The 130,562-nt window shown below is 43.5% G+C and overlaps 3 protein-coding genes across 3 annotated transcripts; 2 read left to right on the forward strand and 1 right to left on the reverse strand.

Moving 5' to 3' along the window:
- Positions 1-23,668: 23,668 nt before the first annotated feature.
- On the forward strand, positions 23,669-86,141 carry SH3BGRL (SH3 domain binding glutamate rich protein like). The gene is made up of 4 exons (XM_024212991.2): positions 23,669-23,803; positions 64,861-65,046; positions 74,496-74,576; positions 83,208-86,141. The coding sequence occupies exons 1-4, from the start codon at positions 23,759-23,761 to the stop codon at positions 83,238-83,240; spliced, it is 345 nt and encodes a 114-aa protein (XP_024068759.1). The 5' UTR covers positions 23,669-23,758; the 3' UTR covers positions 83,241-86,141.
- Positions 86,142-90,901: 4,760 nt separating this feature from the next.
- On the reverse strand, positions 90,902-93,771 carry LOC112115802 (SH3 domain-binding glutamic acid-rich-like protein 3). The gene is made up of 3 exons (XM_024212994.2): positions 93,697-93,771; positions 92,536-92,703; positions 90,902-91,379 (listed from the first exon to the last, which is right to left on the reverse strand). The coding sequence occupies exons 1-3, from the start codon at positions 93,742-93,744 to the stop codon at positions 91,278-91,280; spliced, it is 318 nt and encodes a 105-aa protein (XP_024068762.1). The 5' UTR covers positions 93,745-93,771; the 3' UTR covers positions 90,902-91,277.
- Positions 93,772-103,705: 9,934 nt separating this feature from the next.
- LOC112115801 (uncharacterized protein CXorf21 homolog) lies at positions 103,706-104,650 on the forward strand. Its single transcript, XM_024212993.1, has one exon. It carries the CDS (start codon positions 103,706-103,708, stop codon positions 104,627-104,629), a length of 924 nt encoding a protein of 307 aa, XP_024068761.1. The 3' UTR covers positions 104,630-104,650.
- The last annotated feature ends 25,912 nt before the right edge of the window (positions 104,651-130,562 follow it).

Raw genomic sequence — 130,562 nt, forward strand, 5'->3', positions numbered from 1 at the left:
TTTTTTTTTTTTTTTTTTTGGCTGCTTGGGGCGGCCAAAACCCTGGAGCCGGCCCTGCTAAACAGTTACTATTATCATTCACATTCTTCTGTTTAAAATTCTTTCTCCCAGCTCATTTGGCTCATAATTCTTTTCACCTTTGAGAAACTGGCTGTTTTAAAGTGCCAAGTATATATATTACTGTTTGTTTGCACACAACAAATGTAATCACATCATGATTATTGTATCTCTTGTGAACTAGGAACATTAACCACATTTTCTGTTGACTAATACATGCTGGTTAGCATAATATCATATTACTAATATGTATTATCCACACACACACACACACTAATATATATATATATATATATTAGTATGATTAAACACCAATAACATTAAGCACAAATATTGTAACAGTAATATAGCCTAAACTGGCCTATACCATTACACAGACCTTTGACATAAATCATGTTCACTTATGCTATGTATCCCAACACCTTGCATTTTTTGAAGTAAACATTTGGCATAGACAGGAAACTTGTCAAAATCAAGATATGTTCATTCTATGACTTAACACAAATGAGGTAAGTATCTTCATGGACCAGTACCTGTAATGTTAGTATCCCAAACAAAGAAAAGGAAGATTAGGGAACTGGGACAAGCTGATGGGCTGGATGTTAATGATGTGTAAAGAGATGTGTAATTTGTTAAATCTCATAAATGATACCAGCTGAAGTGTGTAACTTTGGGAGCGCACATTCTGTGTAAGGTGAGTGTAACATCGCTGTGTGAGACGGCTTCCCAGAGACTGATATCACATTGAACCTTTTTCCTGCACTATATTATTAAACCTGACTGACATTGATTATTTGGCCTCTTGAATATATTTCATAACAAACCAAAGTGTGGTCAGGCAACTGACTATACAATTTATAATCAAACCATTGTTTGAATAAACAATGGACAGGTCACGGATTATGTGCTTTTGTCCCACGTTTCAATGCACTTTCTCTTGAGCGGCATGCTCTTTATCCAGCTCTAATTGACATCCTGGTCGTGACCCCTCATGGACATACACTTTGCAATGTCCACAAAAAGACCTTGATTCTGGTGGCTGGATACAGGAGTTTCATGAACCGATGCTTCTCCCCAGATGGTGATGAGATCCAGGGTCTCATCACTGCTCCAGGCGGCTGCATGAGGCATGTTGTGGGGCTTCCGGGATGCAATTGTGGTTGTATTGCAAAGAACGATGCACTGGGATCCAGAAGCAAATGGGAAAATCTGGCTCTGTGTCAGATTTTAAAGGGGCGAGGGTGTCATTCCGTAGTGATGCTTCGAACCCAATCCATCAAACACATTTTTGTCAGCTTTCCATCTGAGCAGTTCTGAAGCTAAGAGGATGCAGAACGTAAACTTTTGTAGCAAGGCAATCGCCCACGATCCTAACCTCTGCTACCTAGGAGTCACCCTCAGTTGCATAAACAACATCTGAAGCAGGTGAGCCATAAAATAAAGAGTTGCATCAATATCATCCAAAAGCTAGCAGGCTCTAGCTGGGCTCAAATGCTACGAATGGCAACGCTGGCTTTAGTTTATTCCATGGCTGAGCACTGCACACCTATCTGGGGAAGAAGTTTGTACACTGTCCATTGATATTCAATTAATTGCAGTTTTTTGACTTTTGACTGGTACCCTGAAGTCCACTCCACTGCCTTGGCTTCCAGTCCTCGCAAACATCCTTCCTCCAACATCCTTGCTAACCAAAACCTCCCACGCCAAGAGAAACTTGTTAATCTGCCTTATACTCACCTTACGTTCCACTGACCGTTCTGGGCAGCTGGACAAGGTGTTCTGTCATCCAACTTCAACCCAGAAAACACTTACTGGATGCCTTATAGATTATCCCACCGTCAAACTACCTGGTTTCTTGCTCTGCCGAAGACAGCAGATGACCATAACTGTATTAGGACATTACATGGAAGATGCATGCATTTAATGCACAAATGGAGAATCAAGGATTCACCACAGTGTGAATATGGAGACCTCCAAACTTTCAAACATCTTATGAACAAGTACCCCATCTTTTCATTTTCATGAGCATAGCAAAGCTGACTGCTGCATCCCCCTGAAGCCCACAAATGGATTTCAAACCTTTCCATGAACTTGTAAATGTTGCTACTTCCATAGGAAAGAAGAAGGATATTGTATCTAATGAGAATATGGAATTAGTTGTTGTAGTCAGAATACTATCTGTACTATATACATTGGAGTTTAACTATTTGACAATTGCTTAATGTACCAGGCAAATGGGGCAAAAACATAGCTCCAATTCTGTCCAAGACACCTCAGCAAATCTCAAGGAAACAAGGATTAGTTCCATCTCTGGTAGGGCCCCATACCAGTTATGAACAGCCAGGACAATGTCCATAGAAAAACTGACAAGCTGGTTTCTCACTTGAGCTGCTGTTTTCACTATCATGAGGCATAGTACCTGTTTATTTACAAAGAATGTACAAACTCCTGTTTCCGTGAATACAGGAGGAAACAAACACAGGAGATAGTTTCTTAGCTTGCAGCTTCAAGTCCCCTTCAGCCAACACATGGCCCAATAAGCTCTGTCTCTAGGCTTTCCTCAGGGCAATGTTACCTGTGCTTGTTCAGGCTGTGTCTGGTCCTTCTATCCTATTCTCAGTTCTTATACCGCACTCATCACCATAGTATCTGACCACCTTCCTTGCTGCATTGCCTCTCAGCATCTCTGGTCTTTCTACTGTCTCTCACAGACACATGAACCTTCACAAAACAATAGCTAGCAAAACCCCTCCTGAAATGGGGCTTTGTTTTTGGCAGTGACATGCCTGTGGTTGGGCTGGAGGCTGCTATTGTCTCACCACCTGGTTCCTCAAAGAAGCTTAATGGCATCTTACAACTCTCTTAAATGAAAAGTGGTGGTTACACACTGTGAAGTGGTCAGATAGGCCATAGCATTCTCTATTCTTTCCTGGTGCCCCCAATTGACAGTCATTCCGGCCCTGCAGTAGTCTGCCCTTTCCATGATTCAGCCCTACAACCAGGTCACACATTGATGTCCACCCCTTTCACGTTATATAAGGAGGCCAATAATGGGGTAGCCCTCTGGATTAGGTGAGGGGCTCTGGGCCTCCCTATGTCAGAGGTCTCAGGATCTTGACCCTTCTGTTTTCAGGGCTTTCTCTCATCTACATTCCCCATATCATGGGTTGACTTATGCCTTTGGCAACCCTAGGGGCACATAGGGGGACCAGGGCCCACCCTCTCCACTGGGTTCCAATCTAGGGCCCAGTGGTAAGCAGCCAAGTTTTGCACCCCAAAGTGCTATACTTCTGCCTCCCTGGATCATTTCCTACCAGTACCTTCTTTTCACAATGGATAAAGTTAAGCCCTTAAATAACTGAAATCAAAGATAAACAGCCAGTCCTTCCGAGAGTCACCAGTCTCTTCTCTGTGGGTTTGGCGAAGTCACTATAGCCAGGTCTCAAGCAGCAGGAGCTCCTGTAGTGCTCCTTCCCAGGGCTCAGAGTGTAGGTCAGTACGCGTACACTGTCTGTCAGCTACTCAGCTGTTCCGCTTTCCTTTTAAGCTCGTTCTCCATCCCAAACATGCTTTGCAGGTGTGGCAGGATGAGACTGCCTGGGTCCAAAGTAACTATTTAACCCCTTCCTTTCTAGTTTGGGGTTTGTACACCCCATTTCTCTCTCTCTCTCTCTCTTTCTTTCTCTGTCTCTCTCACACATACCGGTTTCAAAGCAGTTTAATCCAACTCATACCTGTACCAGCACTGAATGGTGCTCAGTTGGCACCTCCCCCACAAGAAGAGAATCCCTCCACCTGTTGTGTTTAAAAGAATTCTGTTATTTTGAACTATGAAGAAGGGAATGCACCAGGCCAGCATGGCACAACTGCCCTCAAGTTGTGTTTTTTTTTTTCAAATTTAAATGACCAAGCTCCAGATTAATAGCAACATAAGCCTCATGCCTCACAACACATTCAAGGTATTCACCAATAATCTATTATTGCACACCAGAAAGTGCCCAGTTAAGGTCTCCCCATATATCCCCGAAAGGAATTTTAGTGTTACAAAAACAGGAAATGCATGGTTAAGGTGATGCTTCACACACAACACAGCAACATCCAGGTCTTGGCTAATGTGCTCAAGTGTGCCAATCAGTTTAGTGGGTAATCAAGCAAATTAATTGAACAATGATGTTATAAATATGCAGATTAAAATCTGTAAATCACCTTTGTGCAAAAAGAAAGTTATAATCTTGCAATTCTTCTAAAATGATAAAACTTTCTGACATTTTTAATGTACTTTGACAGTCGGTCCTGAATCTAGGCTAACACATAAATTCTTAAGAAAAACAGCCATGATGACTATCAAAAGGTGATGAGCACAGAGCGTAATAATGAATTAAAATACCAAAATGAAATTAAGTTCTGTCGGTATTTTCATTTTTTAAAAATTCAGTGACAATAACAAATTCATGGCTAGAAGACGCAAAGGTATACCTCAAAGCACTGAAAGGTGAAATGTTGCACCAGTGGTAAGCACGTCTATCGAAAGTCACAAAATGGTGGGTTGTCCAAGCAAGATGGCCTACTCAGAAGATTGTAGTGGTGAAGGGTAAAGAGGATAATTGGAGCAGAGACTCTGTTATTGCTTTATGAAGTACTAACACTTTCTCAAGGAGAGTAGTTTGAAAAGGACTCTGTGATGAGTCAAGGAAATGAGATGGTGAAGTGACAAGGCTGCCCCAGCCTCTTTACAAGTCAATTAACATTGATAACCTCTTTCCACTCATTCAGTAACCTGAACTAGTCTTAAAATATTGTAAATTATAAAAAATAACTAGCTAAGTATATCCTACAGGTATTGTATTAATAATTATCGTTTCATACATTCAGCATAATTGCATATATATAATATATATAAAAATAAAATTAACCTGTCATATGTAGAGCTGAACAAATAAGTATTGTGAATTATTTATTTACATAATTGTACCTCTTTTCCTTATCTTGGATATTCCATAATCTTATAGTTTTCTAAAATTTATTTCGCATTTGATGTTTGCTCAATAATTCCTACAAATAATTCTTGTGGTCCACAGATTGTGTGTGAGCAGTTCATTATGAGTACAGTATTCAAAATTTGAGCTGTTTTGATTAGCTATTAGTTGGACATAGTCACATGGTTTGTTCCTGTTCCCAGATTGGATTAATTTAACTCTGAGAATCAGGAAGGATCCTTGCGTTTATGAATTCAGGATTCACTTTTGGTGAATATTTTCTGATATTGGCTTAAAATTAATTGTTTCCATGATCATCCCTGTAGTGTGAGGATATAAACACAAAGAAGAGCCATGCTTTAAGCCCCAAGTAGAGAACTCCCTAACCAGAAAGTTCCTATGTTTATTAAGCTAGCTTCCTGCTGCAACACATCCTGTTCTCTCCTTACTGATAATTGTAGAGGATCAGGAACTCTATAACCACTCCACATTTCCCTTTCTTTACAATAAAAGATTTAAACTTAAATTATAAACCAATGTATATAAGCACAACAGTTCAAAATACATTTCAAATTCCTTAGAACTGTTTACAGTTTTTACACTATGGCCTGGTCTACACTACGAGTTTAGGTCAACTTTAGCAGCATTAAATCGAATTAAGCCTAGACACGTTCACACGACGAAGCCCTTTCTTTCGACTTAAAGGGCCCTTTAAACCGGTTTCTTTACTCCAACTCCGACGAGGGGATTAGCGATAAAATCGGCCTTAGCGGGTCGGAATTGGGGTAGTGTGGACAGAATTCGATGTTATTGGCCTCCGGGAGCTATCCCACAGTGCTTCATTGTGACCGCTCTGGACAGCACTCTCAACTCAGATGCACTGACCAGGTAGACAGGAAAAGCCCTGCGAACGTTTGAATTTCATTTCCTGTTTGCTCAGCGTGGAGAGCACAGGTGACCACGCAGAGCTCATCAGCACAGGTAACCGTAATGGAGTCCCAGGATCGCAAAAGAGCTCCAGCATGGACCGAACGGGAGGTACGAGATCTGCTCGCCATATGGGGAGATGAATCAGTGCTAGCTGAACTCCGAAGCAGTAAACGAAATGGCAAAATATTAGAAAAGGTCTCCAAGGCCATGAAGGACAGAGGCCATAACAGGGACGCACAGCAGTGCCGCGTGAAAATTAAGGAGCTAAGGCAAGCCTACCACAAAGCCAGAGAAGCAAACGGAAGGTCCGGGGCAGAGCCGCAAACATGCCGCTTCTACGCGGAGCTGCATGCCATTCTAGGGGGTGCAGCCACCACTACCCCAACCGTGTGCTAAGACTCCCTCACTGGAGAAACACACAGGGAAGCGGGTTCGGGGTACGAGGAAGATGAGGATGGAGATAATGTAGATAGCTCACAGCAGCAAGGAAGCGGAGAAACCGGTTTCCCCAACAGCCAGGATATGTTTATCACCCTGGACCTGGAACCAGTAACCCCCGAACTCACCCAAGGCGTGCTCCCAGACCCTGAGGGCACACAGGGGACCTCTGGTGAGTGTACCTTTGTAAATATTACACATGGTTTAAAAGCAAGCGTGTTTAATGATTAATGATTAATTTGCCCTGGCAATCGCGGCCAGTACAGCTACTGGAAAAGTCTGTTAACGTGTATGGGGATGGAGCGGAAATCATCCAGGGACATCTCCAGAAAGCTCTCCTTCATGTACTCCCAAAGCCTTTGCAAAAGGTTTCTGGGGAGGGCTGCCTTATCCCGTCCGCCATGGTAGGACACTTTACCACGCCAGGCCAGTAGCACGTAGTCTGGAATCATTGCATAACAAAGCATGGCAGCGTATGGTCCCAGTGTTTGCTGGCATGCAGACAACATCCATTCCTTATCGCTCTTTGTTATCCTCAGGAGAGTGATATCATTCACGGTCACCTGGTTGAAATGGGGTGATTTTATTAAGGGGACATTCAGAGGTGCCCGTTCCTGCTCTGCTGAACAGAAATGTTCCCCGCTGTTAGCCACGCGGTGGGGGGAGGGGTGAAGTGATCATCCCAGAGAATTGGGTGGGGGGGGAGGGGGGTTAGTTGGGTTTGTGCTGCATGTTAACCCAGAAACCGCAGCCCCTCCTTTTACATTGCAAACCCATTTTAAATGGCCAACCCAATGGGTGCTTGATCTGGGAAATGAGGGCGCTCCTGTTTGAAACCATTCCCACATGTTATGAGGGTTAAAAAAGCCAAAAGACTGTGGCTTACCATGGCTGCCTGCAAGCCGAAATCTGTTGCCTGGCACTGCGTGAGTGATCTCTCACACCAAACCGGCAGGCCCTCAATATAAGAGGAGAAATGCGACCTTGTAACGAAAGCACATGTGCTGTGTAATGTGAACAGCAAAATGTAACGTGAAAGAGTGTACCCATTGTTCTCTAAAATATGTCTTTTTTAACCACCTCTTCCTTCTCCTCCACCAGCTGCAAATGTTTCTCCTTCACAGAGGCTAGTGAAGATTAGAAAGAGAAAACATAGGACGCGGGACGATATGTTCACGGAACTCCAGATGTCCTCCCACGCTGACAGAGCACAGCAGAATGCGTGGAGGCAGTCAATGTCAGACTACAGAAAAGCACAATATGAACGAGAGGAGAGGTGGCGGGCTGAATCGCGGGATGAACAGAGCAAGTTGCGGGCTGAAGATGATAGGTGGCGTCAGCTTGCAGACAGAAGGCAAGAGTCGATGCTCCGGCTGCTGGAGCATCAAACTGATATGCTCCAGCGTATGGTTGAGCTGCAGGAAAGGCAGCAGGAGCAGAGACCGCCGCTACAGCCCCTGTGTAACCAACAGCCCTCCTCCCCAAGTTCCATAGCCTCCTCACCCAGACGCCCAAGAACACGGTGGGGGGGCCTCCGGCCACCCAGTCACTCCACCCCAGATGATTGCCCGAGCATCAGAAGGCTGGCCTTCAATAAGAGTTAAAGTTTTAAACTGCAGTGTGTCCTTTTCCTTCCCTCCTCCCCCACCCATCCCGGGCTACCTTGGCAATTATCCCCCTAGTTGTGTGATGAATTAATAAAGAATGCATGAATGTGAAGTAACAATGACTTTATTGCCTCTGCAAGTGGTGCTCGAAGGGGGGAGGGGATGGTGGGGTGTTTGGTGTACAGGGAAGTAGAGTGAACCGGGTGGGGGGGGGGCGGAGGGTTCATCAAGGAGAAACAAACAGAAGTTTCACACCGTAGCCTGGCCAGTCAAAAAACTGGTTTTCAAAGCTTCTCTGATGTGCACCGCGCCCTGCTGTGCTCCTCTAACCGCCCTGGTGTCTGGCTGCGTGTAATCAGCGGCCAGGCGATTTGCCTCAACCTCCCACCCCGCCATAAATGTCTCCCCCTTACTCTCACAGATATTGTGGCGCGCACAGCAAGCAGCAATAACAATGGGGATATTCTTTTCGCTGAGGTCTGAGCGAGTCAGTAAGCTGCGCCAGCGCGCTTTTAAACGTCCAAATGCACATTCCACCACCATTCGGCACTTGCTCAGCCTGTAGTTGAACAGGTCCTGACTCCTGTCCAGGCTGCCTGTGTACGACTTCATGAGCCATGGCATTAAGGGGTAGGCTGGGTCCCCAAGGATCACGATAGGCATTTCAACATCCCCAACGGTTATTTTCTGGTCCGGGAAGAAAGTCCCTTCCTCCAGCTTTCGAAACAGAGCAGAGTGCCTGAAGACGCGAGCATCATGTACCTTTCCCGGCCATCCCACGTTGATGTTGGTGAAACGTCCCTTGTGATCCACCAGGGCTTGCAGCAGCATTGAAAAGTACCCCTTGCGGTTTATGTACTCGGTGGCTTGGTGCTCCGGTGCCAAGATAGGGATATGGGTTCCGTCTATGGCCCCACCACAGTTTGGGAATCCCATTGCAGCAAAGCCATCCACTATGGCCTGCACGTTTTCCAGAGTCACTACCCTTGATATCACCAGGTCTTTCATTGCCCTGGCAACTTGGATCACAGCAGCCCCCACATTAGATTTGCCCACTCCAAATTGATTCCCGACTGACCGGTAGCTGTCTGGCATTGCAAGCTTCCACAGGGCTATCGCCACTCGCTTCTCAACTGTGAGGGCTGCTCTCATCCTGGTATTCTGGCGCTTCAGGGCAGGGGAAAGCAAGTCACAAAGTTCCATGAAAGTGCCCTTACGCATGCGAAAGTTTCGCAGCCACTGGGAATCATCCCACACCTGCAGCACGATGCGGTCCCACCAGTCTGTGCTTGTTTCCCGGGCCCAGAATCGGCGTTCCACGGCATGAACCTGCCCCAGTAACACCATGATTTCCACATTGCTGGGGCCTGTGCCTTGTGAGAGGTCTATGTCCATGTCAATTTCCTCATCACTCTCATCGCCGCGCTGCAATCGCCTCCTCGGCTGGTCCTGGTTTTGCTTTGGCATGTTCTGGCTCTGCATATACTCCAGGACAATGCGCGTGGTGTTCATAGTGCTCATAATTGCCGCGGTGATCTGAGCGGGCTCCATGATCCCAGTGCTAGCTATGGCGTCTGGTCTGAAAAAAGGCGCGAAACTAGTATCTGACGGACCAGGGGAAGGAGGGAGGGAGGGAGGGAGGGGCGAGTGACGACATGGTGTACAGGTACAGGGAATTAAAATCAACAAAGGTGGCTGTGCATCAGGGAGAAACACAAACAACTGTCACACAGAATGGCCCCCCCCCAAAGATTGAACTCAAAAGCCTGGGTTTAGCAGGCCGTTGATTTGACGGAGGGAGGGGGAAGCAAATGAATACAGAACAAATCTATTTTTTACATCTTAAGACGACGGTGCAGCATGATTGATAGCCCTCGGCATCTTCTGGGTGCTTGGCAGCAAATACTGGGCGCTTGGCAGTTAGTGTACTAAGACTGATAGCCACTGCAGTATGACGACGATGGATACCAGTCATAATATACTATCTACTGCCAAAAGGCAAGGGGCTGCTGCTGTGTAGCAATGCAGCCCACGTCTGCCAGCCCCATGTCTGCCAGCACCGAGATCGCCCTCGGCCTCTTCTGGGTGCTTAGCAGAAAATACTGGGCGCTTGGCAGTTAGTGTACTAAGACTGATAGCCACATTTTTCCTGTATGATGACGATGGCCTTCAGGCCTATTGCACGATCTGCTGCTCAGGGAAGACTCTGCTAATGTGCGATGATCCAACTTGTAATAGGAAAAGACTACGGTTACCAGTCGTAATACACCATCTACTGCCAAAAGGAAAAAGGCAAGGGGCTGGTGCAATGCAGCCCTACGGCTGCCAGCACCCAGATCGCCGATGAAGGCTACCAGTCATGCTGCACCATCTACCGCCAAAAGGCAGTTAGCTGCTGCTGCTGTGTAGCAATGCAGTCCCACGTCTGCCGGCACCCAGATGACATATGGTGACGGTGAGCTGAGCTGAGCGGGCTCCATGCTTGCCGTGGTATGTTGTCTGCACAGGTAACCCAGGTAAAAAGGCGCGAATCTATTGTCTGCCGTTGCTCTGATGGAGGGGGAGGGGCCTGACGACATGTACCCAGAACCCCCCGCGACACTGTTTTGCATCATTTGGGCATTGGGATCTCAACCCAGAATTCCAATGGGCGGCGGAGACTGCGGGAACTGTGGGATAGCTACCCATAGTGCAATGCTCCGGAAGTCGACGCTAGCCTCGGTACTGTGGACGCGGTCCGCCGACTAGAGCACTTAGAGCATTTTATGTGGGGACACACACAATTGGCTGTATACAATTGATTTCTATAAAACCGGCTTCTATTAATTCGACCTAATTTCGTAGTGTAGACATACCCTATGTCTCCTTATCAAGTCTGTAGCCTTCCAAACCATGTTCTCATTTTTGCACTTCTGATACCATGTAGTGTGAAGACATAGACACAAAGAGCCATGCTTTAAGCAGCAACTTGAGAGCTCCCTAACCAGGAAGTTCCTTCGTTGATTAAGCTCCCCACTGCAACACCCTTTGGTAACTGTAGTTGACCAGGAACTCCATAACCACTCCACAATTCCTGTTAGTAAACTAATCTTCTAGTATATTTGTGGACATCAAACCCAAAATGGGAATGAACACACTTGGAGTAAATTTGTGTAAATATTAGAACAAGTATTTTCAGAATTTATTTGCAGTATTCACCTTGCTCTAGTATATTACACATTTTAAATAAAATTAGAGTTAAAAGAAGTCTTTCAACGTACAATTATTGATAATATCACAACTACAAAAAACAGTACAGGGAATACTGCAGAGGAGGTTCAGATGCCATAATTGTTTGAAGGATACAGACAAAATTTTGAACTCATATCTTGTCAGGCAAGAAACACAGAAATTGATTTTTTCTTTTTAAAAAATGTAATCATATAGTCATAATTCAGCACTTATAGGGCCAAAATTCAGCCCTGGTGCAATTACACTGGGAAGTAATTTGGCCTGTATGGATTATGGGCCAATCCTATCCTTCTCTTGAGTTAGTCTACCTGGAGTGAAAGTGGCCGCACTGCAAAATAACATTATCAGCATGTCTGAAAATCATGAGCTCCCATTAATAATCACTGAAAAGTATGAAATTTCACCACATTGTTCAGCTATGCAGTCATTTGACTCCCATTAACATTGGAACAGCAAGGGCTAAAAACTGCTTTGCATCTCTGGTCATCCAAGGGTAAGTCATGCCCACCTGTCGGCACGGAAGGGATAGGATTGGCCCATAACCGAATACAGGCCAAATTACCTCCGAGTGTGATTGCACCAAGGATGAACTCAAGTCTTGGCAGATAAGTGAAGGAGGAAGTGCTTTTTAAATATATTTTAAATGTCCTTGTGATTTTTACCTTGGCATGCCCATTCTATTAGCTGTGTGGGTTTTTTTCTCTTTTTCTTTTTCTTTGTAAAACCTTTGCAGTTCACCTTCAGTGTCAGCTGTCTGGCTGAAACTCTGTGCAGCAAGTCAAAAATATTCCCATCATAATTTGTAGGAACTCAAGATAGGCTGAAGTAGACCCTGGCTAGCAAAATGATGGCTTGATACTAGTTGCAATGAAGACTCATCAGTTTTTAAGAGTATACTGCCTAGCTTTTCTATTTTGAATTAAAGTGCAATTAAACTGTTTTCCTTGCCTAGAAGTTTTTGAAGGTCTCTATCTGCTCCAGTAGGTGTCTCTGTTTAGTTGTAAAGTTTTTCCTCTACTGTAATGATCAAATCCACAAATTTCTGACTTCAACTATTCACAATTTTATTTCACTCCAAACTAGATATTGCGGCCTGATTCACTCCTTGGGCTGTGACAGACCATCAACCTTTCCCTCTAGTCCCTTTAAAAGATTTAGAATAGAGGCAGAACTTCATTCTGCTTTCCTCAACTATCAACCTGCCAGCCAAGAGTGACAGTTCAGTGATCCTTTCTGCTTCTTTATTACAGTAAGGGGAAAGAAACGTAAATTAGTATTGGGTCATCAACTTCAAAGGAACTACTCTAGTGTACATCAGGATTTCTGGTCAGCTTTCTATATTAGCTGCTTGCACCAGTGACTCCGGTTAAACCACTGTTTAATAAAATTTGAACATACTTTACAACAGCTTTAAAATTCTCCTTTATGCCAATGTGTTTTGAATTCCCTGAGTTCTGCTCTACATCATGAGATTGGGCCTCTTGCTCAGAAGGCACAGAAGTGACAACTTCTGCTGAGAAACCATGCATATTAGTAGAGGTCTGAAACAATGTCAGGGATATCTCAAAACTGATTTGAATATTAATTTGAACATATATTTATTTTTATGTAATAAATGCTTAATTATCTAATGTATTCATACTGGGTCACTGCAGTTTTCATGAGTATTTGGAATTAACTTATTTTGGGAGGAAAAAGGAATTGTCACAAAAGCCACAAAAAGCTATTTCTCCAAGATTTTTTCTCATATGGTCCGCTTCATTTCCAAAGAGAGCACTTCCTTCTCTTTAGAGGTGTGACCAAGTTTTGCAAAGGTGTCTGATATTGGTCTCCCCCTTAAAACTCTTAGGGCAAATATCATGCCCTTCAGTGGAGTGGCATTAGAGATGAATTTGGCACAGTAAACTTGTTATATAAATTCATACTAGCTCAGGTTGTAACACAATATTATTTATGGTACTTTTGTTGGTTTTATGTCATATCTAAATCCAGCTTTATATTCCAAAGAGTCAAATTCAGACCCACTGTAAGCAGGGCTAACTCCTTTTGTCCTATGATTGTAAAACAAATAATCAGAGGCAAGGAAACACAAAATGAAGATAGCACTCTGTTTTGCATGGTTCCCAACCTCATATAGGGACAGGCTGTGAGCTGTCTTACCCAGCCACACAAGGGAATAAAGGGATATAAAGAACTTCCTTATTTCTTTACTCCAGCTACATGAAATGCAGACAGCAGTGCAGGGGGGAGAGCCTAACCTTTTGTACAAGATGAAGTCCACTGGTGTTCAAACAAATATTTAGTCCCCAGATCTTAATACATCTGTTTTTTAGATAGAGACGCAGTTTAACTGGTCTGTGCTCAGAGACCATCACCACTCTCTAGCTTCAGAAAAGGGAAGATTTTTTCTTCTCTCTCTCACTAGATGCAAAATTCTTCTCTGAGGCCTGCCTAGATTCACAAACCTACTTCAGCACCTAACTTCCTTTGAAATCAGTGAGAGTTAAGCACCTAAGTTGCTGTGTGAATCTGGCCTTTAGATTCACAGGCAACCAGCAAACCATATAGGAAGAGCAAAAGATTTATGTCAAGATCCAGGGCACACTTAAAACCACTCCTGCTCCCACAGAAGGCAGTGGAGTGTTGCCATTGACCTTAATGAGAGTAAGATCAAGTCCTTGGTTTATGATTATAGACCTACATATATATATATAACATAAACTAAACCTGAATGCAACTATTTTAATTTTCCTTTATTTTGTGTCTGCAGTTTGTTGTGAAATGCACAGTAAATGAAGAAGGGAGGGAAATAGCCTAACATGAAGAACCCATATGTATATATATGACATTAGCAGCACAGAGATAACTCTTAGCTCTGAGCGCTCTATACAAATAAAATAGGTGTTGCTTTGGTGGCAGCATAAAACATTTACCTTCCCCCCTAGAATGAAAATACTGATTCTCTTGTTTTGGCTGCGGTTTTGGTCTTCTGTGAGAAGGATAATTAAGCACTTCAACAACTGATTAGTAATGAAAACAAAAAATAGCATGGATTTTAGATGAATGACATGGGAATAGATAATAGGTAATATTCTGCCAACAGTTGTAGAAAATTTAGTATTATGAGTCAAGAAAACTTAGTTATTATAATAATACCCAGCACATTTATTGCTGTTAACTTAATACATTTTCCTTCAAGAAGCTAAACTGCTTGTTAAAGTGCACTTTGGAGATTGATGATTAGAATAGGTTTTTTAGTAGGCAAGGAAGAGAGGGTACAGCTTGAGTCACTAGAGTGTCAACACAGAAAAACCACGGTTTTTATGAGGGAGAGAAGAGCTGATGAATAGATATTCAACTAACTCTCTCCTTATGTTCCATTCAGAACTGCCAACTTCCATCTTGTCTCTGCTTCACTTTCTTCTGCCACTCTTTAGTCTCCTAGCCCATTGAGAATGGTTTATTTCAGTGTTTTGCTGTGAGTACAAGTGCTAGCTGTTAGAATTGGAGCAAAAGGCCCAAAGGAAACCTACAGGCTATAATGTGTCACAATTTAACTGCATAGTACTTAATACTTACCTTGTTATTTTGATTATTTACATTGCAGTAGTACCCAGAGGCCTCTTCTCCTGCTAGACAAATATATAATCAAAGACAATCCCTGCCCCAAAGAGCTTACAACGTACGACCCCCATGCAAGGTAGTCCATGTGGCTGTAGTGTTCTGTCCATGTAGATGGAGCTCCTTGCATGATTGGTGCCTAATTTAACAACTCAGAGCAAACTGTGTTGTAGCTAAAAAGTTTCCATAATGCAGACACTTTTAATGGTGACTGGCTTACACAATAAATCTCCATGTTCCCAGTGAGCTAGAATCTTGAAATTTGGAACATTTACTCATTATGGAACTGAAATTTGAATTTTCTATAATAAATCAGCAAAAAGTTATCAGACTAACCATTTAATAAATTATATTAATTTCTTCTATGAGGTGGGCATATTGAGTGTGTGTCCTCAGATGACGGAAATTAAGGTAATCTGAGGTCATCAGGGCTGGATTAACTTTTTGTGGGCCCCGTTTTTTCATTCTTTTTTTCTTCATCCACCTCCTATAAGTAATAGCAAGTAAATGAAAATAAAGTAAGGTACCTTGATTGTTCTTGTAGTCTAACTTATGTTTCCACAGACCACTTGAAAATTGCGGAGGGTCTCGACGGACCACTTAATGATCTTTCCAAATATTGTAAAAAAAGTTGGGGTGTGGGGTCTGGCCAGGAGCTAGGGTCAGGGAGGGGGCTCACGGTTGGGGCAGGAGGTTGGGGTATGGAGCGCTTACCTGGGGCAGCTCCTGTTTGGTGCAAGGGGTGCAGGTGGGAATGTGGGGGGTGCAGGAGCTCATGTTTGGTGCTCAGGATGGGGGTGGGGATGTGGGGGGGTTCAGGAATCAGGGCATGTGATGTGGGGGGGCCTGGGGATGTGTGGGGGGTGCAGGAGTCAGGGCAGGGGGCTGCATGTGTGGGGGGAGATGCAGGGGGCTGGGTGTGTGGGGGTGCAGGGGTCAGGGCAGGGGGCTGGATGTGTGTGTGAGGGGGTGCAGGATTCAGGACGGGGCTGGGTGTGTGTATGAGGGGGGTGCAGGGGTCAGGGTGGGCAGAGGGCTGTGGGTGTGGGCTGGGGTCGTGGGGGTGCTCACGGCAGGGGGCTGGAGGGGGTATGCCCTGATTCCAGCCCCTTCCCCAAGGCCCCACCCCGCCTCTGCTCCTCCTCCCAGGAGCAGCGAGCCTGCTGAGGCTCCCCTCCTCCTCCTCCCTCCTGCCGGCAAACAGCTGATCCGCAGCGTGGCGGGGGGGGGGGGGGGGGGGGGGGCCCCCCGGGGGGGGGGGGGGGGGGGGAGCTTGGCTGCCGGCAGAGCCTGCCCTGCTGCAGCAGGAGCCGGCAGCACTAAGCTTCTGCCCCCATGGGGGGGTGGAGAAGAGCAGGCCGGGCCGGGGTCCCTTTGGACCGTGGGCCCGGCGCCATGGTAAATCCAGTACTGGAGGTCATCAGTTCTGTTTATCAGATTTTAGCTATGAACGTTGTTGATGCTGATAGACACATTCTCCCAATAGGTGGACTGCTCCCAAATAGTATTTTCATATTGATGCATTACTTGTTGGGATTTGTACTCATTCTGTACATTCCACTCACCTCTTTGAAAATGACAATTAAAGTTATTATTGTGACGGGTTGGATCACAGAAACCCCCTTGGAAGCTGCCACCTGATGTGCCAAGACTACCCCTGCTTCTGTTTTCCCTGCCAGCTCAGGACTCCAGCACCCCGTCTTGCTGAATTAGACACTCCAGTCCACTTCAACACAGACCCAGGGTCTGAATCACTTGTCCCAATGCTGCAAGTTTACCCAAAAACAGCTCACAGGAGTGTGCTTGTCTTTAGCACTCAGATGCCCAACTCCCAATGGGGTCTAAACCCAGATAAATCCGTTTTACCCTGCATAAAGCTTATGCAGGGCAAACTCATAAGTTGTTCGCCCTCTATAACACAGATAGAGAGATATGCACAGTTGTTTGCTCCCCCAGGTATTAATACATACTCTGAGTAAATTACTAAATAAAAAGTGATTTTATTAAATACAGACAGTAGGATTTAAGTGGTTCAAAGTAGTAACAGACAGAACAAAGTAAGTTATAAGCAAAATAAAATAAAATGCGCAAATCTATGCCTAATCAAACTAAATACAGATAATCTCACCCTCAGAGATGCTTCAGTAAGTTTTTCTCAGACTGGACACCTTCCAGGCCTGGGCACAATTCTTTCCCCTGATACAGCTCTTGTTCCAGCTTAGGTGTTAGCTAGGGGTTTCTCCATGATGGCTCCTCCCCCTTCTCTGTTCTCTTCCACCCCTTTATATATCTTTTGCATAAGGCGGGAATCCTTTGTCCCTCTGGGTTTCCACCCCCCCTCACTGGAAAAGCACCAGGTTAAAGATGGATTCCAGTTCAAGTGACATGATCACATGTCACTGCAAGACTTCATTACTCACTTGCCAGCACACACATATACAGGAAGACTCAAAGGTAAATATAGCCATCTTCAGACAATGGGAGTCATCAGGATTCCAAACCATCCTTAATGGCCCACACTCTACATAATTACAATAGGCCCTCAGAGTTATGTTTTATATTTCTAGTTTTAGATACAAGAGTGGTACATTTATACAAATCAGATTATCATACTCAGTAGATTATAAGCTTTGTAATGATACCTTACAAGAGACCTTTTGCATGAAGCATATCCCAGTTACATTATATCACTTATTACCGTATTTTCTCTAAATCTATCCCAGTTACATTATATTGACTTATTATTATATTTTTATAAAACCATGTAGACTGCACAACGTCACAATTATTTCATACCATCTGGAATACATTTTGTTATTAGATATTGTAGCAACTCCATGGTTAATGTAAGACAGTTACCATTACAAACATTATGAGCCTCAATTTTCCTCCTCCCTCAAGTTAAAGAACATCTTTTTGGGCTGATTGGGAAATAAATTTTTCAGGGAGTGTTTCTTCAGATGTGTTTGTACAGATCCCTTCACAATGGGACCCTGACTTGGATTGGGGCTTTGAGTATTCCTGCAATAATAATAATTAATCATAATTAATAACAACAATAATAAATTAATAATTACAGTTTCTGCAGAGTCCTGGTAAAGCACCATGGTATTGGATGGCATTATATAAACTACTGATTATTAATAACAACAATAATAATAATTAATAATTAATAAGCATACAGCCCTTAGAAAGAATGTGAAAGAACAGGTAGAGAACCTGTGATATGTGTTTCCCTGAACACTGGGATTAAGTGATTGCCATTAACTCTGTACAGAGCAGCTGTTGGGTGGGAGGCCCTAGGAACAGCTATGAAGAAAGAGAATGAATTCCTTTGTAGTACAATTGTTTAGATTGATATTCTATCATTTTAAAACTGTTTATACAGAACTTCTTTAATTGGCTTGATGTATTTTTCCAGAGGGTGATTGTTTTAGTGGCATTGATGTGTATTCTATTGATATTTAATTGTGTATAAACTACATTCAAATAACTGAGAGTAGCCTAAGGATGGGGGCCTTTTAACTCTTTATGAAATATGCAAGTAGCAAGTATATTTTTGACCAGGAGCAACATCTGTTAATTTAAAAAGAAACTGTCACACTGGAATACATTTTAAAAGAAAGCACTTACAAGGTGTAAATCCTGTTGCTTGTTCCTTTGCAACATCTGTAAAATCCCCACTTTCTTTTCCATCCCTCCTGCTGAAATCCTCATCCTTTCTTTGGTTCTCTCTCCTCTCAACTCCTGTAACTTCTTCCTGTCTGGACTCCCCAGTTCTTTCCCCTCCATTCTAATCTCAATACTACTGCCAAGAGCAGCTTTCAGTCTTTCTGCCCTACCGATCTTCCTTCATTTCTCATTCCCCATTGCCATTCCTCAAATCGCTGCTCTGGGATACTTTCAGTCAGCATCAGATTTAAGCCGACTTTATGTACCCAGCTTGTAGGATCTGCACCACTAGATCTCTGTTCCGGTCTGTTACTGGACACCCCAGCCCACTCCATATGCTCTCTTTGAGTTTTTTGGGGTCTGATCCTGCTCCATAGAAATCAATGGGAGTTTTTGCCATTAACTGAAATGGAAATAGGAGTAGAAGGCCCTTTATCTCCCTCACCCATTCCTGAAATTGTGCCTTCTTTTATGCCATGTCTTATGGTTGAAAGGGCCACCTCATTCACCTTTCCCAGTCTCCTTTCTTAAAAAGTTCTGGAGACCCATCTGTTCATGGAAACATTCCTAATACAGAGATGAGCCCTGCTGTGCGTCTGTTCTGTATTTTATTTTCCTCTGTTTACACCTGTGCTTTATTGTAAGTTGTTTGGAGCCGGGAGCCCCCTTTGAATAGCACCGTGTTAGCAATTATCTTCAACAACAGCAAAGGGGAAACAGAAAATTACTGACTGCAAAACTGATGTAATGCAATGCAACAACTGTATACAAAAGCAGTGTAACGCAATGACTGTATACAAAAGAAATACACACTCTCTCCCTTCTTGTTGTTGAAGATATATGTGCCTGAGTAAGAGCCCATTCCTGCAAGGTGCTGCGCATCAAAGGGGCGAGGATGGGGGGGGGAGGCGAGCCTCCTAACTCCTATTGGCTTCAATTTGGAGCTGAGGGCACTCAGCCCTTCCCAAGAAGAACTAGTATCTTGCAGAATCGGGTCCTAGGATTCTTCCTCTCACAGCTCTTCTTTCAGCTGAACACTGTAATTAATTTATAATTCAATGTTGATTGTGCTGTATTACTGGGCGTTGTGAAACGATTACACTGTAACAAGTCCTGACTTTACTTAAGGATGATGAAGTAGGAGTGGCTGTAAAGGAGAAAGACCTATTTAAACCAGCATATATACTTAAAAATGAATCCACTTGGGGTTCAGTTTTCATTTCTGTTACTCACACGTGCATCATGGTGCATTTTACAAAATCTGCTCCTGTGCATCCAAAGCTAGGAATGGTAGTGGTTAGGTTTCAAGATTCATGCCATATTTTTAAAAAGGATGTGGTCTCAATTTAGAAAATATGTCTGTGGGTTTTGTTCTTTTTTTGATTTTTGTTTACAAGTAGGGCTGGGGCACTGGGGATTTGTCCTATTTTGTGGCTGCTGCATTGTTAATTAGTGGGGTAATTTGTGTCTGCAACAAAGGCTTTAGATTTTTTTTTAAACATGGTCTCTGCGTGCAAAATGTGCCCGGTTATTACTGCTAGTTGGCAGGGCTGATTGTCTGGCATTAATGCTGTTGCCTGATGCCATGTTTGCCTTAGTGCATGTCAGTTCCTTTCCACAGTTTCTGGAACGTGCTCTCAGGTCTAAGTATCCAGGAGGTGTTAGCAAACCCTGGACTGATTTTTATACCAGTTTCTGTTTACAGAATGGAGAGGGCTTCAGGTATCCTCCTAGGTACATTACTGATCCTACTAGCAACTAGACATCACCCTTCCAGGAGACAAGCTGCAGGAAAACATTCCGCCATGGCTTTTCTTTTCCTTATTTGTTACTTAGGTGTGGCATTTTAATAGGTAACCCTTAATGGGCTTGGAGGATTGTTTCCTGTACGATCCTGTGCTGAAAGGTGCAGAGGGCAGGGAAGAGGCACACCTCAGCCACCCATCTCTCCACATATCTCGCACTGCTAGTCGAGAATTCCCTGCACCTTTTCACCATTTACACACTATGAAAATCTCCTTGCCTCTTCCAGGCTCTGGAGCGCTGAGTGCCACACTGCCTGGCCAGTGAGAGCCAGCGAGCTGACTGGTATAGTGTTAAAAGCCCACTACCGACACATTTTGCTATAAAACCTGCATTACGATGCAATCCCACCAGTTGGAGGTTGTTTCTCGGGCCCAGAACTGGTACTCCACCATCTGCAGCTGCTCCATGAATGCCACCAACAGTTTTGAATTGGTTGTTGCTATGTCTCACAGCAATCTGTTCTGCATGGAATCATCATGCCCCAGGGGTGAAAGTAACTTAAAGGACTTACCGGTATGCCGGAGTCCGGAGCAGGGGACGTGGTCTCAACCGGAAGGGGCGTGGCCTCAACCAGAAGGGGTAGGGCCTTTAGAGGCCTGGGCCCTTTAAATCGAGATTTAAAGGGCCCCAGGCTCTGGCTGCAGTAGTGGCAGCTGGGAGCCCCGGGCCCTTTAAATCACTGCCAGAGCTACCCGCAGCAGAGGCGGCTGGGAGCCCGGGGACTCGGGGGCCATTTAAAGGGACCAGGGCTCTGGCCGGCGCTACCGCAGTGGAACCCCGGGCCCTTTAAATTGCCGAAGGAGCCCCGGGGGTCCCAGCTGCCGCCACTACCCCGGGGCTCCAGCAGCGGGGCTCGGGCGGTGATTTAAAGGGCCCGGGGCGCCCAGCCGCCGCTACCGCAGCGGGGCCCTGGGCCCTTTAAATAGCCGCCGGAGCCCCGTGAGTCTTGGCCACCTCCAGCCGCTGCTGAGAGCCCCAGGCTCTTTAAATTGCCGCCTGGGGAAGCTGGTCCGGTACGCCGTACCAGCTTACTTTCACCTCTGTCATGTCCCCACTTCTGTTCTGCAGCTCTGCAAATACAGCAGGATTGTGTACCCTGGGCTTGCAATGCTAGTCATGACAATAGTGCAGAGCCATGCAGACTCCATGCTTCTGTCAGAGATGGCAGACAGTGAGAAGGACCACACGGGTTTGTGAGATTTAGGAAAAAAGTGCAAAAATTATGTATAATTTTACATTTGGGATACATATAAAATTAGGGGAGGGTGAACACTGCACTATGTGAAGTTGATTCCTGTGCGTCCCATTTTAACCTCAGCAAAAATACAGTATGGTGGACGGTGGCAAGTTGCACAGTGGGATACCTCTCCATGGTGCACCACACTCTGGATCGATACAAGCATTCCTGGTGAGTATGCTCAGCACCGACACAAGGAGTCTAGTAGACATGTGCACATGACATACTAACTGTGGTGATTTCTATGATGACATAACTTGAATTAACATAAGTTTGAAGTGTAGATATGGCCTTAGGTATATGAAATGTGTCAGAGTGGTAACAGGAAAAGTATGAGAATAGGCCAAGATTCATACAGGTGTTTAGGCTCCTGTTTTTGTGGAACCAGGCCACTACACTCTAAAGGCTCAGGAACAAATTAGCACATAAGAAGAACCCAATATCATTTATTTATTTTTTAAAAATTTCATGACTTGAGGGTGTATAACTCATGATTTTGGAATTCTTGTGGTTGTCAATCTTGGGATTGTAGATGTGTGTTCATTATGTTGTGAAGGCCAAAACAATAATTTAGTTCAAAAAAGAATTAGATAAGTTCATGGAGGATAGGTCCATCAATGGCTATTAGCCAAGATGATCAGGGATGCAATCCTTGGTCTGGATGTTCCTAAACTTCTGACTGCCAGATGCTGGGAGTGGACAGCAGGGGATGGATCACTGGAAGATTGCCTGTTCTGTTCATTCCCTCTGAAGCACCTGGCACTGGCCAGTGTCGGAAGATGGGATACTGGGCTAGATGGACCATTGGTCTGACCCACTATGGCTATTCTTATGTTCAGCAAAAATTACAGAAGATTTTTGCCCTTGAGAAGGATGTAATATGAGATAGTACACTGCCCTTATTGAATATTTGAGAATCAAGTTCTACGCACAATCAATGACATGTGAAAAATCACTAAGGGCTGGATTGAGAGGCAAAATAACAGTTGCAAAAGGCAATCCCCATTGGTGGATCAAATGCAAATGAAGTTTTGACACCAGGCTAGGAAATCAGTCAGACTGGAAGTCACATGAGCCAACAGAATAAACGTGTACTATAAAAATAAGAAGAAAAAGTTAGAATTAAAAATTCCAAATTAAAAATCACAGTAAAAAACATAGCAAGTGCTCTACTAGAAACACGTCATTGCTAAAACTACTAGCAACTATTTACTTATAAATATTTGATGAGTGTTTGTTATTAAAATAGAAATTAAATGGCACAATAATATGCATCTGCACAATGATAACAAAGGCAAATGATGAAGTGGAAAGAGTAATAAAAGTAACATTTTAAAAGGAGCAAGACGGTGTTTAAATGGATTACATTTAAGGAAGGGAGTGCAACTCAGGGACTCACAGCAGCTGATAAGGCAAATTTGTGAACTGTTATGAGACTTTGTGTAGACGTATAATCTCATAAGGGATTCTTTTAAATACCCAAAATGTGTGACACATAGTTCTTGAGGGGGAATATGTAAAATATTTTGCTGGCTCAAGTCTCCTGTAGCCCCTCAGCACGTTATAACAGATAGAGAGGAGCTGCCATGCCTAGGCAGTGGCATGCCTTTAAGAACCCAGTCCTGGGAAGCCCATGCTGAGAGGTACTGTCCTGTGAGAGGGGAAATAAAAAAGCCCCTCTGCACCCCCCCCCCCTTTTTTTGCAAACACGGCAGGTGGCTCATCTCAGCAACAGGATAACTGTTACCCCCCCTGTGCCCCTGGGCTTAACCCCAGCTCCTACCCCCCATCCCTGATTTTGCCCCTCAGCTGCCTCTGCTTTCAGCTGCTTGATTCCCCCCAGTAAATTTCCGCCCCCTGCTCAGACCCTGCCCACCCCCCCTCCGCTTTGCCACCTTTGAACCCCTCTAAAGCAGCAGAATCTGATTCCAAGGAAGGGCAGAGTGAGGGCAGCGGCTTCAGCAGATGTTACTGAGCATGCCCAGTGGTGTGAGCATGCCCAGTACACCCTGAGCGGCACATTGGGACAGGGATCAGTTTCTGACGCTACCCGGGTAGGCGGGGCTGAGCGGCCCCTCCCCCTCGCGCTGCCCGGGGGCCGGGCTGCCTGTGCTCACTGCTCCGGCTGCTCCGCCAGCGCACACCCAGCACGAGGCGCCCGCGTCCCAGCAGCTCCGCTCAGGATGGTCATCCGCGTCTACATCGCCTCCTCCTCCGGCTCCACGGCGGTAAGGAGCAGCCCGCGGGGAGCCGTGCCCGGTGCCCCTCGCTGTCCCCGGCCGCGGGGGGCGGCGGAGGAGCCGGGCGAAGTTGCAAATGTTCCTTCAAAGCAAAATCCCTCTTCGCTCCCCTCCGCAAGGGCGGCGAGTTGGGGCACTGCGGGCAGTTTGGGGACGTTTTCTGCTGGTGGTGTTACTGCCTGTGGGTTGAGCCCGGATTGTACATCTGTCTGCAGGCGGGGGGGCGAGGAGAGGGTTATACATCTGGCTGGCGGTGGGGGGTTATTACACATCTGTACAGGGGTGTTGGAAAAAATTGTATGGGGGGGTGTGTTGAGAGCCATTGGACCAAACTGTAAAGCCTGTATATGATGGAAACAACTTCAAGTCGGGGGGGCGGGCGGCAGCAGCAGCACCCCCAGCACCTATGCAGGCTGGGGGGAAGAGGAGAGGGTTACACATCTGGCTGGGGGAAGTGGAGAGGAGAGGATTACACATGTGTCTGCGGAGGGAGGAGAGGGTTACACATCTGGCTGGGGGGAGGAGGAGAGGGTTCTATTTTGAGACTGGGGGCCAAATCATGAGAAACCCACAGCAAAACTCCAGTTGGCTTCAGTGGGACCAGTGTTTGGTCTATGTGTGCCCAACTTCTGCTGCGGAGGTGGCCCTGAGTCTTTGTGATGCCTGAGTTCCTTTCTCTCTGGTTGCTTGCTCTGGGTGTTTTCCTCTTCTAGAGAGATCCGAAGACTTGCAATCCAAATGCGTCAGTGAAAGAGGAAACACAGTTGCACAAGTGGCTTCCGTGTTTGTTTGTGTATGTGTGAGAGGGAGGGAGGAAGAGAGAGAGAGATGAAGCTGTTGCTGAAAGTGCGCTCGATATTTTAATACATACTAACAGCTTAGGGTGACCAGACAGCAAGTGTGAAAAATGGGGACGGGGTGGGGGGTAATAGGAGCCTATATAAGAAAAATACCCCAAAAGTGGGACTGTCCCTATAAAATTGGGACATCTGGTCACCCTATAACAGCTACTTCAAGCTGCTCATCTGGAAACATGATAAAGAGGGTGAAACCTGAATGGTGGCTATGATAAATGTGCAAATGTATGTTACCTTCCCTGAGAGGCAGAGTTGGGAAAGCTCTGTTTTATACCTGAAAAAAGATCATGGGTGAGGTTGATACCTTTGTTTTTTGAAAGTGCTGTTACTTCCTAAAACTAAATCCTTTCCATCTTAAAAGAGGTGTATTTTTTTTTCCGTTTATGGAGAGAGAATCTAAAGGGTTAGTGGATTTTATCAAAGAGATAAAATTATACACATTTAGCAATATTTCCCCCTTTTCTTCTCTCAACCTCCCTAGGAAATCCAAATATCTGCTGCTTAGTCCAGCAGCAGTTTTGCATTGTTGAAATTCCTGTAATGTAATCGTAGTGGAGCTTCTAAGTCCTTTTAAGCATTATAATAAACTCTGTATGAGACTCAAGGAGAGAGAGGGGGATCAGACAGTGGATTGTGTTTTTATTCTGGCCATGAAATGGAATACTCCTTTCCCCTTTTCTGCCACATTCCAGGCTTATCCCTCAGGACAAGTCCAGTTATTTATAAGTGGGTAAACTATGCCTGCAGGCAGGTCCCCTTCTAAGCAGGAGTCACCTCACTCACCACTCTGGAGTATGGAATGCTTGATTAATAATTAAACATTTTCAGACCACCACCACCCCAGGTATTGTTCTAAATGGGAGGAGCACCCTGTGCTTGAAGGTGTCCTGTGTTTACTGTTGCTGATCACTGACAATAAAGCATTATTTCCTTTGCGATTTAGGAGTTTGCTACATGATTTTTAATCTGACTTTCCACCACTCACTCCCAAATACTCTTCTTAAAGAATTTCAGTGGAATAGCACATTTTCACAGGCAGCCTCCTGCTGCTGGAATGTTTAGGCAAACCACAATGTTTATTCCTAAAGCTAGAGACAGTTGATCATGTCAGCGTTCTGTTTCAATTACTTTATTTCTGCTATGCCAAGTGATTAATGCTGATGCTGGAAATATGTCTGGCTGCTGCTGTAGTGGTTTGAGTTTATTACTGTACTACTATGGAAACATTGCATTTTGAATCCTACACACTGAAACTTGTTCTATGATCAGTCGCAAACAAACAAAGTTTAAAAACAAATACACAAAACTTTTTGTGCTTTGGGATGGATAGTTATTGGTTCAAATGTTCCTGAAGCTGGTAGTGACTAAAAGATTGTCTCTGTTAAAGATAGTCTGTCTCAGTCCAGATCATAATGGACTTCACAAAAATGATCAACATACTTAGGCCTGATCTACACTTGAAAGGTTTTGCCGGTATAGCTATACCAGTATACTGTACTGGCAAAGTGCTCCTAGTGTGGATGCAGTTTATACAAGCAAACCTGTGCTTTTGCTGGTATGGCTTATTCCAGCTCCCCCCCCCCCCCCCCTCCTCCCCCCCCCCCCCCCAGCGCAGCTAAAGCACAGTTGTGCTGGTATAACTGCATCTACACAAGAGGCCTTGGTGACTTTTGCAGTCTGATGATTGAAGCCAAAAGGCAAGGAGACTAAACTAAACTAATCTTTCCTAGTCATTGTTGGGCAGTGTAGTTTGGTTTGCAGTGCTGTCAAGCTAGATGGAAATCATTTTCAGAGGAGGACTATGCAAAATATACAGTATATGGGGAAATAATATCCCTGTTCCACGGAATTTTGCCTCTCCAGGTCCATGGAATATATACAAATACTAGAAATCTAAATACTAAGATGGGTGAACTAGAGCAGTGCTTCTCAACCAGGGGTGCATGTACTCCTGGGGGAACACTAAGGTCTTCCAGGAGGCACATCAACTCATCTAGACATTTGCCTAGTTTTACAACAGGCTACATAAAAAGCATTAGCGAAGTCAGTACAAACTAAAATGTCATACAATCACTTGTTTATACTGCTCTATATAGTATACACTGAAATATATGTACAGTATTTATATTCCAATTGATTTATTTTATAATTATATGGGACAAATGAGAAAGTAAGCAATTTTTTAGTAATTGTGTGTAGTGACACTTGTGTATTTTTATGTCTGATTTTGAAAGCAAGTAGTTTTTAAGTGAGGTGAAACTTGGGGGTACTCAAGACAAATCAGACTCCTGAAAGGGGTACAGTAGCCTGGAAAAGTTGAGAGCCATTGAACGAGAGAGCCTGGCATTAAATGAGGATATTGATATAACAGGCATCATGGAAACTGGGAATGAGGATATTCGATGGGACATAGTAACACCAGGGTACAAAATACACCGCTACCTCAATATAACGCGACCCGATATAACAGGAATTTGGATATAACGCGGTAAAGCAGTGCTCCGGGGGGGGCTCTGCACTCCGGTGGATCAAAGCAAGTTCAATATAACGTGGTTTCACCTATAACGCGGCAAGATTTTTTGGCTCCCGAGGACAGCATTATATTGAGATAGAGGTGTATATAGCAGAGGTGGCCAAGCTTACAGCTCTGAGCCGCATATGACAATCTTCAGAAGTTCAAAAGTTGAGGGCCACTTGCCAGGGCTTGGGGCTTCTGCCCCATGGGTGGCACTTGCTGGGGCTCGGGGCTTCTGTCCCATGGGAGGCACTTGCTGGGGCTCGGGGCTTCAGCCCAGCTCCTGCTGAAGCCCTGAACCCCAGCAGGTGCACCCTGCGGGGCTGAATCCCTGAGACACTCCCCCCCCCCCCCCCCCCCCCCGGGGCGGGAGCCCCCCCCCCCCCCCCCCCCCTGCAAGGCAGAGGTCCTGAGCCCTCCTCCCCCCCCCCCCCAGTGTGGTAGGTGGAGAATGGGAAGGGTTGTGGGGGGCTCCGCGAGCTGCACTTTAACTGTAAAAGAGTCACCTGTGGCTTGCGAGTCAGTTTGGCCACCCTTGATATATAGGAATGACACAGTAGGGTGTGCTGTTGGGGGTTTGGCACTGTATGTTAAAAAAAGTATAGACTCAAATAAAGTGAAAGTTTTAAATGAACAAAACTGTACTGTAGAATCTCTATGGATAGAAATTCCATGCTTGAATAAAGGGGGTAGAGCACTACGAGTATGCTACTGAACACCTGACCAGGATGGTGACTGTAATGCTAAGGGATGTTAGAGAAATGCAATAATAATGGGTGATTTTAACTATCCTCATACTGACTGGGTAAATGTCAAGGCATGATACAGAGATAACATTTCTAGATGCCATAAATGCCTGATTCTTGGAGCCAGTTTTGGAACCCATAAGGGGAGAGGCAATTTGTGATTTAGTCCTAAATGAAGCACAGGATCTGGTCCAAGAGGAACTTATAGCTGAACCACTCGGTAATAATGACCATAATGTAATTAAATGTAGCATCCTTGCAAGGGGGAAGATACTAAAAAATCCCACCACAGTAACATTTAACTTGAGGACACTAGTTAAACTGAAAGTAAAAAGAGCAGGCCCAAGGCTGAAGGGCCTGCAAGCAGCATGGAGACTACTTAAAAACAGCAGAATAGAGGCTTAGACTTTAATGTATAACCCAAATAAAAAAAGACAGTCAAAGGACCAAATGAATGCCACCATGTCTAAACAGTAGAGTAAATAGGTCATTAGAGGCACAAAGGCATCTTTTTAAAATTTGGAAGTAGATGCTAATGTGGAATATAGAAAGATGCACAAACTCTGTCATGTAAAATGTAAAATATAATAAGGCAAGCCAGGAAAGAATTTGAGAAGCAACCTAAAGATGCAAAAACTAACAGTAAAATATTTTTAAGTACATCAGAAGCAAGAAACTTGACAGGCAGGGGAGACTCTAGATGACAAAGGTATTAAAGGAGCACTCAAAGCAGATAAGACCATTGCGGAGAAGATAAATGAATTCTTTTTGTTGGTCTTTACTGCAGAGGATGGCTGGAAGATACCCACATCAGATCTATTCTTTTTGGGTGACAAACCTGAAGTACTGTCCCAAATGGATGCCTCAGTAGAAGAGGTTTTAGAACAAATTGATAACTTAAACAGTAGTAAGTTACCAGGACTTGATAGTATTCACCCAAGAGTTCTGAAGGAATTCAAATATGAAATTGCAGAACTACAAACTGTACTGTGTAACCTACCACTGAAATCAGCCTCTGTACCAGATGACTTGAAGGCAGCTAATGTAATGACAATTTTTAAAAAGAGCGCCAGAGGAGATCCTAGCAATTACAGGCCAATAAGCCTAACTTCAGAACTGGGCAATTTGGTAGAAAGTACACCTCTACCCTGATATAATGCTGTCCTCGGGAGCCAAAAAATCTTACCGCGTTATAGGTGAAACCGCGTTATATCGAACTCGCTTTGATCCGCCGGAGTGCGTAGCCCTGCCCCCCCGGAGCGCTGCTTTACCGCGTTATATCCGAATTCGTGTTATATCGGGTCATGTTATATCGGGGTAGAGGTGTATAGTAAAGAACAGAATGATCGGTCACATAGATAAACAGGAGTCTTTAGGGGAAGAGTCAGCTCAGCTTTTGTAAAGGGAAATCATGCCTCACCAATCTATTAGAATTTTTTGAGGGAGTCAGCAAGCATGTGGATAAGGGTGATCTAGTGGATATAGTGTACTTCAGTGGTTCTCAAACTTTTGTACTGGTGATCCCTTTCACATAGCAAGCCTCTGAGTGTGACCTCCCCCCCTTATAAATTAAAAACACTTTTAAATATATTTAACACCATTATAAATGCTGGAGGCAAAGCAGAGTTTGGAGTGGAGGCTGACAGCTCGTGACTCCCCATGTAATAACCTCGTGACTCCCTGAAGGGTCCTGACCCCCAGTTTGAGAACCCCTGGTGTACTTGAATTTTCAGAAAGCCTTTGACTAGGTACCTCACAAAAGGGTCTTAAGGAAACTAAGTAGCTATGGTATAAGAGGGAGGGTCCTCTCATGGATTGGTTCTAAATTGGCTATTACCATGGGAAGTGTTATGGACTTCAAATGACTGTACTGAACAATGTGCCATGCAAGAATGGACTTTTGGAACAAACAGTGTCAAGCGATTTGCTTGGGGGCTCTCTAGAGGAAAGTGAATGTAAATTTCTCCCCGCCCCCTGGTTATGCAAAAATCCAGCCTTTTGAAGCTATGTCCTGAGGAGAAGGGGACCATTGTCTTCTGATTACCTGTTCCAGGAGTCTGAAGATCAAAGGCCCAAGCAGTATAAAAGAAAGACTAGACTGTGCATGGGTTTGCTTGTTTTGGGCTAAGGCTGTTAGGAACTTGTAACCCCAGAAAAACCTCTTTGTGGAGTTTGAAGGACTGACTGCTGGAATTAGTGGGTATCTCTGGTAAACTTACTAGTGTGTGTAGGTTCTTTTATTTTTTTTAACATGTTTTCTCTGTAATGCTTTTTTCACCTTAAGAATACATGTATATAATTACCTTATGATTGCTGGCAGTTGGATTGTTCATAGCCTTCAAAGAGAATGCAAAGTGCAGACACTGGCTTGTCTAAGCAGTCTGGCTTGCTGAAAGTATCGCAGTATAGGCAGGGAACTTTGCAGCCTGGAAAAACCTCAGTCAGGAGCGAGAGAAACGTAGTCTCCACCCAAGAGAGGTGATGGTTGAGGAACCGTGACTCGAGTGGTTCTCGGTGGATAACGGAGGGGTTATACAGGTGCAATTTCTGGGACAACGTTGATCTCTTGTGAAAGGAAATTCTATAGGTGTGAGCCAGCCACACAGGAAACCAGTGTCCCTACTTCTGAGAGTCCAGACTGTTTCTGACAATTGAACGGTTCCTGATAACAAAAGCCTTGTCTTCACTAGTGAATTGCACTGTTGCAACTTGCACCTGAGTATCTGAATCAATGCAAGTTGAAAGGGTGCAGTGTGTTGGTGTTTCTTATCTTATTTTAGGTGCAGATGGTGCACTAAGTCCTCCCAGAACACTGCCTGCCAGCATTGGAGGGCATTTGGATTCATTGCCTCTATCCTACAATGCCCAGCAGAGTTCTCTCAAGCCAGGTGTTATGTAGCACCAGAGGCGGATTAAGATTTATTGGGGCCCTGGGCACCAAGTAGGGTTGCCAACTTTCTAATTGCAGAAAACCGAACACCCTTGCCCTGCCCCCAGGCCTGGTCCTTCCCTGAGACCCTGCCCCTTCTACCCTGTTTCCCCGAAAATAAGACAGTGTCTTATATTAATTTTTGCTCCCAAAGATGCGCTAGGTCTTATTTTCAGGGGAGGTCTTATTTTTCCTGGAGCTTCGGGGCCTTATATTCCGGGGTGGCCTTATTATCGGGGAGGTCTTATTTTCGGGGGGATGCCTTATATTACAGCGAGAGGCAAAACTGGAAGTAGGTCTTATTTTCGGGGGATGTCTTATTTTCGAGGAAACAGGGTACAAGGCCATAGCCCCATTCACTCCATCTGCTCTCCCTCCATCACTCATTCTCCCCCACCCTCCCTCACTTGCTCATTTTCACCGGGCTGGGGCAGGGAGTTGGGGTGCAGGCTCCAGGATGGGACCAGAAATGAGAGGTTCAGGGTGCAGGAGAAGGCTGGGGGTTGGGGCCGAGCGGTTTGGAGTATGGGAGGGGCTCTGGGATGGGACGGGGATTGGGGTTTGGGAGGGAGGGAGTACGGGCTCTGAGCTGGGGGTGTCGGCTCCGGAGTGAGGCCAGAAATGTGGGGTACGGGGTGGAGGCTCTGGGAGGGAGTTTGGGTGTGGGAGGGGGTTTAGGGCTGGGGCAGGGGTGTGGGGGGAGAGGGATGCAGTCTCCGGGCAGTGCTTACCTCAGGCAGCTCCTGGGAAGCGGCTGGCATGTCCCTCTGGCTCCTAGGAGCTCAGTAGGGACCCTGCCAGCCCTGCTGCGCCACCAACCGGACGTTTAACGGCCCCATCAGCAGTGCTGACCAGAGCCGCCAGGGTCCCTTTTTGACCAGGTGTTCCGGTCAAAAACCGGACACCTGGCAACCTTAGCATCAAGAACATTTGGGTCCCCAACATACCCCTCGCCACAGGGCTCCACTCCCTGCTCCTCCCCTTCCCCCCAAAGCCCCACCCCCCTGGCCAGGTCTAGAAGCTGGAGCTGGGTCATGGTAAGGGCTGCCCAGGAACCCTGGGCTGCTATGGGGCGGGGACATGTGGTGGCCCGTGCATTGATCTGCCACTGTGTAGCACACATTTCCACCTCTTCACATTTTTTTGTTTGTTCCGACGGATTCTTGGAATGGTTCTTTTGCAGGATGATGTGCACATGTGCCATGAGGTGCAAGGGATGTGCCCTGTTATGCCCTCATGCTACCAGTGCCGATGCCATGGCAGAGAATGACAAGCCTTCGCCTGAGCCAGTGCCAGATACACTGTGTGCTGGCATATCTGGCTATTAGGAAGAGCCCGTCACCATTTTAGGGGTGGATCTCAAGGAGGTGAGGACCTAGATTTCATTATTTTCACTTATATATTCAGTGTGTTATTAAAAACAGAGTTTTTTGTTTTTTGCTGCTCTTTTTGGTTTGGAGCGGAACTAATTCTTTCCTCCTTTCCCCTTTAGGAGCCAGACATAGGATTTAGTCCTGGTCTGGAGAGAGGACATCTCTAGTGAGTAACCCCATCTGTCTTCCCCCACATAATGTAGTGGAGTTCACAGGGGAATATATTGCGTCTTGGTGATGGCTGGAGGAAGGAGACAGCAGCAAGTGGCTTCTGGAGCAACACGGGATGGTAAGTGGATTTACTTTGGTAAAGGGGCATGAGAGCTAAGGGGTGGGTAGACTTGCTCTGATTCCTGTAACTCATGGTCCTTTTCTGTATTCTCTTTTCCGCATATTAGGGCTGTGGGAGAGGCTGATGAGGCATCAGCCAGACTTGTGATAGCAATCCCAATAAAGTAAGTAGATTAGTGGAGTTTGTGTGTCTATCAAGTAACCATGATTCTTGCGTTTTGTATTTTTGCAAGTGAATTCCTGTAGGACATTCCTTCGCCTGACCCCATCCCCCCCGAATTCGAAAGTGTTAGCTTAAAAGAAAAAAACGAATAAACTTTTTTTCCCCATTCTATTTATGTGTCCTGCTGTGTTCCTTTTAGGTTTTGGTGGAGGTTTGGGTGGTTCTGTCTGCACAAGCAATGCAGAGTGACACAGCATAAGGTGACATGGTGCTTAGCCTTGCTGAGCAAATGTAGTGACACTTTGGTCTGTGGATGTACAGTGTTTTACAGGCATCCTTCGAGATGCAATGGTGGAAGCAAAGCCAGAATGCACTGGTGTGGACAAAGCTGAATAGTATTCACTGACGCTTGTAATTCCAAAAGCCTTAAATAGATGAAGCATCCCTATCTGAACTGTGTATATCTTCTTTTCTAATTGTGTTTAGTTCAAATCAGTCCTGCAAAATATATATGAAGAAGGAAATACTGGTAGACATCTCATTTTATTTTTAGTCATACTGTGACTAATCTGGTGCAGGCTTCCATTGAACTGCATAATTTGGGGGAAATCAGATGGATGTGTAATTTAAGAACAAACATTCATTTTTGAAAATATATTTATATTTTATTGAACATATACAACCTAATATGATTGAGCGGTGACTTTTTAATGGCCACAATACTGAGTTTAGTTGCACATCTTCTGTAAACAAGATCTGCATGAAGTGTTCCTTTATATTTTTAGTAGCTCTCACGCTGTCTCTCTTGATAGAATAATATTAATTATACTAAATAAGGGCTTTCAGATCGTGGAAAATGAAATGTTACATGAATATGTCTGAATGGTTAACCTGAGATGCATACTCCTTTTTTTTTTTATTGCTCTTCTGATTTCTTAAAACAAAACAAAACAAAAAACCACAAACCACTATTCCAAACCCTGGAAGGGAAGATGGAATGTTTTAAATCATTCCTTCAGATTTTCAATGGAAATCCAAAGATTAAACTGATTGCAGTTGTTGCAAAAGCTAATCACAACAAATTCAAATAAAAACCACAGTGGCAGGCATTCTACTGTTTTTAAATAGAAAGGATTTACTAAATAAATGAGTAATATATACACAGATATGGGGAATTATACTGCAGAAAGAAGGTTGAAAAGGACTTTCTGTTAAGAGTATTTATATACTGCATGTATAATTATAGGAAATACCTGCTTTACAGGGTGTATGTTTTCATAGTGCTTTGATGAAGTAGGGCCCAATCCTGCAAGGAAATGAGTGGATGCCACTCACTTTGACTTCAATTAACAGTAGATGCTCACCACTTTGCACGCTCTGACCCATACATTGGCATGTAAGTGCTAAGTATTTATTGTATTAATAAATATTTACAGAGTTAAAGCAAATAAATTTATTTTCCCTGAGGCATTGACTGAAGTATTAAGATTACACTCGCCAAACTCCCATAGAAATTAGTGGAGCTGCACATATGAATGAGGGTGGAGGGTGCCAAAAACAGGGTTGCATGCAAGGTTGGTGTAGCAATTTATTATGTTGCTTGTCCCAGTTTCTCCTTTTTTCTTTTTTTCTTTTTCTTTCTTTCTTTTTTTGTTTTTTGTTTTGTTTAGGGTAGTGTGTGTGGGGGAAGAGAATCATGATTGAGACCAGCACTGTAAGGAAAACACAGAGCTAGCAGAAATGTCTCCCTGTATTTTAAGTGGGAAATTCAAGACTTTGACTCTGATTATAGCAAGGATATTTATTATCCTTACCATAGCCTTATGAGGTTACTGCTCTTTTTCCAGGTGCATTATCTAGATTAGTGATGGTTTTCCATAGATTCTGAGGCCAGAAGAGACCATTGTGATCATTTAGCTTGACTTCCTGTGTAATACAGGACAGAGAACTTGCCCCAAATAATTCCTAGAGCAGATTTAACACAATTTTAAAATCAAGATTGGATTTTTTTTTTAAGTGATGGAGAATCCACCACAACTCTTGGCAAATTGTTCCAATGATAATTGCTCTCACTGTTAAAACATTTATGCCTTATTTCCAGTCTGAATTTGTCTAGCTTCAACTCACAGCCAGTGTTACTTTCCTAGATGACTGTATTAGTCAGTGAGCTGGAAAATTAAATTATCTCTAGAACCTATAGAACTGTTACATTATTAAAAAATGTTTATACTTAAACACGAAGATGTTTCAAGAATGTTATTTGCAGCACTGGATATAGTCCTGTTTGCGGTTTGTGCACCAATATTTTGGGCAAAGGCTAAAAGGGAAGGCTTAAAAAAGGCTGTAGGACCTAGCTGAACGTATCAGAAGAATACCAACAATGAAGAGTAAAACACAAAGGAGTTATATCAAGAAGTCTTGGATACACCGAATACACCTCGGCCCTGATTCAGGAAAGGTCTTAACTCCATCCCTGTTCAAGTCTGCCACTTCAGAGCATGCTTGGTCTCATGGACTTAAGTGGGACTTCAGTGCATGCTTACGTGTTGTCCTGAATAGGGGTGTGTTTTTGAATTGTCTCTGGTGCTGGAACATTTAAAGGTCTGTCAGCATTACCATTAGAAACACCGTTTTTCATCATGGCTTTGTAATTGTAAAAATTAACTAAGACTGAAACTTGGCAGATACTTCTTGGTTTAGGAATATTTAAAAAGCTGCCAAGCAATTTAAATTTATACAGTTCACTTGACAACCTGGAGAACTTAAACAGCTTCTATTTTCATATGTAATAAATAAATTACAGGTAGAAGGAATCATGGTTTAAACCACCAGAAAACTTAATGGGGGAAAAGTCAAGTGTTTTACTCCCACAATTGCAATAAGAGTATTTTTAGGCAATACTTAAACATGAAACTTAAACACAGCAGTTTTCTACCAGGGATACTCTGAATGTGGCTCATTGCTGTGCTTAGAATCACAGTAGAAATGTTCACAGCAGCTAAGTTTTCCGGAAAGTTGTTTGAGCATGCTCTCCCATAGTGAGAAAAATTAAGAATGCAGAAAATAGAGCTGGAATTGATTACTCTTGATATCATAATTCAGAGGTCATTCTACAAGAAACACTCTAATCTATAAGAAATGGGTGTGATGGTGCTTTTAAAAGGCCATCAGAAGTATTTGGTTTTAATGGACTTCTTTTACTTAAAGTGAAGTAGCTAGTCGCACTAATAAAATTGTGATGTTGATCCAAGTTAAAATGGTTCATAACTAACATACTGGCCTGAAAAGAAACCAGGAAAGACATTAGTTCCCCAAGATATTTATAACTTGTATAACAGATTAAACATTTTCTTGACATCTGATAAACTTGCCTGAAATTTTAATCAGCTGTGTGGCGCTGACTTTTCTGGGAGAATTCTAGCTGGAAGTTAGATTTTATAGAACATATAGAGTCAAAAATACTTTTTTGCTTTTTATCCTATTTTCAGCAGATGACTAAATTTTCTGGTAATCAATCAAACGTAGAGTCTCTTGGCTTTTTGTCCCCCAGATTCACTAGCGCTGCAGTAATGTTGCAGATCTTACTTTCTTCTTTTCTTTTGCAAACCCCACCCATTGCTTTGAGAAGCAGCAGAGGAGGAAAATGGGGTGGAGGTGGGGAGTGGGAGGAGCCATTGACTGTACTTACTGTATTTTAGGAATCAGCAATAGAAAATATGAGTTAATAATAATCTCTCCTCCTGGTTTCCATCCCAACGGCAGCAGCTCAGTTCTGAAGCTGAGAGCAAAACTAAGGGGTGATGGTTCAATTTTTTCACTAATACGTGGAAGTTACTTATATAATAGGAACTGATAGACCCCCCAACTAGACCCTCAGAACTTTTGGTGGCAGATAAGATCTTAAATCTCAGAAGAAATTGATTTGATCTACCTAATCCAAAAGCAGATTGATCTTTAGAGCTTTTGTTCTACAGTTATAGTGTAGTACTAACCCTTAGGGGCCAGGATCCTGGCTTCAGTTATGGCCCTGAGGGGAAAGACAGCAGGTCTAGCTATCCAGCTGAGGGTTTCTGCAATATGGTGGGATCCCTAGGTGGCATAGAATTAGCAGGCCATATGCCAGGGGTGGGCAAACTAAGGCCTGCAGGCTGGATTCGGCCCATGCTTTGGATCTGGCCCGCGGGACTGCTACCCCCGTGGCACGGCGGGCCCCTGGCCACTCCCAGAAGCGGCCGGCACCATGTCCCTGCGGCCCCTGGGGGAGGGGGAGCAGAGGGCTTCGCGTGCTGCCCTCGCCTGCAGGCACCACCCCCCGCAGCTCCCATTGGCCGGGAACAGGGAACCGTGGCCAACGGGTGCTTCGGGGGAGGTACCCGCGGACTAGGGCACCGCGTGGAGCCCTCTGTCCTCGCCCCCACCCCCCTGCAGAGAGACGGTGCAGGCCGCTTCCGGGAGTGGCACAAGGCCAGGGCAGGCAGGGAGCCCGCCTTAGCGCCGTTGCCGCCACGGAACTGCTCTAGGGAAGTGGCGCCGGGCCGGAGCCCGCACCCCAAACCCCTCCTGCACCCCGCACCCATCCTGCCCTGAGCCTCCTCCCGCACTTCGCACACCTCCCTGCACCCCTGCCCTAAGCCCCCTCCTGCACACCGCACCCCAAGCCCCTGCCCAGCCCTACATTCATGGCTCTGCATCCAATTTCCCCACCCAGATGTGGCCCCAAAAAGTTTGCCCCCCTCCGCCCTATGTTATCCTTCTCACAACATCCAGCATAGACAGTTTTGCTGGGGGAAAAGGGAAAATACTGGAGCACTACTGCAATTTGCCATTCCCTGATGTAATGGCCTCTTGGAGGCTGTTACCAGCTGGTAAGACTCGTAGAAACCTCAGGCGTCTCCACGTTGAACCAGGTTACAAAGTGGTTCCAAGCTGACTCCAGGATTGGGACTGTGCAAAGGAGGCATACTTTTGCCTTTGCTCCAGCACTTGGGTCCTGCACAGAGTACAGCTGATCTAGACCCAAGGACTGCATCCTCCATGTCTAACATTGGTGATAGTGCTGCTAGATTACTGGGATCTAGCTGTTTACCTACAAAACTGAAATTTCAAACTTGTGTCTGCTTTGATCTTGGATGGCAATGAGGTGGAGGGATAAGTGTGTAATCACATTCAGACATCAGACCTAGACACTACAGTAGGTTTATTGAAAACATCCATTGCCTTAAACTTAAGTCAAAATAAATTGGCAGAAGCCTCATAGAAACACAAAAAAAGCAGCCTCAAGGGAAAAATAACAATAGTTTTCACCTAATAGCACATTTTTATGCATTTAATGGTTTCCAGGCTGCATTAAATTCCTGGGATGAGCTCCCAGCCCCACTGAAGTCAATGGGAATTTTGCCATTGACTCAGTGAGGCCGAAATTTCATAGTGGTATGCAGGACTTCGTCATGCCATTGATCTATACTTTATCATTGCTACATACATATTGTAGGCCAGAGCATCTGACAATGTGACCACAGCTGCAAATGTATTTAGAGGAACAGAGTAAATGTAAGGGGAAAATCCAGACTTTCTCAGCTGGCTTGAATGGCAGCAAAGCTCATGTTAACTTGTTCCTTCAGAAAGAATGACCACAGATTTTTCCAGATAGGAAATAGAGGCAACAAAGTGACTAGAAATAAATATGGTGAACAAGCTACTCTGAGAGTGTTGGTGAATCACTTCTTGTTAATGTGTATTGAAAGTCCTGATTATATTCTGGAATCACCTTTCTGCCCTATATGGCAGATATGCAAGTAGTCTGGGGGCATAAATTCATATACAACCTTTGTACTTGATTCGTTTTTTCTTATATCTCTGCTTCCTTTCATCTTGGTAGCTTGCTCAGGAGTTAGCAGGCAGATGCCCATGTATTACACACAGAGGACTGAGGTTTGTGTGTGTGCATGCTGTGTGAAGATCAAACAAACTCCATAAAGCCATTGTGGTGTATGTTTCTTCTAGCAAGTAAATGGAGAAGGGATTGTATTGAACACAGGATGCCTAAATATGCGTCAAAGAAAATGATGTTTTGGGGCCATAATTAGCAGCAAGGAAACTAGAACAGCCAATACTTGATGCTACTAATAGAGTCAAACCAGCAGGGTGAGACTTGTGAGCATGGGGGACTGGACTTTCTTGGCTGCTGGCTCACTTCTACAATGAATAAGAGTGGCTATGGGCCATAGTTCTTTAAGAGCAAAATGCAGAACTCACTTACGTGGCTTAGCTAATGCACATGAAGTACATAATCATTTTTAAACTGTGGGGGAGTGGGAGAAAAACATAAGTAATAGAATAAAATCAAGTATTGAAATGGTGAAGAGCATGGTCTAAAAATATGGAAGAGATGGGAGCGGAGCTTCAGAAGTGACGCTCAGATTGCAGCATTGTCCTTGATCTTGTCGGCAGTTTGAGTCATCATGGGACACCAATAATGGCGTGTTATTCGGGACAGGGTAGAAATTAGCTGTTATGCTAAAGGCATGAATAGATGCAGAAAGAAAATGATGGAAATGGATGAGAGACCACTGCTCTTGCATTATTGGTGAGGACGACTCTGCTGTACAGGCCAAATGCTTCTTGCCTTATTCATGCAAATAGTGACTTCAGGGGAACTGTTTGTGGGCCAAGTACTTCAAATGGAATAAGAACCTCAGAGGTTTTGTCCCTGTGTGACTAGGGTAAGCAGGATTTGGCCATATGACTGTGGCTATAGAAAATAGTTATTCTAAAACTTGCAGTGTTGCCTGCTCTCACAAGTCTTAATGCTAGTTGGTGTTTTTCTTAAAGCCCCAGCGCCTCAATTCATGCTATGTCATAAGAATCTTTTTCATTTTTAAAAAATAAGTTTTTCTAGCCCTCATGATTATAAAGAAAAGAGCTGAAGATATCCTATAGATTAAAAATCCAGAACACAATTAAAAGACAATTTAAAAAAACAACAACAAGGATTTTTGAAAGCCTGGGGTTCGCTATACTGGACTTGAAGTTTCAACAATATTGATTTTGTCTAGAATGACTTCTTTGTATTACTTTCTTGGTTATCTCTTCAAACCATTTACTCTTTAAATTGAGCTAGTCCTGTATCTCCATTTAAAAAAATAAAAAGTAACTTTCTTTTCTGGATATTTATAGAGAAAAATGGCTAATACAGGCTCACATTGGTGACTTTTCAATACTGAAGACATTATTTTAAGTCCTATAAAATATGAATGCGTTAAAGATGGAAAGTAACAGATCAGCAACAGTTTGATTTACATTAGGTTCCTATAGGTTATATTACACTTTTCCTTAAAAGAGATTTAATTTTAAAGATGAGTTAAATACAAATATGTTCAGTAAAGCAAAAATTAGTATTGTAAACTGCAGATCTTTCAGTCTTACTGGAACATTCATTCTCTGTGTTTACTTGCTCTAAAAATATCCTTTTTCTTACTTAGCACTTGTGGTTTGTAAGAAACTTGGCTACATTTTTTTTAACTCCATTGTTAACCATAGCAAAGTTATTCTTTCATCACGTCCCCCAAAAACAAACATCCCAATCCCTTTCTTTCTGCTCTGTCCCCCTGAACACAAAGCTCATCATCACCACTGCAAAGTCACAAATACCACATTCTTTGCAGCTGTTTCCAATAAATAAATCTAAACTTTAGCCTTCTACTGTCAATCTGTTTATGGAGACTCCTGATTTAAGGTTGACTGCTGCAGCTGCTTTTCAAGGAAGCAATAGCCATCGCTGTGCAGTCTGGGGTAACTGAAATTTCAGAGTGGAGTGAATTTGACCTACTCCTATGTTTTTACTACGGCTCCAACATTATGGCAGTTAACCCTCTCCCAGATTTCAGCTGCTACCAATTTTTCATAGGCTCAGATTCAATCTAAGAGCCTTCTTGGAGACCCTTGCCGAATGTAAATGTATGGAAAGAAAGATAATCTTGGCTTTCAGAATTAGACTCACTGAAATCATGATTTTGAAAAGTGCTCGACAGCCACAATCTAGTCCAGATTTTCAGAAACTCAATTCCCACTTAGGCATGTAAATAAAGTGGCTGTGTTTTCACTAATGCACAGCACCTAAATCACTCCCATTGCTCTCAGTAGGAGCTGCTGGGTGCTGAGCACTTTTGAATATCTAAACCTTAATTTTTGTCATGTCCCAAAAGAATCTTGGCTCTGGGAGGTGGCTAAAATCCCACAGCACCTAAGTGTCTGCCCCTGAGCATAAGCATTGCTGCCTTGGTCTAGGTGCATGGGCACCTATCTCTCAACTGATAATCCCCAGAGTGATTCTCACACCAGGTGAAACTAGGCATGGGCCCACCTGTCTCATCTGCAGGGCCCAATCCAGTTAGGTCTTCTCAGAGCACGCCTAACTCTACACAAACTCCTTCTCCCTCGACCTTTTAGTTAGGCATGGACCGCTGTCATTCTTGCAAGAAACAACTTAGGCATCTGGCTACAGGAGAGGGTTGCCAGCTGTGAGTCGGCAGCAGAGATATTCACCTCCCTCTAGCATGGATTTAGATGCCTAAGTCCCGGAGGGAGGGGGAGAGCCTTAGGACGTCTTCACTACCCACCGGATTGGCGGGTAGTAATCGATCTATCGGGGATCGATTTATCGCGTCTCATCTAGACGCGATAAATCGATCCCCGAACGCGCTCCCCGTCGACTCCGGAACTCCACCAGAGTGAGAGGCAGAAGCGGAGTCAACGGGGGAGCTGCGGCCGTCGATCCCGCGCCGTGAGGACGCGAGGTAAATCGATCTAAGAGACGTCGACTTCAGCTATGCTATTCTCGTAGCTGAAGTTGTGTATCTTAGATCGATTCTCCCCCCCGTGTAGACCAGCCCTTAGAGTTGAAAAGTGTAGTGCAATTCACTGATCCAGGTTTTAAGCTTAGAGCAACAGACAACAAAATCTAAGAACCAAATGATGAAGAGTGAAAATTCAGAGGAGGTTGTTGCACCAGTTTTCCTATACGTCTGGCTAAAGGGCTCCCGTGAATTCAATTAAGGGGCTACTCCTGGAACCCCTGCCTTTCTTGCTTGCCTTACATCCTGTACTGGCAGTTAAGATTGGCTAGGGTGTTTGCAGTCAGTACCTGGAATTGAGCTCTCCTGGCTTGTGGCAGAGCTATTTCAGCTGTGGGCCCCTGACTTGCCAGCTTGTTCTCCTTGGCAGTCTGCCACGGTCTGGCAGCCTTGGGAGCATGGCAGTCTTCAAAGCATAATGTAGTGTGTATATATTTGGTTAAATGTATGTGTTGTTCCTGGCATTCTGATGGCTTCTTATATTCTGACTCACAGCAATTAAGGTAGTTTTGTGCTACTTGCGGGAAGCTGGCATAATTTGTTCTTAATTTAATGTGATATAGTACTTAGATGCTATGACAAGAAGTGCTTTAAAAATAAGTAAAATAAAATGTACCTAGCCAAAATGGAAGTAGGTCTATGTGTGTGTGTGTGACACAAGAACAGCTGTAAGTGTGGACGTGATTGGGTTCATATTCTTCTACTGGCTGCGTTTGTTAATGGATAACTAAGATAAGAGTTGATAGTCCCACAATGGGGAGGTTTCCTCTGTGTTAGTTTTGGACCAGACAAAGGCAGTTTTGAGGCTTGTAAAAGTCAAATGTCACTCGGCTGATTTGTGAAAGGGGACAGGCTCTTTCATACTGTAAGGAAGTAATTTGTGTTTGACCATGATAAGTTTGGGTGTTGCTCTGTTCTGTCAAAAGGCAGAACACAGACGCCGGAAGGCATGGTTTGGCAATCTGACAGTATTTGTTTGGGTTCTAGTCTTAACCGACATTGTCAGAGTTTTAGGCCCGGAAGTTTGGTTAGTAAAATGTATGTATATTTTTATAAAAACTAATAGGAATAGAAACCTTACAAAGGGCTCTTTTGTTTTGTATTTCAGTATTCCCTTCCCCCCCACAGAGCTCACCCACAGGCTGTGTGAGGAAAAGAACACAAATGGGAGAGGTGACTGCATGTAGCAGAGGAAGGGTGACACTGACTCTGTACAAAGTGCTGTCAAATGCACAAAATAAACAGTGGAAGGAGAAAGTAACTTTAGTCCGTCAGTTTTAGCAATTTTAGGGGTTACTTGTAATAGAAGGTAAATACATTCAGACTGGAGTGTGCATTGTTTTTAAGGTGAACACTATCCCTTGAACACAAGCAAAACAAAAACCCAGTTACAGAGAACACCCTCAAAGCCTGTGGACCATTCCACAGGTAGTCTTTCTCCTCTCTGTCTGTCAAACATTTGGCCCTGGTCTACACTATGAGTTTAGGTCGAATTTAGCAGCGTTCGATCGATTTAACCCTGCACCCGTCCACATGACGAAGCCATTTTTGTCGACTTAAAGGGCTCTTAAAATCGATTTCTGTACTCCTCCCCGACGAGGGGATTAGCGCTGAAATCGACATCGCCGGGTCGAATTTGGGGTAGTGTGGATGCAATTCGACGATATTGGCCTCCAGGAGCTATCCCAGAGTGCTCCATTGTGACCGCTCTGGACAGCACTTTGAACTCAGATTCACTAGCCAGGTACATAGGAAAAGCCCTGGGAACTTCTGAATTTCATGTCCTGTTTGGCCAGCATGGCACACTCAGCAGCACAGGTGACATTGCATTAGGTAGCTTCTGTAGCTAGAGAAAATATTCCTGTGCATTCGGCAAAGTCTGTGGCAAAAAAAGAGAAGCCCTGTAGTGTAGTGGTTATCACGTTCACCTAACATGCAAAATGTCCCCGGTTCGAAACTGGATGGAAACAGGTCACTGTTCCTTTTTCTGACTCCCCTCCTGCATTTTTAGTCTTAGAACAGACCACGCTGTGAAATTTTACTTTGAATTATATCAATTATGAGTTAAATAATATGGAAGCTCTCTCTCTGTTATAGTCCCGGGTTCCTTACCCTTTCAGCTGCTCTGATAAATTAACATTTTTGTTATGAGGCTGGGGGAAATTTTCATGAAGCCTTTTATAGGGACTAAATGCTATCTAGGACTCTGAAATAATCTTAACATGGCCCATAGAGTGCAATCATTCGTTCTGGATTTGTCGTTCCACAAGTTGAACTGCTCCTTACTACTGTCCAGGCTTCATGAGCCGTGGGAGCAAGGGGCAGGCTGGGGTAGGTGCGACCACGCGGTGCTGCCGGCTGGGAGAGCAGCCTGAGGCAGAAGCCTCCAGCTCGCATGATATTCCAGGCAGGACTGAATCTCCTTGAGATGAAACTTAAAGAAGAGAATGACCTGGAGTCACTCCCATTCAGTGCTCTAAGAGGAGGATAACCCTGATTGTCCTCACCGAGGTCTGCCGGCTGAGCGGGAGCCAGCGGACGGAGCCCCAGACCGGCAGCGGGCTAAGCCGCTCAGCCCGCTGCAGGTCTGGGGCTCCGTCCGCCAGCCCCGCCCCGCCCACTGCCTGCCTGGGGTTCCGATCATCCAGGCAGGCAGTGGGCTGAGCGGGTCCAGCGGACGGGACCCCGGAAAAAAGGTGCGAAACGATTGTCTGCCGTTGCTTTCACGGAAGGAGGGAGGGAGGGGGGCCTGACGACATGTACCCAAAACCACCCGCGACAAAGTTTTTGCCCCATCAGGCATTGGGAACTTAACCCAGAATTCCAATGGAGACTGCAGGAACTGTGGGATAGCTACCCACAGTGCACCACTCTGTAAGTCGATGCTAGCCGCGGTAGTGAGGACGCACTCCGCCGACTTAATGCGCTTTGGACATACGCAATAGACTATAGGTCGATTTTATAGAAGTCGATTTTAATTTCGTTGTGTAGACATATCCTTAGTTTATAATCTTTCTTTTGGTCACCTGTGCAAGGGGAGAAGAAACTAAAGCTGGGGTTAGCCCTCTTGCACTCTTATCACAGGAGTACTTAGATTTCATTACTTCATGTTGATATTTGCAGTTTGGAAACACCCCGGCTTCTCAAATAATCATCTTTGATTGGTACTAAGAGGCAATAGGCTCTATTAAAGTATAAAGTTCAGACTAATAGAACAGTGGTCCCCCTGAGGTTGTTTGCAGGAGTCACAAAATGGGAGGTGTGGAAAGAAGGGCTAATGCTGCCAATCTCATTTCACAAGATGATACTTGAAGCTCATGAAGTTATAACCCACGTAATTAGCGCAAGTGACACATTTGTTTTCTCTACATGAATTAGTTCTTAAATCATTCTCTCTGGCTAGGAAAAGAAGTTGCATGTTTAGAAAGAGTTGGCTATGTAACTCCAAGGGGAAGATACAGATAGTCTGGAAGCTATTTTTTGTACTTTACTCCAATTTTTGCTTGTTAATGTCTATAAAACTTTGGTGAATTGTTTTACATTGCCCTGACACCTTTCTGACTGACCTTCAGCCTCCCGTCCCACAAAATAAGTGTAAAGTCACCTCAATCCTTGGTAACGTGATAAGAGCTGAAGAAGATATCATTAGACTTTTAAGGAGAATACTGGGGACTGAAATTTATAACAGTCTTAGTAACATCCATGACCACGTGGTATCCCTCCCTCCTATCCCACTGCCAATTCAACCTTTAAAAGGTCGCATATGTTTAAATTATGCTGCTAGTGCAGGGGGAAGCAAACTTTTTGGCCCGAGGGCCACATCTGGGTATGGAAATGGTATAGCGGGCCATGAAGGCTCACGAAATTGGGGGTTGGGGTGTGGGAGGGGGTAAGGGCTCCGCCTGGGGATACGGGCTCTGGGGTGGGGCCAGAAATGAGGAGTTCAGGGTGTGGGATGGGGCTCTGGGCTAGGGCAGGGGGTTGGGGTGTGTGTGGGGGGGTGAGGGGGCTGGGGATGAGGGGTTGGGGGTGCAGGAGGGTCTCTGGGCTGGGACAGAGGGGTTTGGAGGGTGGGAGGGGGATCAGGGTTGGGTCAGGGGGTTGGGGTGCAGGAGGGGGTCAGGGATGAAGGCTCTGGGCGGTGCCTACCTCAAGCAGTTCCCAGAAGCAGCGGCATGTCCCCCCTCTGGCTCCTACGCAGAGGCGCGGCCAGGCGGCTCTGCGCGCTGCCCTGTCCGCGGGAGCTGCGGGGGCGGCGCTTGGGGCGGGGGCAGCGTGCGGAACACGTAGGAGCCAGAGGAGGGACATGCCACTGCTTCTGGGAGCCTCGCGGAGCGGGGCAAGCCCCCAACCCCGCTCCCCGGTGGGAGCTCGAGGGCCGGATTAAAATGTCTGGAGGGCCAGATGCAGCCCCCGGGCCGTACTTTGCCCACCCCTGTGCTAGTGTGAAAGGTGTATAATAAAATATCTGACATGCACAGATCCTTACTTGAAAGGGGAAATGTGGGTCCAGCAGTTTTCAACAGTCATCAGGACGGAAGGCCCAATATGTATGTGATTTTAAATGTTTGGTTGCATTTCTTGTTTTTGCCCTCAAACATGTTTAGACCGCTACGTTTGCTATAAAAAGTGTGTGTGTGTAATGATATTTACTGTTATCTGTAGCAGTAATTCTAATGTTAACATACCTTACTTTTGTGAATTTAAGTCTTTATTATGGCTTCTGGTAGGGTTTTAACTTCTCACTATTGCATGGGTATGAGATCACTGAGGGACCTGATGTATTGTGTGTCGTAAAATACATAGCACAACTGGGTGAGCTACCATCCTGAGACCAAATTTCTGTATCATTAACCCAAAATATATATATATATATATATATATATATATATATATTTAAAGTTCTGCATTTAGATCCCTGAAAATAATTTTTTGACGTCTGGACCCTAAACTATAACAGTCCCATCAGGCACTGCTGTCTTTATCTGCATGACAAAAAGTTTCTTTCTTGATACATGGAAGGAATATATGTTAGAGCTGTGACTTATGGGCCCCATGTGCACTGTACATCAACCACTGCAATAAAGTGTACTGGAATATTGATGTATCAGGAACATCAGTGTTTAAAAATCCAGATTATTTACTGTCAATGCATTCACTGTCTAAACCACACCTCTGGGAATATTTGTTCTTATTCAAACATATGGCAGTTCTGGGATTATTTGTTACATTTTAGTGATTAATATCTGATGTTTGCCAACCTAGAGCCTGTAGATTGAATTCCATTTAAAAATCAGTTTAGCAATGGGGCCTAATGCAGGCTTTCTGTCAATAAGGATTTGACCCTGCAAGGTTTTGAGCAGTCTTGTGAAATGCGGAGCATCCTCAAGTCCCATTGTCTGCAAGGGCGCTCAGCTCCTTGCAGGATTGAGCCCTTAATTAACAATCCTGAAAGTGTACCTCAGAAGCCCCACAGGGATCTTCATTGCTGATGCCATTCCTCTCCAGTTCAATTTCATTTCATTTTTTGAGGCAGGACTCCCTTGTCCCCGCCACATACACCTATCATATAAATCTTTCTGCAATGTCTGTTTCAGCTTCTAAAGCTGTTTGACTCCCAGCTAACCTCGGGGGTTTGATTCTGTGTGTTGAATGTGCACGAAGCTTGAAACTTGTCAGCTGGGAGTCTCAGCTAACATCTTTGCCTCCCTTAAGAAAACCAACTACCTCTTATTTTACCTTTCATTCGGTCATCAGAAAAGATGTGGTATTTTGGTCTGTGATTGATGGACTAAAGGGGGCGGCTACTTTTTCCGCCCCCTTGGCTCTAGAAATAAATCATATCTGAATGTTAAACAATTTGTCCATTATAATTAACAATCTTATTGTGAAGGGCTCATTGTTTTTAGTTTATTAATGTTGGACACGGTGTTTAAAAGCATGGAGCCAAGAATAGTTGAATATAATGAATAGAGAGTTGAGCCTCTTGAGTGTTTATCCAGACTACCACCCAAATTAATCTCTTTGTTGGGCCTCAGGCTGTTTAGCAATTCAACTCGTTCCTACAGAGTAGTCTGATCATATCACTTATGGACCCCCAGCCTGAATGCAGGGAAGCCATTATTTTTTGTACCCTGGGCTCTTGGAGAAATGTGTGTGTAATGATAGTGAGCCTTTGCCTGTTTTGGTAATAAAACACTGAAATAAAATAAAAATTTTATGTTTGTGATCTTTTAATTAATGTTATGGCACTTTGAGCTGCTACAGAGAGGAGCGTTTAGTAATTAGAAAATGCAATGAATAAATATTACTACTGTTTTGCTGTGTAAAGCATAGGAGGAGAACCAAATCCATCCAGAATGTTACATTATAAGCGCATGCTGTAGAATTCTGGTTCTACACCCTTGGCTTCTGTTTCCTTCTCAGTTTTTGGCAGGCACTTGTTAATTCTTTAGTCTGCATATTTTTTCAGCAAAGAAACAGGAGCGTACATGAAGAAATTCTCACTGAAGAGAAGGCACCAGAGTAGTCATGCACAACTTACAGCATGCAGACTGCATCTAGTCTGGATGGCCATATGTGTTCCTTTCATGGGTTTTGTGCACCTGACTGGCACACTGCTCAGTGAATCTGAGTGTTGCGCAAAGCAGACAGAACGCTGTTCTTGTGAATTGGCAGCTTAGGGAATATTGTGCGAGTGGAGTTGCCTCAGTGCTCACATAAGAGGGGCAGGCAAAGGGATGGGAAAAGGAGTAAAGAGGAACTTCAGCAGGTGAGAAAGGAGCATCCCCTCTTTTTCTCTGCAGCCGGGAGCAGGGCTGCAAGAGAGGGAGTAAACAAAATACAAACAAACAAAAGTCTTCCCAAACTGGCTTGAGTTGAGAAAGAACTTGCTGTTGTGTTGTGATGATGCATTATTGTCATGTCGTGTATCAGAGCAACACCAGGAATTTAGTAAACAGCTCTGTTGAACTGTCTGAAGCTCTGTTTATTGAAAAAATGCCTCTCTCTATGTTAAAAGCCCCGTACCTCTGCAATAGGCTTTTGAAAGACTAGTATCAAAGGCCAAATTCTTCTCTCAGTTGGACTGCTGCATCTCCCATTGACTTAGGGTGGGTTTTGTGCATGTGTTTAAGACCAGAATTTGGCCCAAGCTTTAGTTGTGTACTGAACCTGAAGGAAGATGCCTTCATATTCAGTAGATTTAAAATATATTAAAAATGAACTCAACCTTAATTATGCAGGTGCTGCCACAATTAAAGTTCTGCTTTTGTACTTTAGAAGCACTGTAAATATAAATACTGATCAACCTTACATATGTTTAAAATTTGAGTTTGAAACTGTAACAGCGGCAGTAACTTTTTAAAATATGTGGTATGTACATTATCTGTGAATGTCTCCAAGAGAGCCTGTTTCCTTAGCTTTAAAGAGGTAATGGGCACAAATTGCAGCTAAAAGAGGCTAGGCAGTGAGATTTTGATTCTGCGTATTAATTAATGGACTGTCAAAGGAAGCAACAGTAAATGCAGCTGAACATAATCAGAAATGAATTGGGCTGGAAAATGCTACGGGCAGGGGGACAGAGGGAGACATGAAAGCTTGCAGGGATAAGTAGACTAAACTAGATACAGATGGATCTTGACCCATTGGAAGCCTTTTAGATTATGTCCACGTTATTGAATTGGTGCTAGGAGAGCCAATGGTGTGATGTGTTTTCAGTGTTGCATCCCAGTACGGAGCTGGTTTGCTGCACAGTGCATAGGCTGGAGCATCTTTTTTGCTTCTACCTTAAATCCCAGACAAAGCATATGGCAGTAATGCAGCATGGAGGTGACGATTGCTCGGATCACGGTGGCACGATCAACATTGAAAATACATGATCCAGGGGGGGAAAAAAAAAAGGCATTTGAAAGCAGCTTCTTTGCTAGCAGAGGACAACTTCAACAAGATTTCATTACTGTAACAGGTATGCAGGATACTTGTCAATGTGCCTTAGACTTCCAGAAGAGCCATGGAGGGAAAAAATGGGTGCATATGGTATCCATCTGAACACTGACTATCATGCAGAAATAAGAACAAATGTATGCAGCTTCTGCAGCTCTGCTGAGATGAGCTTTTCAAATCCTCAGCACTTGGTTTATTTCACGTGCTTTCTTTCGTGGTTGCCCAGAAGGTTGTACCTTATGGCAGTGAAACCAAGCATTAGAGGAGATAAGAGTAGCACTGGTATGTGTAATAGTTGTCTTAAAATAGCCATTCCAAAGAAGTAGTTAAAGTTCTGTAATGATAATTGTCCAGTTCTAAAAATAGCTGTGTGTTCTATCAGACAGTGAAATAGAATACTGAGATTTATAGAATAATGGGCTAGACCCGCTGGGGCCAGTCCTGCAAAGTTCTGAGCTCCTCCTTGGGGGCTAACGAGGGCCTGCTGCACCGCTTTCATTCATGGAAGTTGTGGGTGGACAGCATCTGCAAAATTGTGGTCCTTATGTTTGAGAACTACATTGTAAATATTTCATGGTATCTGGCATAGATGTTGTATATAAAAGCTGGTTCTTCGAGTGATTGCTCATGTTCATTCAACTTAGGTGTGTGTGCTCGCCACATGCACTGGTGCCAGAAGTTTTTTTTCCTCAGCAGTATCCATAGGGGACTGGCTCTGGCGCCCCCTGGAGTGGCACACATATGCCGCGGCATATAGGGTGCTGCCACCGCGCCCCCCCCCCTCCCAGTAGCTTCTTGCCGCCAGTGACAGTGCATGGAACTGTTGCTGCTTCAGCTAGCGCTGTTTCTCGTTAGTTCAAAGTCATTTACCTCTTGTATATTATTGTATATAGTGTCCCTCTGGTTTTAGTTTCCCTATCTGTTATTTAGGTCCCAAACTGGACTTTGCCTCGGGATGGGGCATGCCCCGGTCCCCAGGCTTTAAGCCCTGTGATCGCTGTAAAAGGCCCATTAGCGATCCACATAACAGTTGTTTACCGTGCGTAGGCAAAGGTCACATTACTGATAAGTGCAGAATTTGCAAGTCCTTCAAGCCCAAGATGAAGGAGTGTGACATTCGCTTGAAAGCACTCCTTATGGAGTCTGGCCTTACCCTGATGCCTGAGCAGCACTCCGATTTAGTGCCGAGCACCGTGACCTAAGTACACAGTGTCCTGCTGGTGCCATCTGTGAGCTGGCACCAGTCCCCTTCCATGGCTCCAGCCAAGGAGCCCAGGAAGATGGGGTGAGGAAGGTTTCCAGCTTCCCGCAAGGGAAAGAACGAGTCTGGGGTGGACCAAGGCCCTATCTCAGGCACCTTTTCACCCCTTTCGGGATCTCGGGCCCCAGCTCAGGTCGAGCAGTATAGCCCAGCCCGCTCCCCACTGGCTACCCTGGATAGTGAGAGAGGTCCTCGTCAGCTCCGGGAACCGTCCACGCCGAAGGCCCTGCAAGCAGCGCAAGAGATGATGTCCCTCCCAGTGCTGCCTATTCCGGCCCCTGAGAGGTCCCAGTCATGGGATAAACCCGTGTTTGGACCACCACAGTCTCCACCTCTACGGCAATGCTCCTCGTCGTGGGGGAAGTCCCACCAATGATCACCCTCTCACAGCCGACCTGCTTCTGACCAGGATAGGCAGAAGCTTCACAGCCCCATCTGGTCTCTGGACCTCGGACAAGGGCAGAGAGGCCTGAGGCGCGGCTTGCTAGTGACTGGGTGCAAACCTCTGGAGGCATGTGCCCCCCAGCAGGAGTTTCGGAGTCAGCGCCTGGAATTTCCGTGGCACTAGTACCGCTCCAGGGACAGGTCGAGGGACCGATGGTACTGTTCTCCGGACCGTTGCCGATCTCCCAGGACGGCATCACCGCGTGCAGGTGCATCTTCACTACACCAAGCCCGCTCTGGTTCCCAGTCCCGCTCCACATCCCGGTACCGCCTGTCAAGCATGAGGCGTAGATCGCTGGCCTGGGGCCATCGCGGATCCGCCGAGCGCTGTCGGTCGCCGAGACCCTGATCCAGGCGCATGTCGAGGTCATTCAGATCCAACTCCAGGAGGAGCAATGGGTACTGATTGGAACAGAGCCACCACTCAGCCCCGTCTTGCTCGCAGGGGAGCGATGTTCTCTGCCCTGTAGCCCCAGCCAGGGTAGCTTTGCCCCTACATGAGGGGAAGAAGAAAAGACAATTACCTGTTTCTGTAACTGGTGTTCTTCGAGATGTGTTGCTCATGTCCATTCAACGACCCACTCTCCTTCCCACTGTCAGAGTTTCCGACAAGAAGGAACTGAGGATGCGGGGGGCTGGCGGCGCCCTATATGCTGCGGCATATGCACGCCACTCCAGGGGGCGCCAGAGCTGGTCCCCTACGGATACTGATGAGGGAAAAACTTCTGGCACTGGTGCATGTGGCTAGCGCACACACCTAAGTTGAATGGACATGAGCAACATATCTCGAAGAACACCAGTTACGGAAACAGGTAACTGTCTTTTCCTTGACTATTATAGCAATAAAGTGGAGAAAATTGTAATGCAGCCAAGGAATGGATTCTGCTTACAAATATTCTGTCTCAGAAGGGAGTCTCGGAGTTATGTTATCACTGGTGGAGTACAGACTTGAGGGGGCCTCTAGGAATCCATGACCTTTAATTGCTTAACTTAGTTGCCATGCTACTGAACTCTCACACTTGTGTTATACTTGGAGACAAAATTATAAATTTCCATCTACCTTTTCAGCAACTGATTTGCAAGTATTAGCTTCTGTTTTAGCAACCCACATGATGGGAACAGGAGGACACTAGTGTATCAGAAACAGCATGCAAAGCACAAAAAGCAGATTTTTTTTTCCCTATCAAAATATGGGTTTGAACAGTCATGTTGCTAACTAGTTAGAGCAGCATTGACTGTGCAACATGGGCAGCCAAATCTGACAAATTGTCGCCAGTGACACTAGAAAATCAGTATGAACTTCTTTAATAAGAATATTTGGCTTTATTGGTTATTGTCATGCTGCTTAACTTCTTGGACTACGTAGTGCTGCCCTTGTTTAACCATTGAAGTAAGACTGAAACACAGCAGTTGTTCTCAGCTGGACAGTTTGCAGTGTGTATTATTGGCTTGGATCTGTAAGTACATTTGTAGTGTTCTTTGGAATGTTAGTCTAATGCACAACACACAGTTAAAACCTCAGTCTGGCAGGATTCCCTGTGGCAGATTAATTTGTCTTGGCACTGGTACAGTATTCTTTGTATCATAATTTTCCTTTTCAAGGAACAGGGTTTTTCAGTATTATCACCTCAATTGCAGCGATTGAAAGGGCAGTGCTGTAGCACGGAGGATTTACTTGAAGATCTTTTCTTGCTGTAATTTTCCATTCTTATATGTTGAAATAAATGGGTTCACTTATTTTATATATTTTAGAGCTGTCTATTAATCACAGTTAACTCACTTTTAATTTTAATTTTTTAAATCGTGATTAATTGCAGTTTTAATAGCACTGTTAAACAATAGAATACGGATTGAAATTTATTAAATATTTTGGATGTTTTTCTACATTTTCATAGATATTGTATTCTGTTTTGTAATTGAAATCAATGTATATTTATTACAAATATTTGCACAGTAATAATGATAAAAGAAATAGTAGTTTTCAATTCACCTCATACAAATACTGTAGTTCAGTCTTTGTCATGAAAGTGTAACTCACAAATGTACATTTTTTTTGTTACATAACTACACTCAAAAGCAAAACAATGTAAAACTTTTGAGCCTACAAGTCCACTCAGTCCTACTTCTTGTTCAGTCAATTGCTAAGACAAACAGGTTTGTTTACATTTACAGGGGACAATGCTGCCCTCTTCTTATTTACAATGTCACCAGAAAGTGAGAACAGGCATTTGCATGGGACTTTTGTAGCGAGCTTTGCAAGGTATTTACGTGCTAGATACGCTAAACATTCATATGCCCCTTCATGCTTCGGCCACCATTCCAGAAGACATGCTTCCATGCTGATGATGCTCGTTAAAAAAATAATGCGTTAATTACATTTGTGACTGAACTCCTTGGAGGAGAATTGTATGTCACCTGCTCTGTTTTGCCTTATTCTGCCGTATATTTCATGTTATAGCAGTCTCCGATGATGACCCAGCACATGTTCATGTTGTCCGCACTGCTTTGGATTGTTATCGAGCAGAACTCGTCATCAGCATGGACGCATGTACCCTGGAATGGTGGTTGAAGCATGAAGGGACATATGAATCTTTAGTACATCAGGCATGTAAATATCTTGTGACGCCAGCTACAACAGTGCCATGAGAACGCCTGTTCTCACTTTCAGGTGGCACTGTAAGCGAGAAGCAGGCAGCATTATCTCCTGCAAATGTAAACAAACTTGTTTGTCTAAGCTATTGGCTGAACAAGAAGTAGGACTGAGTGGACTTGCAGGCTCTAAAATTTTACATTGTTTTATTTTTGACTGCAGTTTTTTTGTACATAATTCTACATTTGTAAGTTCAATTTCATGATAAAGAGATTGCACTATAGTACTTGTATTAAGTGAATTGAAATACTATTTCTTTTGTTTTTTTACAGTGCAAATATTTGTAATAAAAAATAAAGTGAGCACTGTACACTTTGTATTCTGTTGTAATTGAAATCAATATATTTGAAAATGTAGAAAACATCCAAAATATTTAAATAAATGGTATTCTATTATTGTTTAACAGTGCAATTAATCGCTTGACAGCCCTTATATAAAAATTTAAAGGATCAACAGTTGTTGGGAGCTATTGAACTTTGTATAAATGTTAACTTCATCTGAGGACTTTTTTGCCTTCCTATATAAATCAGATCTCATGCTATTTAAAACCTCTTTATCAAAAAAATGTTCTAAAATATTATCGAATCCTACAGGAGGCATCATTGATTAAAAATATGACACTGAAAAAGCTGAATGAGTGACATGTTTCAAGTTATCAGTGATGATGAAATTAAAATCAAATGTATTACATTAGAGGGTCTTGCATGTAGTTATGGATGAACCTTTTAAGGTTTTGGAGTGCATGGGAATCTGCAATTTTAGAAGCCTATTCAAGTCCCTGTGCTCCTGAAATCAGTTGGGTAATTGTGTGAATTCAGAGCAGTGTATCCAGTTCTATATCCTCTGTTTCATGATGCTTGCAGAAAAGTAATAAAATGTAGGCTGCTGTCAAATGTATTGGTAGAAGAAAATGGAGTTAATCATGAGACATTCTAGGCCAGATTCTTAGAGCCCTGCAAATCCACGGCTATCTGCTGTATATTCGTGGACTATTTTTGCAGCTCATGGATGGATGTGGATCCAGATTTTATATCTAAAGCCCTGCAAATCCATGGATCATTTTTGCAGATCATGGTTTGGATGCGGATACAAATTTTGTATCAATGCAGGGCTCTACAGATCTTCATCTGGTGTAAATTGACAAAGTGCCAAAGTGGCACAGAAGTGGAAGGTTAATTTTCAGTGTTAATTTTATATGTATGTAATCTTTTTCTAATCAAATTATTTTAAATCCTCACACAAAGGTGAGCCAATTTTATCAATAGTTACAAGTATGGCCTTGGGTCACTTCCATTCGCAGAGATCGGGATACATCACCCTTAACTAATGGAACAGAATACTGTATGCTAACTGCACCTGATATAACCAAAGCTCCAATCCTGCAGATACTTATGCATGAGAGGAACTTTATGGACATAAGCGGTCTCATTGAGTTATCCAAACCTGAGTTCAGTGGCACCACTCAATCCAGAAAATTACTCGAGGTTCGGCTAGCTCAGTGGTTTGAGCATTGGCCTGCTAAACCCAGGGTTGAGTTCAATCCTTGAGGGGTCCATTTAGGGAATTGGTTTTTTTTAAAAAAAAATTGTCTGGGTATTTGTTCTGCTTTGAGCAGGGAGTTGGACTAGATGATCTCCTGAGGTCCCTTCCAACCCTGATATTCTATGATTGCTTCATGAATTGATTTACAGTGTGTGCTGTGAATTGGTTTATAAACAGAGAAATAGGGAGACTTGAAAAAAATGGAATCCTTATACAAAGGTACAAAATAGACTGTTCTTTTCTTCGTATTCCCTGGATGTGTCAAAGTCCTACTAGATATAACAGGAATCTCTCTCAAGCTCACTTCAATAAATGAATAATTAACAAATAGAAAATAAACCTTTTCTTGCAGCAAAATACTGTTAGGAATGGCCCCCTGTTCCTTCCAGGGAACAAAACTGGTTGTGGAATTGTAATCCATCATTTTCCCATTTGCTAAACAGAAATATTCTGCAGTCATTCCTTTGCTATTCTGGGGCTGTGCTCCTTCATAGTTATGGTTTTCCTGTGGCTTTGACAGCATCTGCAGTGGTGTAAAGGTGACCAGAACTGAGCAGCCCTAAACAGTGTCAGACTGTAGCTATCCCCCAAGGTCGTCATCTCTCCTCTGTACTGGCAAATGTACCCCGAATACATGGATTTATCACAGGCCAAGGGAACTTTTTTGTGTGGAGGCAGCACGACAGTGCTTTGTTCCAACTCTTTCAAGTCTGCCACTTCGCCCAGCTCTTTCAAACAGAGGTGCTTCTCTCCAATGAACTGCAATACTTGCTTCACTTGACAAATGACTGATCAAATATAGGTGTAGACTTAAATTGTGAATAAATCCATTTACAAGATGGTCTTGTCAGGCTTTTTGCCTGCTGAAATCTGGGTTTTTCTTGCTTCAATGAAATCAGCTGTTGCAGAGTAAAACTCAGAATCATTAGTTTAGGGCAGGAGTCGGCAACCTCTGGCACGCGGCTCGCCAGGGTAAATACCCTGGCGGGCCGGGCCAGTTTATTTACCTGCCACGTCCACAGGTTCGGCTGATCGCGGCACCCACTGGCTGCAGTTCGCCGTCCCAGGCCAATGGGGGTGGCAGGAAGCGGCGCGGGCCGAGGGATGTGCTGGCCGCGGCTTCCCGCCGCCCCCATTGGCCTGGAGTGGCGAACCGCGGCCAGTGGGAGCCGCGATCAGCTGAACCTGCGGACACGGCAGGTAAACAAACTGGCCCCACCCACCAGGGTGCTTACCCTAGCGAGCTGCATGCCAGAGATTGCCTACCCCTGGTTTAGGGTCTTGCTAGTAGTCAAATGAGGGGCTGGTATTTTCATAGTGAATAGCTCTCAAACGTAATGTTTGTCTATGCATGTGTTATGTTAAAAGCTTAAGGTGTCTTAACCAGTTTTTAGTATGTATATCATTTTAATTTCACTCTGTGTGTGAGTGTGTGTATTCATCACAGGAATGAGATTATAGTAGATTACCAAACCATAAAAAATGCTCTGGAGAAGTATGAAGTTTTTTTTTTTTTTTAAGTGAATTAGAGAACAGGCTATTTAAACATCATCCTGGAGCACAGTAACAAAGGGTCCTTGTGCTCCCAAAACTCTCATTAACTTGAGTGAGTGTTCTGAATGGACTAGGAATGAAGAATTGGTGGGACCCTCGCTTGTAATGTTTTTAATGCAGATTTTGATTTCCAAAGGTTCCAATTTCATAATAACAGTAGTTTGCTTAGCATCCAACTATTTTTAAATAAGACCTAATGTAAGGGTATTTCGTTCATTAGAATGGAAAATGAAAGATAAATTAATGTGGTTAAATTATTCCTTTCAACACTGTCTTAGGAACATGAGCAACAAGTGTAGGATCTCCTCTAAGTTCTGTAATTCTAGATATTTTGCAGAATGAATGGCACACTGAAAAGCAGAAGCAGTGGTGTTTTTCAGATCAGGCAACTACGTGTTTTAATGGGGAAGAAAAGTAAAATCACCTAGATAGGAAATACTAAGGAAAAACATGGCTTTTGTGAGAGCAGTATTGTCAGCAGTCATAAACTGTGAGTCTGGCTTAAAAATGGAGATTAAAAAAGCATAATAAATCACTTTTCATTCTGTTCTGCCCAGTGACTGTTTGATTGTTTCGGCAAAGACCACTGCCCCCACTTTGTGATAATTTAAATTGACTATTCATCCTTCAGGAGCATACACAAATGCAGGCTTTCCTCATGGCTACTTCAGATGGGGACTTCAGTTACTGTCATTTTTCCTCTTCCCATCAATTTTCTGTGTCCAACTTGCATGCAACATTCACTCAGCCCCCACCTTTACTCCAGCTTCACCTTCCGCTTTCCCCCCCATGACTGTCCCACAATCTCCCTCCCACCTTATATTTCTCTTACCTCCTCAGTCTCTGTGCTCCTGCCCCACATTTATCTCTCCTCAGCCTCCCTCTTCCACTCCATGTTTTCACGGCCACCCCATCGCTTTAGTATCTCTCTTCAGTCTCTACTGTCTCTACCTTTCCACACCCATTCCCATGCATCCTCTGGGTTGGGAAAGTGTAAACATGTCTTCACACTCGTTTTAGACAAGGACAGTTGTGTTTAAAATCATATTAGCAGGTTGTGCTTAACCATGACATCTAACACGATTTAAAACATGACAGCCATTGACTATACTAAGTCCAACAATTTCAAAAGTGACAGGTGATTTTGGGTGCCTCAATTTTTTGCATGTCCAACTTGAAACACCTGGAAAAAAGAGCTGATTTTCAGAGTGTATTTTCCCAGTGCCTCAGGGTTTTGTCTCCTGCGTGGTCCACATGTGGATATTAGGACTGTCATCTTTATTGAAGGAAACCTGTCTTTTGGCCTACTGAAAACAATAGGAGACTGTAGCCCTTTAGAATAAGTAAAAACTTGGTGCAGTGGTATATTGGTATAGCTAGGTGATTACATTGCTGTAGTATTTGAGCATCTGAAATCAAGAGAATCTGCTTCTTTTTTTTTAAAGCACATAAAATGATGTGATAACATAATGAAAGTTGGCAGCTCTGCAAAACTGTACCCAGCCATTGAGATGATCTCGATCAGGAATAATTCTGGCATTCATACAGTTGTGCAAACATCCTGTCACTGTGGTTGAAATGTTTGTTTTAGGAACTGAGAAGAAGGTGTTAACTGTTCTGATCAGACAGAGTAAAATGAGTTGGGTCCTGACAGCTTAGATTACACCCTAATACTCCACAGTGGCAAACCACCAACCACTCCAGCACCAGTCACTTGCTTTTGTTTAAGGGGAACTCTTATGGTCAGCTGCCTTGGAAATAGAACTGCTTCCTATCTCAAGAGGGGTGACTGACAGCAGTGCTGAGACTATTACTCTCTGACTACCTTCACCACCACACCTGACCTAGCCTAATAGACACTTTTCCCCCCTCCCAGCAGCTGCAATTTTTTAACCTTCATAGATAAGGCAAAAGAAATCAGAGTATTGTTGTTTTTGTATTGCAGTAACACCTGTGAGCCTCAGCCATGGACCAAGACTCTCTTGTGCTAGGTGCTGTACAAACACAGAATAAAGAGAGAGTCCCTGCCCTAAAGAGTTTACAATCTAAGTATAGGATGAGAGACAACAGGTGGATACAGACAGACATGGGAGCACAAGGAAACACTGAGACAATAGACAGGGAAGCAGACAGGTGTATCTCAGGCCTGGTCTACACTAACCCCCCCACTTCGGACTAAGGTACGCAAATTCAGCTACGTTAATAACGTAGCTGAATTCGAAGTACCTTAGTCCGAACTTACCGCGGTCCAGACGCGGCAAGAAGGCTCCCCCGTCGATGCTGCATACTCCGCTCGCCGAGCTGGAGTACCAGCGTCGACGGCGAGCACTTCCGGGATCGATCCGGGGCACTTCCGGGATCGATTTATCGCGTCTTAACCAGACGTGATAAATCGAACTCAGAACATCGATTGCTTACATCCGGACCCGGATGTAAGTGTAGACATACCCTCACAGACACATAATATGAATAAAATCTTCCCCTCAAGTATTGGAAACATGTCATCTTTATGGGCCAGGTACTGCAGGGTGCTGGGCACCTACAACTTCCATTGACTTCAATGGGTGATTCATAGCTGAACTTTGAAGTCAGTGGGAGCTGTAGGCATTTAGCACCTCTGCACGATTGTGCTGTCTATATGATTTACAGATCTAGTGAAGAGTATTGGATGCCTAATATAAAGAATGGTACTTAGGGACAATTGGAGGACATTTTATTATTTATATTGCATATCCTTGATGGCCCCAGGCAGGGATCAAGACCCCATTATGCTAGGCACTGTACAAAAGAGTTAAAGACAGTCCCGGTGCCAGAGAGCTCACAATCTAGGATTGTGACAAGATACTACTGGGGGGTAAACCGGCAAAGCAGGGTTTTGGGGTGATGAGGTAACCATACAGGTGGGCATGATTGCATAAACCAGAGGTAGCAGTTTGTCACAATCTTAAAAGCCTCCAGATGGTAGAGATTTGTTGTCATTTATGGCAGAGGTAGGTTTTAACAGGAGGTTGGTAAGAGGGTAGGGTGGTGGCTTTGTGAATTTTTACTGAAAGATTTTAAAGTTCTCCAATTAGGGTCTGTTTATATTCGTTCTTGTTGAAGATGAAGGAACTGAGGCTATTGGAAATTATCTAGATCCGTTTTTGTAAGCTGTTAATGGCTAAGCCTATGAAGAATCCAGGGTTTTTTGTTTTTGTTAAAGTAAGCAAATGCCCTGATCTTCCACCCAGGCCAGTACAGTGCATTAGGTACTCTTCTCAGCCCACAGTTATAAAGACCACTCTCCTATTCATGGTTGGCATTTGTCAAGATTCCCTTCAGAACAGAGGTGGCTAAACTACGGCCCGGGTGTCACATCCAGCCCTCCAGATGTTTTAATGCGGCCCTCGAGCTCCCACTGGGGAGTGGGGTCGGGGGCTAGCCCCGCTCCAGTGCTCCAGCCGGGAGCAGGGTTGGGGGCTTGCCCCGCTCCGCACGGCTCCTGGAAGCAGCGGCATATCCCCCCTCCGGCTCCTACGGGTAGGGCACCCAGGGGGCTCCGCATGCTGCCCCTGCCCCAAGCGCCACCCCTGCAGCTCCCATTGGCCAGGAAACGCGGCCAATGGGAGCTGCAGAGGCGGCGCCTGCAGACGGGGCAGCATGCAGAGCTGCCTGGCCACGCCTCCGTGTAGGAGCCGGAGGGGGGGACATTGCCGCTGCTTCTGGGAGCTGCTTGAGGTAGGCGCTGCCTGGAGCCTGCACCCGTGACCCCGTCCTGCGCCCCAACCCCTGCCCTAGCCCTGATTCCTCTCCCGCCCTCCAAACCCCTCGGTCCCAGCCCAGAGCACCCTCCTGCACCCCCAACCCCTCCACGCCAGAGCCCACACCCCCAGCCAGAGCCCTCACCCACTCCTACACCCCAACCCCTATTTCGTGAGCATTCGTGGCCCGCCATAAAATTTCCATACCCAGATGTGGCCCTTGCCCACCCCTGCTTTAGAACATTTATGGAGAAAGTGCATCACTTGAAAACTTTTTTTTAGGCCTTTATAACTTGGCTGAGAAGAATCTCCTCTCTGCCTCCCTTTTTCCCCTTACATTATCTTCTAGAGGCAGATGCGAGCCTGTTGAAAAATGCTTTTGTGCTTAGCCTATAATGTGAACTACTTCCACCAGGTGGTATTAACCTGTCCATTTTATTTATTTTTTAGCAGTGATTTTTCAGCTAATGCACAGCAACATTCTCATATTTAGTCTTTGCATCCGGATTTTAATCCTGTCTATGAACTACTCCACTGACTCAATATTCTGAGCCATAATTATTGCTTTCGATCTTGCAGTCTCCAGGCAAGCTGCTCTCCTGATGAAGTCAGGGTAACATTATTGCCTTCTTCAAGACTACCGCAGTGGGCGCCCTAACACTAAGCCCTCTGATGATTTTAAAGTGATGTTATAAATAAACTGTTGGGATTTTTAAATGATATCTAGCTAAACATAGAACTGCACCATATTATGGATGGACATACAATGAATTTTAATGGCTACAAAGGAACCACTAAAATCTGAGTAAATAGATGCATTAGAATTGTCTAGATATGAATTTACACAACAGAGTTCAATGGCATCTTTTGAGATGCTGTATTCTGATGGCTAGACGGCTATATATTTCGGTGGTAGCTATTTTCCCTTTAAATACCTCAGAAACTCAACCCTGTGCGCTTAAAGGGTCAAACTTTTACTCCCCAAAGCAAACTATAAAATGTACAAACCCTGCTCTAAAGTAAATGGTCTAATAGGCATTATGTTCTGATCTGAGATCTTACAGTCAGCTAGGGTTTGTGGCTGTTGCTTTCTTTTTAAACGTCCTATTGCAAGCCGGGGAGCTCAGCTACCATATTTGGAGCTCATATGCCTGTCCACTGACCTCATATCTGCTTGTTTGAGGGTTTGTGTGTTTTTACTTGTCCATATATGGAAAGGCTGCTTGTGGAGTCTGGTATCTGACCTGAATTAGAAGTAATTCAACATCTATATGGAGTTCAGCTTTTGTCAGGATGCACTAATTAGGCTAAAGTCAGGACTTCAGCTGCTTTCACTGGGAAGGAGGCGGTCTGAAGAAAGCAAATTTACTGTTGAATCCTGCTTTTTCATTATAAACCATACCTACCCTTGCAAACAATCTCCTTCATCCTGGTGTAGTCATAAAGAAGCAAACCAGAGCGTAAACAGAAGACGTCTCTCGATTAGGAAACTAATATTTTATGAATGACAATAATCAAAGCCAACTTTCATGTGAAGCCATCAAAATCTTTTGCAGTAGAGATCCCTGTTTCCACTTGGTGTCATGTGGGAGCATAGAGGAGGCACTGGATTGAATGTGAATGGGTCTTGTTCACTCCATACACTTCCTTTAAGGTTTTCCCTTGAAATGAAGGTGGGGATGAAAAGCCCAGCTCTGATTAAATCACAACAGACAGACGGAAAAAATAATTGTGAAAAGTAGTGGAAGTTTGTAACCCTCTTCCCCCACCACATACATGGACGTGCTCCCATTGCTTGTGTGGATGCAATATCAGTATATTTCCTGGGAATAAGGACTATTGTAGAATACTTGAACAATGATGATAAACATGGTGGGTAAAATCCTGGCTTCACTGAAGTCCATGGAAAACTTCCACTGATTTCCCTAAGGCCAGGATTTCACCGAGTAGCTGATGTGTAGCACCGCTCATTCTAATGTGTGTCACAAAGCCCTTCCCAATTGACACCTTTATAGCACTGCTGAAACTTGGCCAACTCTGGAGTGGAGGGACAGCAGCCTGTCATCACACTGCACAGAAGTGGTGGGAGGAGAGGTTTTAGGCCAGAAACAATTGAGCAAGCCTCATATCTTATGGAAATTGCCAAGAGGTCTTCAGTGTAACCGCTGAGCAAACAGGACCCCTGTGTTGTAGGGTCTTAGCTGAAAGATCCACACATAGTAAGCTGTATGGCCCTCAGTTTGTCTGTTTCAGAAGGATGAAAGACTGAGTCAGTCCTTCTGGAACTTGAACCTATGATTCCCATGGGTGTATGTATTTTAAGTCAGAGGTTTGCACCATGAACTACTTCCTCCAGCAAACTTAACTGTAGTTAATAAACGACAGCTACCTGGATAATCGTTAGACATATAGGTATGGCCTCCGCAAGACCACTGACCTCCCTTTGTCTTTGAACAGATATAATTGACTAAAATGTGAAATAAAAAAGTCATTCTCAGTGTAACCTCCTAATTTAAGTATATGCCTTGGTATATTGGTGCATACATCTTTTACAGTAAGAATCTCTTCTAGCTCAAGAGCCAGAGGGAATATTTTGGTTGTCCGTTTGTGTTTAGAATACTCACGTGTGTACATGTACAATGCCTTTTAAAGTATGTCTTGTAAACCATATGGGGAGCCAAACCGAGTAATTTCTTTGAAAGAGACTCAACTCTTGGTGTAACAGGCAAGGGGCTTAATCAGGCTTGCTGGGAAACAACTCTTCACTATAGGCAATGATTGTTAAATCACTCTGCATTATGTGATGGTGTGGCGTATATCTTGAGTCTCCAACTTTTGAAGTACAGAAGAAAAATGGGTTTTGAATTTTCTGAGCTTATGGCCCTTTGAAAGCCTTGTTTGATTTACATTCCAGTAATCCTCCATGTTGACTCAAACACACGTGTGTTGAATACAATACAAATATCTAGCATTTGGATTCAGCTCTTCTTTGGACAATATTTGATTTCTCTGAGGGACTATTCTGATTCCTGTCTGTAATCCCTGGAGTGTTAGAAACAATAGGTTACAATTTTGTAGGGCTCCATTTATTTTCAAGGGAATTAAGAGGAAATTCAAATGATACCTGCTTTTGAAGGATGGGTGTGACATACCTGTGCCTACAGATATAGCAGTGGGCTGCACACATGCACCATTTACTCCTGAGGGAATTCTGCGCCAAAAAAATAAAAATTATGCGCACAATATTTTAAAATTCTTCAAATTTTATTTATCAATAAATGTGGCTCCAGCATGGCAGTGGGAGCACAGGCCACTGGCTGCATTGAGGTGGGAGATCACCCTAACTCCCTCACATCCTCCCGGTACAGGAACTCGGCAGGAAGGCTGCACCCGACCCTGACACAGTGCAAGGGCTGGGCCTACCCCAGAAACACCCGGGGGCCCTGCCTCTGCACCAGGTGTGAGCAGGCAGGCTCAGCTCAGCAGGATCCAAGTGTGGAGGGGCTTAGTGTGGGGTGAGAGGTTTCTGTGTGGGGCAGTCTGGGTGCGGGTGGCTCAGTGGTAGATTTGGATGCACAGGAGTTCGTTGTTGGGTTCCGGGTGCAGGGGCAATAGGACTCTGCAGGGGATCCAGGTGAAGGTGGGGCGGGGTCTGATGGCCACTCACTGCTGTATGTGAAATGGTTTGGTGAGTGGAGAGAAGTCGCAGCGTTCTTCCTAGAGGGCAGGTGTCCACAATACACAAGTTACCATCACATTTGGAACACTAATAGGCAGCCTCATCAGAGGAGTTGCAGATTCAGTGGACATAGAGACTAAACTGCTCTGCCTCCACTAGAAGTTGTCCCTCTACTACAGGGCTTGCAGCACCATGCTGGGCACTAGGGAATGTTTGAGTAGCAGTTACCCACATTTTACCTTTTCTGTGCAGGATCTGGTCTCCTGGGTTGTCATTGTGGCACTTTGTACTAATGTACACCAAAAAGAATATGAAGGGGGAGTGAGAGATGTACAATGGACTCTTTCTCTTAAAGGCAGTAACCAGGCCTAGAGAGAGAATTTGTAACAGCACTGAGTGACCTGCACCCTTGGACTGGCACAGATAGATTGCTCTGCCTTTGAGCTCCTATTTGATCACCGACTGGTTTATTTCCCTCTCTCCCTTCGCACATCTTTTATTGTAGATCAAAAAACAGCAGCAAGATGTGTTAGGCTTCTTGGAAGTCAACAAGATTGAATTTGAAGAAAAAGATATTGCAGCCAATGAGGAGAACCGGAAATGGATGAGAGAGAATGTCCCGGAAGAGAGCCGACCAGTGAGTGGAAACCCATTGCCCCCTCGAATCTTCAATGATAGCCGATATCTTGGGGTAAGAAACCATTTTAAGCTTCTCCTTGGCCTCCTCTTTCTGACTTTCCTAGACTTTATACTGCTGCCAACTACAATATTGCTCTGATGATGGCATATGCCAGATGCAACAGAAAAGGGCATAGGCTATCAATTGTGTGGTGACTGTGAGAGGTGGCTTTTTGTCTATGAAGAGAAAGGGAATTTCCTTGTAACTAAGTCAAAATTTGAACCTAAATCTTCAGTATACTAACTAAGCTTGCATATTAAACTATGTGCCATGTGGCTCTCAAACAGAACATGAAAAACTTCCTGCACTGTGTTGCATGAAATGATTAATAACTGAGGGACTGATGGTTGAGACAGAGCTAGTAATGAAGAGGTGCATGTATCTAGTAACTAACTATTGACATATATATGGCTAACTCTTTTGTAGAAACAACGAGGAGTCCTTGGGGCACCTAAGCCCTGGTCTACACTACAGGGTTAGGTCGAATTTAGCCGCGTTAGGTCAATTTTATAATGAATGAGTCTACACAAGCAACCCCATTCCGTCGACCTAAAGGGCTCTTAAAATCAACTTCTGTACTCCTCCCCGGCAAGGGTAGTAGAGCTAAAATCGACCTTGCTGGGTTGAATTTGGGGTAGTGCGGATGCAAATCTACGGTATGGGCCTCCGGGAGCTATCCCATAGTGCTGCATTGTGACCGCTCTGGACAGCACTTTGAACTCCGATGCACTAGCCAGTACACAGGAAAAGCCCCGGGAACTTTTGAATTTCATTTCCTGCTTGGTCAGCGTGGCGAACTCAGCAGCACAGGTGACCATGCAGTCCCCCCAGAATCGTAGAGTGTAGAATGTTTCTATGCTACCCCTATCATCTCCGTCCCTGAGGTTATCACAGATTAGAAGGCGAAAAAACTGCACTCGCGATGACGTTTTCTGAGTTCATCCAGTCCTCCCGCACTGGTAGGGCACAGCTTAATGCATGGAGTCTCTGTCTGAGGGATTAGAGTAAATGCCCAAATAAATTCATTAGTCTCTAAGGTGCCACAAGGACTCCTCGTTGTTTTTGCTGATACGGACTAACACGGCTACCCCTCTGAAATATTTTTTGTAGAGCTCTCCTATAACATTCATAATAGTATTCAATTATATACAGTGTCACCTTCTTTCCTACAGCACTCCAGAGCCCATGTGTATACCTGCAGGGTCATTTCACAGATGTCCTTTACCAATTAAATGCAGCCACCTTTACATTGCAGAGCTGTAGCTGTCAAATGAAGCATGACAATGTTACACAGTGGTTTAGCACAGGGAATGAAGAAAACTGTGCAACTGTAATGACGGGATGCCTCTCTATCATACGTTTTTCTAGGGCACCCATCACCATAGAATCGGAGTTCCATATACAGTAATAAGGATTAGCACAGAATTATAGAGTAGTTGATAATAGACTGTTCTTTGCTTCTCCCTGGTTTGGTGGCATTTGCTTATATTGTATTTTGTTGTAATTTGTTGGTGTGACGGGTTGGATCACAGAAACCCCCTTGGGGCTGCCAACTGATGTGCGAAGACTACTTCTGCTTCTGCTCCTGCTTTCCTGCCCTGTCAGCTTGAGACTCCAGAGCCCTGCCTGGTTTGAGCCAGACCCACTAGCCTGCTGCAAACCCAGACCCAGGTCTGAACCACATTCCCTAACAGCTGTAGGCTTAATTGAAAACAGCTTAAGAAGTGTTCCTGTCTTTAACACTCAGATGCTGAACTCCCAGTGGGGTCCAAACCCCAAGTAAATCAGTTTTACCCTGTATAAAGCTTTTAAGGGTAAACTCATAAATTGTTCTCCCTCTATCACACTGATAGAGAGGTATGCACAGCTGTTTGCCCCCCCCCTCCCCCCAGGTATTAATACATACCTTGGGTTAATTAATAAGTAAAAAATGATTTTATTAAATACAGAAAGTACGACTTAAGTGGTTCCAAGTAGTAACAGACAGAATAAAGTGAATTACCAAGCAAAATAAAATAAAACACAGTTTTTAAAACACATGAGCCTAATACAGTAAGAAAACTGAATACAGATAAAACCTCACCCTCAGTGGTGTTCCAGTAAGCTTCCTTTTACAGACTAGTCTCCTTCTAGTCTGGGTCCAGCAATCACTCATATCCCCTGTAGTTACTGTCCTTTGTTCTAGTTTCTTTAAGGTAGCCTCTCCACTCCCCATCTTTTGAGCCAGCTGAAGACAAAATGGAGGGGTCTCCCAGGGGTTTAAATAGACTTTCTCTTGTGGGTGGATACCCCCTCTTCTCTCCTATGCAAAGTCCAGCTCCAAGATGGAGTTTTGGAGTCACATGGGTAAGTCACATGTCCATGCATGACTCAGAACTTACAGGTTCAAATGCTGCCTTGAACGTCATCAAGTAGACTTCTTATGTGGATTGGAGCCTTCCAAGATCCCTTAAGTGCTTCTTGATTGGGCACTTAACTTGCACATTTCTTTCTTAAGAAGCTGACCAAATGCTTTGCTAAGGCTACTTAGAAATCAAGCAAGTACACAGCCAATATTCATAACTTCGAACACAAAAATGAGACATGCATACAAATAGGATGAATAGATTCAATAGATCATAACCTTTACGTAGATATGTTACATGGTATATGTAGCATAAAACATATTCCTATTATGTCATATATACATTCATAAGCATATTTCCATAAAGTCTTATGGGGTGCAATGTCACAGTTGGGTACTGAGCAAAGGTTTTTTCAGGACACTGAGTCTGTCAGTGTCCTCTGCAAATGACCAGCTGAGCGTTCTGTTCTCTCTCTTCTGGTAAGTTGCCCATAGTTGAGCTTTGGATCTGCCACAGGAGCACAGCCATGCTGAGTCCAGTTTGGTCTTTAGCTGCCAGAACCTTGGAGAGAAGGACTGAAGAAAAGTGTGCTATATGTAGCTTGAAGAGAGCAAGAGTGAGCCTGAAACAACAAGGGAGAAGGCGTTACTGGCAACTACATGGATTGCTCTAGAAAAAATATTAAGTAAAAAACAAAACCCCAAGAGAATAGGAGGAGATTCCCCTCCAGGCTAGAATGAAATTAAAGCCCTCAGCCATCTCTTCCTTAACCTTTTAATTGCTAGTCCTCCTGAATAACTGGTGGCCTGGATCCTAAAACCTCAGGGATATCACAACATGAGTTTTTCCTCTTTCATCACTTCTGTGGCAGGCAATGGAAATACTACATTAGAGGGACTCTCTGGCTGGGAGCGCCCAAACTGACAGGGGTGTGTGTGCTACATTGAAGTTGTACAGTGTTTGATACATGGAAGGGCCCTGACACTTGAGGCTCTCAAGTTTTGTAATGCAATGAGAAGTCTGGGAACTATGGACCTGCTCCTTCAAGGTGCTGAGCTCTCCTGGAACTGTTGAGTGCCCTCAGCTCCCACTGAGCGAGATGAGTTCACTTGGCACCTTACAGTATAGGCCCCTATGTTCTCCAGGAGAAATGATTTCAAATATCATTGAGTATAGGACTAAGCTGAAGATCCCAGAGACTGCTCCTCCTTACAAGGAGATTTTTAAAGCTTTGTAGCACAGCCGTGCAAAGCAGTTATGTGTATGTGTCCTTCTTCTTAGTTCATTACTAATTAGATTTTAGAGGCACCTGCTGATGTAGCGTTCGGTGTATGTGAATGCAGCAGATCAAGAAGAAAGTGGTATGTTATCCAGAGAGGCTTTGGCATTGCTGCATTCCTCAGTAGTCCTATATTTAGGGACATAGGACTGGAAGGGACTGCGTGGGTCATCACTTCCCATCCCGCTCCTATCGCAGGCAACACAGTCGTATAAACACCTTCATAAATGTATCAAGCTCCATCTTAAAACTAGGTTGATTCTTTATCCTCACTATTCTCTTTGGGAGGCTGTTCCAGAACCTCACTCCTCTGATGGTTAGAAACCTTTTTCTAAAGTCCAGCCTAAATTTATTCATGGTCAGTTTATACTCATTTGTTCTCATGCCAATGTTGTCCTTTAGCTTAAATAAGCTCCTCTTCTTCCCTAGTGTTTACCCCCCTGATGTATTTATAGAGAACCGTTGTATTCTCTCTCAGCCTTCATTTTGCTGGGTCAAACAAGTCAAGCTCTCCATTCCCCTGATCATCCTAGTAGCTTTCTTTGACCCTGTTCTACTTTGAATTCATCTTTCTTGAACATGGGTGACCAGAATTGTAGATAGTTTTCCAGATGAGGGCTTACCAGTGACCTGTGCAATGGCATTAATTCTTGCCTATCACTACTGAAAATAGCTTGCCTGGTACATCCTAGGATTGCATCACACTGCTTGTTCATAGTCATTCTGTGGTCAACTAATATACCCAGGTCTTTCTCCTACTCTATCATTTCCAACTGATGAGCACCCAGCTTATATTAGAAGTTCTTATTAGTCCCTAAGTGCATGGCCTTGTACTTTGTACTATTAAATTTCATCCTATTTCTGTTACTCCAGCGCTCAAAGGTCTTCCTGTATAATATTCCAATCCTCCTCTGTGTTGACAACACCTCCCAACTTTTTGTCATCTGCAGATTTCATTAGCACACGTTTACTTTTTGTGCCATGATCATTCCTGAAAATATTAAATAAGATCAGTCTCAAGACTGATCCTTGAGGAACCCCAGTAGTACTACCTCCAGCCCGATAGTTCTCTCTTCAACACAACCCATTTTTGTTTCCCATTTACCCAATTACTTACTTGACAATTCTTGTACTAATCCCCAGCTTCACTAATGATTTCCCATATTAAATGCTTTACTGAAGTCCAGATAAATGAGATCTGCTGCATTTCTCTTATCTAAATGATTTAATGGATCAAGTGGCAGAGAGGCAGATTTTCCTAACCATCATACAGGAGATTTTTGGTACTCTAATCTATTGGTCTAGAGTATGGTTCCCATAGGTTCTAATCCTGCCAGGTGATGAGATCCCCAACTTCCATTGACGTTAATGGGAGATGAAGCTACTTGCTCAGGCCCTAATAGGCTAAGATAGATGTCATTTCTTTTTATGTGTAAAGAATCATCAGCTGGAGGAGGAATGCCAAGAGAGCAGCACTCTTTGCTGCAAAAATTCTCATGAGTGATGATTCAACTTGGCAGTTATTAAGAAAGATGCCATCAGCTTGGAAAGCTGGATCCAAATCACAGGAATTCAGCTTGCAGGAACTTAAATTATACATGGACCCCCACCTTTCTATTTTTATCAGTTCCACTGTAAACATGAATTGGTACCTGCTTGTTTTACCTGGGGATGCATGTTCTGTGTGTACACGTGCAACATGCACAGCAGAGAGAATCATAGAATATCAGGGTTGGAAGGGACCTCAGGAGGTCATCTAGTCCAACCCCCTGCTCAAAGCAGGACCAATCCCCAACTAAATCATCCCAGCCAGGACTTTGTCAAGCCTGACCTAATTATTTTTGTTGCCCTCCGCTGTACTCTTTCCAATTTTTCCACATCCTTCTTGTAGTGTGGGGCCCAAAACTGGACACACTACTCCAGATGAGGCCTCACCAATGTCGAATAGAGGGGAATGATCATGTCCCTCAATCTGCTGGCAATGCTCCTACTTATACAGCCCAAAATTCTATTAGCCTTCAAGGGCACATTGTCAACTCGTATCCAGCTTCTCGTCCACTGTAACCCCTAGGTCCTTTTCTGCAGAACTGCTACCTAGCCATTCGGTCCCTAGTCTGTAGCAGTGCATGGGCTTCTTCCGTCCTAACTGCAGGACTCTGCACTTGTCCTTGTTGAACCTAAACAGATTTCTTTTGGCCCAATCCTCTAATTTGTCTAGGTCCCTCTGTATGCTATCTTTACCCTCCAGCATATCTACCACTCCTCCCAGTATATAGTGTCATCTGCAAACTTGCTGAGGGTGCAATCCATGCCATCCTCCAGATCATTAATGAAGATATTGAACAAAACCGGCCCCAGGACCGACCCTTGGGGCACTCCGCTTGATACCGGCTGCCAACTAGACATGGAGCCATTGATCACTACCCGTTGAGCCTGACGATCTAGCCAGATTTCTATTCACCTTATGGTCCATTCATCAGCCCATACTACTGGCAAGAATACTGTGAGAGACCATATCAAAAGCTTTGCTAAAGTCAAGGAATAACACATCCTCTGCTTTGCCTCATCCACAGAGCCATTATCTTGTCATAGAAGGCAATTAGGTTAGTCAGGCATGACATGCCCTTGGTGAATCCATGCTAACTGTTCCTGATCACTTTCCTCTCCTCTGAGTGCTTCAGAATTGATTCCTTGAGGACCTGCTCCATGATTTTTCCAGGGACTAAGATGAGGCTGACTGGCCTGTAGTTCCCCGGATCCTCCTCCTTCCCTTTTTTAAAGATGGGCACTCTGTTAGCCTTTTTCTAGTCATCCGGGACCTCCCCGGATCACCATGAATTTTCAAAGATAATGGCCAATGGCTCTGCAATCACATCCGCCAACTCCTTTAGCACCCTCGGATGCAGTGCATCCGGCCCCATGGACTTGTGCTCGTCCAGCTTTTCTAAATAGTCCCGAACCACTTCTTTCTCCACAGGAGGTCACTTCCTCCCCATGCTGTGCTGCCCAGTGCAGTAGTCTGGGAGCTGACCTTGTTTGTGAAGACAAAGGCAAAAAAAGCATCGAGACACATCTTCTGTCACTAGGTTGCCTCCCTGGTTCAGTAAGAGGCCCACACTTTTTCCTTGACTTTCTTCTTGTTGCTAACATACCTGAAGAAACCCTTCTTGTTACTCTTAACATCCCTTGCTAGCTACAACTCCAAATGCGATATGGCCTTCCTGATTTCACTCCTGCCTGCCTGAACAATATTTTTATACACCTCTCTGGTCATTTGTCCAATCTTCCACTTCTTGTAAGCTGCTTTTTTGTGTTTAAGATCAGCAAGGATTTCACTGTTTAGTAAATATGGCAGACAACCAGCTTGGCTATTCTTACTACACATCGGGATGGTTTGTTCCTGCAACCTCAATAAGGATTCTTTAAAATACAGCCAGCTCTCCTGGACTCCTTTCCCCCTCATATTGTTCTCCCAGGGGAGTCTGCTCATCAGTTCCCTGAGGGAGTCAAAGTCTGCTTTTCTGAAGTCTAGGGTCCGTATTCTGCTGCTCTCCTTTCTTCCTTGTGTCAGGATCCTGAACTCAACCATCTCATAGTCACTGCCTCCCAGGTTCCCATCCACTTTTGCTTCCCCTACTAATTCTTCCCGGTTTGTAAGCAGCAGGTCAGGAAGAGCTCTGCCCCTAGTTGGTTCCTCCAGCACTTGCACCAGGAAATTGTCCCCTACACTTTCCAAAAACTTCCTGGATTGTCTGTGCACCGCTGTATTGCTCTCCCAGCAGATATCAGGGTGACTGAAGTCTCCCATGAGAACCAGGGCTTGTGATCTAGTAACTTCTGTTAGTTGCCAGAAGAAAGCCTCGTCCACCTCATTCCCCCCTGGTCTGGTGGTCTATAGCAGACTCCCACCACGACATCACCCTTGTTCACACTTCTAAACTGCGATTATAAACTCTATGCATCAATAACTTGCCATGCAAGGGTCACCCTCTTCTGTAGCTGACAGGGTTGCTTTCCTAGTAGTTGTGCTAGGAATCAGGTTGCTGGACCATGCAGAAGCAGGATAGTCAAAACACTTGTTATCAAATGACTCCAGCGTGTATTAGCCTAAGGGCTTCAGGGAGGATTTAACAAATCTGTACACATTATTTAAAAAACTAAAACCTGAAAGTTACATTTTCAAATTTAAGAACAATCGAACATCTCCGATCTCCAGTTCACACAAACTGGCAGTTCCTTGTTTTGCCCTCTCTTCCCAACTGCCACAGAGCCTCACGGGATATTGCTCCTGCCCACAGCATTCCCCTGCAGATTCCAGTCTACAGCATTCTGATTGAGCTCATTTCTCATGCTTCTGCCTGTAGATGGAGGGGCGTGTGAAACAGCCTGCCCTCAATGGCAGCTCCCTCACTAACTTCAACCCACAACTCAGCATTCTCCATATTACTGGCATTCCACAGCTAGATGGTTCGCCAGGATTCTTGCATCAAAAGCATGCCCATCAGACGCAGAGAAAACCAGTGTTACAGCTTCAGTGAAAAGGGGGAGAAAGGGTAGGAAAAAAGCCTACATTAGGTCTGTAATGTGACTTTGGAAATCGGAGCTAGGGATGTGTGTGGTAATCGAAATGACGGGTGGCTTATGCAAGCCTTCTAAGCGTGATTAGCCAGTGTTTCGCAACTGTTTGTCAAAACCAGTTTCATTGTGTAGCTCTTTCCACACTTATCAGAGCCATGAGCATAGTCTCTGTGCTCAGGGCAGACTTGCATTCTCTGTGTTAGAAAACATACAGAAAGCAGGGTGTGTGTGGTGGTGGTTTCTCCCTCATTCTCCACCTCCCCTTTCCTCCCGAGAAGTGGCTGTGTATGTTAGTGCTGCAGTTCTGTAACTTTAATTGAGCACCAAACATTATGAAGCAGAGACCTCTAGTGTTTACTGGGCTAGTGCATTAACTGAGCTTACCTCAAAGCAGTGTGTAAAGGCAGATGTTGGCCTTTAGAGTGAGGAAAACCACTTGCTTTTGTGCATTCACATACACAAAAGTATTGAAAACAATGCCAGTGTAATAGCAAGGCTGTGACTTGAGGATTAGTAACATGAAGAAGTGTAGCTTTTCATTTTCAGATAATAGGTTTGAATCTGACTCAGATTAGTAGCAACACTTTGACATCTCCCCTGATGAAACAAGTTAGGGGGCTCAGCTCTGTCCTTGTGGAGAGGCGTCCATGCCACAGCATTTGCTGCCTCCATCTGGCGCAATTACCAGCAATAACAGCAGAGACCAAGGACTGAATTTCCATGAATGTGGTGCTTCCCAGCAGGGCCGGCTCCAGGCACCAGCTTACCAAGCAGGTGCTTGGGGCCACCACTTCGGAGAGGGGCGGCACATCCAGCTGTTCAGCGGCAATTTGGCGGAGGGTCCCTCACTCCTGCTCAGAGCGAAGGACCTCCCGCCGAATTGCCGCCGCAGATCGCGATCGCGGCTTTTTTGTTTGTTTGTTTTTGTTTGGCTGCTTGGGGCGGCCAAAACCCTGGAGCCGGCCCTGCTTCCCAGTCAAAGTCGAGGCATACTGGTGAAGCTGTCACTGCTTGTGGTTTACCTGTTGCCATCCTGGCCCCTTTCTCAAGTACTAAATTTTAAATTTACGGATACCAGAATTAGTGCTAGAAATATGAATTGACCTCTGAATTGTGCTTTAGGCCACATAAGTCCTGAAAAGTTTTAGTTTGCTCAGTGTGGGCTTCGGGAGAGGTGTATTGAACTAATACTTTATTATTTTTGGATGGCTCATAATCTCTCTCTCTCTCTCTCTCTCTCTCTTCCCCCCTCCATGAAGGATTATGAAGCTTTCTTCGAAGCTAGAGAGAATAATGCAGTGTATGCTTTTTTAGGCTTGACTGCTCCTCCTGGTTCAAAGGTAGGTGGTATTCTGTATTGTTTCAGACTAACGTATACAACTTGTATTTACACTCTTGTAACAGGGTGGCTGACCCTGTTTATAGGCTAGAGGCCCCGGGGCGGGGCGGGGGCAGCAAATCCTAGTTACTAGGGCTGTCGATTAATCACAGTTAACTCACGCAATTAACTCAAAGAAATTAATCACAATTAAAAAAATTAATCATGATTAATCACAGTTTAATCGCGCTGTTAAACAATAAAATCACAGTTTTAATATTTAAATATTTTGGGATTTTTTTGGATGTTTGGATGTTTTTTATGTTTTCAAATATATTGACTTCAATTACAACACAAAATACAAAATGTACAGTGCTCACTGTATATTATTTTTATTACAAATATTTGCACTGTAAAAATGATAAACAAAAGAAATAGTATTTTTCAATTCACCTCATATTTTTCAATTCACCTCACTATAGTGCCATCGCTTTTATCGTGAAAGTGCAATTTACAAATGTAGATTATTTTTTGTTATATAATTGCATTCAAAAACAAAACAATGTAAAACTTTTAGACCCTAGAAGTCCACTCAGTCCTACTTCTTGTTCAGCCAACGGCCAAAACAAACAAGTTTGTTTACGTTTATGGGAGATAATGCTTCCCTCTTCTTATTTACAATGTCACCAATAAGTGAGAACAGGTATTTGCATGGGACTTTTGTAGTCGGCATTGCAAGGTATTTACGTGCCAGATATGCTAAACATTCATATGCCCCTTCATGCTTCGGCCACCATTCCAGAGGACGTGCTTCCATGCTGATGACGCTCGTTAAAAAAAGAATGCGTTAATTACATTTGTGACTGAACTCCTTGGGGGAGAATTCTGTGTCACCTTGTGGCGGGGTGATGACTCACCGGCACGGCGCTTCCTGCTGGTCGTCTAGGGAATTAGCTCTTCCCAGCCCGGAGCGCCCTCTGCAGGCCAGTGTCCCGCCTGCCGCTGGCCCCATGTCCCTCCCAGACCCCAGTGCCCCTCTGTCAGGGTCCTGCCCCCAGCAGTAACCCGCAATTTGGGTCTCCCCACCCCGGGGAACCCCCAACTTCCTATCCCCATCTTGCCTCAGTGGCTACTGCCAGTCATCATCTAGCCCCCGCTCCCTGGGGCAGACTGCAGTCTGTAAACCACTCATCATTGCCAAGGGGGGTTGGACCAGCTGCCTCTGTCTATATCTGGACTGCCCCTCTGCAGCCCCAGTACCTTTGTGGGCCCTTAACTCGGCCTGCAGCCTGGGGCTTTGCTAGGCTGGAGCTCCCCAGCTCCCTCTGCCCTTCCCCAGCACTGCTCCACCCTAGGTAACCACCTCAGCTTCCCAGGCAGCCAGGTCCTTCTCTCACTGAAGCTAGAGAGAGAGAGTGTCTTTTTCTGGCCCACAGCCCTCTTATAAGGGCCAGCTGGGCCCTGATTGCACTGGCTATAGCTATGGCTGCTTTCCCAATCAGCCTAGCTTCTCCGCCACAGCCCTCTCCATGGCTGCTTTAACCCCTTCAGGGCCGGAACGGGGTGACAACCCCGCTACACCCCTGCTCTGTTTTACCCACATTCTGCCATATATTTCATGTTATAGCAGTCTCGGGTGATGACCCAGCACGTTTGTTTTAAGAACACTTCCACTGTAGATTTGACAAAAGAAGGTACTAATGTGAGACTTCTAATGATAGATACAGCATTTGACCCAAGGTTTAAGAATCTGAAGTACCTTCCAAAATCTGAGAGGGACGAATTGTGTAGCATGCTTTTAGATGTCTTAAAAGAGCAACATTCTGATGCGGAAACTACAGAACCTGAACCACCAAAAAAGAAAATCAATCTTTTGCTGGTGGCATCTGACTCAGATGATGAAAATGAACATGCATTGGTCTGCCTTGTTTTGAATCGTTATCGAGCAGAACCCATTATAGCATGGATGCGTGTCCTCTGGAAAGGTGGTTGAAGCATGAAGGGACGTCTGAATCTTTAGCGCATCTGGCATTAGGGTGACCAGACGTCCCGATTTTATCGGGACTGTCCCGATATTTACTTGTTTGTCCCGTGTCCCGACCAATGTTTGGTCGAGATACTGGACAAAGAAGCAATTTTTGCCCTCCGCTCCGGCTCGCGCCCCACCTCCCGCCCCAACTCCTCTCCCTCCTTCCCCCATTGGATAGCTCCCCAAATCCCCACCCTGGCCCCGCCTCTTCCCCACGCACGCCGCTTGCGCGCCGATCAGCTGTATGGCGGCGGCGCAAGGGCTGGAGGGAGGCCAGACACCAGCGTGTGTGGCGCAGCCGCCATGAAGATTAAGAAGGTGGTGCGGTGCAGCAGCTGCGCATGGAGGCCAGTGGAGGAGGGATGTGTGGAGGGGGGATGGAGGGAGGAGGGTCGGGCAGTCCTCGCTCCGAGTCCTCGCCACTCTCTTGGTGCGGCGGCTGTGGGGGGTCCGGGGTGCGGGCGCTGTAACCCGAAACCTCCTGCCCATGAGTGGAGCGGAGGCGGCGGGGGAAGAAGGAAGTGGCTCGGCAGTTCCACACACACCAAGGGGGGAGCGCTCCGGTTTGTTCACTGGAGCTTATGGCAGCTACAGGGTGGGGAGGGGGGGGTCTGTGCCTCCTTTGCGGGGCTCTCCCGTCCCCAGGTGGGTTCTCGCTGCCCCATGCTCCTGCGGCCTTCACGGCCCCAGCCCCCGGGACTTTGCCTCCTGCACCAGCCTTTGTGTGCGGAGGAGGGACAAGCCCGTGCCGGGAGGGAGGCTGGCTTTTAGGGCAGAGAAGCAGCCGAGCGCTGCATCTCTGATTGCAGAGCCGGGGGCCCAGCCAGCGGCTGCAGAGGGTTGCGGCGGGGGGGCGTGCTCTGGCAGCTTTTTTTTTTTTTTTTTTGCTCCGCCCCCTGGCATCCCGATATTTCATCTTTGGCATCTGGTCACCCTATCTGGCATGTAAATATCTTCTGACGCTGGCTATGACCGTGCCATGCGAACGTCTGTTCTCACTTTCAGGTGACGTAAACAAGAAGGGGGCAGGATTATCTCCTTAAATGTAAACAAACTTGTTTGTCTGAGCGATTGACTGAACAAGAAGTAGGACTGAGTGGACTTGTAGGCTCTAAAGTTTTACATTTTTACTTTTGAATGCAGGTTTTTTGTACCTAATTCTACATTTTTAAGTTCAACTTTCATGATAAAGAGATTTGACTACAGTACTTGTAATGGGGGAATTGAAAAATACTATTTTGTTTTTTGTTTTTTTTACATTGCAATTATTTGTAATAAAAAATAAATAGAAAGTGAGCACTGTACATTTTGTATTCTGTTGTAAGTGAAATCAATATATTTGAAAATGTAGAAAACATCCAAAAATATTTAATTAAATGGTGGTATTATTGTTTAACAGCATGATTAGTCATTTATTTGCACAATTAATCGTGATTAATTTTTTTAATCACTTGACAGCCCTACTAATTACTAAATAGGCATACTTCAGAAGGGATGAGATGATTCCCTTGTAAAGTGCAGCAGGAAGCTGCAGGGAGTGGGGAGTGTTTGAGGAGGCAGAACTGAAGAAAGCTATGGCAGAGGAAATGCAATGAGCTAGAAGCTCTTGCAGGAAACCCTTTGCTAGTGGGGAAAAGTTTGGGCCTGGAAGTCAGAGGGCTAGGGAGAGCAGACTCTAGAGAAGTATGGGGAGTTGCCCCAGCAATGAAGGACTGGGCGTGGCTTGCTAAAGCAGGAAAGTTCCTGAGACACCTGGGGAGTTTTGAGACAGTACCTAAGAGAGGAGGTGCTGTACTTAGTTTAAGGCTATGGATAGACTTTTTGTATCCGTTTATTTTGAATGTCATGCCCATGAAACCAGACCCTAAGGAGGGGTATTTCTGAACAGACAGAATCCTTTTGTGAGTCATTGAGGGGAAACTGAGGCAGACTACCTGTAGTGTGTAGCAACCTACAGGTCACAAAGGGGTGCTTGCGAAGCAGCAAGCCTGTTCATAGCTCTCTTGTCCTTGTCCAGTCACAACAGGTAATATCATGTTTTGTGTTGTGGTTGCTGTGTGTATGTATTCCAGTGGATCTGACATTCACTTTCTAAAGAGTTTTGCTTTGAGCATGGGCGTTACTGCTCCATTTATTTGGAGGATGCAGCATTCACCAAAAGGCTTGTCTCCTCTCCCCCCCCCCCCCCCCCACCTCTACCTTGAGACCAGGATGATTCAGTGTGCAGACTTGTTACTGTAATAGTTGACATTGGTTTTGTAACTTCACGGTGGCCCCAATCCTGATTCCATTTAAGTTAATGGCAAAGCCCGTGTTCACTGAAATAGGAGCTAGATCAGGCCCTGCATTAGTATTTGATGTCTCTTGACTTTGGACAGTGTCTTCTGTACAGACCCATAGGCAGACACAATCCCTGCTCAGAGGAACTTCCATTCTAGTACATTTCACTAGAAATCCTGGGAAAAAGAAATTGAAAGAGAGGCCCCCCCCCCAAAAAAAAGAAAGAAAGAAAAATTCAAATAAACAAGACACTAAGATTTTGCAATGGAACATGTCTTGAATATGCTGCTCAGGTTTTTTGCAACCGATTTGCCATAGATAGATCAATCTTAGAATGTTCTTTTCTTCCACACCCTCCATTACCTGAAGCTGTGTCTTTTCTGTACCATTTATAAAGTGGGTTGCTGTAATACAGATCCACCAAACTGAATTCTTCCCTTGATTTTGATGCGATAGGACATGAATGCTTTATGCATTTTACTGGAGGTCATTAGGATCCCTGAGTCACTGTTAAGGTTTTCAGTACCAGCCCTTTTGTTCACATGGATAAACTTTATTTATTTAAGAATTAGGAGGCGACTTGAAACGCTCCATTCTGCATACATTTCATCCAGACACCTGAGCTAAGATAGTCTGTGAACAGTTAGTATTAACAGGTGCAGTTGCAGGTCAGGTTAAGGCTCAAATTCTGGGGGCCAGATTAATCTCCTGAGGTTACTCCATTGATATCAGTGGAGTTACACTAGTGATGAATATGGCCCATTCTTTCTGTGTCTCAGATCTACAAAGTTCCAGAGTAACAAAAGACAGTGGTACATGCCCATATTAATGTTTAATGGGGTCAAAAGGCCAATTGCACACAATGCAATACTTATTTAAATTCCTTAGGGATATTTTAAATGCACCCATGTCAGGTTTTGGGAGCATCTGCAGAATATTGAACAGAATCTGTACAAATTGGACAAATGCACAAAAACTAGCCCCAATCACTCATACCTGCAATCACTTTTTGCTCATGCAAAAAAATCTCTGGGGGCAAATCCTAGACTCCAGCCTTCCAGGCATTGAGGTCCCTGCGTGCAGTGCAACCATTTCTACCACGTAGGAGGGCCCGATTTATAGAGCAAAGACTTTGGCTTTGTGAGCGATGTCATTCACAGAGCTTTTGGGAGCAGGCCAGACCAGGAGCTGCTGCAGTAGGAGCTGTGGAGCAGCCCCACAGCTGTGGCAAGAGAATTCCTACCCACCCACATACACACCATGTGCTCAGGATTCTCTCCGCACACAGCCTGCCTCCTTGGGCTCCGCACTCGATGTTCCCCCAAAGGAGTTCAGTCAGACTGAAAGACAAAAACATGCTGGGTCAGATTCTGTTCTGTTCTAGCCATGCAGCCCCACTGAAGTCAGTGGATTGTATATCTATCAATAGAAGCAGATTGCTCAATCTGAGTCTGATCCTGGAAAGTGCTGAGCATGCTCCCCTCCCACTGAAGTCAATGGGGTTCAGTGGGACTGGTGGGCACTGAGAGGGCTGGATCCTGTAAGGGGCTATCACTGATGTCCCATGTAGAAACATCACAGCTGACATAACCAACTTGATTAATTCTTTGACCGACACTTAATAACGGCAGTGAAGGAAAACACACTCTCCTGGTGGGCGTGGCCATTTGTCAGCCTGATTAAGGGTGACTGGAAGGAAAAGAGCATTGTAAAAAAGAGAAACAGGTGCAGTAGCATTATTTATTTAATCCCTATATTGCCTTCTAAGTTTTAGGGGACCATTTAGTAAATGGGAGATAACCCTATACTATGTGACTTGTACCCACAGAGATCTATTACTTTTGCTATCAGCCTAACTTCTGGCAAGTGTGCTCCCACTAAATGCTAGCAGATCAAACTGATTGGCTGTTAGTTAAAATGAGAAATTTACCTTAAAATGTTTGGATATCAGTGTATGGCAGATAAGGAAAACATCCTTGCAGCTGGAGGGACCATGCTTGGCTACATTATATAATAGCTATCTACATAATCCCTTTGAACAGTGTTATGTAAAATGGAAGGAGGTATCAGAGCAGCTGCATACCACACATCTGGGAGAGAGGAGTTTTGACAGCACGCCCTCTGTTCCATGAGAGGTTCAGAGAATTTGTTTGACAGCAGTACAGAGTGTTATGTAAAGTGAATAGCATTAGGAGCCAAGCCTCTACAACATTATTAGAGATACAAATAGCTATTTATTGAGCATCAATGGTTTGTTCAATGCTCTGCACACTTAGGGGGGAAATACATGATCCTATAGATAACACTGGAATAAAGTAAATACAGACAGCTTGATACATTAATTGTCCAGGCTTCAAGGGATGCTGGTCTCTTCCATGCATGCATGGCTTGAGGAGTTAAAGCTTATAACTCATTGTTTGTTAAGGGCTGACAGTGTGCTCAGTGAAAGGTGTCCTGGGAGAAATTAGCTTTAAGGAAGGATTTGAAAGGGGAGAGTAGCAAGGGGCCCGATCCTCTGGAGATCTGAGCCCTTCGTAAATATCTTGCAGCATTGGGTCTGAGAAAGGAGAGGAAGTTGATTGACCTTTGTGAGAAATAGGGCAATGTGTTTACTATGGAGTGCACTTTGTGATGGGAGGGATGTTCTGAGCTCCCTGCTCCCAAAGGCCTGGACTGTGGTGCCTTTCCCTCAGGCATAGCGGGCTGGCATCTGGCCAGAGGGAGCTGCTAGAAGCTGACAAGAAGCACAACACCTTTCATCTGTTCCATGCTGCCGTGTGCGATACTACTACTCTCTGGAAAACATAGGGCATCTTTTTCCTCCCCTGTCCTATTGCCCCTCTTTCCTCTCTGCTCCTTTCCCACCCTCCTTCTCTGCCACCTCCCCATTGAATAAACTTTGTGTGGATGCCTCCCATACCACCAGGTGATTGATGCTCTGCCATCAGAGCAGAGTACAGATTACAGGGAGTATAGGAGACCTGAATCAGTGGTGCAGAGCTACCCGCTGTTCCCACGCTCTTGAATTTAAAGGGAGTAAGATATGATACACAGGCAAATGGCCAAAAAACAACAACAACCAGAATCACCCACCAATTCTAAGATAACGGAAATATGCAGGGCACGTACTCCCCTTTGGCTGAGGTCATTCACGGTGCCTCTTCTCTTCTCCTTCACGTGAGGAATTTTGTAAAAATTTTGCATAGATTTCCCTTTTCTGAGTATCGATTTACTTATATTGCATATTTGTAAAACAGACATAACTGTTCATGCTCATGATGTAGTGCCAGAGTTTCAAAAGAGCTCTGCTCCCATTTAAGCACCAAAATAAATGGCCAGATTTTCAAAAAAGCTCAGCACATTGTGTGATGGTCTCTTTTTGAAATTCTGCCCATAAGTCCCACAGTGGAAGATCCTGAGTGCTGAGCTCTTGGCAATCTGGCCCTTAGTGTGAAGACACTTACAGTGGATCTAGTTGGCATTAAAATCTAATTAAATTTAATCTTCATTTTTATTAAGAAATAAGGAGGACAATAGCAAAAGTGATTTTGAGAAAAGTAAGTCTCTCCTTTTGCTTTCCCTCCATTTTGTCAATCTATTCCCTTTCCTTCTGAAAACTGAAGACCAGAAGGTGTGGGGTATTTTTTTTTTTTAACCATCTCTTCTGAAAATTCTCATTACTAAGCAATTCTAGAGCTTAGTTGACATGTCTGTTACATTGTTTCTGTTATGACAAAGTTAATTAGCCACTTCTCACTGCATCATAGTATTAATTTAGATGGTAGATTAAATCTCTCCAAGAACCTGTTTTATATTTCCATAGTGAAATTGCTTCATGCTTTTTTATACAAAGTTCCCCCCTCCCCCCATCTTACCTAGCAGTCATGCTTCAAAAAGTCTGTCATTCTCTAGGCTTTAACAATGTTTTAATCATTTTTTTGTAGCCTAACATGAATAATGAAAGAAAATATTAAATCTGATCGTTTACTTTTAACACACTGTTTGGATAGCAAACATGAACTATCATGGTCTGGAAAACCTAGCAGCTAGTGGTGAGAACATGCATTCTTTGGTTACACCTGCAACTCCCATTTGAATTCAGTGGCAGTTGAGGATACTTAGCACTTTAGGGGAGTGGGCCCTTATCAATGTATGGCAGGACCTTGCCCCAGAGAAGTAAATGGGAGATCTTCATTTGACTTGAAGGCTCAGGGCGACTTGCTTTTTTGGCTATGTATCACTGGAATTTTTTTATCATGTGGTACAGATGTCCACTCGTAACAAAAAATATACAGATTGTTACCTTTGATAAAGTACTTATTAATCCTTATTTTATTATTTCAGGAAGCTGAAGCACTGGCGAAGCAGCAAGCATGAATTTCAACTGCCTTAAATGTTCTGTAAAGGGAACTTCCACAGCTTTTTATAAAATAGAAAATTGTCTCTGCTTCAAGAAAAATAGATTTAATTTCTAACGTTTTGATTGGTGCTTGCAGCATCCACGGTACATGAATATAAATTTGAACACGGTGAATATGGGAACATTAGGGTAGAGAGCATGGAAGACACTATTGCAAAGTTGGAAGCATAGGTAACTGAATCAATTAGAAATGATTGATTTAAAGTGGTTTAAACTATGTCTGGGCAATTGCGTCCATTTTTGTAAACTTAAAGAAAACCTATTTTAGTACTAATTATGCAGATAAACTTACACCTAGAGATCCAGCTATTTAAACATAGGAGAAAACGAGCAACAACATAAAACCTTATCAAATAACTCTAGTGCCTGAATTGCCTCAAATGTTATTGAACATTACAAAAGTACAGTAACTTCTCAATGTCTTTTTAAATTGTGGCTTAAAATGAAATTCTAAGTGTTGTGTAGCGTAGTAACCATTGTAATCGCGTATGGAAATTGACATTTGTTCTTTTGTAGAATGAAGATTTAAAATTGTATTGTAACACATTGTACAGATCTTTAAAAAAAAATTTGCCATGTATTTCTCATTTAAGCGACCAATGTGGGCCTTTTCCACAAAAAAGAGATTGAGCAGTGGATAACATTTCCATTGGCACGTTCACCACATAGCTCTCTAACCATGACTTGATTACATGTTTGTGTGCTAGATTTAGTGCACTTCAATGAAATACAGTATGGACTAATTCCTAGGCAGTATCACAAATAAGCCAAAATGGCCAGAAATGGCATTTCCTTACATGTGTAAGAGCTAAAGCCTTTAATGTAATATTCTACAAGGTCACGTTGTTTATAGTTTTAGGCATTTGGTTGCATGTTCTAGAGGTTACTAGTTGAATATAGTAGTTTTTCATATGGGGATCTAAAAGTAAATGTTTGAATTGTAACAAGTATTGTAATTGAGTGTGGGGGGTTTCTTTCAAGTTTTAAAAGTTGATTTGTATTGCCATGGAATTAGTGAATCCTATTAAAGAACAGCATTCTGTATCAGTGAATTCACCAAGTGCAATATTAACCCATTCCATGCCTTAGGTATACATCAGTTATTTGGCAAAGGGGAATTCACATAGCCTGCATATTATGGCCATCCACTGGAAAATCATGAAGACTGATTTAAAATCCTAATCATAGGTGCACCTGATGTGGTAAGGAGTAGTTTTAAAATTTACATGTGTGATTTTTAAATATCTTGCACAGTATAAACCACTCTTGCTTCCTGAATGCATCGACACCATAAAACCTGTAGTTGCGGGGGCATTCTACAAGCACAGCACACAAATTTTATTTTCATCTGCTTTATAACAACATAGAAACAGGTGGTATAGATCAGCAAAAGACTTATAAAGGTTTTATGCCGCTTGCAAACTGTAGCATATCATGGCCATGCAGTTACTTATATTGATGCAATAAAAGTTATGTAGTGCTTTAAAATGCTTCCTGAGACATTTATAATTCTAAGATCCAAAATTAGTGACAGGATAGAAGTAAAGACTTAATTATACTCTACAACAGAATAATTAAATATTTTCCTCTTGCCAACATATTTCTTTTGGGCTCTGCATTTCCCCAGCTGCAAGAAGTGTCTTCATCAACAACTAAATAAGTAGCAGAGAAATGTTTTTTCTTGCACAGTTGTGAGAGCAGTCTGGCTCCCACACAGTCAATGGCAAAATTCCCATAGATTTCAGCATGAGCAGGACTGGGCCTGTAATGGTGTTTGGAACCTGGCTAGTTACATTAGCATTTAGTCCATAGTTTTTCTAATTTTGAGCCTGGGAATAGACACTTTGTAGTTTCTGCTTACAGATGCCTGACCCTTGTCCCTGTGTATATGAAAGTAGGACAGTTAAATGTTGCCTAATCTTCAGGATGAACCCATAGCATATTTTGTGCTTTCTTTCTAGAAGGCTTACTATTAATTGCTGGGGAGGGGAGGAGACTATTTTTGGGTTTTTAATTTTTGTTGTTTTAAATCAAGCGTCTGCCTTTCATGATTCAGCATGACTTAGTCTTTTTATATAAGATCTCTGGTATTATTGGCAGTATCTCTTCTATCCCTAGACCTACTAGACGAGTTTGAGGAAATGAATAAGAATATTGAAAGGAGTTTTGTGAAGAAAATGGAATTTGACACACAGGTTGCTATACTCCTGCTGATTCGCTGTGTTTCCTGTGTAAACAAAATGTGGCATTACTTTTTGTGAATTGCATCCATTATTTGAAGAAGCTATAACTGAAAATTATTGCCAAATTTTGTCAGTTCAGTGACACAAAACATTCTGAAACAAGGTCATCTCTATTTCTGATCTTTGAGAAAGTTGCCAAGTTTTAAGAAAGCAATGTCCGTTCCCCCTTCCAGACCCTCTTCTTTGCCAGATGTTAACACTCAAACTGCATCTGCATTCCTGAGGAAGCAGTATGAAGACAGGGATTGGCTTATTTTTTCTGGAGTCTGAGGGACAAAGCATGAACATAAACTGAAAAATATCTAAGTGGTGTGTTCTTGTTTTGGCCTGTATGTAGAACTCACAGTAGTATTAATGTAGATTTCATGCATGTGTTTAGGAGTGACAGAGGTGAGAATATACCTGTGTGGTGTTCTCAACACATTGGTTCTGTGGTTCACGTTACTATGTTTTTAGGTCAAACATGGATGTTGCATCTTAAGAAGAACTTGTTCATTTCTTCCTGCCCCTGTCATTTTTTTCCTATATAGAAGGTAAGGTGACGAGGCATCAAACTTTCTTTCTTACTAATTATTATGTATCATTCCAATAAAATTGTTTTAGAATGTTTTCTCATTATATTAGTTTGATTTTTGGAATGTTTTCTCATTATATTAGTTTGTTTTTGGCTTGGTATTTTCAGTGTTGGAAAGGATCCTCTTTGTTTAGCTTGCAAAGCAAATCTGAGGATATTCAACCAAAAGAGTTGCTTTAAAATTTCAGTATCTGTAGCAGCCACAAAATTAATGCAGTGAATTCATTCCCCTCCCCCCCATTACTATTATTTCATGTTAATAGTTTCGTGCCCTGTTGCTGGAATTAAGCTTATTAGTCTCATTGATGTATTCACACCACTTAAATGATCTGGGTTAGAAAATATGTGTCAAATATAGTTTTTACCCCACATCTACACTCCCTCCTCAAACTGATGTTGAACCTAATTGATCTAGATCAATGGTTCTCAACCAGGGGTACGCGTACCCCTCGAGGTACACAGATTTTTGAGGGGGTACATAAGCTCATCTAGATATTTGCCAAGTTTTACAACAGGCTATATAAAAAGCACTAGCGAAGTCAGTACAAACTAAAATTTCATACAATGACTTGTTTATAGTGCTCTGTATATTGAAATATAAGTACAATATTTACATTCCAATTGATTTATTAATTATATGGTAAAGATGAGTGTGTCAGCAATGTTTCAGTAATAGTGTGCTGTTACACTTTTTTGTCTTTTTATGTCTGATTTTGTAAGCAAGTAGTTTTTAAGTGAGGTGAATCTTGGGACGGTATGCAAGACAAATCAGACTCCTGAAAGGGGTACAGTAGCCTGGAAAGGTTGAGCACCACTGATCTAGAGTGTATGGATAGATCAACCAGCTTCAGCACCTTTTGTAGTAAAGCTTGTTAGACAACCTAGCCTGCGTTGCCACAGTGGATATTGAACTCGGTTGAACCTGTCTATAAGAGTGGGACATGTTCATACTGGTTGCAGGAGGGACAGTGGGTCACATGTTTGATGTTACATTAAACTAAATCATAGTTCATTTTTGTAATGTGGCGATTGCTGCAGTGATATTAAATAGGTGGGACAGAAATCTAACTTTCACCTTTATTTAGAGGTTCTGTATTTATATCAGCTCTGTAAGATAATAAAAAAAATGATTTGTCTTGGGGCCCAATCCTGCTATCTTTATACATGTGAAAGTCCTGTTGAGTTCAGTGGCAGTTTTGAGTTTGAATCTGACAAGATCAGGCCATATAGATGCAGCTTCACAATGAAGTTCCCTGGTAAAAGAATCCTCCTTCAGCAGATCAGGAAACAACATATTAAGGGCCTGGTCCTGCAATCCTTAGTTATGTGAGTAACCCTGACTCATAAACGAGTTCTAATAGGAGTCAGGATTTCCAGGATTGAGTCCTAACTCACTGCAGTTCTAATATCTGATCTGGCTGGTTGATTCAGTAGCCAAATGATAGCTGTCAGAGGGTCTATGTGCTTTGCGTGTTCAGTTCTTAAACCAGCTAGCAATCTTTCTACTGGATGCTATAGAAGCACTAAACTGAATTCCCAACCATAAATTGTACTGTACATTGTCACTAGAATTCCAAACTATATTCACGTGTTTTCAGTTGAACTATTATTTGTATGTGTGTGTTTAGGTTTTTAAAGAATGTTTTTGAATGAGGAAAGGGCATATTTACTTACCTATTTATAGGATGAACTTTTTTCTTGTTTCTAAAACAGAATAAAGGAGAATTGGGAGCAGTTATCACAGTTACTGTCATGTCTTTGAATAGTGTCTTAGTCCTGTTGTATCTTCCACACTCACTTGCCATTATTTGGTATTTTAATAAGTGGTCCATAATGTCATTTAGGAAAAGTGTCTTTTGTGGTCTCTCATCACAAGGAATCCCATTTGCTTTTACCTTATATGTTTCACTTGTATAACACAGATTCATTTCATGTTTTGTTTACTGTTTTAAAAATTTAGTCTTAAAAGCAAAGAATATTGTTACTCAGAAATGCAAAGCTCTTCAATAAAAAATGAATTCCAAAAATCTGCAATAAAAACTGCATGTCTGCATTTAATGTTTACTTAACTTGCTGTTTCAGGTTACAGTGGTGTGCACTGTAATAAAAATTTTTTACTATACACGGTTCTGTTCATTTTTTTATTTTTTCCATATTTTGTTGTTGTTGAAGCATTTCAGTGTCATGTACTCATTATTCAGTTATTTGGAAATATACTGGGAACTGGAATGCCTCTGCAGTATGTATTGCTAATTTAATCCATGTTTAACTTGGATGTAGAGGAGTCCTTGCTAGCAATTTATTAGGGGTTATGAATTTTGTGGCTATAGTTTCACTGCAGAGTTAACTTGAGTTATCTACACTCAAGTTACTTCTCTCAAGTTAGTCTACTTTGAGTGAAAGTGGTTACTCTGCAAAATAACAGTTGAGCTGCTGTGTCCACACTGGCGCTGCAGTCCCTCGGGTGTGGCACTAAGACTTCTGGGGGAATATCCCAGAGTCTTTCAGTAAATTGAGCTGGTCTATGAATACTTTCCTAGTGAAGTGTGGGAGAACTTGTCTGTCATTTCTGGGTACACTTGGGGAACAGTGGGAAAGCATTGGAGGTCTAGTAGCACTCCAGTGGAAGCAGCCTGTATCCACACTACACAGTGGCTATGTTAGCAGCTGAGCAGTACTAACTCAAGCTTTAGACTACAATCCTCTTTATACCAGAAGACAGTTATCAGATTTCCCCCGTCACTCTTCTTTTCTCAAGATTTAACATGCCAAGGTTTTTTTTTAAACTTTCCTCATAGGACAAGATTTCTAAACCTTTTATCATTTTTGTTACTCTGCTCCGGTCTCTAATTTGTCCACATCTTTCCTGAATTGGACACAGTACCCCCACTGCAGCCTCACCCATGCCAATTTGACAATTAAATTACCTCCTGTCGTACTTACAACACTCCTGTTTATACAGGGGGTAGCTATGTTAGTCTGTATCCACAAAAACAACAGGGAGTCTGGTGGCACCTTAAAGACTGACAGATTTATTTGGGCATAAGCTTTCGTGGGTAAAAACCCATTTCTTCAGATGTATGGAGTGAAAATTACAGAAGCAGGCATTATTATACAGTATAATAATCCCTGCTTCTGTAATTTTCACTCCAGGCATCTGAGGAAGTGGGGTTTTTACCCACGAAAGCTTATGCCCAAATAAATCTGTTAGTCTTTAAGATGCCACTGAACTCCCTGTTGTTTTTGTGGATACACCTCATGTTAGCCTTCTGCAACTGCATTATATTAACTCAATTGGTGATCCACTATAGCTCCCAGATCCTTTTCAGCAGTACTACCACCTAGTCAATTATTCCCAATTTTGTAGTTATGCATTTGATTTTTCCTTCCTAAGTGAAGCACTGTGCACTTGTCTTTATTGATTTCCATCTTCTTGATTTCAGATCAATTCTCCAATTTGTCAAGGACATTTTGGATTAGTTCTCTCGTCCAAAGTGCTTGCAACCCCTCCCTGCTTGGTGTCATCCACAAATTTTATAAGCATACTTTCCACTCTACTATCCAAGACATTAATGAAAATATTGAACTGTACTGGACTTAGGACTGACCCACATGGGGTCACAGTAGATACGTCCTCCCAGTTTGACAGCAAGCCACTGATAACTACTCTTTGAGTATGGTCTTTCAACCAGCTGTGCACCCACCTTATAGTAATTTAATCTAGACCACATTTTCCTAGTTTGTTTGAGAATGTCATGTGGGATTGCGTCAAAAGCCTTACTAAAATCAAGATATATCATATCTACTGCTTTTCCCCTACCCCCATCCAGTGGACTAATACCTCTGACAAAGAAGTAAATTAGGTTGGCTTGGCATGATTTGTTTGATAGCTTTTCCTTATAATTCATCATGCTGTTCCCTAATTTAAGGGAGACCTCCAAAGAGAGGGGAAAGTAGGTTTTACCCTTTTTTGGCTTAAGATAAATATATATATATATAGAGAGAGAGAGAGAGAAATTTATTTTGTGTTGGTTTGTTTCAGCATTAGTACCCTGACACTCTGTGGATGAATGGACAACTATGAGGTTTGACATAAATACCAAGGAAATTAAATCTGATTAATTGAGAGGAGAAGTGATTTTTATTCAGATTATTTAAAGCCTCTTTAACTAAAACACTTAATGGAAAGGCTCTTTGTAAGGATTCAACACCATGCCTGTTAAACTCTTAGTTCCACTACAGCTGGCTCTGCATTGTGGCCTCATGCCCACACCCCTTTCAAGTTTGAGATAAAGTCACAGGTTTGGTTCTGCTGTGATCCACAAAACTCCTGACAAACCCAGCAGGCACTTAAACTCACTGGACTACAGAGTCATTCTCTCTCTCTGTGGTCCAATGACTGTTCCACTCTGGATATATACTTAAATAAGCACTGGACCAGAGAGCAAGTGAGGGAGGAGAGAATGACCTTGTGGTTTAGTGATTAGGGCACATACATGGGAGGGAGGAGACCCCAGCTCCAGTCCCCCTGCTCCAATCACTCATCATCTATCCACAGTGGAACAGCTTCAACTAGTGAGACTAATGTTTTCCAAGAAAGGGAATATATAGAATATGAAAGTAATTCTATGTGTCGTAATAGTAGGATGCAGTATTGTCCCATGGTGGAAGAAAGATGATATGAGGTAATACTACCAATAGAAAAGAATTACAGTTAAACCAAAAACAATTAATAATTACTATACTCATTGCCTTTTATTGAATGTCCCACATAAATAAAACTGCTCAATGAATATAACAATATAATCTTTCTACGTATGCTGTATTAGAAAAAAAGATCGCCTCATGCCAAAGGTCTAAAGAAGATATGTATGAACTACTTTGTTTAATAAAAGACCCCTGAGAAACATGGAAAACAATGTAAGTTGGCTTTCAGAACAAAAGAGGTTTAGAAGCCTTTAGGACATCTATCTTCTAGTTTGGTTGAAAAACTGCTTTTGAATGGTACAATGTGTAGTCTATCAAAGAAGACCTGAATCTGCTATACTTTAATATTAAAACACAAAAATACATAAGATTTATTTACCCTGAATAATGAACAAAACAATTAAGAAATAAATATATTTAGTAGATTTGGTTCCTGAAGCATTGTTGGAGTTCAGATCTGGATACACCCATTAGACAGTAATTTCCTCTCTTGCAGGCTTGTCTATTGATGCCATCTTCAGAAACTTCCAAACTTCTTCATTTTCAGTTGCTTCATATAACATCTCAAAGTCCTAAAAGAAATGCAAATATATGTGCTAATAGCATTAAATTCCAGTTCTGTTTTTGTAAAACCAGATATGTATGTGAACTTTCCCAGCAGCAACACCTGCACACACTACCCTCTGGCAAGATTGTTTTTGTCTTGCACAAACAACATTCTAACATTCCAATTCATAACTGTGATATGAAGATTTCAAAAAGTGTGACCATCTGCATTTAGTGCACACACAAATACCTAATGCCAAATCCATGGTCAGTAAATACTAGCCATCTCCTTATTCCCAACAAATTACAAGATAACTTGAAGGAAATGGAACTTTTGGACTGACAATTAACAGTGCCATGTCCATGTTAAAAGCCCACCGCATAAAAAAACATATTACAATTTGTTTTTTTTTTATAGCATCTTTCATACAGCAGTATCGCTAAATACTTCAGGCCAAGTCTTTCCTCTGTTACAGCTGTGTAACTCCCGATGAACAGAGTTGGAGTTTCACCCATCTAAATAAGGGTAGAACTTAGTTTCTATGGCTTAATCTTGTTTCTGATTGTACAAGAAGGAAAAAGTATGTAGAGAGCCACTAAGGCCTTGTCTACACTGGAATTTAGTCATTGATATAGATTCACTGATAACAAACCTCTAGTGAGATTTACACTGCGGAAACTTACCCTGTCTGAAACTCGGTAAAATGTATTTGCAGAAATCATCTACACTGGTGTTTTGCATCAGTGCAGCCACACTGGTGCCTATCCCACTGTAGACCAGACCCAAAGCTAGCACAAGCAACCTTGTATGTGATGTAACTGGCCAGAAAGAAGCCCAATTAATATTCTGAGGCATGCACTATGGCTTAAGGGATTTGGTTTGCTGAAAAATGACATGGCTAGCAACTCCTGCAGAACTCCTTGTGAGCTGTGGTCAAGTGAAAAATTCTCTAAGTTATATCTGTGCTGCCCTTCACTGTGCTCACTGGAGGAGGCAGTATTCAATCCCTAAAATGCATGGCCATAAAAGTTTGTCTTTTTAAAATACTGTTATTGTATTTATCTGATAGCTGAAGTGAGTTAGCATGCAAAATTCATTCAAGGCATGCAAAATTATCCACAAACATACTTATTGTATACCTTATTGTTTAAAAACAAAATCTAGATTTTTTTTTTTCTTACTCCGCAGTAGTCATCACCATTGAATATCTGAGGAGGTACTGCATTAGGATTACCAGCCTTCGCCCTCATCTCTTGAAGCAGATGTTCACTGATGGATACATCTATTAACTCATACTTTGTTTTGTTAATGTCCAAAATTCGAGTAACTTCTGCCTGTTTCTGCTTCACCTAGATAAAAAAGACAAATTTTAAAAACAGGCTATTATTCCTGTTAATGGCTCCATTTGTTTTAATTTTTTTTAAATAACCCCCTCACACTGAAATATTCTACCTAAATAGCTAATCAAAAATAAATTAGGAAAGCTCATGTGCAGTATATATTGCTCAGATTTTTCCCTTTTAAGTTGTTTTATTCAGACTGGAACTTGGCACGCATGCTCTCAGCCTGCGAAAGATTTGTATCCAAATATTTTTAACAAAATTAGTTGAATATTTTCAGGTTTCAAGAATCATTTAAGAACCTTATGGGGGTCAGAGATCCCATCTCTTCGTGGTGGATGGGTGGTGAGGATGCAGCCTTTGTAGGTGGGAGGATCCTATTTCACTGCTCCCCATGTGGGGGTGGGGGAAAGACATGTTCAAGTTGGGTGGGAGGTTAGGGTGGTGCTGCCTTATGTGGGTGCTGGAGCCATGCTTGATGCTAGCAGTGACTATGAAGTTGGAAGGAGGACCCCTCTTGGTTGTGGTGGGTGGATGGCAAAGTACCTCTTGGTGCTGGTGGGTGGGTGGAGGTGCAGCCTCTCCTGTGGAACTGGGACCTTTCTTGGTGTTGGAGATGTAGCCCCATGTGGGTGGAACTCAGGTCCCTCTTGGTACTAGGGGTGCAGACCCTTGGGGGAGGTGCTGGGCCCCAGGGTGTTGGGGAAGGGCGCTGAAGACCCGTGGGGGTGGCGCTGAGCTCCAGGGTTCTGTGAGGGGGTGCAGCTCCATGGTGGGGCGCTGGGTCCCGGGGTGATGGTGGGGGGAGGGGGGGTGCAGCCCCATGGTGGGGCGCTGGGTCCCGGGGTGATGGTGGGGGAAGGGGGGGTGCAGCCCCATGGTGGGGCGCTGGGTCCCGGGGTGATGGTGGGGGGAGGCGGGATGCAGCCCCGAGCGGGTGGCGCTGGGCCCCTGGGAGCTGGAGGAAGATGCGGCGGGGGAGGGGGGGCTTGCCTCGCTCACCTGCCTGGATCCGGTGACGCTGGTGTAATAGACCCTAATGGTCCCCATGGTGAGCGGGCCGAGCCGCTCCCTCCCCGCCCGGCCCCTCCTCACTCACAGGCCGTCCGCCAGACGCCGTTGCTAAGGCAACGAACTGCCAACGGCTCGGAAGGGCCAGGCTCGTTTCTTGTTTCTGATTGGCCGATCCGGGCTGTCAGTGAAAGTCAGCCCCGCCCCTCAGCTTCTGGCCTGCTGCTCAGGTCTGCGGGCTGGTGGTAGGATCGCGGAGGAATTCTGTGCGGGCGGGCGCGTGTACAGGAGAGAGCTCTGCTTTGCTAGGCCTGGTTGGGCCGAAGCGGGGAGGAGCAGCTATTACCGCCCGCCCGCCCGCAAGGGCAAAGCTGGCAGCTATTCACCTCCCCTTGCAGCGCCCTGGTTTGGGGAGCGCCCAACCCCGGGCAGGCGGCCTCCAGCCCTGCCCGGTGTCTTCTGGGCTCCCAGCAGCTGCCTTTCCTGCCCGACCCGCCACGCCTCCATGGCTGTGGGGCTCCCGCCCCTGAGAATTGCGAGCTTCAAGGAAGAAAAGGGCTGCCCCCATTGCCAGCCCTGTCATTTGTGGGCTCCACCACACCAGCAAGTGTGGCGCCCCCCCCAAGTCCTCCTGTGCACACCAAGGCCCCAGGGAGGAGCTGAACCCCTTCAGCCCCCCCTCATGTCCCCATTCCCAAGCAAGAAGAGGGCAGCCCCAGATGTGACCCTACAATTCACAGGGCTACTAAGCCAGAGTGGGGCTCCTCTTGGGGCTCAGATTTCAGCAGCCCCTGTCTTGGCCCATGTCTCACAGATACAACATTGAGCCTGAAGATCTGTGACATCCCACAAACTCTCAGTGTCCCAGCAAAGCCAGCCTGGTGATTTGTGAGGCCCTATTTGTGTGTCTTTGTTTTTTTTTAAGACATATGGGAATGTCACGCCAGCAAAAGAGGTTAGGTGCTAAAGAGATCTGGGTTCCTTTCCCAGCTGTGCACTGTGGACTTCAGAGCAAAATATCTGCTGACGTAACGCCAGTGGCTGTTATTGCTTCATCTCTGACTTTGGGCAATTTGTGTGACTTTTCCCCCATCTCTGAAATGGAGTAACAATGCCTGCCTCACAAGGAGTATTGTGAAGCTTAATTTGGTAATGTGCTTTGAGATCCCAAATGGAAGAGGGCTATTATAATTCAAAATGGTACTACCGTATAAATCCAAATTAATTTGTGCCTACTATATCTTTCTGATTTGCTACAACTTATAAAAAGGGAAGAGACAAGTGGGTTTTGAAGAAGTATAAGAGTAAGCACTAAAGAAATTTGTCATTTTTGTCTATGAAAAATGCAACTAGGCCTGAAAGGTAATGAGCAATTGTAGGAGTTGAAACAATACAGTCAAGCAGGTGGTGCAAGAGAGACGTGACTGTAGCACAGCTAAAAATCTCATGAGGAAAGTATAGTTATGTTTACATTACTGGAACAAGAGGGGGCATCTGCATAGATTTATTTTATGAAAGTGATAGTTCATAGAATAGCAGGGTTAGAAGGGACCTCAGGCGGTCATCTAGTCTAACCCCCTGCTCAAAGCAGGACCAATCCCCAGACAGGTTTTTACCCCAGTTCCCTAACTGGCCCCCTCAAGGATTGCGGTCACAATCCTGGGTTTAGTAGGCCAATGCTCAAACCACTGAGTTGTAGTAGTCATATTACTAGCCTTGTAGAAGTAATGGACTCAGTTCTTTTAAAACACAGCTCCATATTGGGGGATAGTGCAGAGGCATATAGCCTCCAGTGGAAATCCTGGAACAGTTGTGCCTCAGCTAGGCGTGATGCCTCCAGGAGTGTAGAAGAAGTTTCACCAAAGCACAATCCTTCAACAGGCTGTAGGACACGCTCCTATTCTGCATGTGGCCAGCTCAGCTGGCTTGTGTGGAGAGCACTGGGGCGTTGACAGATCACTACATTGGGGCACTAGGTCCCATATGGTAGCCTCCTCCCCATAGTCCGGTGGGCTGAGAAAAAAAGAAATAAATTTCAGTGAGGAGCCAGCCCAGGAGCCAAAGAAACTGAAGCCACAGGCATGAGCAGCACCAAGAAGATATTGCAGCTGGGGGGATTGGGGGGGAGACACCACCCTTCCCCCTAGCACCCTCTGGACCCAAGACTATGCAGAGGAACTCCCTTTTGGGGGCCCATAATAAACACAAGGATTCTGATTGTTCCAACCTGACAAAAGAAAGGTGGAAGGCTTCTTGCACCTTTCTGCCTTTCATGCAGGGGCATGTCAAGCCACAAGCCTGGTATGATTTAGGGCTCAATCCTGTTTCAGTGGGGGAAAGGATCGGGCCCTTAGTGATTTTTATAGAAATGTGTGTGTTTGTTAATAACATATACACTTTCACAATAAACAGGTAAACAGAAAAGGCCTCACTGAGAAATTGGAACACATGGTCAGGTGAGCAGGCAGTTGCTTCAGGAACTAGATGTATTTGAGGAGTTGAAAGAGATTAGGGTTGCAAAAAATGCAGTGTTGCTGGAGTGGGTTAAAGAGACAGATAGACCTACACCAGCTAAGTTTGAAAAATCAAATCAGTGTAATCAATTTCTATTTCATATTCGTGTGTGTATAAAAGATATAGTCTTAGCTGAAATATGGGACATATTTTGATTTTTTGGAAAAGATTATGTTAAATCTCACCCTGAGCTGCTACTAATTATAATTTATTTTTAAGGCAGCACCATAGGTGTGCATGGCACTTTACAAGTAAATAAAAATGAGAGGTCTCTGCCTCAAGTAGCTTACAATCTGAAAAAGTCATAATACTGCAGGAGATGACAATAAACAATGGGTGAAGACAGAGATATGGGAGAATGAGTCGCAACAGAGGAAGATCATAAGATATGCCTGTTTTTACCTGTTCATCATCTTGGCATGGGACCAGAATGAAGGCTCCATTCTGTGTTTGCATTTTTCTTACCTGAGTTTCTAGAGTCAGATATCTTTAGATACCTCTTTCCTTATAAATTCTGTTTAACATTTTAGACTTGTAATTCAAAGACCTACACTAACACATTTATGTGACTTTATCACTGTTTACACTTCCACTTGTAATCTGCATTCACCGTCTCAGCTACCTTTGGTGTCTCCTTTACTACATTTTGTTAGTTTAAATATTGGGTCTTTGTGGAGGCTGACACATTCCGGTGGAAAGATCTTCTTCCTCCCTCTTTGTGCTGCTGACTCCTTGGCACACTTTAATAGAAAGTTTAATTGTTGTTATCCTCCAAATTATTATTTTACTTAATCTGGTTGTGTGTTATCCCTGAATTGCATGGCTCTAATTCATAAACAACAGTACTGCAATTGACACTGATTTAGTAGTCTCAGTAGAGGAGCCCTGGAGTGAGTTGTATGGAATTTGAACTACCCCATCTGCTCTCAAAGTTGATTCCTCCAGGTCAGGGTTGAGGCATGTTAATGAAGATGGAGAAATGCTTAATTATTATCAGCACTGAATCTGTTGTGTAGAAAGAGAATTTCACTCACGATGTAGTGGAGGAAATAGTTATTTCAAATAACCTTTAAATATTAGATTATTTTTATGAGTTCAGTTGGACTCAGCTCTGTATTAAATCTGTTTCTTATATATTTGGTCCTGCCATGAGGGCAGGGGACTGGATTCGATGACCTCTCAAGGTCCCTTCCAGTCCTAGAGTCTGTGAATCTTTGAATCTGTTCACTTAGAACACAGTATGGGTGTATAAGAGAATAAATAATACACCAGAAAGTATGCATTTCTGCTAGTTGGGGGTAAAGCAGTGGAGGATCTACACAGAACGCTTTCAAATCCGCATGCAAGCAGTGCACATGACAGGTAGTGAAACTCTTCAGAGGAATTTAGAAAGAGGAAATGGACAAGTCACTGACAAAGTAACATGATTGATTATTTGGGTCATGCAAATGCAGATTCACATAGCCAAAACTGGACTATGTCTGTTTCTCCCCCTATATCCAGCAGTAGCTGGTAGTGGACAGATACAAGGATGCCGGGAACATATGTTGGAGAATTCTTTACGTTAGCTGTGCTATTTTGAAGATCATTTCCTCCCAAAGCACTTTTTCATGATAAGGGCCTATAAGATATTGTAGTTGCCATATAGTTTACATGCTCTGATTTTTGGAGCCTGGATTAATTTGGATTTTAATATTTGTAATGCATAATCCCATCTGTGTTAAAAATCCACATCATAGTCCAGTTTCTCACATAACCAACTTCACTTTGCACAAGAGGAGAGCTGGAATGTCTTTGGTTTAGCTATCTCTAATTTCATTCAAATAAATGTTTACATACAAGCGCATTATTATTTTGTATCATCTCAAAGTGTGCTAGTTGCTTTATCAAATACACAAAAAGACACGGTCTTTTCCTAGAAGAGTTTACATAAAGGATAATGTCTTTGCTGAAGAGGGGACAACAGTCATTCTAACAAGATTAGATTGGACAAATAGGGAGGGCCAAAGTTATATAGGACCTTGCTTCTAGTTTATTTTAATTCATAGTTAGGATATATTGTCTGTAGTACTTTACTACTGAGGAATCAATAAATTGGTGGTTGTTATTGAAATGTAAAAAGAGGGTATCACATTCACGATATCCCATGTATTACACATTATTTGTGTGTTTCATTTGTACATTTTCCCTCCATCAGCATATGGGTAGTACTCTAGTACTTGCAAGACAATTAAATTCTTATTATCTGCCAAAGAGTAGGAAACTTGATAAGGGAACCAACTGAAAATTCTTTCAGTGCCTGTGTATCTATTAACTAGTACTTGAGAGTATTGTACAATGTTAACAAACTGCTTTCCCACTTGGAAATCCACATGACTTGTCAGTCATATCAGCTGGTCACTGACTGATCTGAAAACCAAAACCACATTTGTCTTCTGCAGTTCATGAGTTCTTGTTTGTTCTACGACTTGGGACTAGTGGCACTTTATATTTTGTTCTGTACTATCTCATTGGAAGAATTATGTTTTGTTAGTTTTTTCGCATTTACCTGTGTAACCCACACACCTTCTGGGTATGGTGTTCTGTCCCATCTAGTGGCACCAACACCAGAGAGAGAGGGAGAGAAAGAGAGACTGACTGCTAACAGCCAGTTGGCTTTTAGTTCATGCGGTAGAGGCTCATGCACTAAGCTCTAGAGGTCCCTGGTTCAATCCCGTCCGCTGACAACCGGCGTCTGTTGGCGTTAAACCTGATTAAACAGATGTCACAATATAATCTTAGTTCTGCAACTAAAGAAAGTACCACTGTGTTCTTGTAAAACAGCACTTTTTTAATTTAAAGAAAAGGGAAGTAACTAAGATAGAGAAGGATAGACATTTCCCAATTTGCGGTCTCATTTTTCTATATCTGGAGACTCCTTGTAATGTATGTCAATGGAAAAAGATGTGAGGAGCTGAGGCACCCATGAGTTTATTAAAATTTTAGTTTTGGAGAGTTTGCTATCCTGATTATGCCAAAGGAATCTTTTGTGTACTTTAAGATACACAACATACTACACAGTCCATTCAGTGATAGGGCACTTGTCTGAAACTATAAATTAGCTTCATATGTCCAATAATCCAGTTACAAATGGAAATGCTGCAGGAAGAAGAAGCCTTCTATTTTCCACAAAAGGAACTTCATTTCCAAGAAAATTTGAAGTTATCAATTTAACACTTGGCTATTCAGTTTCATACAGCAAATTACAGTCTCTGCCCCTGCTGAATCAAACCTAATGGAGAATTGTAAACTAATCCCTTGATTTTATATTTTCATTTTATCTACTGAAAAAATTAACTGCACAAGCAATATAAAATGGTAGAAAACAATACTGATTGCCTTGTCTGTGTATAATATATTACAACATAATCCTGCAGGCTTCTGAGGGGCAGATATCTCAGAGGTTTCTGGGAGTTTTTACTGTGGGCCAGATTCTGATAACTTTACTGGCATTCAATTTTAGTACTATACTCAACAAATAGTCCCAGTGGGACTATTCATTGGGTAAGAGTTTCAGAAATTGACATTCTTACTATTAGAATATATTAATGGTATTATGGTAGCACATTGGCGCCCCAGTCATGAAGCAAGACTCCATTTTGCTAGGCCCTGTGCAAATGCAGAGCAAAAAGAAACTTTCTTAACCAAAAGAATTTGTAGTCTGAGTAGATTGTAAGGACTTGGGAAAAGATTGTCCTTACCATCCTGAGGTTAAACCCTAGTCCCAAACAATTCTAAACAACCCTGCCTGAATTTTTGTCTCCTCCAGGAGATTCTGGCAACCCTTTTCAGCCGCAGCTTCCTCTGCCTGAGCGTCTGCTCCTGTCAGCTCTGCCTCTTTAACCCCAGACAGGCCCTGTAAACAGACCCTCTCTTGTTGCAGCTTCCTCTTTATATAATGTGTTCTTAGCCCTTTCCCAGCTGAGACTAATAGCTCCAATTGAGTTAGTCCAGGTGTACTCAACTAGGCTAGATCAGCACCACACTGAGAAGCAGCTACCTAGTCCCAGGGGACTGGTCCTGTTCCCTTAAAGGGACACATCCTGTGACAAAAAGCTTCTACCAAGTGGTACAAAGTAATGAGTAAGAAGGGAAGGGTCCACCTCAGAGAAACATCAGCAATAGTGAAAGAAAAAAAGATGAACAATCTTATCCTTTGTTAGATATTTCTTTGGCACCAGAATCCTCAGCTAGTGTAAATTGGTGTAAGTTCATTGGTGTGTGGCTCTTGAAGTCTGATAGACAAAGACACATTTTTAAACAGCCTTCAACCCAATCTGCAAGTCATCCCACAGAAATGATAGTATTTAAACATTTAACTATATGGTTGTAGTACAGATCAGATATTTAGATGTCTAAATGCTATAATATGTCATGGCAATTCATCGGAGTGCAGAATTGGTCTGCAAATTGGGAGGCTAGTTTTGAAATTCAACCTTTAATTTGAGCTGCTGTTGCTAACCAATGAAGCTCACAATTACCGCTTCCCCCCGACTTGGAGGAAAGAGAAATGAGAAGGTGAGAGTTAGTTTTAATTTTAAAACAAAAGTTTCTAACCTTTTTTCTTGCAAAGAAAACTTAAGCAAACCAATCATGAGTTTTGAAAGCTTGTCACTGATTTTTTTCTAAAGATGGTATGTTATCCACAGTGCCTTGGCTTCCAGTCACCCATGGTTGGCCTTTAGGGTCTGGAGAAGCCGTAACCATGGATTGTTTGATTATTGCGATGATCCCAGATCATGTCACAGCTGAGGTAGTCAGTGGTGCCCAGGTTACAGTTGATAGGACTAGAACACTGCAAACTGCCAGCTGTGTGCACTCTGGCTACAAGGAGGGACATAGCAGTGTGATCTACTGGCTCTGTTCTGAGCATTACATTTTAAAAAACAATCTTTATACTTTTACCCTCACTTATGCATGTTCTGTACCTGCAAATGAAGAAACTTGTACCTACAAACATTTGCCTCTGCAAATCAGAGAGACATCTAATTTAATAACTAAATTCAGTTGTTTGTAGATGGAAATGAGCAATAGAATGCTTGATTGCGTCCTTGCATTTTGAAATGTACTATGAGCATGGCCAAAAGTATTGAACGGAAATCTACTAGACACACTAATCTTTTAGTAATCTTAGTTATTTTGAGTTGACATATTGCAAAATTAAAAAGCAGTCATGCTAGTTGTGAACATTACACCAGAATCAGTCCCATCCAGACTCATTTTTTACATCCTCTTTTGGATTTGGTGTCACTGCTTGTTTACAGACCACACAGTTTTCCACTGGTGACGGCACTTCTGTTTTAAAAATTGCACAAAAAGAGGAACAAAATTGTGTGTGCTCCAGTTATTGCTCACACTGTCTGAAGTGAATAAAGAGAATTTATTCTAAGGTTGCTGCAGCTGTAGTCATGGAATGTTAGGTTATGTGACTATCCACATCTTATACTGATTCTGAAAGGGTAAGTCTGGTTTTCTTTAGTTTGTCTCAGCTTATCTTTTGTTACGGAATTTAGAGTCCCACTTATTTTGCTTAAAATAACTGAAAGTATATGTATTTATTTTTAAAGTATACTTGCTAAGGTTCCCATATTTTTGACAACTTGCTCTAACACTTTGAACCAAGTGTTAGAGGCAAACTTTTCATAAGTAACTAAGGCCCAGCTCCTCAAAACTATTTCGGCACATATCTCCAATTGATTTCAATAGGAGTTAGGCACCTAAATACCTTTGCACATCTGGGCTTAACTCCCATTTTCAAAAGTGAGTCAGGCACGTAGTTGCCTAAGTCCCATTGACTTTCAATGAGATTTAGGCTCATAAGTGCCTGTGTCTCTTTTGAAAATGGCACTTGGGCACTTTTAAAATTTTTATCCTGCATCTTTGCTTGTGTGAGAGGTATTAAAAATAAAGTAAAATGGTTCAATTATTTTAACTGCTGAAGGATCTGTGTATTGTGCTTTTTCTGAGCACTGGTGTCATTCTTATGACATTTGAATTAGAGTGTGCTTATTAATATGTGGAGTACTTAAAATCAATTCTGCTTTGGAAAGAGTTATTTTAAGGGTTGGTCCTGGTATCACACCTGCTCTACAGAGGTGTCACTTTATATTAAACAACTATCCCCTTACTTAAACAGATTTTAAAGTGCTGATGTGAGCCCTGCTTGCCCAAGTCTGTCAATTTTGGGCTGTGAGGCTGTGTAGACATATCCTGAGTGCTCCAGAGATGACCAAAGGGAGCAGCCCCCTTGTGCTGGGACAACATTGCAAAGGCATTCAAAGTGAAGAGGAGACTTTTGGTGTTCTCCTGCTTCATTCTCCCACATAAGGGTCAGCCACAATGTGGTCCTCAGTGAGTGTGGGTCAGAGCCAACTCCCACTGAAGTCAATGGAAAAACTCTTATTCATTTCAATAGGAGATGGATTGAGTCCTAAAGGCTTGCTCCATCTAAGTCAATTGGAGTTTTACCACTGACTTCAAAGGGTGCAGGATCAAGCCCTGTGTGAGCAAATACAATTAAAAGGCAAAGCCAAGCAATCACAAAATGTAGTAGCTAACTATTTTGAGATGTGTAGTTTAGTTTTTAATTATTCATGATACATTTCATAATGTATTAGTGAACGAATGCAGTGAATTTAGTAAAATTATGGACTCTTAGTAATACAAGAGCTCATTACAGTATCTGCTTAAATTTTGGCGAATAGTTCGGCAATATACCCAACATTTTTATGTAAATAAGCAAGATATTGCTGCAATTAGGGCTCAGTCCTGCAAGGTGCTGAGCATTCTTGGGAAGTGATGAACATCCTCAGCTCACACTGAAGGCAGTGGAAGTTGCGGCCACTCGGTATCTCACAGGCGAGCTCAACACCTTGCATGATTAGCCCCTTAGTTTACTAAAAAAAAAGTGTGTAGAGGATTATCATCAGTCAGAACTTCAGCTGGTGAAATCAGTTGTTGTGCTGTTTCTTTCAGTAGCACTATGTCAATTTTACACCAGCTGAAGATCTGGCACAGTCACCAATGAAAAAGACTTCATTGATTAAATCTTTCTAAGAACAAGTCATGTGCATAATGTAGCACAGTTGTCACAATTCAGAAGAAGGGTCCAAGACTGAGCTGATATGGAAAATGAAGGATCAAATTATTGGCCTAACTCTTTTCTTTTTCTTTTTCAGAATGATTGTTATTGACATGATGGCTTTACTTTATCTGGCTATAAAAATGAAATTGGTGAAAAAGCAATTAAGTTACTGTTTGTTAAAATAAAAAATGCCCCACACATTGCAGTCTGCATGAAGCATACATTTTTTAAAAAACTTTTTATCAATTAAGGATAAAATAGCCCTTACTGTTATGCTTATTTTGCATTACCTTACATGGCTTCTTTGTATTTGCAGGAATATAGTGAACTCTGCTGGTTAGTGAGTCTCTAGCACTGATCAACATGTTGGCAGAAGGCATCCTAACTGGAATCATATACAAAGAAAGAAAACAGAACATAGATAAACCCCACAAATGTCACAGAAAAGATGAAAGGGAAACCTGGAAAGATCACCTTATAGATACACCAGCAATTAAAGATTTTGCTTCAGAATCTGAGAAGCAGAATGAGATCATTGCAAAAGGTAGCAAAATTGAAAATAATAAAGAGCTTCAATGGAAATCTAAAGAAGAGCTACCTGCAAAAGAACATAATGCACACGTTAAAGGAACAATATCTGAAGCTTTACATATACCAGGAAGAGAACAAATTCATGAAAACCAGGTGGATTTGTATAGATCCTGGTCATGCCACAATATTTATCAAAACTATCCTGACTTACATATTGGAGGAGACCATGTAGGAGGTTATATGCGGGATTCAGGTTGCATTATGGACCACATAAGTGATGAACTTGTTGATGGCCCGGTTTTATTGTCAGGAGATATTCTATTGGGTCATTCCCCTCAAAATGAGCCTCTTGAAAAAACAGCTACAAAGTCCTTGAATGGTGATGAAGGTGGAGAAAGGAGTATGACACTCCACAAGCAGCCTCTTTCGAATTCTGTGCTGAATAACTACATGGATACAAAGGTGGAAGAGCTCTATAAACAGTTTTTTGACGAGAACCTGACCAGGTGTGGTTCTGTAACAAACCTCCTGACTTCCAGTTTGATCATGAATAACCTAAAACAGATAAACCTTCAGATCTCCCAAGAACAGACTATAGAAACATGTAAAGCTAGAGAAGTGCTTTTACATTCTCTAGCTTTGTTTAGTTTCCGCAATGCTGCCAGTGGAAACAGCTCTGAATTTAGCACTCCAAATTTACAGTTCTCAAACTCACTAAGCAAGAGAAAGAGCTCCCAGGTACAGTTTACATCATGATTGAACTGTTTGGTTACAGCAGTGGTTCTCAAACTTTTGTACTGGTGACCCCTTTCACACACAAGCCTCTCAGTGCCATCCCCTTATAAATTAAAACATTTTAAAATATATTTAACACCATTATCAATGCTGGAGGGAAAGCAGGGTTTGAAGTGGAGGCTCACAGCTCGCAACCCCCCATGTAATAACCTCGGGACCCCCTCAGGGGTACTGACCCTCAGTTTGAGAACCCCTGGGTTACAGCCTATTTTTCAGCTGCGGTCTCTTTTCTTTCAGGATTACTTTGTGAAATGTACCAAATTAGACACTACTGACTTCTTAAAATAAATTTTGACATTTAAACCACACTTTGTCTGTGGTGCCACTCCATTGCTTGTTACCGGACTAAGATAAAGATCATGTGTCTTTGTGTGATTGAATGTAATCCAAATGAAATTTTTATACAAAATTCTATTGAGCTAAATTTTCAAAGTGGCCTAAGACCAGCTTCTAAGAGTCCAGCCCCGCCAACACCTAGTGTGTGACTAATTATACATAGGACTAGTACTTATGCAGTCAAAGTTAGTCACGTGCATTAATGTTGGTAAGATTTTGCCCTAAGAAATTAATTCAGAACCCAATGAAATTGATGGTTAGACTCACATTGATTTCAGTGGTCTTTGGATCAGGCCATAAATTTGAACCCATAATTTTGTGCATTTAAATTTAGAGGTTGCTATTGCAGATTTCACCCATTATGTCTGAGAAAATGGCCTTCTGTTTTGAAAATCCTGTTTAACAATTTGGTTTATTTTGCATAGCATCTTACATATATCAAATGTATATAAAAATGTTTATCGGAGAGGAAAATCAATGACAATACTCTATAGAAGGATGATATGTGCATTTATATGAGGGTAATACATGTTTTGTATTATACGGGTAGAGTACATTACAATGGAAAACTACAGATACATCAGCTTCTAAAAATTTAAATAACAGGTCAAGTTTATAAAATGTTAAAAGTATTTCAGTTACTGTAAAGGTGACATTTCTATTCATTTAAAATGTCATTTACTTAAATAAAAGTTTCCATATATTAGACAACAAAATCCACTCAGATTCCCAGAATATATTAAATGATTACTTCTGCCTACCATTTGCATTTTAAAAATAGGACTCCTTGTTGTGTTTTTCTGAAAAATACACCCTAATGACCTCAGCAAGTTAAGAGAGTGTTGCAATGTTACTGAAAGGCAAAGATATTGCAAGTTTTGTTCCTATTACCCTAAATCAGTAGTTCTCAAAGTTTTGTACTGATGACCCCTTTCACACAGCAAGCCTCTGAGTGCGACCCCCCCCCCCTTATAAATTAAAAACACTTTTTTATATATTTAACACCATTATAAATACTGGAGGCAAAGTGGGGTTTGGAATGGAGGCTGACAGTTCGTGACCCCCCATGTAATAACCTCGTGACCTCCTGAGGGATCCTGACCCCCAGTTTGAGAACCCCTGCCCTAAATGTTAGATGCAGATTTCATTAGGAAAATTTGTTCACTTTGCCTGCAGCCATCATTTCCTCCCTGCTGGAAATGTCTTTTGTTGTAAATTATCACTATGTTGATATTATACTGTGATGAATGAACGGAAGTTTGATATCTCAATTGTACAAGCAAGTTTTCTCTCAATGGGTAAGCTACTGCTCTGACTCACACCAAAACCAATGAGGTAATTTGAGGCACCTGCAGTTCTGTGCCTCCAATCCTGAACTCAGTGGATTTACCAGTGTAAATGCTAGCAGAAAAATGTATTTAACCTTTCTGCCTAATGATAAACTTGCAGAATGCATGCTGTACTGGTAGTTAAATCATTTTATTCAGAGTTACTGATGTCAAGCAACACCCAGGTACGGGACACTGTTTTATAAATTAGTGCTTCTCAGTGAAATTTAATATATAGTAGTCAATGTAAAAGTATTTTTTTCTTCTGAAACATCTGCTAAACAGTGTAACACACAGATTCTAAATCTGTCAATCCTCAAAGGGAATGTGAAGGATCTTGTGACGTTTAAGTAATAATATATCAAATGCTAATATCTTTGTGTTTATAAATCAAGATCCTTTCCATCTGATTGGTACTTTGCAAAGTGTTTCTTACCTAGCATCTTTATTTATTTTTAAAAAATCATTCGTGATTTTGTTGCAAGTCACAATAAAAATATCAGCAGGCTTGAAAGAACAATATCAGATGAGAGACACTTGAATTCATAAAGGGTCCAGTCGCTTACTCAAGTGAGTTATCTTCATTGGTACTATTCACATTACTTCAGGCTGCAGGACTGGGCTATAATTTGAGATTGTCAATCCCTTGGCCTGTAGGAATCAGGTAACTTGCAGAAATAGTGTAGTTGAGTTTCAGTGGAGCAGAATGAGAGCCATATCTTCTTAAGTATCTCTTTTTAAAACTGGTTCATGGCACAGCATGGCATGATGGTGCTAGAGATGGAATTAGCTGGCTGAAAAGTGCAGTTTTGGGGGCAAGTTAATATTGTATTCAGCAAATAGCTTTGGTTGAAAAAAATGATTTTTTAAAAAAGTCTAACCATTTCATTTTGGCATTTCTGGAATGAAGCATTTTGACTTTTCATTCCAAATTAAGTTTTTGTTTTGAAAATTGCCAATTTTTTAAAAGACTTTAAAAAGGGGCTAAAACCCCCAAAGTGAAACTAAATGTTTGTTTTGCTGAGAAACCTAAAAAAATTCCATTTTGAATCAACCCAAAACAATTTTATTTTTAAAAAAATTGGTTCAGTCAGTATTTGCCCAGTTCTAGATGGTACAATTGGAGGATTCTGCACCAACTTTCTCTTATAGGACATGGTTTCAAATAATCTGCTAACTATAGAGCTGGTCAAATAGTGGGACAGAAAGCATGAATATTTTGTAGATTTTAAGGCCAGAAGGGATCATCTAGTCTGACCTCCTGCACACCACAGGCCACAGAACATCACCCACCCACTCCTAGAGTACCCCTCAACTTCTGGAGAATGGATAGCTCGGTGGTTTGAGCATTAGTCTGCTAAACTCAGCAGTTGTGAGTTCAATCCTTGAGGGGGCCATTTAGGGATGGGGTCAAAAATCTGTCTGGGGATTGCCCCTGCTTTGAGCAGGGGGTTGGACTAGATGACTGCCTGAGGTCCCTTCTAACCCTCATATTCTATGATTCTGGCTGAGTTACTAAAGTCCTTAAATCTTGATTTAAAAACTTCAAGTTAAAGAGACTCCACCATTTACCCTAGTTCAAACCAGCAAGTGACCTGTGTCCCATGCTGCAGAGAATGGTGAAAATCCCAGGGTCTCTGCCAGCCTGACCTGTGGGGAAATGGTGATCAGTTAGACTCTGAGTAAAATGCACCACCCAGAGACCTGGGAAAGAGTTTTCTGTAGTAACTCAGGACCCCCATCTCTGGCTGTCAGACATATTTGCTAATAGCAGTTATGGATGGGCCATATGCCATTGTAGGCAATCTTATCATACCATTCATTCCATAAACTTTATCAAGCTCAGTCTTGAAACAAGTGAGGTTTTTTACCTGCACTACTCCCCTTGGAAGGCTGTTCCAGAACTTCACTCCCCTGATGGTTAGAAACCTTCATCTAACTTCAAGCCTAAAGTTATTGATGGCTATTTTATATCAATTTGTTCATATGCCAGCATTGGCCCTTAATTTAAAGAAGTCCTCTCCCCCGCCCCCTCTGATGCATAGGCGCCGATTTCCCCTTTGCCCGGTGGGTGCTCGACCCCTCCCTGCCCCGGCCCCGCCCCTCCACCGCCTCTTTCCACCCCTGCACCACCCTCGTCCCACCCCCATTCCACCCCTTCCCCAAAGTCCCTGCCCCCATTCCACCCCCATCCCCCAAGTCCCCGCCCCTGTCCCGCCTCTTCTCCGCCTCGTCCCCTGAGCATGTCATGTCCCCGCTCCTCCTCCTCCCTCCCGGAAAGTCCAAAGCGCTACCAAACAGCTGTTAGGCGGCAGGGCAGCAGGAAGCAGAAGGGGTGGGGGGAGCTTGGCTGCCAGTGGGTGCAGAGCACCTGCTAATTTTTCCCTGTGGGTGCTCCAGCCCCAGAACACCCACGGAGTCGGCGCCTATGCTCTGATGTATTTATAAAGATTTCATTTCACTGAGTCTCTTCAAATCATCAAAACTAGTCTGGATGATTCAGCTGAATGCATGTATTTGATGTCTAATGCTCGTTTCAGTTGCAAATACATGTATTTGACATCCAATATGTATATTCAAACTACTCACTTTGAGATCAAATTTCAAACCTCAAACACTGAATACATCAGGAACTGTGCAGAAACTTCAGAGCTATTATTTGTTAATTTAATAGATTCCCATGTTATGGGATTGATTTATAAAGGGTTTGTGAAGCAAAAAAAGAAAAGAAAAGCTACAATTCACTCAATTTTGTGTTTAGGAACTACTGTTTGACCAGGTGAAACTGGGGCAGGTGACAATAAAGAGATAGGCATATAAAAATATAACAACAGCCACATTATTAAATTAACTATGTGTATGGTGAGATTATTCAAAACAATTAGGTTTGCAATTTCCTCCATGCTCACTTTGGAGGTCTCGTGTTTGAGAATCTTAGGAGAAAGGCCAGGTTAACATTAGGTGTAGTTTTTGGTTTCATTTTACATCTGATGATGTTTTTGAACACTTTTTTTCACTGAAGATATTAAAATTTGTGGGTGAGATCATAACGCCCAAGTCATTGGACTTGAAGTCAAAGGAGCTATGCTAATTTACCTCAGCTGAGGATTTGGCCCACTCATCTTTCTGTCACTCAGTTTATTCAATTTAGGTGTTTTCTTTTTTAATTTCTTAATTATACTGATTTAATTTTTTTTAAAATTAAGCTCTACAGCTTAGGGGCACATTTTCACAAGAGTTCATCCAAGCCTAATGAATTGCCCCACAATTTTATGAATGTAAAAAATAATCTACTGATCTCTCTTATACTGTCACCCATCACTGTAGTATCTGAGCACCTTCCACATGTGATTAGTAGCAATATTAAATTCCGCAGTGGACTTCCTGGAGAAGTAATAGAACCTAGATGCCTGACAGTCTGATCAATTCAGGTATTCAGGTGTCTGCATTTTATTATTTGTGTTTGTAAGTGATTGCACTTAAAATTGCAGGCACAAAACAGCAAGTGCCATTGTAGAGGCTGTTTTTGAAAATATGACCCAAATGTTTATAGGTTGAAGTAGATCTGAGCTCTCACTTTTATAGGTTGAAGTAGATCTGAGCGCTCACTTAAAATATGATATGAAAGGCTTGAGACATCTCTTAGCCAATCACATTGAGCAATTTGTTGCCTTATTACAAAACTAAATAATGGTCTTATTGCTAAATGGTATGACAGAATCCTCTTTTAAGAAATACCCCATTAAATTTGATATGATGGTGAAAAAAAATCTGTAAAAACTGCATGATTAAGGTAGGAAAATATTAACCTAGCAGCTTTCCCTAGTAAATAATTCCTTGTGTACTAGTGCTGCTTTTTTCAAATGTCCCACCTACCTCTTTTCTATTTATAACTAAAATAAGCATCTGATCTTGACAGAATTGCAGCTGGGTTCTGTTTTCTTATTTCCTGGAAGGGAAGTAAGCCAGTTTCTTGCACAGCAAAATCAATTTGGGGAAATGAAGATATCCAAATAAGAATATAAGAATGGCCATACTGGGTCAGACCAAAGGTCCATCTAGCCCAGTATCCTGTCTTCCAACAGTGGCCAATGCCAGGTGCCCCAGAGGGAATGAACAGAACAGGTGATCATCAAGTGATCCATCCACTGTCACCCATTCCCAGCTTCTGGCAAACAGAGGCTAGGGACACCCTCCCTGCCCATCCTGGCTAATAGCCATTGATGGACCTATCCTCCATTAACTTATCTAGTTCTTTTTGAACCCTGCTATAGTCTTGGCCTTCACAACATCCTCTGGCAAGGAGTTCCACAGGTTGACTGTGCATTGTGTGAAAAACTACTTCCTTTTGTTTGTTTTAAACCTGCCTATTAATTTCATTTGGTGAGATCCTTTTGTAACTCTTCACAGTCTGCCTGGGATGTAATTATCTTGAGTAGTTTTGTATCATCTGCAAATTTTATCACCTCACTGTTTACCCCTTTTTCCAGATCATTTATGAATATATTGAATAGGACTGATCCCAGTACAGACCCCCCGGGGACACCACTATTTACCGCTCTCCATTCTGAAAACTGACCATTTATTCCTACCCTTTGTTTCCTATCTTTTAACCAGTTACTAGTCCATGAAAGGACCTTCCCTCTTATCCCATGACAGCTTACTTTGCTTAAGAGCCTTTGGTGAGGAACCTTGTCAAAGGCTTTCTGAAAATCAAAGTACACTGTATCCCCTTGTCCACATGCTTGTTGACCCCCTCACAGAATTCTAGTAGATTGATGAGGCATGATTTCCCTTTACAAATACCATGTTGACAGGTTTCAGAGTAGCACCCATGTTAGTCTGTATCTGCAAAAAGAACAGGAGTACTTGTGGCACCTTAGAGACTAACAAATTTATTTGTGAAAGCTTATGCGCAAATAAATTTCTTAGTCTCTAAGGTGCCACAAGTACTCCTGTTCTTTTTGCAAATACCATGTTGACTCTTCCCCAACAAATTATGTTCATCTATGTGTCTGACAATTTTGTTCTTTACTATAGTTTCAATCAGTTTGCCCGGTACTGAAGTCAGGCTTACCAGCCTGTAATTGCCAGGATCACCTCTGGAGCCCTTTTAAAAATTGGCATCACATTAGCTATCCTCCAGTCATTTGGTACAGAAGCTGATTTAAATGATAGGTTACAAACTAGGGTGACCAGATGTCCCGATTTTATCGAGACTGTCCCCATATTTGCTTGTTTGTCCCGCGTCCCGACCGATGTGCGGTTGGGACACTGGACAAACAAGCAATTTTGCCCTCCCGGAAGGGCTCTCACCCCACCCCGACTCCGCCCCCTCCTTCCCCCATTAGCTCCCTTCCCAAATCCCCACCCTGGCCCCGCCTCTTCCCCAAGCACGTGGCATTCCTCCTCCCTCCCAGGCTTGCCGCTGTAATGGCGGCAAGCCTGGAGGGAGGGGGTAATGGCCGGCTTCCAGTTTCTGGAGGGAGGGAGACGGGGGCTCCGGACCCCGGCAGCAGCGGGGGAGAGCGGCTCGGGGTCGCACGAGTGGCCATGTAAAGTTTATCGGCTCGGGGTGGACCCCGGCCGTGCCTCGCCCCTGTTGGGGGGTGGTAAGGAGCCGAGTCCCCCATTCCCCCCTCATCCTGGCTCCTCAGCTGAGCCCCCCCGTCTCCCTCCTGAGGGAGCAGCCCCATTGCCTGCCCGCCCAATGCTTCCAGCTCCAGGAACTGGAAGCCAGCCACCACCCCCTCCCTCCAGGTTTGCACCAGCATTACAGCTGCAAGCCTGGGAGGGAGGAGGAATGCCACTCAGCTGAGGAGCCAGGGGGAGGGGAGACTCGGCTCCTTACCTGGCCTGCGGCGGCTGGCGGGACATGCTGGTGCGGGACGGGGACACTACCCCCCTACAGGGCAGGGCGAGGAGCCGGCCCTGAGCCCCCCCAGCCAATAAACTTTATGTGGCCACTCGCGCGGCCCTGAGCCGCTCTCCCCCGCCGCTGCCGGGGTCCGGAGCCCCGCACCTCTCCCGCTTGGCTGCGCTCCAGCGGCTCCTTCCCCGCGGGGCGGCGGGACGCGCCGCATGTGCACGGGGCCCCAGGGCGGGGGGGAGCAGCGTACGTGGACGCGGCGCAGCCGGGGCCTGCTAATTCCCCAGGCACCTGCAAAATGGCTTTTTTTGGGGGTTTTTTTTTTTTTTCCGCCCCCCCCCCCCCCCCCATCCCGGTTTTTCATGTCAGTGATCTGGTCACCCTAATACAAACTACAGTTAGTAGTTCTGCAATTTCACATTTGAGTTCCTTCAGAACTTTTGGGTGAATTCCATCTGGTCCTGGTGACTTATTACTGTTTAGTTTATCAATTTGTTCCAAAACCGAACCTCAATCTATGACAGTTGCTCAGATTGTCACCTAAAAAGAATGGCTCAGGTTTGGGAATTTCCCTCACATCCTCAGCCATGAAGACCGATGCAAAGAATTCATTTAGTTTCTCCGCAATGGCCTTATCATTCTTGCGTGCTCCTTTAGCATCTTTAGCCCCAGTGGTTGTTTAGCAGCCTTCCTGCTTCTGATATACTTAAAAAAAATTTTGCTGTTACTTTTTGAGTCTTTGGCTAACTGTTCTTCAAAAAAAATTTTGGCCTTCCTAATTACATTTTTACACTTCATTTGCCAGAGTTTATGCTCCTTTCTATTTTCCTCAATATGATTTAATTTCCACTTTTTTAAAGGATGCCTTTTTGCCTCTCACTGCTTCTTTTTCTTTGTTGTTTAGCCACAGTGGCACTTTTTTGGTTCTCTTACTATTTTTTTTTAATTTGGGGGTATTCATTTAAATTGAGCCTCTGTTTCCATGCAGCTTGCAGGGATTTCACTTTTGGCACTGTACCTTTTAATTAACTTCCTCATTTTTGTGTAATCCCCCTGTCTGAAATTAAATGCTACCATGTTGGGCTGCTGTGGTGTTTTCCCCTCCACAGGGATGTTAAATTTAATTATATTATGGTCACTATTACCAAGCGGTCCAGCTCTGTTCACCTCTTGGACCAGATCCTGTGCCGCACTTAGGACTAAGTCAAAATTGCCTCTCCTCTTGTGGGTTCCAGGACTAGCTGCTCCAAGAAGCAGTCATTTAAGGTGTTAAGAAACTTTATTTCTGCATCCCGTCCTGAGGTGACATGTACCCAGTCACTATGGGGAGAGTTGACATTCCCCATTATTATTGAGTTTTTTATTTTTATAGCCTCTCTAATCTTCCTGAACATTTCACAGTTACTATCACCATCCTGGTTAGGTGGTTGGTAATATATCCCTACTGCTATATTCTTATTATTAGAGCATGGAATTACTATCCTTAGAGATTCTATGGTACAGTTTGGTTCATTTAAGACTTTTACTTCATTTGATTCTAAGCTTTCTTTCACATATAATGCCATTCACCCACCTGCACGACCTGTTCTGTCCTTCCGATATATTTTGTACCCTGGTATTACTGTGTCCCATTGATTATCCTCATTCCACCAAGTTTCTGTGATGCCTATTATATCAATATCCTCATTTAATACGAGGCACTCTAGTTCACCCATTTTATTATTTAGACTTCTAGCATTTGTATACAAGGACTTTAAAAACTTGTCACTTTTTAGCAGTCTGCCATTACATGATGAAATTGAATGGGATTCTTTTTCATTTGACTGTTTCTCATCAGATCCTACCTGTATTTTATCATCTTCCATTCTCTCCTCTTTACTAGGACATAGAGAATCTCCATTAATAAATCCTCCCCTAAGGGATGCCTCTGTCCAAACCACCGTGCTCCTCCGCACCTATCGGCTTTCCCCCAGCCCTTAGTTTAAAAACTGCTCTAGGACCTTTTTTTATTTTAAGTGCCAGCAATCTGGTTCCATTTTGGTTTAGGTGGAGCCCATCCTTCCTGTATACCAGGGATGGCCAACCTGAGCCTGAGAAGGAGCCAGAATTTACCAATGTACATTACCAAAGAGCCACAGTAATATGTCAGCAGCCCCCTATCAGCTCCCCCCCCCCGCTCCCAGCGCCTCACACCCACCAGCAGCCCCACCGATCAGTGCCTCCTTCTCTCTCCTGATCAGCTGTTTCATGGCGTGCAGGAGACTTGGGGGAGGGGAGAATTGAGGGCATGGCAAACTCAGGGGAGGGGATGGGAAGGGGTGGAGTGGGGGCAGGGTCTGTGGCAGAGCCAGGGGTTAAGCAGTGAGCACCCCCCGGCACATTGGAAAGTTGGCACCTGTAGCTTCAGCCCCAGAGTCGGTGCCAATACAAGGAGCCGCATATTAACTTCTAAAGAGCCACATGTGGCTCCGGAGCCACAGGTTGGCCACCCCTGCTGTATAGGCTCCCCCTTTCCCAAAAATTTCCCCAGTTCCTACTAAATCTAACCCCCTCCTCCCTACATCATTGTCTCATCCACGCATTGAGACCCTGCAATTCTGCCTGTCTAACTGGCCCTGCGCGTGGAACTGGAAGCATTTCAGAGAATGCTACCAAAAAGGTCCTGGACTTCAATCTCTTACCTAGCAGCCTACATTTTGCCTCCAGGACCTCTCTCCTATCCTTACCTATGTCATTGTTACATACATGTATCACGACCACCAGCTGCTCCCCAGCACTACACATAAGTCTATCTAGATGCCTTGAGAGATCCGCAACCTTTGCACGAGGCAGGTGAGTCACCATGCGGTTCTCCCAGTCATCGCAAACCCAGCTATCTATGTTTCTAATGATCAAATCCCCCATAAATATTACCTTTCGCCAATTCTTTGATCAGAACCTTTTCTCAGGCTTAATGGGTATTCTTTTCTAGTGGAAAGGACCTTAGAAACTGGGAAAACAGCAGTGCCTGGAGGATAGCAGCATATAGCAGTGAGGTTTTGAAAGTGATCCGGTCTCCAGCTGGCACCTGAGGGTCTAGACATCTTGGACACTAAGTTCTGAGAGCATATTTGGAAAGAACACATCACAATCTGCTTTGACAATTCCCTTTCTGAGTACCCACAACTTGCTGGCAAACACAATGCAGAGCTTCCAACGGAGGCACTTTGAAATTTCCCCTGAAGGGGACTTGCCCAAGGTCATACAGGAAGTCTGTAGCTTCAGCCAGGAATAGCATTCTGGTCTTCAGGCTTCTAGTACTGTGCTTTAACCACAAGATCCTCCTCCTCCTCTAGGTCATCTTAAATAAATACAAATACAGTCTGATAGTAGAACAACAATGGCTAACTGGAGATATGCATGTTTATTAATTGAACCTTTCTGTACATAAATATTGCCTATTCTACCATCTATCTTCTAAATTTTATTGTTATTTTCTCATTAAATGTGCATGTACAGAAAAAGCTTGGCAAGTGTACAATTAATTAGGTATATTTTTAAAGGTAAAATGCAAGTCTAAGATGAAGAGATCTATTTCCCTCTAGATACACAAGGATGTATATGTAGCTTCCTGCATGTTGAGATCATGTGTAAATGCCTAAATGAGAACAACAGTATTTCTTGTACAATCCACATTTCTAAATGCACTGTTCAAGGGAGGTCTAAGGGCAACAGACATATTAGTCCAGCTCCACTGACATCAACAGAGCTTTAGTGATTTACACCGGCTGAGTATCTCTCCCTATATGTGAAAACACACCAGGAAAGATAATTTCTTTGGGGGAAAAAACAGGGGTGGGCAGGGGCAGATAAAGTATTCCACCAAGAATTTGTAAAATATATATTTTTAAAGTGTTCCGGCCTGGTTGCCTGAGTTCCTCCTGTCAAATGATAAACAGCCTTGATTCCCATTAACTTCAGCGGAATCTCATGGTGGTCAGCACCTTATGAAGGTGCTCAATATCTTGCAGCATTGGGCCATTATAGATTGTGCCTATAGCAATATTTATAGTTAAGGATGTCCGACAACTTCCATTATAAAACCCTGTTTTCAATTACTTCTAATATTGCCAGACCTTACCCATTGGGGCTTAAATTTGACATGCTAGGTGTATGTTTCCAGCTGACTTCTAGAAAACTTCTGCAAAAACAATTTAGGCATTTCTCAGAATGAGGCTAGGGAAAAATACATTCTTTTTGCCCATGTTAAAAAAATTCTTATATCCTTTTAATTGAGAAGATCTATGCATGCCCCAGACATTGGAATAGGAAGGTGACCTTTGGCAGGGGGATTCCTCTGATGTTAGGGATGACCTTCTGCTGTCTCCATGAAAATCTGATGAAATTTGGTCAAGGTCTGAGCTTCTGAAAATCTCAGTTTGCACATGCTCAGAAGAAACTTTCTAGTTTGGCAGCTAAATTCTCTGAAGATTCTGTTTGAACTGAGACTGCTCCTTCTGAAGGCTGTGGGGGCTGAGCAGGATTTTCCCTGCTGTGGCACTGGGCACAGGAGCTGAGGGCAGGAAGATTCTCTCTCTTGTTCTCTCACTGCTTCTGCTGCTGGTGCCCAGGCAGTGGGGAGGAGAAGGAGGAAGCGGCTTGACTGGAATACAGAATGGTGAGGAGCCAGGACGGGGGGACTGCAAAGGGGATGTGACGGGATCCCGGGGTACAACCTGGAACTGGGGTACTGCTCTGCCCTCTTAACTCTCCAGCCTGGGCTATCTCTCTCAATCTTTTGCTAGTGACAAACAGCAAATCCCTCCAGGTGCTGTTATCACTCATGTGGAGCCCCACGCCCAGCTAAATTGCATGAATGCTCCCTGAGCCACTCATGAATCACACGGAGAAAGGTACCAGTAAATCTCCCCAGCTCTGTACCCCAGAAGCCTGGCCAGTGTGAGTTAATTACCCAGTCTGCCCCTCCCTCGATGCGGAGAGGACACATGCTAGTCTTTGTAAACCGAGCAGAGATTTCCTAAGCACTTCAACCAAAACACACTGTTTTAGGTTAAATATATAACAGATTTATTAACTACAGAGAGATAGATTTTAAGTGGTTATAAGTGGTAGGCATAAAAGGTCAGAGATAGGTACCAAAGAAAATAAAAAGGTAAGCGTGCAGTCTAAATCTTAAACTTTATTAGTCTAGGCAGTATTTGGGCCAAGCAGTTTTTCTCACCCCACTGGATGTTTCAGGTAGTTACAGTTCCTAATACACAGGCTTCCCCTTTAAGCCTGGGACCAGTCTCCTCAGTTCAAGTCTCTGTTTTCCAGCGTTCTTGTTGCTTCCAGTGTAGGAGGGGGGGGGGAGAGAAAGGTAAAAACCTGATGCCGCTGTACCTTATTTTATATCCTCAGTCCATGTGCCTGGAAAACACTAGCCCAGACATAGAATCATAGAATATCAGAGTTAGAAGGGACCTCAGGAGGTCATCTAGTCCAACCCCCTGCTCAAAGCAGGACCAATCCCCAACTAAATAATCCCAGCCAGGGCTTTGTCAAGCCTGACCTTAAAAACCTCCAAGGAAGGAGATTCCACCACCTCCCTAGGTAACCCATTCCAGTGCTTCACCACCCTCCTAGTGAAAAAGTTTTTCCTAATATCCAACCTAAACCTCCCCCACTGCAACTTGAGACCATTACTCCTTGTTCTGTCAACTGCTACCACTGAGAACAATCTAGATCCAGCCTCTTTGGAACCCCCTTTCAGGTAGTTGAAAGCAGCTATCAAATCCCCCCTCATTCTTCTCTTCTGCAGACTAAATAAACCCAGTTCCCTCATCCAATCCTCATAAGTCATGTGCTCCAGCCCTCTAATAATTTTTGTTGCCCTCCGCTGGAGGTGTGCTCTGCTGAGTCACAGGGTTGAGCAATCCCCCATTGTGTGATGCTTACACAAATCTTTTACAGCATTGTAAATCCCTTGATTACAACTCCCCTGCTGATTAATGATCATTTAACACCCTCCTGAGAGTGGGTTACTTCCTTTGTTGTCACTGGAGAACTAGCAGTGGAGACTCTCAAACTACAACATATTTCAGTAACAACCATACAGCAAAATCTGATAACTTCCTACACACTAATGACATACATATTTTGACAGAACAATGGGTTTCAGCAGATCATGACTTTTCATTTGATATCTTACATGGCATGCTTTGTATAAAATATATCATAATTATATGAAGGGTGAATATGGGGGTTCCAGGGTACAGCTTTGAGGTACAGAGTGCCACAGGGGGAGACTGGGATGAGGAACTGGGAGGTAGGGTATCTGAGACAAGGAGCTGGGGAATTGTGTCAAGGCGCCGAGGGGGTTGTAGATTGGGATTTGGACATGGAGAGGCAGGACAAGCCAGGGGCAGAAGAGGTCAGGCATTGAGGGTATAGGGGTAGAAGGATCTGTAACCAGTAGAGCATCTCCCCTCAGAACCTGTAATAAAACCCAGTATTCCTGGGCCTTAACATTCATCTGTTGTCAGCAAACAGCTGTGAAACCAACTGGCAAGTTGGTGCTTCATTTTCCTCTAGTGGTTGGCCCATACACAGGATGGCAACCTACTACTGATATCAGTTACTCCACTACCTCAAGTGACAGAGGTCTGTGTGGTGGATCCAAAGGTTCTAAACTTGCTGATGAAATGTGTGAGCATCAGTACAGTTCTACATAATAGATTTTTTTTCAGTTTGCTTTTCTAAACCTAGAAAATTACACACAAAATATGACATTTAAAGAATATTAAGGTTGCAAAGTCAAGCACTAAAAAGTTAGGAAATGGCAGAATTAAGGTTGCCTGTGCATATACATTACAATACAGTCTTTAATCACATGATCAAATATTATTTTTTCCACAGGACCTTGCCTGTCATTAAGATTCCTTCTCTTTTTAATTCAATTACTGATTTGTCTATGCTCCCAGAATAACCAAGGCATTCTTAAGTTCCCTTCTGTATATTGGCTATCCAATGAGTGACCATGTAGAGGGAAGACTTGTGCAGTTAGCCTGAAACTGTGACAATATATATATTAGTCTTGCTGGTAATACTTAATCTCAGCTGAACTGATCAATGTAGTGTAATGGGGTATCCAAACCCGACACTGGGCTGAAAGAGGTTAAAGGACAGTACTGGGCCCAGGTAGCCCCACCCCTCTATCCCTGCAGATCATGGTCGAACTGGAGAAGAGGTTGAAAAGGGAGCAACCCCATTCAGAAAGGGGAGGCTGAGGAACAGGACAGACCTATCCTGAAGGCTCCTGAAAAGGGTGCTGGAGAAGCCTCCCTGAGGGAGTATGACTGTATGCTGAGTCCGTTTGGGGTAATGGTTTGGTTACCTTTTCCTTTTCTTTTCACTGTATCTGGGACTGACCACTGAGAGAGGAAAGCAGCAGCAAGAAGTGACCCAGGGGAGGTAACTCAGAGGGCACCTTTGGGGGCCAGGCACTGTTGACCCTCTTAGGGCCCTGGGTCGGAGCCTAGTGGAGTGGGTGGGCTCAGGCTCCCCTACCACTGCCCTTACTACAGGAGGGACTTGAACCACCTGTACTGCTCACTGTACTTCCGAGTAGAAGTGAGCCAGCACTGTAAGAGTGACCCTCTGGGAGAGGGTAGTAAGTGCGCTAGCCACTAGGCCATCTTAACACACAAGGACCCTATTACAGGGGGGTGTTATGGGGCCCTGAAAGAGGGTAGACGTTTAGCAGTAAAGTCACAGCAATATGGTAAGTGACTGACTGTATGTACAGAATTCAGTTCTTACCGAGGAAAGGTAGTGAGTGGGCTATGACTAAAAAGCAAGAAACCTTCTATCTTCTATGAAGAAATGGACAGTGAAGACAACTGATAGAATCTAGCAAATTAATATCTCCTGGAATTATATTATATATGGAATCATATCTATCTATCTATCTAATATATATATATAAATAAAATCAACGAGTAGACTCATACACATCAAGGGCCTAGTCAAGCACTCCTTGCCTACTCAAAACTCCCACTGACTCTATTTGGAGTTCAGGGAGCACAAGGAATGTAGGATCAGGCCCCTAGCTTCTTAGCGCCTAACAGAAGAGGACATTGCTCTTCCTGTACATTGCTTTCATATCATTCTAACATTGCTCTTCCTGTACATTGTCCCTAAATTCACATACCCTCACAATCACTTTCTCAACATGAATAGTTAAATCACATCAGGGGTCTGGTGAGAGTGAGAGGTATAATTAAATTCTTGCAGAGTCCAGATGTATTCTGGGAAATTGTTAGGTACAGGTGCAGAGATAGGAGTAGTGGGAAAGTCACCCACGTCTGCAGTCAACCTTGTGAAGGGCTGTCCCGTGCCATTTGTGCAGCCACGATCTAGCCTTTTACTTGTGTAGTTATAGTTCAAACCAAGGACTTAAAAGAAATTAATTGGATACAGTTCTAGCTCAGGGACACTGGGAATATGAAGACTGGGGGCCAGATTCTGATCTTTTACATCCTTATAAATTCAGAACAAGCTCATTGACTTCAAGCACAAATGAAATTAGAATTTGACCCTCAGAAATGCAAAGGGAGAAACCTATCGAGAAACCCACCCTAGAGGATAAATAAAGCTCTGTGGTCCTGCTTCTGCGCACTGAAGTCGATGGGAATTTTAACATTGATGTTAATGGGAGCAGAAGCATCCACTAAATGCATTGAGCTGTAACAGACTGAGAAATCTGCATATGCCTGCCTACTCTGATAATTGTTCAAGGAATCAGGTAGAAGAAGAGTAGCTAATCTGGGAGTTACTATACTCAAGCGGAAAATATTTTTTTCTGCTAATCTATTTTGCTTCTTTTCACAATGCATATTTTAGTAATGTAAGCAAGGGGCTGTATAAATGCATATTCTTACTTCTTATGACTGTGGAGTGTATGTTCTGTGACACTGTACCCCATAATGCTTTATGGGAATATGACATAACTGGAATATGTTTTATGATACCTGTGCCATATAACATATCTCTGTAAAGGTTATGGTCTACTATATCTATTCATCCTATTTGTACACATATATCATTTTTGAACTTGAAGTTAAGAATATGGGCTGTATACTTGCTTGATTTCTAAGTAAACTTTGTGAGGCATTTGATCAGCTTCTTTAGAAAGGAATTCGCAAAGTTTAGTGCCCAATCAAGAAGCACTTAAGGAACAATGCATCTTGGAATGCTCCAATCCACATAAGAAGTCTTCCTGGAGACATACAAGATACCATGTGGCCAATGGCTTCTGCCTGTAAAGACTGTGAGTCATGCATGGACATGTGACTTGCTCAGGTGACTCCAAAACTCCATCTTGGAGCTGGACTTTGCATAGAAGAGAGGAGGGGGTCTCCACCCACAAGAGAAAGTCTATTTAAGCCCTTGGGAGACCCCTCCAAGTGGTCTTGAGCTGGCTAAAGAGAGAGCCTCTCCACCCCAAGGATATCTGAAAGAAACTGGAACAAAGGACAATAACCACAGGGGGTGTAAGTGATTGCTGGACCCAGACTAGAAGGAGACTAGTCTGTAAAAGGAAGCTTACTGGTGAGGATTTTATATGTACTCAGTTGTATTACTGTATTAGACTTAAATTTGCATGTTTTATTTTATTTTACTTGGTAATTCTCTTTGGTCTGTCTGTTACTATTTGGAATCACTTAAATCCTACTTTCTGTATTTAATAAAATCACTTTTTACTTATTAATTAACTCAGAGTATATATTAATACCTGGGGGAGGGGGGGCAAACAGCTGTACATATCTCTCTATCAGTTTTATAGAGGGTGAACAATTTATGAGTTTACCCTGTATAAGCTTTATACAGGGTAAAACGGATTTATTTGGGTTTAGACCCCACTGGGAGTTGGGCATCTGAGTGTTAAAGATAAGAACATGTCTGTAAGCTGCTTTCAGTCAAACCTACAGCTGTTAGGGGATGTGGTTCAGACCTGGGGTCTGGGTTTGCAGCAGGCTAGTGAGTCTGGCTCAAACCAGGCAGGGCACTGAAGTCCTAAGCTGCCAGGGCAGGAAAGCAGTGGCAGAAGTAGTCTTGGAACATCAGGTGGCAGCTCCCAAGGGGGTTTCTGTGATCTAACCCGTCACATGTTCCACTTTGATTCTATGCATTTTGACATGTGGCAAAGGATTATCTGTACTGTTTTTTCCCCAGTATGCGTTAATCTACATTTAATCCAAATTTTCAACTGAAAACTCACCTCCGTGCTTAGGAAGTGCATCCTCACAGCAGAATATTTTTAGTGGAGGAAAGCATAGTATTTCTTGACTGGCAATTATGCACAGGCCAGAAAATCTGAAACCCAATGGGAAATGCAGGAGAGAATTTTTCCACTTGTCATCCAGTCCTCACGCCAAAGCCCATCCAGAAACACTTCTAGGACACTGTGACCTGAACCGTGGAGGATGTTAGGTGCTAAGGCACTTTCGGAAATCCCACGCAGTGCCTATCTGCAGCTTTCAGCACCTACATACCCTTAAAAATCAGGCCCATAGTGGCTGCTCTGGTCCCAACACCAACTAGGGCCTGTGTCCAAAAGATCTTCATGTCCTATTGTTTCCATAATGTTACATGTTCTGAATAGATTTTGTAAGCTTCAAGTCACTGTATGCAATTGGAATTCCTTGATTAGTATTCATTCGGTGCTTTGTTTTTACCTATTGTATCTGCTTTATAAATTATTATATTGATCCCTGGAAAATTATTAACAATTAAACTAGTTTGAGTGTGAGTGCTCGGAAGATGTGGTAGTTCACTGTTCTCAGAGGGTGGACGGTGAGGTCCTAACACTGGTTACAGAAGTATGGCAATTCTTTCTGCTTGTTCTGTTTTGCATTGGGGATTTACCAGTGTTTCCTCTGGAATGTGGAAGTTCACTCATTATGTAAAGCTGCTACTAATGCAAGCTGGGCTAATGCAATCTTTGACTTTCTCTGCAAAGAACCTTGAAATCCCACTTTGAAAACTTTTTTATTTTGTGCAACAGTATGATTACCTAATATCCTGTGCTATTATTGTCTAGTGGTTAGAGCAGAGGACTGGAATCTAGCATTCCTGCTTTTCATTGCCAGATTTGCAAATGACACTCTACAACCCTGGACAGTTTATTTATTTAACCTCTTTGCACCTCAGTTTATAGCCTCCTATACAATGGATCTAAAATTACCTGCCTCTCAGTGGTGTGGAGAGACTTAGTAGTACTGGAGGTGCACTTTGAAAACCTCAGGTAAAAGGTGTGTAATGAGGGGGTGTGGTCTCCCTCCCTGATGGAGGGGGAGAGAGCCGCGATCGCCCGCTGGTGAGCAGAGCCGGGACACCCACGACCACCCTGCCGGAAGCAGAGGGGTGGGACAGGAAATGGAAATATAAAAGTCAGGCCCTCCAGCTCAGATGGGGCAGAGTTGCCAGAGGAGCAGGATGTCTCCCCTCTGTTGCTGGAGCTCAGACTTGATGGAGGCCACTACAGCACCAGAGACTAGAGGGACTGCTGGAGCTGCCAGGCACTGGGGACACCGAGGAGCTGTTGGGCTGCCACTAGCCATTTACCCCAGCGAGACTAACGATGACCCAGGAATGCAGGTACCCCCTGACTGGGAGTGTAGGAAGTAGCCCAGGGAAGCTGAATACGGTTCGGCTGTGTTACTGACTGCAAGCAGCCCAGCATGTTGCGGCCGGATTCCCTGCTGACCCAGTGGTGGACCACTCCACCACTATTAGGGCCATGGGCTGGGACGCAGTGGAGTCAGGTGGGCCTGCGTCCGCCTACCTCCCCACCCCTGGGGGTGGCAGCCTCCCCACCTTTAGGCCAAGAGGCCTGCATTGGTCTGTGGTCCACACCAGACGGTTTTGCTGTCTGCCCCGCCAGAAAGCTCATCCCCCTAGACTGCTATGTTGCTCTGCCTGACTGCAGGCCAGAGCCATTAACTATTTGCTGCCCTGTCCTGATTGAGGGCCCTGGGCCTATAGACTCATTGTTGCTCAGCCTGACTGCAGGCCAGAGCCCTTAATTGTTGGCTGCCCCGCCCTGGTCGAGGGCCGGGGCTCACAGACCCAATTGCTGCCTGGGCTGGACTGCAGGCTTGGGCCTACTAACTGAGTCGCTCCAGAGGCGTTGTAGCGAGGGGGCGTGGTCTCCTCCCTGACGGATGGGGAGAGAGCCGTGACCGCCTTTCAGGTGCCATATAATTGTTACTGTGATGGGGTTAGCTTCCCTCAGGCAAGAGCTTGATCATGGGCAAAGTTATGGTGCTAAGAGTAGTCCCTAAAGTAGTAGCTAAGGGGGTGAGGTGCCTCTGGCTTTCTGAATGACCACTCACTCTTTCTGTGTTTCCTTCTACATCTCCTTTTCTGAGCCTGCCAAACCATCGTCTTTATTTCTCTAGGCCTAAGTCACTATCGTGTTGCACTTTTTTGTGTACGTCCAAGTAATCGATCTATCGGGGATCGATATATCACATCTTGTCTAGACGCGATATATCAATCCCCGAACGCGCTCCCGTCGACTCCGGAACTCCACCAGGGCGAGTGGCAGTAGCGGAGTCGACAGGGAAGCTGCGGCCATCGATCCCGAGCTGTGAGGACCCTAGGTAAGTCGAAATAAGATATGTCGACTTCAGCTATGCTATTCCCCAGCTGAAGCTGCGTATCTTACATTGACACCGCCCCCCCCAGTGTAGACCAGCCCTTTGTGTAGTTATTCACAGCAGTTGCAGAGTGGGCGTAAAATGCTACCAGATTAGAATGAGAGAGTTTTACACCTACTTTGCACTCAATTGCAATGGTGTAAATGACACACTCAGGTCTACACTTACAACGCTGCATCGGCGTGGTTGCACCTGCTGTAGTGCTTTAATGAAGACACTCTATGCCGACGGGAGAGATCTTCTCCTGTCAGTGTAGTTAATCCATCTCCCTGAGAGACACTCTCCCACTGACATTGCACTGTCTACAGCAGGGGTTAGGTGAGTATAACTATGTAGCTCAGGGATATGGATTTTTCACACCCCTGAGCAATGCTGTTATACTGATGTAAGCCTATAGTGTAGACCAGATGTTGGGCAATTGTGATTCAAAAACCTCTGTTTCTCCTTTTCATGCCATCTTCTTTCTCTGGTAAAGTTTTACTGGTTATAACAGTATAGTTATGGTTTATTCAGGTATAAGGGAGCTTTTTTTTTTTTTTTAGCTTAAACCCCTTCCTAAGTGTCATAAGCTAAAAAAAAGCCATTCTGATACTGGAATATGAGTATCCACATGGAAGTTATATCGGTATAACATACCAGTTTAAATTCACACCTTAGCTTATCCTGATATAACTTTCCTCTGTAAACAAGCCCCGAGTTCTTTCCTATGTAAGCAGGGTCTGAATGAATACTTCCCTGACAGCTAGCTGGGAGGGGAAGAGACTATGGGCTATCAAGCGATTAAAAAAATTGATCGCGATTAATCACGCGATTTAAAAAATTAATTGATTAATGACACTGTTAAACAATAGAATGCCAGTTATGTAAATATTTTTGGATGTTTTCTACATTTTCAAATATATTAATTTCAATTACAACACATAATACAAAGTGTACAGTGCTCACTTTATATTTATTTTTTATTACAAATATTTGCAGTGTAAAAAACAAATAGTATATTTCAATTCACCTAATACAAGTACTGTAGTGCAATCTCTTTATAATGAAAGTTGAAATTACAAATGTAAAATTATGTACAAAAAATAACTGCATTCAAAAATAAAACAATGTAAAACTTTAGAACCTACAAGTCCCACTCAGTCCTACTTCAGCCAGTCACTCAGACAAACAAGTTTGGTTACAATTTGCAGGAGATAATGCTGCCCACATCTTGTTTACAATGTCACCTGAAAGTAAAACAGGCGTTCGCATGGCACTGTTGTAGCCGGCATCGCAAAATATTTACATGCCAGATGCGCTAAAGATTCATATGTCCCTTCATGCTTCAACCACCATCCCAGAAGACATGCGTCCATGCTGATGACGGGTTCTGCTCAATAACGATCCAAAGCAGTGCGGACCGGTGCATGTTCATTTTCAGCATCTGAGTCAGATGCCACCAGCAGAAGGTTGATTTTCTTTTTTGGTGGTTCAGGTTCTGTAATTTCCGCATCGGAGTGTTGCTCTTTTAAGACACCTGAAAGCATTCTCCACACCTCGCCCCTCTCAGATTTTGGAAGGCACTTCAGATTCTTAAACCTTAGGTCAAGTGCTGTATCTATCCTTTGAAATCTCACATTGGTACCTTCTTTGCGTTTTGTCAAATCTGCTGTGAAAGTGTTCTTAAAACGAACATGTACTGGGTCATCATCTGAGACTGCTATAACATGAAATATATGGCAAAATGTGTGTAAAACAGAACAGGAGACATACTAGTCTCCCCGAAGGAGTTCAGTCACAAATTTAATTAATGCATTATTTTTTTAACGAGCATCATCAGCATGGAAGCATGTCCTCTGGAATGGTGGCCAAAGCATGAAGGGACATATGACTGTTTAGCATATCTGGCACGTAAATACCTTACAATGCTGGTGTGACGGGTTGGATCACAGAAACCCCCTTGGGAGCTGCCACCTAATGTTCAAAGACTACCTCTGCTCCTGTTTTCCCTGCCAGCTCAGGACTCCAGCACCCTGTCTTGCTGAGCCAGACACTCCTGTCTGGCTCCAACACAGACCCAGGGTCTGAATCACTTGTCCCAAAGCTGCAAGTTTACCTGAAAACAGCTCACAGTAGCATGCTTGTCTTTAGCACTCAGATGCCCAACTCCCAATGGGGTCTAAACCCAAATAAATCCGTTTTACCCTGCATAAAGCTTATGCAGGGCAAACTCATAAATTGTTCGCCCTCTATAACACTGATAGAGAGATATGCACAGTTGTTTGCTCCCTCAGGTATTAATACATACTCTGAGTAAATTACTAAATAAAAAGTGATTTTATTAAATACAGTCAGTAGGATTTAAGTGGTTCAAAGTAGTAACAGACAGAACAAAGTAAGTCACCAAGCAAAATAAAATAAAATGCGCAAATCTATGCCTAATCAAACTGAATACAGATAATCTCACCCTCAGAGATGCTTCAGTAAGTTTTTTCTCAGACTGGACACCTTCCAGGCCTGGGCACAATTCTTTCCCCTGGTACAGCTCTTGTTCCAGCTCAGGTGATAGCTAGGGGATTCTTCATGATGGCTCCTCTCTCTCCCTCTGTTCTCTTCCACCCCTTTATATATCTTTTGCATAAGGCGGGAACCCTTTGTCCCTCTGGGTTTCCACCCGCCCCCCCCCCGCACTGGAAAAGCACCAGGTTAAAGATGGGTTCCAGTTCAGGTGACATGATCACATGTCACTGCAAGACTTCATTGCCCACTTGCCAGCACACACATATACAGGAAGACTAACAGGTAACAAGCATATCCCAGTTATGTTATATTCACTTATTACCATATTTTCTCTAAAACTATCCCAGTTACATTATATTGACTTATAATATAATCAAGTTTTTATAAAACCATATAGACTGCACAACGTCACAGCTGGCTACAAAGTGCCATGTGAATGCCTGTTCTCACTTTCAGGTGACATTGTAAATAAGAAGCAGTCAGCAGTATCTCCTGTAAAAGTAAACAAACTTATTTGTCTTAGCAATTGGCTGAACAAGAAGTAGGACTGGGTGAACTTGTAGGCTCTAAAGTTTTACATTGTTTCGTTTTTGAGTGCAGTTATGTAAACAAAAAAAATCTACATTTGTAAGTTACACTTTCACGATAAAGAGATTGCATTACAGTACTTGTATGAGGTGAATTGAAAAATACTATTTATTTTGTTTATCATTTTTTCTGTGCAAATATTTGTAATAAAAATAATAATATAAAATGAGCACTGAACACTTTGTATTCTGTGTTGTAATAGAAATCAATATATTTGAAAATGTAGAAAAAATCCAAAAATATTTAATACATTTCAGTTGGTATTCTATTGTTTAACAGTGCGATTAATTGCGATTAATTTTTTTAATCACAGTTAATTTTTTTGTGCTAATCGCGTGAGTTAACTGCGATTGATCGACCACTCTAGTAAATACAGTTTGCTCCTGCTCTGTTTACATATTCATCATTTACAGCTGTGTCAAAGGATCAACTTTGGCTGGTGTTGGGTACAAATGACCTTAGTACTGATTGCAGGGGTAGTGAAATATGGTTACCAGTGTTGTAATTATTGTAGCAATACAGGAAAGCAGGACTGTGCTTAACCTGTCCCAAATGAGGTGGGGCACCCTCAGTTGAAATAACATCGTTAAGCAGGGGCTTGAATGTCAAAGGCCTGTGAAAGTAAGAAGGGTGGGGACAGAAGTCCTGGTGCTCTGGTCAGGAGGCTGCACAACCTTCCCAGGTCCTCTCTAGACTGGCTTAACCTGTTCTTCCCCAGTGTTCAAAGAATAGAGCTAAGTAGGCTTCATTAGGAGCCTCTTTTGTTATTTTAATTGCTCAATCAGAGCTGAAACCAGTTGTGGTAAGACTGTGTTTATGCCCTGCCTGCAAAAGAGCTGAAAATCAGTGAGAGACAGATGTGCAGAGGTCACAGCAGAGAGGCAGAAGGTGACTGACAGCCAGCAGGGCGGCGGTGGAGAGGCGTGACGAGTGACCAGCAGGGCGGCTGGTGGAGGGGCACCGTGACAGTGGTGAGCAGGTGGCCAGTGAGCGGCCCGTGGAGCAAGTAAGATATCTCTTTACGCCCCCACCCAGGATGGGAGGTGAACTCTGCAGATGCACCTGTGAATTCTGGGTCTGCACTGACTAAGGACAGCAACTGTGAGTAGGATGCAGAGAAGCAGAGAAGGGTCGGGCATGTGAAAGGGACTTTTGGGTTGCTGGACTTAAGAACCTGAAAGGAAAAGGGCACTGCCCAACCTACTTGGCAGTTGGTCTTTTACTCATGGTTTATGTTTATGAACCCTGTTTGCAGTGTTTTCCCAAATTAGCTCCGAATTATTTCCCTCCTTTTATTAAAAGTTTCTTTTCTACACTCAGACTATGTGCTTGCGAGTGGGGAAGTATTGCCTCTCAGAGGCAGCCAGGGTTGGTGTGTAATTTTCCCAGGTTACTGGGTGGGGGCTCGAGCCAGTTCTGTATTGAATCGATGGAAAGGACCCCCTAGATATTGAACTCAGCCCTGGTTCCTGCTGGCTCCACCTGGCAGAAGGGTTACACCTACGTAGGAAGAATAGGGAGAGGGGAAAGGCAAAATCAGTTGCCACACATCTACATTTTTGTAGATGTTAAGTAGAATACAGCTGAGTCCATTTTCTAGTTTCAAAGGGAACAAAACTTGTGGTACTTATTAGAGATTGACAAATACCATAAACAAATCTCTATAAATATTTAAATGAATTCATTTGGCCATTCTTGTGCCACTTTCCTGTTTGCTGGATCAAGCAATCAAGTTTTACTAGCATGAAAGTTCATGAAGTGTAAACTTCACAGTCAGATGTGCAAAAATTGCAGAAACTGAATTTTAAGTTCATATGCATGAGTATTTTCACAGGAAGTGTTTGCATGTTCAGTCAAGGAGCAGAGACAAAACCATGTTGCTTACCTAACCAATCACAACTAATTAGCTCAGCTCAATGACTGAAAATCAAATACAGAGAACTGTTCACCATAAACCCACAGAGCTCACGCACAGTTTGCCAACACATTTGTTGAATCCATTTATGTAATAAATAAATTCTAGGGAGTTGCCATCTGCTCATGGTTAATTCACAAAAAGTGGCTACATTAATCAGATATAATATTAAGTGCAAACCAATCACTCTCTTGCAGTACATACCTGTTCCAAATCAGATTCCATTGCAGCACAGGATCTTGCTCTAAGATAATATGGTTGCAGAAAAGTACAGTAAGTCCTGCATGGTTTTGCGAATAAGACAGAACCCCAATATTATTGTGAAACAGACTAAATACAGAAACGTGAACCTTTTAATTACTTTAAAAAGTAGAAAACATTTTTGTCCTGCAAGTACCTACAAGAGTATGAAACTTCAGATGATCTTTTAAATGCCTGTGAATCACTTACCAGATGTAACTATTATGGTCTGATTATATGATTCACTTACATCAGTGTTTCTCAAACTGCGGCTGCCGCTTGTGTAGGGAAAGCCCCTGGCAGGCCGGACTGGTTTGTTTACCTGCCGTGTCCGCAGGTCCGGCCGATCGCGGCTCCCACTGGCCACGGTTCGCTGCTCCAGACCAATGGGAGCTGCTGGAAGCGGCGGCCAGTA

This window comes from Terrapene carolina, unplaced genomic scaffold, assembly GCF_002925995.2.
Source record: "Terrapene carolina triunguis isolate 2854851 unplaced genomic scaffold, T_m_triunguis-2.0 Scaffold131, whole genome shotgun sequence".
Classification (NCBI taxonomy): Eukaryota; Metazoa; Chordata; order Testudines; family Emydidae; genus Terrapene; species Terrapene triunguis.

Excerpts from the sequence above, each read along its gene's own strand:
- SH3BGRL (XM_024212991.2), top strand. The coding sequence starts at position 23,759 with ATGGTCATCCGCGTCTACATCGCCTCCTCCTCCGGCTCCACGGCG. Across the intron at positions 23,804-64,860 it reads CCTCCTCCGGCTCCACGGCG|ATCAAAAAACAGCAGCAAGA; the intron begins GTAAGGAGCAGC and ends CTTTTATTGTAG. Across the intron at positions 74,577-83,207 it reads CTGCTCCTCCTGGTTCAAAG|GAAGCTGAAGCACTGGCGAA; the intron begins GTAGGTGGTATT and ends TTATTATTTCAG.
- LOC112115802 (XM_024212994.2), bottom strand. The coding sequence starts at position 93,744 with ATGGGGACCATTAGGGTCTATTACACCAGCGTCACCGGATCCAGGCAG. Across the intron at positions 92,704-93,696 it reads GCGTCACCGGATCCAGGCAG|GTGAAGCAGAAACAGGCAGA; the intron begins GTGAGCGAGGCA and ends TTTTTTATCTAG. Across the intron at positions 91,380-92,535 it reads ATGGTGATGACTACTGCGGA|GACTTTGAGATGTTATATGA; the intron begins GTAAGAAAAAAA and ends CATTTCTTTTAG.
- LOC112115801 (XM_024212993.1), top strand. The coding sequence starts at position 103,706 with ATGTTGGCAGAAGGCATCCTAACTGGAATCATATACAAAGAAAGAAAA.